The 144,179-nt window shown below is 34.0% G+C and overlaps 2 protein-coding genes across 6 annotated transcripts; one reads left to right on the plus strand and one right to left on the minus strand.

Annotated features, from left to right (window-relative positions):
* The first annotated feature begins 9,083 nt into the window (after positions 1-9,083).
* POF1B (POF1B actin binding protein) lies at positions 9,084-76,270 on the plus strand. Its single transcript, XM_016213304.2, has 17 exons — positions 9,084-9,131; positions 9,268-9,591; positions 24,407-24,481; positions 26,707-26,787; positions 34,124-34,225; positions 39,346-39,528; positions 46,244-46,374; positions 51,454-51,481; positions 52,901-52,975; positions 58,616-58,708; positions 59,541-59,654; positions 61,243-61,395; positions 61,770-61,889; positions 63,475-63,603; positions 64,431-64,513; positions 71,476-71,590; positions 74,284-76,270. The coding sequence occupies exons 2-17, from the start codon at positions 9,307-9,309 to the stop codon at positions 74,287-74,289; spliced, it is 1,773 nt and encodes a 590-aa protein (XP_016068790.1). The 5' UTR covers positions 9,084-9,131; positions 9,268-9,306; the 3' UTR covers positions 74,290-76,270.
* A 3,718-nt stretch (positions 76,271-79,988) lies between these two features.
* Positions 79,989-109,586, minus strand: ZNF711 (ZFX family zinc finger ZNF711). 5 transcript variants are annotated; one of them, XM_016213298.2, is made up of 9 exons: positions 109,448-109,586; positions 106,450-107,736; positions 105,976-106,083; positions 98,459-99,013; positions 88,350-88,505; positions 87,534-87,671; positions 84,594-84,641; positions 83,196-83,339; positions 79,989-82,693 (listed from the first exon to the last, which is right to left on the minus strand). In XM_016213298.2, exons 3-9 carry the CDS (start codon positions 106,055-106,057, stop codon positions 81,513-81,515), a joined length of 2,304 nt encoding a protein of 767 aa, XP_016068784.1. In that variant the 5' UTR covers positions 106,058-106,083; positions 106,450-107,736; positions 109,448-109,586; the 3' UTR covers positions 79,989-81,512. The 5 variants fall into 5 exon arrangements, with proteins under 5 accessions (XP_016068784.1, XP_016068786.1, XP_016068785.1 ...); XM_016213300.2 differs by lacking the exon at positions 109,448-109,586 and having other exon boundaries at positions 106,450-106,704; positions 107,614-108,752; XM_016213299.2 differs by lacking the exon at positions 106,450-107,736.
* Between the last annotated feature and the right edge of the window lie 34,593 nt (positions 109,587-144,179).

The following is a 144,179-nucleotide window of genomic DNA, read 5'->3' on the forward strand; positions in this document are numbered from 1 at the left end:
ACATATGGGGGAATGAACCCAGATGTTCACTCTCTGAGTTCCATCTCCAGAGCCCCAAACCCCAGATTCTCCTCACATTGCTCTAGTCCACTCTGCCTTGCTTCTGCTAGAGCCCAAGGTGAGTGGTTGCACACAAAACTTTGTCTATTGGCTCTTTAAAAGTGTGCTTACATTTCCAGTCATCTCTCCCTGGCAGACAGAAATCCTCCTTCTTTTCACAGCCAGATGTTATGTGGACACCTTTCTTAGTTTTGGTGCTCTTGGTTGGAAAGCCCAGTCTGGGGTTTAGGCCCCAGAATCCTCAGTAGGAACCCCCGACATCTGAGATATCCCTCCAGATCTTCAGCTGCTACCTGTGAGAGCCTAGCCAGCCCTCTCTCACTTCCACACTACCTAGCAGTCTCTATGCAGTCTCCATTTTGGTCTTTGGTTATGAGGGTGCTCTCCAGCTAGTCTTCAGTTGATTTTTCAAGATGGTTTTCCTATATGTTAATTGTAATTCCAGTTGGATCCTAGGAGGGTATCACTGTAGCTTCCACTCAGTCCGCCACCATCTTGGAACCCTGGGTTGCTGGATTAATCCCTGGCCTTGGTTGGGCAGGTAAGGGAGGCAACCAATGTATCTCACTCACATCAATGTTCCTCCCTCTCTCTGTCTCTGTCTCTCTTCTCTCCCCCTCTCTCTTACCCTTGCTCTCTCTCTTCCACTCTCTCTAAAAATTCAATGGAAAAAATATCCTCAGGTGAGGATTAACAATAACAAAAAAAGTAAAGTGTTGTCCCATTTGAATTGTCCATTTGATTTTGAATCATTTTAATAGTTATAACAAAATAAATTCATTAGAACATTCAGAAACCTAACTAACCTGCTTTATTTACTATTGGCAGAAAATGAAAGTGACTAATTATCATATATTTTTATATATTAAATCATAAAAATGGGCAGAGTATTCTATGGTTAAATTGTAACAAACACCTGTGACTCATGTGTACAGTTTTAATTGGATTTATTGGGGTGACACTGGTTAATAAAATTTTATAGGTTTCAGGTATACAATTTTACAATACATCATCTGTATATCATATTACATGTTTACCACTTAAATTCAAGTCTCCTTCTATCACTATTTATCTCCCCTTCACCTTCTTCTACTTCCCCAACCCCCATTTTTTCTGGCAATCACCATTCTGTTGTCTGTGCCCACGAGTCTTTCTTTTTTTCTTTGCTTAATCCCTTTCCTTCCTACCCAGCCCCCAAGCCCCTCCCCTCTGACAGCTGTCTGTTCTCTGTATCCATGAGTCTGTCTTTACTTTGTTAGTTTATTTTGTTCACTTGGTTACACATACAAGTGAAATCAGGAGCCATTTGTCTTTCTCTGGCTGACTTACTTCACTTATAATACTATACAGGTCCATTCATAAGGTAAGATTTCCTTCTTTTTTATAGCTGAGTAGTATTGAATTGTGTAAATGTCCCACAGCTTTTTTGTCCACTCATCTACTGATGGGCACTTGGGCTGTTTCCAAATCTTAGCTATTGTAAATTGTGCTGCTATGAACATAGGGATGAATATATTCTTTCTGATTGGTGTTTCAGGATGCTTAGGATATATTACCAGAAGTGGGATGGCTAGGTCAAAAGGCAGTTCTATTTTTAATTTTTTGAGTAAACTCCACACTTTTCCACAGCGGCTGCATTAATATGCATTCCCTCCCACAGTGCATGAGGGTTCCCTTTTCTCCACATCCTGGCAAACACTTGTTCTTTGTTGATTTATTGATGACAGCTTTTCTGACAAGCGTGAGGTGGTATCTCATTGTGTTTTTAACTTGCATTTCTCTGATGATTAGTGGCACTGAGCATTTTTACATATGTCTCTTGGCCATTTGTATGTCTTCTGTTAAAAAAGAGTCTATTCAAGTCCTTTGCCCACTTTTAAATTGGATTGGTTTTGCCTGGCCAAGCGTGGCTTAGTGGTTGAACATAGATCCTTGATCCAGGAGATAGAGGTTCAATTCCTCATCAGGGCACATGCCAGGGTTGTGGGCTGGGTCCCCAGTGTGGAATGTGCAGGAGGAAGCTGATCAATGACTTTCTCATCATTGATGTTTCTATCTCTCTTCCTCCCTCTCCCTTCCTCTCTTTGAAATCAATAAAGATATATTAAAAAAACAAACAAAAAAACCCACACCTATAAATAAATAAATAAATAATAAATAAATAAATAAATAAATAAATAAATAAATAAATAAATAAATAAATAAATAAATAAATGGTTTTGGGGTTTTTTTGGTGCTAAGTTTTATAATTTCTCTTTTTGGAAGGTTTATTATTATGGATTCTAGTTCTTTTATAGATGCCGAGTTAATTGGTTTGTTTATTTCAACTTGGGTGGGTTGTAGTTTGTGGTTTTCAAGGAACTGATACATTTCATTTAATTTGGAGAATGTATGTGCACAGAGTTGTTCATAGGGTGCTTCATTATCTTCATGTCTGTGGAGTCAGTAGTGATATTTCTTCTTTCATTTATGATTTTGGTTATTTGTACTTTCCTTTTTCTTTATCTTGTTTGAGGATTATCAATTTTACTGATTTTTTTTTCAAAGAATCATCTGTTTTTATTGATTTTATCTATTCTCTTTTGGTTCTTAATCTCATTGATTTCAGCTATATTTATGATTTCCTTTCTTATGTTTGCTTTGAGTAATTTTGTATATATTTTTAAAATAATTAGATTACTTTAAAATTATTCCCATAATTTTTCTACATTAGAACACAGATATCTAGAATATATATCACAGTACTTTATCTTTTAACTAACCTTTTACACCTTAGCCAAGCTTTTCAAATTATAAATGACTGCTTTACAATCAAGCTTCATTCGACCCTCTCTTTTTTGTTAAGTTGCTTGAGCTTTCTCTGTTATTATGTCACTTGTAATTTCCCCACTTTTGTTGCCTCATATAATTCTTTATACTATAATCTGATTTCTATGTGCAAAACCACATCAAGCCCTTTCTTCCTTTCTTCCTAATAAAATCTAGAGCATAATGTTGAGGATTGCCATTATTTTGTAGCTACCAGGTACCAGACATTATGCTAAACAATTTACATCTATTTTATTTAATCTACACAACAAGTCCTTTGATAGTGGTTATCTGTTTCATTAAAAATAATAGAAGCTCAGAGAAGTAACATGATTTACCAGCTCATAGAGCTAATATGTGATAGAGCCAAAATTTAAATCCAGGTCTGCCTGATTGTAAAGCTACACTCATCAACACCACACTATAAAACCTTCTGGTACACTGCAATATTCCCCTTTTATTAAAATAAAATTATTTTATTATTTTTAATATTAAAATAACTTAAGTACCTATTACTAATGTACTACAATATAGTTTGTTCTCATCCTAACTTCTCCATATATGTAGAAAAGTTTGACTTTTACCCAGGGTTGTAACTGAACTCTACTTACTCATAGACTTTTAATGACACACTTCTGAGATGCTTACAATTTTTTGCCCATTACATTGGAAGTCTTATCTTTCTGGTACTACCATCTTCCTCTTTTGTCCAAGCTTGCCTCCAAATATTGGTATAATTTGGGGATTTTCAGTCTTTAGTGTACATCAGAATCACTAGGAGGGTTTGTTAAACAGATTGCTAGGCCCCATTCCCCAGAGTTTCTGACTCAGTGAATCTGGAGTGGGGCCCAAGGATTTGCATTTTTTTAAAAAAATCCCAGGTGAATCTCATTCTTCTAGTTCAGAGACCTCACTTTGGGTATCACTGGTATGGCAATATGGCTGATCAAATTGTCTTTGGTATGTTTCTTTAAACATGTGTTACAATTGAACAGTTTTATTTTTATTTTTTTATTTTAAGATAGAGGAAGGGAGAGAAACATCAATCAGTTGCCTCATGCATGTGCCTTGACAGGAGATTATACTCAAAACTTGGGCATGTGCCCTGACCTGGAATCAAACCTGCCACATTTTGGTGTATGGGATGATGCTCCAACTAACTGAGCCACACCAGTCAGGGTTGTCTTTGGTGTGTTTTTATGACATTGGTAGAATAATAGACTAAATATGAATTTCACTTACTTTATGAGTTTAATTTAAAGCATATAAAGGAAAAAAGTATAAAGATGAAAATAAAATCTGAGGAACATAAGTCACTGAATGAAGAGTTTTGGTCACAAACTCCTTTTTTTCCATGCAGAATACACTATGGACTAGTGTTATTCAGGACACACTTTGAGAAATTCTGTTCAAAATAATCCCTTTTGCAGGAAAGGTCAGACATCCTTGAAGGTCTGCCAGAATCGTAGAGCTTGGTGCCTGTTCAACTGCGTTCAGATAATACAGAGGAGTTATTTACTCTGCCCAGAATCTAGGTCTGGTTTCCTCTAGTTTGGCTTTTGGAATATTGGATTTAATTCTGAGAAAAATTATGCCACAGGTAAAATTTACTTAAGGACAGAGACAAAAGCCAAGATAGGGGATACCAAAGGTATTTTCAGGGATCACCTAACTCTATTCTAAGTATGTGTATCATCAGACAGCTGATATTCTGATGTAAACTTTTTACTTGAATTGATGTCACACTAAACTGTTTTAAACTTTACCATTTGTTTATTTAAAAAATCAAGACAATATTTTTTCATATATGATATTCTGAAACATTGCCTAGTCGAAAGTTTCCCAACAGCAGTTAAGCAAGCTCAACTTAAAGTTCTCTCAGAAGACTAGAATGGAGTTCTGTTGGATCAAGTTACTTGTACCCATTTAGTAAAACATAGGTGCTTTCATACAATCATCTCACTACCATAAGCTTCACTTCCTCTAACAAATGCCTATTGATCCTTTGTTTATGAACAGGTTTCTCCTTTATCATAGAGAAGGCAGAAGTAGAAAGACTAGAGTAATCACTTTAACTACCCTTTGCCATTATACCATTAACCTCAAGCAGTGGACCTGGGCTAGAGATAGATTTGAGCATCATCCCCATAAAACAGGAGTATAAAATTAGTCATACACATAAAAACTCCATTGTTGGTTCTGATGAAATTCATTTGGTGTTAAATTTATAATTACTTATATTGTTTCATATTCTAAGACAGTTCTGTACATCAATTTTGATACATTAATTACCAATCTGTTTACTTTAGTGGTTTTAGGTAGGCCTATAGCCTCTTGGGACTTTCATATTTGCTTTTCAATGCCTACTATTTCACAAAAATCACACTACATCATCTGTAAATAATATATTTTAAAATATTATGTCTGGATTGTGTATTATAAGTAGTGAGCATTTTCACATTTGATCCTAGTAACAATGTTATGAAGTAGGTAAAATCAAGACTTTTTCAGATGACCATAAAAACAGCTTAGTCAAAATGTAATTCACTGTGTTGTTTTTTTGTTTTTTTGTTTTTTTTACCAATATGTATACAGTAGACATTCTTGATCTTTATTCCATCTCTTACTTCAACCATCAATATGGGAAGTTTCATATTCTACTTTATTTATGCCTTTAGTTATTTGACTTTTTAATTATTTTTTTCAGTTATAGTTTACATTCAATATTACTTTGTATTAGTTTCAGGTGTATAGCATAGAGGTTAGAAAAGGCTATAGTAATCAAAACAGCATGATACTGGCATAAAAACAGACATTTAGATCAATGGAACAGAATAGAGAACCCAGAAATAAACCCACAACTTTATAGTCAATTAATATTTGACAAATGAGGCAAGAACATACAATGGGGTAGACAGTCTATTCAATAAATGGTGATGGAAAAATTGGACAGATACATGCAAAATAATGAAACCAGACCACCTTCTTACATCATATACAGGTATAAACTCAAAATGAATTAAAGACCTAGACATTAGAATAGAAACCATAAAATTCCTAGAAGAAAACAAAGGCAATAAAATCTTGAATATTTCTCTTAGTCATATTTTTTCTGATGTCTCTGCTTGGGCAAGGGAAACAAAAGGAAAAAAATAAACCAATGGGACCACATCAATCTAAAATGTTTTTGCACAGCAAAGAAAACCATTAATAAAATTAAAAGAAAACCCAATAAATGAGAGAATGCATTTGTCAATGATACATTTGATGAGGGGTTAATATCCAAATTTATGAAGAACTCATACAACCCAACACCAAAAAAGCAATTCAATTAAAGAATGGACAAAGGACCTGAATAGACATTTCTCCAAAGAGAGCATACAGATGGCCATTAGACATATAAAAAGATGCACAAAGTCACTAATCATCAGAAAAGTGCAAATTTAAAACCACAATGAGATATCACCTCACATCTGTCAGAATGGCTATTATCAATAAATCAACAAACAGCAGGTGCTTGTTGAGGATGTGGAGAAAAGGGAACCCTCATGAACTCTTGGTAGGAATGCAGATTAGTGTAGCCACTGTGGAAAATGGTTATTTGAATTTTGAAAGAATGAATTATTTTTACAGTCAGAAACAATAAAGTTTTTAAAAATCTATTAGAATTGAATTAGCTTCTCAAGGGATATCATTTCTAAGGGGAAATAAAATTCATTGTCATTAATTTTTTCGGTACTGGACACAAAATATCTATATTACTGAGTGAAACAAAGTAAGTGCAAAAATAAATTAAGGATTCTCTGAACAAATTTGGAGCTAAGAATAAGGAATCAACTCTTACTATCCCATTCACCAATATTGGAGGGGTAACATAATCATGAAGTTGGCAGAATGCATACCGTCAATCCGCTGGGTTTTTTAAGTAGAAAACAGAGGAAGTGCCATTATAAAACAGTCAAATATATTTATATGTATTTATTAATAAAATAAGTGAGCATTAGCTTCATCTGTATAAAGAAGAAATAAAACAATTGGAGATGCGGATCATTGAAGGCACACATGAATTCTCAGAGAAGAAGCAAAAACTTTGGTGAAAATGATTAATAAAACTCTCTGAAGTGAGTAAGGTTGTCAACATATGCATCACAGTTAGACGTGGTTTATCTTCCAGTTAGTGCTTAATCTCATTCCTTATAGACTTCATGAGCTTCAAGTTCTCTGTTTCTCTCTCTCTCTCTCTCCTTTCTCTCTTTCATACCCAGCAATGGGGAATAGTGATGGATTAGACGAGGATATTAATTTCACACAATTTTTGCCCAACTGCATCTGGGTGGCTGCCTTCAAAATACTATACAGCAAGAAAATATGGAGGGAAGGTATGGTCACCAATTAATGGATGGAGAAATTTTTAATCTTCATTTCAGTCTCTTTATTTACTAGGTCACCTCTTGGTTGCAGATATTAACAGCACAGTGTTTATGTGTTAACGTGTTTGTGTGTGTTTTAAATTCAGATTTCAATAATCAGAGCTAACTAGATGACCCCACTTAATACCCATATCTTGGCCACACATAAAAAACTTATTCAAAATGTTACTGTTAATGATATTAACAATTTATTGATTAATATTTTGCCAGGCTGTTTGGCATGTCACTTGTTTCTAATTAAGTTTTCATTGATTATTGAGGAACAGCAATAAAATAAACAAAGGTTAGATTTGGGATCTCTGCACACAACACACACAAATTTAAATGTAAATATATGGTAAATAATTTTAAAGAGTTTTAAGGTCTATTTTCAGCATTTTGGACACTTCTGCCCATAAAATATCCAACGATTCCTTTTAAAGTCACTTACGAGTTAGCAGTCCAAAACTGTTGTGTGTGTTTTTTCCACTTAGAAGATTTATTAGATGGTCAGATGCAGAACATACTTTTAAAATTTATCTAGCACTATAATATAGATAAGAGCTTAAACTCTAAAATGAGTTGCTCGATGTTCAAAACCCAGACCCACCATTTACTCATTGTTTAACTTTGGAAAGTTTTCAACCTCTCTGTGTACCTCAGTTCCTCATCTATAAACCTTCATAAAGTTGTGAGGATGACAGATAATCCATGTAAAGCTTCTTTCACAGTATCTAGTCATAGTAAGTGACCAGTAGTAAGTTACTATCTTTTGTTCACCCAGCAGATAAAAGTTGGCTAGCCAGCTTAACGATATCTACCTCCTCTCCAAAATGGTGGTGGTAAGCTATATTCAAATGTATATACAGACTAGAAAGATACCCCTTTCTGAAGACACCCTCAGTGGGTACTCTAGTGTTTAGTGGTGCTGAAGTATCTTGTAAGGCAAGATGTAGTGGGTTAAGTAGGCATTATGATTGTAATTTCAACTAGTAATAAATATAAGTGCTGAGCACATTTAAATCTCATATCAAGACTTGCCAAACCCTTAACAACTAGATATTTAAAAGTAATCAAACTCAGTGTTTCCTAGGGCACAAATAAAATTGAGGTACATTCTACTGTAAAAAAATGCAAAATAATAAATCTAAATGCTAAAATGCAAAGCATTTGTGGAATTGTTAGGTTTTTTTTACCAACCCCCATGTATAAACAGACATACATGTCAAAAATTTAGACAAATCTACTTCAATGTAAGTTATAAAGCCATACTAAGCTTGGAACAAGATAAACAGGTACATAAATTAGAGAGTTTCCAAGAGACCCCATAATAATCTCTCTTAACTGCAGTTATCAGCTGGATTTTACAAAGAATGCAAATTTATCTGTGAATTAGTATGTTCCTAGACTAACACCATATTTTGTTCTGGGACTCAGGAATAATAATAATCAAGCCTTTGTTAAGTTTCAAAAGAACCAGGTCAAAGCCACTTCTATGTCATGTTTGTGACTTTTTGTTCTCTAATAACTTTTGGCATGGGCATCTCTTTGTCTGCCTATTTATAGTTAAAGTGAATTTCCTAGCCCCTGGACTTGGAAGCTCTGGCTTCAGCCCTAAAATTCCACATTTCTGCACTTTCCAGATTCCTTTACTTACTGGGCAGCCTTATAGCTATCTCCATGGCAATGCAGGGCCTCTCCTGGCAGGTAAACCTGTTTGGTGAATCCGCCCATCAGAGGCGTGTCAGTACCATTTCCTGGAGCAATTTCACAGGGTGGCTCCACTTTCCATTCGTTTTCAAATACTTTGCTGCCTCCTCTACAGCTGCCAGACCTGCTCCTGCTGCTGCTCAGGTAACTCTCATTTCCCCTGGCACCACTATAGACAAGTGGTTGATAAAAGGCTTGTACATGTGCCTGCCTGTCTGCCTTCCTGTCCCTTCCTTTCATGATCTCTCTCTCTCCTTTTCTCTCTCTCTTTGTTCCTTAGGGAGAGCATCTGGAGTGTACCTTACTGACCACTGAGAAGATGATGAGTTCAAGCTACTGGAATGAGATGAGCAGCAGCAGCTGTGGGACTCAGCAGCTCCCAGAGGTGCTGCAGTGCCAGCCCCAGCATTACCACTGCTACCATCAGTCAAGTCAAGCCCAGCAGCCTCCAGAAAAAAATGTAGTGTATGAGCGAGTGAGGACCTACAGTGGACCCATGAATAAGGTGGTTCAGGCCTTGGATCCCATCGGCTCACGGGAAGTGCTCTCCCCTCTCAGAACTTCCTCTTCATACCAAAATTTGGTTTGGAGCAACCATTCCCAGGTACCAAAGATAGCTATGTAAGGCTAGTAGAAAGGGGACATTTTGAACCTCATTTCTTTTCTTTCTGTTTCTCAGCCTCGGTTATAAAGGATGTTATCTCTCAATGGAATACAGCTACATATTCAACATACAGTAATCCAAAATTTCATCTCTTGGCTGTTCTTTCACTTACTAGTGCCTGTGGTTGTTTGTTACCAGTTCCAATGATTTGCATAATCTAAGTAGAGTATAAAATAGCTCATAATTTGTTTAATTTGAGTAGAATATCTGATCTGAGGTAGTCTTTTGCTCCTACTACAAAGCAATACTCAACTTGAATACAATAATTTTTATAGAATGCATTTTCACTGATTCACCTCATATCAGAAGTAAACAGATTTTTCTGTATCAAATATGATGGTTTAGGGACAGTGAATGGCATGTATGGAGTGACAAGCAAATATTTGTGTTCAGCAAATAGTATACTGTTCTAGGATAAAGGACAGCCACAAATCCCTCTTTGAATTACCATATGGTTTCATATTCTGAAAATGACACATGGCTCTTGTATAGCTAAGGTGAATAATTTATGAATATTGGTAAAAGAACATTGAAAAAGTGGATATAAAACTAAGGAAAGCAAGATGTAAGCAATTGTGTATATGAAAGCTAAAAAGAGTAGACTTCTAGGACGCCCTTTAAAATTAAATAAATTTGTTTGTAAAATGATTATTTCAGCATCAGGATCTGTGCTAGTAATCATCCCAACGAATGTAAAGGAACATTACAAGACTATATAAAATTAACAACTCTACCTTTTCATTCTTTGACTTGCTTTACATTAAATTTTCATGTCTTTAAACTTTCTGGAAATTTCTGTCCAAACTGAAATTGTGTTTTCAAGATACAATTTGTACTGTGAAGAGCTCAAAAAGAGAGAAAGAAAAAATAATACAACCATTGCATATTATCCTATGTTGCATTATCATACCAATCTGGAATAATAGGAATTATTTTCCCCCAAACCTTAAAGTCAGATATAAAGTAACATTTCTCAAGTATATATTAAAACTATTTTTTTAAATAAATTTAAAAAAATATATAGGTAACCCAACAACTACAAAGGCCATAACCTTACTTTTTTTTTCCACCTTTAGCTTAATTTGAGGGGAAAATATAAACAAAAACCCATGATTTACTGTTAGTAATTTCTTAGTTGAGAAAAACTCCACCTATATTGAAGTCAAAGGGAAGAAAAGTATAAAGGTTAAAAATACTAGTTTGTATAATAATGCAAAAGTACATGCCAATAATCTATATTAGATGTTGATAAACAATGAAGTGGATGTCCCCTGTGTTTCTTAGTAGCACCAAAACAATGAGAAGGTCAGAGACAACAGTTACCATTTTCATAAGAATGCTAAAACCACCCTACTTGTCATAATAGTTATTTAAACAATTAACCCCTGTTCTTGTCAACTTGCTAGAAAAAGAAAAATGAATAAATAGACAAAAATTTTAAAGCTGAAATTTGGCAAATCATAAATATTGACTAAGGAACAATTTTTAGGATCACATTTTGTTGTATGCTCCTTAGTTCAACTTACTTTTTTAATAATCCCGGAACCAAGTTGGCTGAGCTTTTTACAAGACTTTCCTTATTTCTACCTGATATTTGTTTAAGTGATCCTTACAAGACTGTCTTCATCTGGAAATGTTGTTCTCCATAGAGAGCTCTATAAAGAACCTTAGGGACCAAAAATATGGTCACAGAAACTAGGATAAGAGATTGGAATGGATGGTGTTGTAAAGTCTGAAATTATTTGTAATTGAAAAGAAAGAAAAATAAGGCCTGGGTGAAAATGATTGAGGTGAGATTCTAGACATGTGGTAAGGTAAAACAATAAGTAACTTCATTCCCTTAGTGAAACAAGAAGAGAGAAAATTTGACCATAACATTTCAAATTGAGTTAGATATCAAAGGGCATTCACAAATCCACTAAAAGATAATTTGTCAAAAAAAGTTTTAGATAGCTACCACAAAGAACATGACTAAGAAACTTTTCTATTTTATTTTTCTTTCTCCCTGTTTATTGGCAGGATGGCATTGTATAAAGTAGAACCTTGATTTGATCTGAAATTACCTTCATGCTAACAAAACGGTTAAGATGTGGCTGAGCAAGATGTGGTGAAGCCTTTGTTATGCACCATGCTAAGCACAAACAAGCAGTATATATTATTCAAAATTCTTTTGTTTGTCTTATGTTTTAAAAAAGTCTCTCCTTAATATGCTAAGTTTCAGAGACATTTTGAGTTGGTATGGGGCAATAATTCAGATGCCAGAATTTGTGACCATGTCACCTAGGAAAATGGTTGGTCATTATAAATTCAATTAAACTTTTACTTTAATTGTTTTTAGTATTTTGGTGTTTGGATGACATTCAAAGAGTTCATAGATTTTTAAAAGTATATAATTGCCAGTAGTAAAATATGTTCATTTTGAGAAACTGAAATTGATGTTACTCTGCTTTGCTTCCTGAATCTTAATTTTAGCTTATGTATTTAATTTTAGATTTAACCAAATGCTTTTTGCAGCCTTCAGTATTTTCTATACCCAGCTTTTTAGTAAATGTTTTTCCTCGATTGCCTTTTTGTGCACTAAAATGATGTTTTTAGATTTAAACATATTTTCAATTTCTCCAGATATAATGTTGCTTTCTTTCTTGTCTATAATTGATCAGATATATTTTATGATTCTCTTGGATATTATTTTGTCTTATTGATAGAGTATTCCTCAGAGTACCTTTACTATAGAAACCAGTTGCTGGTGAAATATTCTAAATTGACGGTATAATTAAAATTACCTGGTTTATTCATATGAACAGGTAAAATCGAACACAGGTGTAATCAAGGTCATGGGTGCATTTTAGAATGTGGTACTGTGAATAAAGTATTTCTAGAAATTATATAAAACAAAAGAAATCAAAAAAACTTTATGGCTCAACCTTTTTAAAAGCTTAAATATTAACCCACCCTCACAACCCAAAATTACATACTGTCTTAAAGGAACAGCATTGATGTTAATTATTCACTGGACATGTAATTTTCCATTCCATTAATTTAGCTTTTCATGAAATTCAAGGTATTTTTCTTGCATTCAGAGGAACTATGTGGTGTGAGAAATAGATGAAAATAATTTTTTAATACCAGTTATTCATTGAACAGATATTTATTAAGTACCTATTATGTAGTAAGTACTGTGATTATCTGGATAAATACCATTTGTTTATCTAAGGAGAGGCCACATTGAGGACAGATATACAGGACCTAGTCTGTAGGTATCCCATATGTCTATATTTCATTTTTAAATATTATTTTGTGCTTTGGCCATTGATTATTTTATTGAATACACCGAGTTTAATGAAAGAAGGAACCTCTTAATGTATGTGTTATATGGGTTACCATTCTTTTGAATTTTAAACTTGCAAACGAATTCATCTCTAGAGGGAGGGCCAGGGGAGAATGGGTGTTTATAATTGGCCTCTGCTTTCAGTAATTATTCAGCTGGGCTTATCTTTGTTACATGATTTTTTTCCTTTTTCTTTTGTTACAAAGATTGTGGATAGCTCTTCCTTACTGTGCTGGGATTTCTATCAGAAAATTTTCCTGTTCTGTGGGGAAAGATGTGGTGCTTTGATAAATTGTTATTCAAGGGTGTGGTTTGTTCAAAGGTGTGGTCACTAAAGTGAATGATTGTTCAGGGAAGTAGGTTACCTGAAAAAAGAATGAGGTCATAAGATAAAGAAGCACATATTTTCAACTTTGGTCATCCCCTTTGTGTTTACAATTAAATGAAGCTATAGGAATTGTGAGTGCAACTAATTGTTGGGTAAAATTCTCCATGCCAGTTGTCTTTGCCTTTTGTTTAAGGGAGGTCTGATAAATTTCTTGGGTCATTTTCAGTCCATGGCACTCACACACAAGCTGTTATTGTGTGTGTGTGTGTGTGTGTGTGTGTGTGTGTGTGTGTGTGTGTGTGTGAGTGTGTGGCAAGGTAGGGAGCTTAGGGCAAGGGGAAGGGAGGTGAACTTGTCCTTTAAGTGTCTTGATCTAAATTTCTTTTCTTGACTATTCATGGTAAAACAACTGGGAGATTTGTCATGCTTTTAAACCCCATTTAAAAGTGAAAACCTTTCTAAACTGGCCTATTTGAGCTAACTTTTTCTTCCTACCAGCAGCTGTTTCAATAGTGACCCTTTTTTGGCTTCCAGTGGAGCATATATACTTCTCATTTTTTAAAGTCAAAAAGCATGCACTGCAAAGAGACTGTATACTTTATTTTCTCTCCTAGTTTCCTATAGGAAAAGAAGAGAAATTACCCTGGAATGAGTCTCTTAAATGAGAATTTCTGTTGGAGGAAAGGGATGAAGGGAAGTAGTTCTATTACTAGTACATTCTAGTAATTTCTATTGCTTTCTTTACATGAGAACAGAACCATAGACTTTAATTAAGGAAGTGTTTGTTTCATCTAGAGAGAGATTATTATAATTTACAAGTTTCTTCCTGTACAAAGTTCAGAATAACATTTCAACAATAACCTAAAGCAGGTGGTTAATCACGTCATTGGCTTTGAAAGGTTCTAACAAAACACCTCCCATACTATTCAGGGAATTTATTCAAATGGAAGTTTGCTTTGGCAAATTTTGCCAGCATAAATGTCAGTTGGTTTTTAAAGATATTCCCTCTTTGAAAACTGTTCAGCCTAGGATGTGACTATTATTACTTTCAGTGATTTTTCAGTCAATTAGGAATGACAGTAGCATCCACAAGGCTCCCATGATTTTTCTTCTTCAAAAATTATATTATTTACTAGTTTACAAGTAAAGTTTTAAAATTTAAATTAGACAACATGAAAAAGTCCCCTGTTCATTTCAACAAACTTCCAAATATTTAGAGAACAAAGTCCTGCACTATGTATGTAATCTTCTCTGTTTATTACCTAATTCTCATTCCCAGCCATTTCAAAGTCTCTCGTGCATCTATTGCACCAAGGTCTTGAACTCTTTGATCAGAAATATCAATAAGAGAATGAAAGCCAATAGGTATTTACTGAAGAGGTTCATATTTTGCAGAATCTAAAGATCAGCCGCAGAGATCATTGTGTGTAGAAAATGTCCATACAAGTAAATCTATGTGGAATGTGTCTACACATGTGTCTCTGGAGACTTGCAAATAATAAATGTGCAGTGACTGTTTTGGCAGAAGTGAACTATGACACTGTCTAATGTAATGGTTAAGAGTGTGGTCTTAGGTTTTAAACTTCTTGGTTTTAATTCCTGGTTTGAGAGCTTGCTAGCTATATGCCTCAGTTGCCTCATCTGTAATATGGAGCATTAATATCTAACTCATAAGATAGTTGTTAAAGGCAAATGCAATAATGTATGATGGATAAAACAGAGCACGGTGCCCTGACACATAGTAAGTGTTAATGCTGCATTACCTAAAATAAATTACTTGACCTCTCAGGACCTCAGTGTCTTCATTTGTAAAATGAGGACAATAACACATTCCTTCGAGGTTGTAGTGAATATTGAGTAAAATAACAAGTGAAGGTGTCCAGCACAATGACTGGGACACAGTTGGCACTCAATAATTCTTTCCATTGATATTATTAACTTATAAAAATGTTGCCAACGAAAGCCCCTAGCTGCACAGACAAAATAAGTTAATAAACTTAATGACTAGACTATAAAATAAGAGTTCCTTTCACATTGGAAAAACGAGGTAAACACATATGCTTGAAAAGCTTGTTAGGACTCTACTAGCTAAGAAAGACTAATGAGGAAAAGCATTAAAGCATTTTCTAAAATGCATGGTATAGCCCGACCAGGTGTGACTCAGTGGTTGAGCAGTGACCTAGGATCCAGGAGATCACGGTTTGATTCTCCGTCAGGGCACATGCCCGGGTTCTGGGCTCAATCCCCAGTCGGGGGAGTGCAGGAGGCAGCCGATCAATGACTCTCTCATCATTGATGTTTCTCTCTCTCTCTCTCTCCATCTCCCTTCTTCTCTCTGAAATCAATAAAGATATATTTTTTAAAAAATAAAAAATACATTGTGTGGTATATTATCAAAAGACTGGAACAGCAGAAATGTATTTATAATATTTACTGGCATAAATATCTTTTAGAATGAATAATTTGGAAGTTCCCATGCTCTTAGAGTCTTAGAACTTGAACCTCAATATTTGATATGGAGTATTTTTGCCTATTTTTTTTTTTTCCTTTTTAAAACGTAGTGACACTGAGCATGAAAGTTTGTTTACAGTCTGCCTCTTACCTAATGTTTCCTATAGAATTGCACTTCCAATAAGGTAGCATGTGGTTATTTACATTTAAATTAATTAACATCAAGTAAATTTAAATACATACTCAGTTCCTCAGTGGCTCTAGCTACATTTTGAGTGCTCAACAGCCACATATGGTTAGTGACTCTGCATTGGACAGTACAGATAAGGAAAACTGAAGAGAAGTCTACTGGACATGGCAGATCTATATATTCAAGCTGCTCATTTAAGTATAGAAATGTCTCTAAGATAATCACATTCAAAGAAATTCCTGGAGGTACAAATGTGTGGTCAAAGTGCTGCCAATTTGCATGATCAGCTGTACTGGACACATAAGAATGAAACATAAAATGAATGCACAAACTCTCAAAGTATAAGTTTAGAGTGACTATTTCAGTAGAAGAATTAACTTAATAAATCTTCAATGAAAAGAACTTGAATAAAAAATTTTTATGTACATATGCATGTATCTATACTTTTGTCAGTTTGTCTGTGAAATTTTCCCAGAATCTCACTTTTTGACGGAGCAAATGGTTAAGAATAAAAATAAGATTAATAATATCCCTCCTAAAAATACATCTTCTTTTCTTTTGGGCCCATGTTTTGTAGTCTCTCTGGAACTGCCTATCACCCTTAACCTACTGAATTTTTAAACTTTACTAAGTAAAGTTCAAATATCATAACCAGTTTTTGCAGATGAAGTAATCAAGGCAGAGAGATGTTATGTGACTTGCTCAAGTTCATACAACTAGTATGTAGTAGAACTAGAATTTAAATCTAGCAGTTTAGCTTCAGGTCTGTGCTTGTAACCACTGTGGTAAACTGTGTATTCCTTGTCTACACATTTGATGGTTATTTATGTTACACAGTCTCCAATATCTGATTCCCACTTATACTTCATGATCATTTTCATATAGGTGCTCCCATTATGAGCCACTTAAAATTTTTTGAGACATAAGCCAGGACATAAATAAATTATGTAAATGAACATTTCAATGCTTTTAAAATATTTTGTTATTTACCAAGAAGGCAGATATTTTTTTTGTCCTAGTTCAGAATTTTTATATTTTTTTCTCATAAATTTTATTAATTCTTTTGTATAAAAATATATAAGATTCCATCACTGGGTAATAACTTGATTAATTTTTAGTTATTTGAAGCTCATAAATGCTTTGGCAGCACTTTAATAGAAATATTATGAAGAAATAAAATCAACTTGTACCTTATTGTAGAAATTATTATCAACAATAAAATAGCATTAGGTTTGTAATTTAAAATCTTTTAAAAATCTCTGATAATCAGGTTCCAAAGTTAGGTTCAGACTCCTTTCCTTGATGCTAAAGGACCTCTTTAAGATGGTCTTATCTTATTTTTACAGTCTTATCTCACAGTACCCAACTCCTCCCACCTTGTGTTCCAGACACATTATACTACTCTCAATTTCATAAATAAACTGATAGTTTTGCTTCCTTCCCACCCACTCCCATTCCCAGTTCTGGCAACATTCACCCTTCCCTCACATTTCTGCTGGAATTCTACCTTTCCCTCAAAATCCATCTGGAAAGTCATCTACCTCAAAACATCTCCAAACTTGAATCTTCCTACCGTCTCCTCTATGCAGGACTTCACTTCCAAATTTCTTCCAGATGTGGTCTTTTAAAGCAAGTATCACTTTTCATCATTTAACTATTTGTACTGATATCAAGTATTATATTATTTCTGTTGTCCTTCTTTTCCACCACCATGGTTTGTTGAGGGTTGAGATTTTTAAAAAAATTCAAAACACAAACACAAATTGAAATAAATTTTTGGAGAAATAGAATGGAAATTCTCTCTCTCTGCTCACTCCCTTCCTTTTCTCCCTCTTCCCCTTCTCTTAGTGATTATGGCTTGCAAAAATGTCTGAACGTGGCAGTCAGCACTGGCTATAATAAAGATATATGATATGACTAGGATTGTTTGTGGGTTTCACTCTTCTATGCCCTCTTTTTTAACTGAAAATGGATAGTAGGACACAAATTTTCTCTTTAAAAAAGTGAGCAACACATTAAACATTAAGGACCATTTTATAAGTCAATTAGTTTTCTATTCCGGTTCTTATGTCCCATTAAGCATCTGGATTTGACTTTTTTATTTTTTATTTATATTTTTCCTATGGACAAATATTTATGATTACTTATTGTGTCCAGTGCTTTAAAGCATTAGTGATTCTGATTTATCATTATATTATCTTCCTGAGATTTGTTGTGATACTTCCTTTAAGCAAATAAGTTTGAAGGTGCTAATGAACAGTCCCTCTACCTCCCCTGCTATTGAAATTCTGTTTAAGTAAAGTGTTTTTATTTATTGAATCATATTCAGTTATTCTGTAGTTGGTTTAGTTATGTTTCCTAAAATTCCCTCATAAAAACTACTAATACTGTTCAGTACTTACCCATACACCAAAATACATTTAAAACATTCCAAGGAAATACTTTTGCCCTCAAAAATAGTATTTACCAATTTCTCTTCTAACACATACTTCAGCTTGGATGCATAGGTTCCTGCATACAATTATTTTAAAATCTTCACAAGCGTAGTTACATCTAAGAATAGTGCTTTAGAAAAGTTGCTTAAATCTCCTATAAACATCTCATATCACTCTTCTGCCCGAAAACCTTCAAAGACAATATCTATAAATTTCTCACTCTGACTTTCAAAGCCCTCCACTTCTGGTTCCTATGGACTTAATTCCTGGAAATCCCTGTTTGGTGTTATATGTTTCAGCCAAAATGTTGTTCTCTAAATATAGCCTCCAATTTTCCACAGTTATACATTTGCTCATGTTACCCCTGAAATGACTCTATCCCCCAGCTTCACCATCTAGATATGCTGAAACCATACCATTTTTACAAGACCTTCCTCAAGTATAACCTTGTGATGAAATCTGAAATTATCCCATACTGAAGTTATCTCTTAGTCCTCGGAAGTTCCATAGTAAATTCCTTAGAGTTCTTTTATATCTCTTTAAATACCATTACATAGCAAATATTGAACAAATAACTTTGTTGCACATGTAACTAATGGAGTAAAATTAATTCCTCATATTAATAGATGATATGTTTTATTTTTCAAAATTCTTTTACATACATTATTTGCTCACTAGAACTCCAAATATTAAGTACACAAAAAAATTATTGCAGCCACTGTACAAATTGTACAGTGTTTGAATAAAAATATGCTCTGTGTATTATTTGTCTTGGACAAATAAAGGAATCAAGGCTCAAATAGCCCAAAATAACTTTTCCAAGTTACACCAGCTAGTTAACAAATGTCCTGAGTTTAGAAACTAGCTCTTGATATTTCTACTGTATCAGCTATCTTATTTAACCTTACATACTAAAGTATTTTCATTTTAAACAAGTTTATATATTTTTTTGTTTCAAATCATTTGATGATTACCTTTACTGTATATATTTTTTCCATTCTAATGGTCCATTAGCTGAGGGGAAAGTATAAAAAGTATATTAGAGGAAAAGTTTCTGTTCTAATTTTCAAGTTCTTACCCTGAGATAATCCTGGAATTTAGAGTATATGCTAAGTTTTTAAGGTTTCCCTTCTACTGAGGGGGGAGTAACACCTTTCCAGCTTCTGCTTTCCTTTATTTCTCTACTGCACTGAGCTATTCAAAAGCTCTCTCAATGAGGTAAGTAACTGGGAAACTTGGGCCATTTCCATTTCATATGATTTGAGAACTCTGGAAAACATAGCTATTTTAACAAACAGAATAAAGATAGTATTGTGACTAGCTCTGATTTAGGGTATACCAAGTTATGGACAATTATCTCTAGTGATGTAATGAAATTATCTTATAAAGCAGACTGATTTTAATCCACTTTGATCTTAAAATTAATAATGTCATAACTAGTCTATACAAGGAGGAAGAACAGGTGGAGGGAAAGGTATGCTACAACTTTCCCAAAGTTGAAAATCATTACTTTAGACAGTGTTGGAAAAGAAAACCTAGATTTTACACTAAGGCTGAGCCCACCTAATTACAAATAAAATTATTTTTCACCATACCTCTACCTAAAGAAAGTTGCCAACAAAACAATATTTATGTATTTAGCAAATCTGAGGCACAGGAATAAATGACTGAATACTATGTTTAATATTTGTCACAAAAAGTAAGACTTTCTTGAAAAATTGAAGGGTTTAAGTGATATGTTTACTAAGTAAAAATTATTTTTTTAATTGAGAGGCTTCAAAGTACATGCTATAAATATATTGTGGGGATTATAAAAAAATCTATTGAATTTGTAGAAGTTTAAATTATTATTATTTTTAAGTACTCTTTTTATTGAAAATTAACCCACCCAAGTTTCGGCATGCAAATCATAATTACATGAATCATAAGCATACAGATGCAAGAATTTTTACACAATGAACATTTGTAGCTTGCACCTAGATTAAGAAACAGATCCTTAGTGGCATCTCAAAAGCTCTCCTTTGTACCCTCTCCCATCACCCCCTCACATGCACACACACACACACACACACACACACACACACACACAAGTTTAAATTATTTAATCAGAGCCATTCTCTCACACAGTCACTTTCCAGTGGATCTCTTGCTTTTAGGCACTCAAAAGTTGCCTTTGACAGTAAATAATAGAACAAATATCTAACTTCCTATTAAAGGACTAGTAAAATTTAACAGTCAAATTATGTTCCACAACTTGAAAAGCAGAAAATATAATGACATATGCTATATATTTGTCAAAGTATAGTGATTAAGAGCATGAGTACTGGAGTCATGGTACTTGAGTTTCAGTTCCAGCACCATAGTATTAACTGTGTGGTCTTCATTTGGTTAGGTAGTCAATCTTTGTCTAACTTTATTAATATGTAAAATGAGGATATAGTAGTATCATCCTAATGGGATTGTTTTGAATGTTAAGGTAATCTGTGTAACATTTGTCATAGAAAACTTTTAATAGGTGTTAGTTATCATCATCATCAAAAGAAAACAAGACTGACAAGTTTAAAGGATTTGAAATTGTTTTGTCTCTATGGAAAAATACATTGGGAATGATCTCCTCCTGGAAATAGAAAGGAGAGCTTAAAGTACTCTAGTCTACACTAACCCACACCCACATCCCATTTCCCACAGGAGAAAACTGAAGCTCAGGGAGATGACATGAGTCGTTTGACAGCACACAGCTGGCTGATAGTATAACTAGAAGTAGCACCCAGGGCTCCTGATTCCATGTCTAGGTCCCTTTCCACTATATTGTGTTACTCATCACCACCCCTTCTCCAACTTTTAATTATTTTGTCAAAAGGAATGTGGGGCTGTGGCACAGTGGAAGGGCATAAGAACAAAAGATGTAACTATTCATTGAATTTAATGATTTCAGCATGAAGGATTTAGGTAAGCTACCTACACATCAGTGATCACTGAAAATTAAACACTAATACAGGTTATCAAGAGGGAGGGCTAGCTCATTCCTGAGATGCCTCTAAAACTAAGGCATCCTTTTCATTCACATTTTCTATCAATTCCTATGGAATAAGCTATTATTATTTGTGGATTGACTTGCTGCAATTCATGCCTAAAGCTAGATACGACTGAAGTCCTTTCCATTACCAAGATAACGTTTATTTTGGACATTTACTCAGATTATCTTACTTAATTCTGTAGACTTCCAGGGGGGAAAGGGTTTTATTTCGCAGGTCTTTCTGCAATTAATAAACTTGACATTAGATTGCTTTTCTCACTTTATAATCAGCTTGATACTGCTACAAATTTAAGTTCATTCTGGTCAACATAATTTGTCTTAATGTCTTTGATACATATTAAGCTGCCACCTTAATATTTTACCTTTTGTAGCTATCCCATTTTTCCTCTTTTTATGAGGGCTGTAAGCCACATTTGCCTAAATCAATTCTGATAACAAAGACTCAAACTAATTAAGTTATAATCTATGGAATTAATGTGCCAATTTCTAAATGTAAGAAATTTTTATATTTATTTTAGGATCAGACTAGTCTGTGCAAATGTACCAAATTACCTTTTTTAAATATTTACTATCTTTGCATCTGAATAAAGTAACCCTGCCTACTATGATAAATAAATGTCCTAAGGGTATGAGATAGATAGATGATATAGATATAGAGATAGAGATGATGATAGAGATAGAGATAGACAGAGATAGAGATAGAGATAGAGATGATAGAGATAGAGATGATAGAGATAGAGATATAGGTATAAATATATATAATATTGATATTGATACAGATATGTATGTGTGTATGTTTTTGTGTCTAGGCCTACTTGCGTTAATTTCTGCAAGTTTGTAAAACTTCGCAGTACATTCTTTTATCTTAAAAGCTAGTCCACTTGGCTAGTAAGTTTCATTTAGTTTAATTTGCTGATGTCATCAGATTTGAATTGGTTAAAGAGAGGAGGAAAGAACTACCATTTATAGAGCATCTACCCGGTGCCAAGCAGTGTGCACAAACTGTCTTCCAGAAATGATTAACCAAAAAAGGTTAATGGTTGCAGAAAAGCATCCTCAGACATGAGTAGTTTTATACACTGCTGGTAGATGTGTATTAGTATAATCATTTGGGAATTGAATTGAGCAGTATCTGTTACAACAAATAGTGCATATAATCTGTGCCCCAACAATACCACTTCTTTGTGGGATGTTAGAGAAATAATCACATTGCACAAGAATGAATGCTCATTGTAGTATAGAGAAAACCCAGAAACAATTTAAATTTTGATTAAGTACTAAACAAACATTATGGAACATTATGTATTAATTTAAAATAATGAATTAAGACATATATCTAATCTATAATACAAGAGATATTGTTTGCTTCACATTGCAGAATAATAAAAGCAACAAATATTATTATTTATACATATATATTTATGTAAACATACACTTGACAATGATGGTTACTTTGAGGTAAGGGATTTGGATGTAATGAGGATGGTTAAGGGAAGGTTTTTGACTTCATGGAGAAAGATCTATATAAAATTTTATGTTAGAATGTGTTCATGTACTATTGCATAACTAAAAAGTACTCCCCTTTTTTCCTTATCTCTCAGAACCCACCTGAACTTGGTTGTATTTGTATCCATTTTCCCAAACTGAAGTACATGTACCTGTTTGGTCTGCTATCTTAAATTCTCTGCATTTGTCAAGCAATTTTCCTCAGCTACCAACAGGAAATCTGGGAACACAGTCAAAAGCTTCCTTGTAACATTAAGCTTGCATTATTGCTCTTTATGTAACAGGGAGAGGGAGAATGAAAATGCTACAAGTTGAACCAAAAGAAAATCAAAAGGAAAACCAGAGTGTGCAGAACATTTGGCAGTTTGAGTAAATGCATTTTCCTGTTTTAAGATCAGCATGTCACACCTACATTATGGCTATACTTCCATATGAGTCTGTGTTTTCTCTGTAAGCCCATATTCTGATATTTAATAGCCCCTTGTTCTAAAAGAATACTTTTATCATTATGGAAATATATCCTGGAGTTGTGTCAATTGTTTGTAAATTATAGGAATGTATGAAGAGGTTAAGTAATGTTATCAACTCTTTTTTAAAAAAAATATATCTTTTTTATTTCAGAAAGAGGAAAGGAGAGGGAGAGAGAAAGAGAGAGAGAGACAGGGAGAGAGAGAGAGAGAGCGGGAAACATCAATGATGAGAAAGTCATTGATTGGCTGCCTCCTGCACACTCCCCCCTCCCCCAGACTGGGGATCGAGCCTGCAACCCCCGGCATGTGTCCTGACCGGGAATTGAACCCTGATCACGTGGATCCTAGGTCCACGCTCAACCGCCGAGCCACGCCCAGTCGGGCTGTTATCAACTCTTTGCACACTAATAAAGCTAGGCATCTTTACTGTTTTGAGGAAAAATCAAGAATGCCAAGATAATCAATAGAGTGACTTTCAGCTACTCATTACTAAAATCATACTCTCACTTTTATCGATTGTTTTTAAACGTCAGAATCTACTATTTGAAATTAAACCAGAAGCAGACCAGATAAAGCATGATTAAAAGTCAGCTTGAAGGAATATAAGGGGAGTAGTCTCAGTTGAGTTTTCAAAGGGAGTTTCCTATACTGGTTTGAGAATTTTTACACTTAACATTTTTGATTGATAAATATTGCATCTTGTTCATTGCAGACATATTATACACTGAGGTATATATTAGCAGAGTTCTCAAAAAAGAAAAAAGAATGCATTATTATGAAAGCACTATTGAAATTATTTTCTCATTAGGTTACTTGCAAAGCTGACAAAGGAATTCAGTAATTTGCTGTTTGGATAGATGGACATCATGTAGGAAAACATAAAATAATATTCTTATTATGATAAATAAGGTTATTATAAAAATAAAGACAATAATACCTCAAGAATGTAAGGCACTCAAATGATACTGCTCAGTAACAGTTTCTGAACCCCTTTTTATTTCTCTCAACAGGAACTCCATTCTCCAACTCTGAAAATATCTACTTGTGCCCCAAGTACTCTACACATAACCCCAAATACTGAACAGGTAAAAAATTTTATAAATTAGATTTTATTATTTTCTTTTTATGTAAGCCTTGCTCATATGGTTAAACAATCTTTAGGCCCTTGTAAGGTTTTACACATTCAAAAATATCAGGCACTTAAAACTAGAAAGGGAATTCTCACATGAGCATCAGCTCAGCCCATCAAAGAATGGGAAACAAGTGCTGAAATAATTGCTATGAACTGGGATTTTTCATTTTATTGTCTATTCTATCTGATTGCTTTTAGTTTGAGTGCAGTTTATTTTTAGCCAAGGATCTCCTTGTGATTATGTATATTTTAAGGGTCCTTGATTTGAGCACAAATGGAGTACACAGATCTTGGATTGATTGAGCACCTAACTGTGTGTGATAGTACTATAAGTTTACATTCAGAGAGAATAACTTATAGGGTCAGAATTAGCCCTTCTCAAAAGTTCATGTTTTAAAAGACTCACCAGGGTCTAGATCCCTTAGTATTTATGACCTAATAATCCCACTTTTAGGATTACCCTTGAGCCTAAACATTATATCTTCAAAAGGCACTATAATAATGATGAAATACCATATGAACAAATATATGTTTAATGAGCTAGTCACCATATCTCAAAAAGTAAATTCTAAGAGCATAAAATATAAAACATTCAAACTTTGTACTACATACAAGGGGAATATAAAATGTGTGGGATTTGGAGGATAAGAGAGAGAAAGATGAGGTTTCAGGGTATGAACTTGGACAATATAGGAACAAATGGACAAAAAAAAAAAAGGTAGCTAGAACTTGAGTACAGTAAGGAAAAGGTGATATTGTGTAGAACAAATAAGATTATCAAAGAAAAGTTTGCCTACCTCATCCCAATCTGGCCTAACCTAGAGCTAGGTCAGTTAGTCATGCATTTATTCAGCAAATATTTTCTTAGTGCCAAGTATTTACTAAATATTGCACAAAGATGAATTAGACCCCATCATTATTCTCAGAGAGCTCACAAACTTGCATAGGTCACATACATGACAAAACATAAGACAGTGGGATAAAGGCTACAGTTGAATTAAAAATAAAGTTCTCTGGGACCACCAAGATAGAATTACCTCAGAAAAGTAAGTCCACTTAAATCATAGTGCTGTTCATTATACTCAAATCGAGTCAGAAAATTACATTAATTGGTATTTTTCATAATAAATGGGTTTTAAAATTGGGTTTACTGTATGTTTTATTTCTGATAGTAAAAATATGTGTTAATTGTAGAATTGTAGCACTATAAAAGAATATAAAGAAGAAAAAATAAAACTCAGTCATGATTTTCTCCCTTACTGAGATAGTACTCAGCATTTGGTTGTTTTCTTCCATTCAAATAAAAAACTGCAATCATGCCATATATGCAGTTTTATATCTTCATTTTTCACTTAACCTTATATATAATATTATGAGCTTTTTTCATGTAAATTTGTGTTACTCAAGATGGTTATTTTGGCGGCTACATATTTTCGCCTATATGTGATTATTTAATCTTTCCTTTCTCCATAGGAAAGTGCCTCTCCAACTGCATCCTATCAGCATTATTATTTTAAAATTTTCTCCAATTAAAATATGCTGTTATTTTGTTATATTTAGTTGATTCTTAGTTTGGTTGGATACTTTTTACTATTTAATAACCATTTGCTTTTCTTCTATTAGTGTGAAGATTTTTTCTTATTTAGGTATAACTCTCATTGTATTAATAATAACTCTTTTTTCATCAAAAGTTTGCAAATGACTTTGTTTTAGTGCTTTTAATGTTGTCTATGGTCCTCCTCAGCACTACACTGAAGATTTAAATGTTTAAGTATACACGCACATTTTTTTTCTCTTTGTATCTCCTTCCATGTTTTAAAATACAGGATGTCCTTTTCAAACAGAAGATCTAATTAATAAATATTATGTTATATTTTTCTAATCATGTGGAAGCATTTACAATGAAATATTTTGAAACTCTCATCAAATATAATTTAGATGTGATGAATTTACTATGAAATGAATATAATAGAAATAGCCAGCACAGTGCCAAGCACATAAACATAGGCTTTCATATATGTTTTTGAGACTGAAATTAATGGGAACATTAATTCAGATGTCATAATTTATGCAAAATGACTAAACATTTTACTCTGAAAATTGCTCCCTATTATTATTGATGGCTCCAAGGTCACTAAATAACTATAATTATATGCATTTTTTATCTTTTCTTTGTAGGAACTCCATTCTCCAACAGTAAAAGTCACTACATATCCACAGACCACTATTAGGAGATATATAGTGCAAAATCCTGAACAGGTAATCCATGTCATGAAAATCTTGTCCCAATCTGTAATTCCTTAGAAGTGTGAGTCAGTTACCATATCCCTAAAATCAGATTGTTGGACTTTCTTCTGGTTATAAAGTTAATTTTTAATCACCACAATTCTAGACAACTATGTGCCCATACATTCTGAGGCAGAGCTGCAATAGTTCCAAGCAGTATGGTTATAAAGTCTTTCTACTTCTATAACCCCACCCCTATGCTACAAAGAATTTTTGCGCACTTTGAACCAAAGAAAAAAGGAACAAAGTTCTTTCATAGGCTTCACATAAAAACTATCTGTTGTTACAAGGGTTGAAGTCTTTAGTGTATATAGATATGCTATTGAGATATGGGTGAGGAAGAAGAAAACAAAAAGTCAAAAGTTCAGAAGTGTCCCCATGCTTTTGTTGTATATGATGTATGGACTTTTGTGCTTATTCATGAGCTCTTTTTAAAATGACATAATTATATATTGTACTAAATCATATAACCTTATATTTTACAAACTAAGATATTATTATGTGTATATCTTTGAGGGTAAAATTAAGAAAACTTTTTCCCCCACAGTAATAAGCCTTTTTCAAACACACAGTACACACTTACATACACACATGCACATGCACACATGGCCCTTCTTTAGCTGCAATAGGAGTTTCTTCTATGGGGTTATAAGGACAAAAGTTTCACAAATAAAAACAGTATGCCCCAGATAATAACACAGCAGTTCTTTGCTTTGCTCTTTATTGTATAACTCCACTATTGCAGGAAGCAACCTTTTCCTTTCTCACAAAATAAATCTGGTCAGATGTGGGAAGCAAAGGGTTTAATTAGGGCAACACACTTGGTACTATTCTAGGTGGATAAGGAGGGTGTACTATTCTTCTGCTTGTATCACTCTCCCCTCTTCTTTCTTTCTTTATTTTAAAATAATTTTCTCATGTCTCTTTAGCTAAGGAGGCTGTTAGTTGTGCTTGTGTGTGTGTGTAAACCTGTGAGCATGCAGTCTCTGTGTTGGGGTGATTGTTTCAGACATTCACTTGAGTTTTCATATATCTATGTAAATATCAAAAGAGAATATGGTTGCAGTAAAACAGCTGCTTGCTCCTTCTTTTGCAGAATCAAATGTTTAAGCCACAAATCTAAAAAGTATGGGGGGCAGATGCCATGAGGAGGGCCTGGAAGATGAGAGTGTGTCACTTTGGCCCACAAACTGAAGCATGTGCATATTAGAATGCATATTTTATTTGATAACCCTGGATTTCAAATAATTAATTCTAAATAGTGCTTTTTTTATATAATGTGAGAATTGCTGTGTTTGCTTAAGATATATCCACAGAGAGATTTAAAAATCAAATCATTTTAATTCTACCCACTTTGCCAGCAATTCTTATGTGACTTTGGATGAATTATTTATTTAATGGGGAAAGGGAAGAATTAATATTTATTGAAAATACACTCCATGCTAGGCAGTTTGCATGTTTTATGCCATTTAATTCTAAAAGGTGAGGAAACAGAAACACAGAGAAATTAGAAGTATGTATGCAAGTGTGTAACATATTTGTAACACTGCATCTGCTTATTATTATGGCTATGTTCAACTACAAAGAAGCAAATAGTTTTTTGGGAGCAGACCCAATAGAAGGTTAAAGAAAAATAATAATTTTAATGTTTTTAACTCTTTCTATTATTGAGAAATAAAACAAATTTCAATCCAATGCTTTGTAAACAAAAATAATCTAACCAGTTTTACAGAGCAGCTTGAAAATCCTGTCTAGATATATTCTCCACTTTATTTATCTAACTAAGTACATGCTTTTTTGTTTGTTCTTTTAAATTTCCCCAGGAGGAGATTCTGCCTTAATTACCATATTTATAATGAGTTGAGCCTCCTAAGTGGCAATTCCATCCTCTTTCACCTCCCAGTTTGTCTAATCTTTACTTCTCCTCCCTGTAATTAAACTGATATCATTCCACTTCTCTCAATATGATTGCTTTCAACTTCTGTTCAGCCTTGTTATTTTTGGTTCTTCCTGACCTTTTTAATTCTTCATTTACTGTCATTTTAGTCAAAGGATTTTTACATTATGGCATATAACTTGACCCAGAAATGAGAGAAGCATTTTTGTTGCTTTAAGTAGATAGAGTCTAATTGATATTAATCAGTTTCATTAATTTTCCAGAGTGGAGCTACTGCTGTGGGGAGGGCACTGTATAGCTTTCAAATCAAAAAGGGAAATAAGGCATCGTTCCCAAACCAAAGGAGCTTACAATTCCTCTGAGGAAGAAAAATAAGATGTACCCAAAAATAGCTATGTAAAATACATGAGGTGTATGAAAGATGCCATGAGAGAACCACGGATGAAGTCTTATTGAAGTTGAGAGGTTGGCGATAACACATTTGTTTAGGGAGAATCAGACAGGGATTCATTGTGGTATTTAAGGCATTTTTACAATTAACATTGTTATTAGTATCATTTTACTAATGAGGAAGCTAAAACTTAAATAAGTGTGACTTGCTCAGCTTTTCTCCAAATCTATCACTCTTTATCTTTTCTGACAGCTATTCTGGGAGTAGTTTTGACAAGATTTTTTAACTTATATTGGATATGGGATTAAAAGACCAGTCAAATATGATTGTAAGCTTTTCAATTTTAGATACTGGGGGTGTGGTAGCCCAATTAAAAGGATGAAGAAGTTAGGGGGAGAAGAAGCTGGTTTGAGCAAAGCAGAGAGTTGATATTTCCTTGAACCAGTGACATTTGAAGTACATAGAAGGGAAGATGCCCAGTGGGCAATTAAAAATGACTTAGAGAAAGGTCTTATTTGAGATAGAGACCATGGTAGTTATTCTTCTTAAAATTATTATTGTTGCTGGGGAATGGATGAGATAACAAAGGGGTAATAGAGAGGATTGAGGTTAGAACCTTGAGAAATTCCTACTTTCAGGGAACAGAAAGAAGGAACCACTGACACAGGCAGAGGATCTGCCACACTGTGATGTCAACATAGAGTAACTGAAGCAAATTCAGAACGGGGGTGATCAACTGACTCAAATGACAAAAAAGCCAAAGAGGAGGATGTTTGAGAATACAGTTTAACCATTAAGAAAGCAGTGGTGATATTCAAGAGAGCATTTTTGGTATACCTGTGGAAGCAAACTCCAGATGCAAAAAGTTAATGTGTGAATAGATCAAGAAGCAGGGGAGGAAGTAAGTGAGGGTTACTCTTTTAAAAAAAGATATTGGTCAAAGGAAGAAGAGATGGAATAGTAGCTAAAGGAAAAAACAGAATTTTGGAAATCTGAGAAGATTTGTAGACAGAGGGAAAGAATCAGTAATAAGGAAGGCTAAAGCTGCATCAGAGAATGGGGACAATTGGGATAAAATTCTGGAAGGGACATGAGAAGATAGGATTCCAGGTACAGATAGAGAAGTGGCTTCAGGAGAACAAACAAGGAGCATGTCTTTCTCTGTAATGAGAGGAAAATGAAGGAATCTCAATGGATAGATTATCTTGACTTTCTCAATAAGTAGAAGGGAAATGAGGCAACATGAGCATAGATTATTGAGGAAAATTAAAATATTTTAACCATAATTATGGAGAATTTAAGAAATACAAGTATGACCATGAAGATTTGGAGGGCTTCTTAAATTTGGATAACTTGAATTTGTACTGAACCAATTCAGCCAATATTTTTTTTTCTCCAGTAAATTTTCATGGCCTTGGAACAGTAAAGTTGATGTTGATGTTGAGGTTTATGGACTTGGTTAGATGTGAGAACTATTGCCAGAGGTCCTAAAAGTAACAATTATAATGATAAGATAAGCCATCTTTGAAAACACCTGTTAATTTTTAAGGTGGATCTGGCACCATTTCAAATGTACAGATAGAAAAAATAAGCTGCCAAAACAGTAAAACTGTCCAGTAGCTCATTTGTGAGAAATCTATGACTTCTTCTTAAATTTACTTTGCTAACCTGTTTTATTCAGAATGATTTGTTCATAGTACCATTTGGTTTTACCTTCTTTTCAATTTTGGTAAAATAATGGTTCCCTAAATTTGAAAGTATTTTTTCAGTAAGTCATTTAAAATAACAAGTCCAACACTTATTTCAGAAAGAATCAATACCATCACCACATAAAACATTTTTCTTCTTAAAAATAATAATCGTTCATCATTTACAGTGAACTTTAGTTCACAGAGAACATTTCATTCTTTTGGCTAAATTTGTTTTTCCCCTCTTAGAAGATGCACATATCCTTGAGATAAAGGTTCAACTCATCCTTTCTCATTCAATCATCTGTTCATTCTCTGTGTGGTATTCAAGATGGATGAAGTCCCTGTCTTCAATAAGTCTACTTTAGTATATTTTTTAACTTGATACCCTAGAAAAGTTCTAACAAGATTATCATAAATTATTTTAAATCAGTATTGATTTTAAATATTATATTACTATATTTTTAAAAATTATGTCCTTTGCACATTAAAATTATGGATGAAATGTATTTTAAAATATATTATTTTGCTTGATATAAAGTACCCTGCATTACTATCCCTATGATAAGAAAACTGAACCTTAAAGAAAGTAAATGACTTGCCTAACTTTCCACAGCAAGTATGTAGTATAGGAAGAACTGAATACAGGTTTTATGACTCTATAATTTTTTTCCCATTACACTGGCTGCCACTCATTTTAGTCATCAAATTCAAAGGATTTATAGTAGTTCAAAGTGAATCCACTTTGCTATTCTCACTTGTTGAGTTCTCTGAATCATTTACACCTTCAGTCCCTTCCCACTGATTCTTTTTTTGTTGTTGTTTATGTTTTTTATTAAATTTATTGGGGTGACATTGGTTAATAAGATTATTTGTTTCAAGTATATATTTCAATGATATATGGTCTGTATAGTGCATTCTCTTCTCTTGATTTTATGACATTTTTCTTTTCTGATTCTCATACCTCTTAAGATTTGTCTAGTTCTGTGTTTGATCTTCACTTGCCTTTTCAGCAATGCAATGGTTTTACTAAAACTTATAGGCATATGATTCTGAAATCTAAAACCATAGCCATGAGATTCTCATTAAGTTCTAGACATGTTTTCAACTGTGTGCTGGACATCTACACCTGAATGCCCACCTGCACATTTCTGTAAAAGAGTCTCTTTGCTAGTTCTTTGCAATAATTTAACACATGTTTAGGTGATTATTATGCACTATATACATTGCTAAGTGCTATGAGAAATAAAAACATGAATCAGACCTGGATTCTTACCAGGAACACATAAAACTCAGTATGTCTCAACTTTTTTTTTCTTCCGTTTTTGTTTTTGGCATCACTGGTCATATAATACATTCCTCATGTTCAAGATCTCAGTCATCTTTGAACAACACTGTCCTTAATAATTTAGAATAACCTGCTAACTGTTCTCCTCACATGTACTCTTTCCATTCTTCAATTACTCTTCCTGAAATTTACCTCACACCCTGTTTAAAAGCATTCTAAGACTTCTCACTTCTCACTACTTGCAGAACCAAGATTCATATGCCATGTTCCCTACATACAACTTATACTTTTCCAACGTTGGTGTCTTGACTTACTTTGTTCCCTTCACTTATAATACTATTTTCTTCCATTTCCCCATGTCCAAAGCATACCTAAACCTTTTCTCAAATGCCATCTGATCCAAGTAACGTACTGGATCATTATTAGATAAAACTCAGATTTTTCTCTTCTGAATTTTATCCCATAAGTTATTTTTCTGTACCTCTTACACTTGCAAGTCTCTACCTTGTATTATAGATATTTGTGTTCAAATATCTAGACTGCTGATTAGCAAAAATTTTCTGTAAAGGGTCATATAGTAAATATTTTAGTCTTTGCTGACCACATAAGGTCTCAGTTCTTCTTTTTATTTATAGTCTTTTAAAAATATAAATACCATTCTTAACTTGAGGATATCACAAAAATAGGCTGCTGGCTATAGTTTGATAAACCCTGATCAATATTCAATGCTCCTGGTAATAATCTAAGTTTGACTGATGCTTTTTAACACTGAGCAAAGTATATTGTGCATAGTAACTCTTAAACATGTTATGTGATTGCAAATAACTACCAAAGAGGCTTCCCCCCCCCAACAAACAAACAAATATAAAATAGTTTCTAGGGGAATTTATCTAAATATATTTATCTAAATATATTTTCTTCAGCTAGTCAAATTTAATCACTTATATGCTTTTTACCAAAGTATCACAGGAACGTTTAGGTTAAAGCACCCTTTATTCAAAAGTGAATATAAGAAACATATAGCTTTGGGTTCAAGAATGTCTTGTGTTCTCAACAACCAGGGTTTTAATTCTGTTGTTCCAAGATATTTTACATTAGCAGACTGCAAAAATACTAGAACCTTTTGTTGATTTTGAAATGGTTCTAAACACATTAACTGGTAACAGGTTTGGCCAATCTCTTTCTAAACTGTTACTCCTGTATCACAGAAACAGGTCAGTGCAATTTTTGGTTTGTAACAAAACAACTCCAACTACCCATCTACAAGTTAAAGACTCATGAAAACCAAAGGGAAAGGAATATAATAAACATTATATTTATTTCAGACCCCTGGTCTGATTCTTATTAGCTCTTCCCTGGTTTCTTTCAGATCTTGGACATGTCACCAGCCTTTATTTCACTGGTTGGCATCTAAGATAATACTACATCAATTTAGTTGATTATATGGAGATACAGTGGCTCTTAAAACCTCTACTCTGTTCTCAGTATTCAAAACATATGTCGTACTGAGAGCGTTTGCTTTGATTATAATCACAAGTGAGAACTGTACACTTCAAGGGTACCCAAATTGAGTTCCAGGAAAAAAAGTTATTTAATATAGTTCTGCCTACTTTATGGCTCAGTGGTGCTGAATTGTGTTTATTTTTCATTTCTCCAATAATACTTTTTCATAGAGAGAAACTTGCCAGTGAACCCAATTTAAATGAGGTTGACCTCATGCCTGTCTACCTCAGAGAAAACTCATTATATCTTGCCTTAGAAACGGAAAAAAATGATCTTTACCATCCCCTTCTAATTTCCCCAAAACACTGTGCTAAGCCCCGTTAAATGGAGTAGGAGAGATCCAGATTTTTCGGATTGAGAAAATAGGCTATCTTTATTACTATTTCCTTACATCTCTCAAACCTTATTGGAATATCATTCCACTCTTCTGCTAAAGTCTGCCACTACCTCAGAGTTTATTAGAGACTGAATATTTGCTTAAGTTAATGTTTCCCTGAAAAGGTACCTTTCAAAGCAGAACACAGTTTTTACTGTCTCTATAGGAACCACTGTCTCCATTCCTAAGAGGAGGCCATTTCTTCCCAGGAAACAACGTTATTTATGAAAAAACAATACGAAAAGTGGAGAAGCTAAATACGGATCAGGTATGTAAAATTTAAAGCTTATTTTGTAAGTGTATACTTTTCAATTATGAATATTTTAGTAGAGCTAAAATGACATTCAAATGTCAAGTGCTAGGCAAGACCACTATGAGTTATAATAATATCTTATTATGTCTACAGCTCTTCAAATCATCCTTAACACTTTCATATCCATTTCTTCATGTGAAGTATTACTGTCCCTGTTATACTGAATGGGAAACTGAAGTAAATATATACCAACAAACATATAAAAGCAATGGTAGAATCTCAACTTAATACAGATATCCCATGCTTTGTATGTTTCTTTTAAACTGGTCTCACAAATATCATAATTTAAAACATTATAAATTTATCTTAATTCATTTAATAAAAAATAAAACATTAAATGAATATGTGTGAATAGAAACAGAAAATACTGTATACTGTAAAAGATCTAGAAAACTAAAGCTTCAAGTCACATTTTTAAAATTCTTTTAAGCTTAATTGAGAGATCAAGTAGAGGGTACAAAACTGCAGCAGAGGAATGCTAATTCCACAGCATCTAGAGCCCCAGTCCATCAAAGAAGAGTTGTTACTGTAATCAGCAAAGGTTTCCACATGATCTGCTTAGTGGATTGAAGCATGCCCAGCCCAGACAAAGCCTGAGGGTTATCTCTTGGACATTCTTGAACTAGATAGTGTATTATTTTCTTAGGGTTGCTCTAACAAACTACCAAACTCTGGGTGGCTTAAAACAACAGAAATTTATTGTCTCACAGTTCTGAAGGTTAGAATTAGGACATCACAGTGCTGGCAGGGCCATGCTCCCTTTGAAACCTTTAGGGAAGAAACTGTTCAATACTTACCTTCTAGTTTCTGGTGGCCTTACACTTATAGATACATAACTTTAATCTTTCATCTTTAAGTGACATCTTACCTGTGTGTCTTAACATCACTTTCCCTTTGTGCATGTCTGACTGTGTTGAAATGTCCTCTTTTTATGTGTCACTAGTCATGTTGGATTAGGACCCATCCTAATGACTTCACTTTAACTTGATTATACTTCTGTTTCTTAATAAGGTCACGTTCGGTGGTACTGGGGGTTAAAACTTTATCATATCTTTTTGGGAGGCAGGGAGCACAATTCAACCTCAAACAGGCAGTTCAATAATACTGAATGAGGTTTGATTACAAAATAATGTTTTCGTATACAAAATGAAACATTAATATATACTAAATTTTCTTGGCATGAGGACACATCTTATTTTTATGAGCACTTATGGACAGTTGTTACCACAATTATGAGAACTAATGCATATTACTTAGATGTTGCCGAATATAAATTAAATAGAGTAAACTCTCAGAATTATAAACATCCAAATCTTGAAGATTCTGGGATGCTGAGGAAGCTGGAGATAGTCTAAAAAATACAGTACATATATCTTCCAGAGCAACAACAAAATATTTCTGAACATTATGATACCGTATAGAAAAATTTCGTGAAATATGTCAGTTCTTCAAGCGGCACTTTCCTCAAGCTATCAAATTATATCATTTTTCCTTTATCCAACTGGACTGACAAAACAATAAGTGTAGCACATTTTAAATAGCAAGAAATGTTTGAGACACATCATTTCATGCTGCTTACAACTTCTTGTTTCAAAGAAAATAAAGAGCTTTTTTTAAATTTTGGTCCCTAGAGAAAAATATTAAATATCCTGTACATTATTATTGCTTTGCATCTGGAACAATTAAAGAAGAACCCTTTTAGGAGAAAACTGCTGCTACTTACTATTAACTTAAATATCCACATTTCTATTTCCACTTTTCTTATGAGTGACCTAAATGATTTGGGAGTTTTAGAACTACCATGGAGATTGCCCAAGGTAAAAGAAACCATGCATATAGAACAAACTACAACTGCTTTGTCATAGTTGAGTTAACTAGTGATAGAAATACAGTAGGATGAGCTGGATAAAGCCATAGTCTGTATGAATCTGTTTAATATGACACAAGACTAATTCAGATAAGACTACTCTTAGGTGATGGGTCCTGTCCAAAAAAGAGATCTTTGTCATGGAAGGCTGTTATAACGGTACCAGTTGCAAGATATTATCCAATTCATATCAATTGTACTCTGTGTATTTTTTCTCTATCAAAGAAGACATAATATATGATAAGTCAGAAATGTTTGATCTCGTGTACGTTAAAAATTCAGCTTATGGTATGCTTCAAAAGTATGCGTAACATATGCATATCTTGCTTTGGAATAACAATTTTAGTAGTCATATGTGAGAATTGAGAACTGAATACCTGCTAAGACTGCAATGGTTCCAATGAGTGGGTCAGAGGCCAAACAGGCTCAGGGGAAACTTCAAGGCACCCCAGACTGTTACCATTCTATTCAAGAAACAATTGATATTTTAATAAAGGAAGATGAGTGAGAAATGAGTTTTGTTTTGTTTTCTTTTTTTTAAAGAAAAATCTTATTTTATTGATTTCAGAGAGAGGAAGGGAGAGATAGAAACATCAATGATGAGAAAGAGTCACTGATCAGCTGCCTCTTGCATGCCCCCTACTGGGGATCGAGCCTGCAACCCTGGCATGTGCCTTGACCGGGAATCCAACCATGACTTCCTGGTTCATAGGTCGATGCTCAACCACTGAACCACTCTGGCCAGGAGGTTTTGTTTTCTTTATTATTCCTTATTGATATGTCCTTTCAAACTGTTTCTTAACTTGTTTTTTTGAAGAAAAACATTTTTTTCCAAGGGAAATTCTATTTCAGTAGTGTATGAGCTCCCCATTGAGTGAAAATTTTCTCAGACTTTCACTCTGACTTATCCTAATCCAATGTATGAAAGTATTTTGTAACATAAAAGAACAGATGATACATTTACTTCCTAAATTAGTGTAAGAGTTCCTGATTAGTATACAGCCAGACTCCTAAATTGGAGACATCTTAGGGCTAGCATATTTGTAAAGTAAGTCGTGTTTGAAAAGGGCCTAGAGAAAACAATATTTTATGAACTGATTCTACAACCTTTATTATCTCTGTCTACCAAGGCAGTTTCCATTTGTAAAATGTGTTTCTTTATATATTTTTCTTTCTTTCAAAATACTTTTTGTATATGTAAAAAGATAATTTGTACACATGGTTAAAAACTTCAAGGCATAAAAAGTATTAAAAGGTACAAAAAAGTACAAAAAGAATAAAAATGTATACAGTGAATAAATAGCCTGCTTATCCTGATCCTCTTGTCCCTCAGTTCCTCTTCCCATAGTCAGTCACTCTTAGAAATGTTTTACTCTATGCATTTAAAAGCTGTCATGATTTGTATGCATATATGCACAACCCAAAGGCATGGACAATGGTGGGGAGAGGGACTGCAGAGGGGGATGGGACGGGGTGGAAAAGGTCATTGGGGAGAAAAAAGGACATCTGTAATATTTTAAACAAAAATAAAATTTAAAAAATAAAAATAAATAAAAGCTGTCATGTATATTTGTAAATATACATGTATGTACATTTTTAAAAATGTTATACAAAGGGAGCATACTATATTCTTTCTTAGGCATGTTGTTTTTTCCATTAAGATAGTTTGAAATTGTTCCATACAAAAATTGAAGATTTTAAGTGTTTTATTTTATTAATACAGGTCAGCTTTCCACAGTCAAAGGAAATAGAGCACTGAATTTAGATTTTTACAGTTAATTATATGTGCACGAATGATGCACTGAGTCAAAATAGATTAGTTTTTTCTTTGAAAATTGTCTTTCAGATGCCTGTTATCAAAGTAGAACATTAACAAAATAATGCAGGAAATTCAAATAAATCTGAAGGTTCTCAAACTGAAATAACCAGATATCTTTTCTTATTCTGTGGTCTACACTTATGAGAGAAAAAAAGCCATGACAAATGAAGAAGCAAATAGCAAAGATTTAATTTAAAAACATGTTCCAGAATATTTTAAGGACAGTACAAATTTAACTTAATGTTCTGAAAAAACTCTAATCTAGAAATCATGAGTTCCAGTCGCAACTTTGCCACTGATTAGTTGTGTAATTTTAAGGCAATCATCCATTAGTTCATTTACTCCTAATAGCAACCCAATGAGACACGTATTGTTTCCACTTTTGCAAATGAGGAAACTGAGTTTTATAAAGATTGCATATACAGTTTCTCAAGATCACAAGCAAGTGATAAAGTAAACTTAGAATCCATATTTTCTGGATCTGAATTTTTATTCCCTGTTTTCGAATATTTTTCTTAATTCATGCTCGATTTTCATAAGAGTAAGAACTTCCCCCACCCCTACTGTGATTCCTAACATTGAATATCACTACATTATATTACTTCCTAATTTTATAATTCATCTACAGCTTCAGTATTATAGTATTATTATGTAATTAGATGCTGAAATACCTGTTGAATCATCAAAAAAGGTGATTTAATATTAATATTAATTATAGTTTTAGTGATAACTATTAGTGGAATATTAATTTAATCACAACATGCAAATTCATGGCCCATTTAGGTAAGTATTTAGATGGTCACAGCCACCTAATGAAGTAAAAATAGAATTCAATAAAATTTCCCTTAATGGAATACTTTGAAATTGATAAAAATAAACAAACAAACAAAATAGAAACAGATCCATAGACACAGAGAACAGATTGAGAGCTGTCAGTAGGGAAGGGGTTTGGGGAACTGAGTGAAAAAGGTGAAGGGGTTATGCCAAAAAAGTGACTCATAGATACAGACAGCAGTATGGTGATTTCCAGAGGGAAATGGGGGTGGGGGAATGTAGAAGGCAGTAATGGGGGGATAAGTGGTGATGGAAGGAGACTTGACTTTGGATGGTGAACACACAGTCTAATAAACAGATGATGTATTATAGAATTGTACACCTGAAACCTATATAATTTTATTAACCATTGTCACCTCAATAAATTTAATAAAAATTTTAAAAAGAAAAGAAAAAGAAAAAATTAATACATCACTTCATAAAGATACAAATCCTTGAGCTTCAATTATCTTGTGAAAGAACACATAAAAATTTTAGAAATAGTTTCAGTTAAGTTTTTCTTGATAAGTAATTTTTATTCTCAGTGGCTGTTTTTGGCATGTGTGTGTGCTTTAGGAATTCTACCCTCCAGTTCAGTGCCATCATCACATTGTCCAACAGCCTCAGATCATCCACTCTCCGCACTGTCAACAATCCCATTCTAGCCAGCAAATCCAAACCATCATGGGAGGTGATTCATTATCTACAAGCACTGGAAGTGAACTGTGCCATGGTGAATCAAGCCATATACATGAACAGGTAAGGTCAATGAGCTGATACCTTACAAAATTGAAATAATACCTTTAAACCCTTCTCATTCTGTCCAGGTACCCATATTAAATTTTCATAAAAATATTGAAGAGTTATACCACTGTTGTTTGTATTTTGTTATAGCATTTTTAAAGCTAAATTTCCATTTCCCCTCAGAAGACAAAATATTTCAAGTCTATCAATGAATTAAATATATGAAGGAAGTCATGAATTGATCAATAAATACCTAATTTCTAGCTGATCCTCGGTTCTTAATTGGTCTAACAGTTGTTAAACATTAAATATTTTTAAAAAGCATTAAATATTTTCATGAGGTAAATGAACAGTGAATTGCAAATGATATTGTTGAACATGACTGTAATCACATTTCACAGGCTGGTAATTCCTATATGTCTTTTTTTTTTTTTTTTTTTTTGGTATATCAAGTCAATTTAAAATGCATACTTTTGATTGTATATTACATCAACAAAATAGAAACTAAAACTGAGTTGCTAAGGAATAATCTCTTCGGATACAATTGTCGGCAACTAGTTTATGTTCTGAAAGCTTTGGAAACTTGTAAACATCTGTTATACAAATGTTAAAGGAAGAAAGATTATCTTGTATCTTGGTAAAACTAACAATAATAACTGGAAAAATGGGGATTCAACATTATTTGTATGTTTTCAGAGTGTGTGTTTTTTTTTTAGTAAAGAATAACTTGCTCAAATTGACCCTTTCATAGGCAACTCTTGCTAAAAGACAAAAAGAAAAGAATAAGAAAAATAAAGAAAACAGTCCACGTAAGAATTTGATTGTTTTAGATTAAATACACATGAGATTACTTCTAAGGACTGTGAATTTAAAATATGCACCTCAGTTGTATTTGTCAAAAAGAACCACAATTGATTTTAAAAATCCACATTTTCCAATCTAAAAATGCCTAAAATGATATTTTCTCTGAATATCATGCATGAAAATATTGGCCTTTAGAATGACTCTAAGATGTGATCCAGATGGTGTTGAATTTCTTACATAAATTGGATTAATAAAAATCATTAAAAAACATCTTATTAGGTTAAGTCATTTGAAATAATCATTTTTATGAGTCAAAGCTGGTCAAATAGCAAACATTTCATATGGTTTAATCTAATAATTTGCTTCAATTTCCTCATTGTAAAATAAAGATCCATCATCCATTTCTTATAGGTTATTCTAAGAATAAATTATATCTTGTATGTTAAGCACTTACCATAGTTGAGTGTCATTGGTAAGTACCTAAGAAATAGTAATTATTAGTTTTTAGTAGCAATTATTATTTATAAACATTAAATCTTCATGCCAAATACTATGAAAAATACTAAAGTGGGTAAAACATTATCACATTTCTTATAGGTGTTTACTGTCTAGTAGAGGAAATGGCAAACACATAAAACATAATACAAAGCAAAATGCCTTCTGTCATAAAAGAGGAGAAAGCAATGTGCTTTGGGAACAGAAGAGAGAAGAAATTAATTTCAGCTGGGAGGTCAAAGAAAGCTTTGTTGAGGAGGCAGAAATTGAACTGGGATTTGACGAGTGAGCCAATTTTTATATGTGGTATTATGGTGTGGCATGGAGTTGACATCGTATGAGGGAATTACATGAAAATGTTATAGATTTGGGAATTTACATTTTGGGCTTCAGGAATAGGCTTTCGGTTAGTGGTTTGGTTTGTATAGAAAGGAAGACATAGAATGAGGAGTACCAGATCATGAGGTCTAAATGTTAAGTTTAAAATGTTGAACTTTTTTGGTAAGCAGTGCAGAATGAGTGAAGGTTATTAAGTAGGAAAATACTGATAGGTGTGTTTTAGGTTAATCTTAGAAGCTTTGTACAAGATAGATTAGTATATTGATTAATTTTCTTCTTACAGTGATCATATGAAGAAGGCTCTTTGTTATTCTTACTGTTCAGATAAGGAAACTAAAGTTTAGAGAGAGGTTAAGTTACTTGCAAAGGCTTGCACAGCTAGCATGTGGTGGAACAGCCACGAGTCATACATAGGTAGCCAGAGTTTATTGAGAGTTTCCTTTTGAAGTTGAGTCAGAAATGTGGAGAGTATTTGATCAATAGTGTAAACATAAATAGAGCACTAGATTAAGAGTCTGCTAGTGGGGAGGTATTGGTGATATAACAGAAAGTGGACTAGCTTCCAGGTAGGAAGACCTGGGTTCCAGTTTCAGTTCTGTCCCTTTCAAGCTGTGTGTTCTTAGTAAATTTCTCAGAAACATCCTCATCCACAAAATTTATATAGTAATGTCTACTTCACAGGATTGGTGTAAAGACTAAATGAAAATATATGCTGAAAGTGCTTCATAAACTATATAAAGTCTACAACATGAAAAAATGCCATGCAAGATTTACAGAGGGAGGATTATTAGAAGCTATTTCAGTAGTCTAAGTGTGAAACTTAAGCTAGAGTAATGACAGTAGAAAGGGAATGAGGGACAATTATCAGAGATGGGAATAATATATAGGATTAAGAATCTTGACCAGTGGTGATGATGACGCTATATTGTTTCATTAGCTTAGTACAACTCATAATATATTTGACCAGACCAGATATTGTTTATTTAGAAAATGAGTAGAGTTGGGTAATTAATATATTACTTTCTATTTTATTATTCATACTTCAGTTCGAGATTTGTTAAACACTGGTGGCTTTTTGTATAGATAATATTTTTCCAGTTTTTCAATAGTTTATGATGATAAAGTTGAAGTGCTACAGAAAATAGAACAGTGCCCTGGGAAGCTTAGAACTGGTAATTCCACTTGTATGGGGTTACATAGAATTGGGTTCATTCTTGGACAGAGTGAAGATGGAGTAACCTGGCTGTGCAGATCCCATGGACAAAGGATGACAGGGAGTGAGTTCTGTCATCTAGGCTCCTTGGTGTTTATATTTCACTTCCACATGGCGGAAGAGTATCTTTAAAGAGTAATAGAGCAGAAGTAAGTTAGCCTCTTTTAAAACTAAAGGCTGGTCAATTTTTAGTTTTGTGTTTAGAGTTAAATTGTAATTGGAAGTAGCATAATAAGGTGGGGAAAAACATAGACTTTCAATTTAATTATTTGGGGTTATAAAAACTGATTGTACTGAGCTGTGTGATCTTAGGTGATTGATTTAACTGGACTGAAGTCATTGATTTAACTGTACTGAACCTCAGTTTCCCCATCTGTAAAAGAGACAGAATCATACCTAATGTGTAGTGTATCTACAACACAGTTTAATGAAATAAAATATGTAAAGTGCCTGGCTTAGTGCCAAGCACATAACAGTTGCTCAAATGAATGTTCAATTCTCTATCTTCTTCCTCCCCCAACACCAGGCTACAGATCTTTCCAAGTATCAATATAAGAACCAAGTATCAACTGGTTCTCATTGTAATGATATTTTTTAACGAAACTAAAGTGCTTTCCACAAAGCAAAAGATATTAAAATATTTTTGAAAATAAAATGCACCAAAATCTGGTTTCAAATGATTTTTTAGAAAACTAATTTATGTATGTTTTCCATGGTTCTACCTAGATGCATGCATCATCATTTTGGTTTCATATTCAAATGACATTGTACCTAAAATGTATTTAATTTCACAGGGATTAAAGTCCACTAGATTAACTGTGGTTTCAATCAGTCTAAAAGCTATTAAATGTACCAAATCAAAGCAAGATAAATGAAGCAGTAACCTTATCTAAAATGTTATCGTATCATTATGTGCTTTGCAGGATAGTAATCTATACATTGTAACCTTTTATTAATAGTGATGTTTTGTTTTTAGCAAAATGTTACCACCCACTAAAGTCTAAGCAGAGCAGACATTGTTACTTACCATGTTCATGACCTTTTAAAGGGGTAAGCATTTATGTATAATCCCTTTTATGTAACTGGCATTTTAAATACTTAATAATCTGCTAAGCAACCCTTCTAAAGAGGTGAAAAATGCACACACTTAAGCCAGTTACCTAGTGGGAATACATTTAATTAAGCCAATGCCCTGTACTACTGGGTTGTGACTGTACCTTGCCTACAAACTATCCCTAGTCCTGAGCAACGTTTCTCACAAATGTGTGGCACTAAGTTTGAGGAGAGTGGGCAGGTCAGAAAATTTAGATAGCTCAGCCAAAATCTGTAATTATTGTGTGCCTACTATCTGCAGGGCTCTATTATCACTACCATTAAACTTTGTAAATATGGTTGGTCAAAGGTATCATCTTTGAATATGAAAGTTTATATAGTATAGATGTTAGCAAGAAAATTCCACTCCTGGAATCTCATAGACCGCAAATAAAAAAAAAATGGGGGCCCGGCCGGCCGTGGCTCAGCGGTTGAGCGTCGACCTAGGATCCAGGCGATCGGGGTTCGATTCCCGGTCAGGGCACATGCCCGGGTTGCGGGCTCGATCAATGACTCTCATCATTGATGTTTCTATCTCTCTCTCTCCCTCTCCTTTCCTCTCTCTGAAATCAATAAAGATATATTTAAAAAAAAAAAAATGGGGGACATCTGTAATACTTTCAAAGATAAATTAAGTTAAACACACACAAAACCCCAAATTGGAACCAGGACAGGAACTTTTGAGGTGAGACCTATGGTTTCCCTTTACAAAGTACTTTCTTTCTACAAATTTCCTGAGAAATGATAAGTAATTTACCTCTGCTTTCACACCTAAACATTGTTGCCTTGCCTTGGGTTTGTGGCAGCAATTTTAATAAAAGTTTTTTGTTTTTTACCTGCACTCAGAGACAATATGTTGGACTGCTTGGCCATTATTATAGTCAAATAGTGATCGGAAGTGTACCTATGCTCTTTTTTGGGTTTCTTTTTCTTTTCTTTTCTTTTTAATAATTATTAGTTAGCTGCTTTAAGATAGAGATCTTTAAAAACACACACACTATTTCTAGAATCATCTGGCATCTGGGGTCACTTCTAACCAGGCAGATAACTTTTTCAATTTAACAAGTACTTAATGAGCAACTGTAGGGTGCTCAATAAATATTGTGCTAGATACTATGGGATATACCAAAAGGTATGACTCATTCTTTTACTCTTAAGTTTGTTTATTTCTTTTAGTTAGGGAGAGGGTGCTGAGAGAACAAGGTTTACGTATGTAAAATAATATGAAAAATTCAAGATAATTGAGCACGAAGAGCTCAATTGAATTAGCTTACTGACTAGAATAGTTTCAGTTTTCATGGTGGTAGTAGATCTTGAGATGGATTTCAAAGGATGGGTAAGATTTGGATACACAGGAATTGTTAGAGTATTCGAAGTAGTCAAAATGTGAGTAAAGACTAGAGGCCAGAATAACATGATGTATGCCCAAGAAAGTGAAATCTGCGATTGCTGAAACAGAGAACACCTTGGGAAATAGAATGTATTACTATGGTCATGTAAGCATTTAAAGGTTTTATACTGAATACACACAACTTACTAATTCTATGGCATTTTAATATACTGTGTAACAAAGTCTACCCTGTTTAAGAAGCAATCATTACTTCTCTAAGAAAGCAACTTGAAAGAGTACATGGACAAGAAAACATTTTCATGTATTCACTCAGACTTTTTTAAATGTGAAAAATGTATATCTTAACAAAAACATGATCATACTATACTGTATCTTGAGTATGGCTTTTTCCTATTTATCTGTATTTTATAAATAGATTATAATATCACAGACGTAATTATGAAAGCTCATCTTTGTTTACTTTGCAATCCTTTTATTTGCCTCAGCATGCATGATTTTTTAGGGTTTGCAAACAGTGGACAGGTTGAAAGGAAGTATCATTGGTGAAATTTGAAACCCATTTATCATACATATACTTAAGAATATCTGTGTTTATAGGAAACCTTTGGTCCCACATGCAATATCAAAGATAGTATGAAATGCAACCTAAGTTATTAACCTCCAAGGTAGTGTTGTTTTGGGGATGAGAGGCAAAGTGGATAACAATATTGAAAAGATTGGGACCAAAGAATATGAAGTTAATAGAATAGGTCTTATTTAGGACACTATTCATAGTAATTTGTATTTAAGATTTCAAAAGTCTCTGGGGTCTAAGAATTTTCTCTTTGGCCCTGAGCTACTCTTTCCAATGTCATATTGATTGAATATTCAGTCCAAATAATAAATGGAGGGAATTCAACAAGAAATATATTAAAAACGCATTGCATTAAGAAGGTTTATTTAATCTAACTTAAAGATATACTAATAAAACAAGCTTTCACTGAGAAGATGCAAGTCCAAATGAAATTAATTCTTCTATAGTCAGTATAATTCAAGTAATTCACATTTTATTTTCCAAAATGGGACAGATGTATAAGCCAGGTGGTGATAATGGACAATTCAGAGATTTTCATTTACTTGTTTTACTGTTTTACTTAAGCATCTACTTTCCAGAATTATTATGTAAATTATTCAAGTTTTGCATTCATTAGGTCACTTAGACTTGTAAGAAATGAAATTGAAAATGTTATTACAATGTTGCTTTTCCTTTAAATTCCTCCCATATTGAAAATGTATACCCTAGATATAAAAAAATTTTGTAGTTTGATTCATAAGGTGAATTTGTAATTAGTTACTCATATTAATTGGTTATTTCACTTTTTTCATTTCATATCAAAACATCTGTGAATGTAGAAATGCTGACTATGGTTTATAATTGATGCTGATGTTTTCTTCAGGTGATAATTCAGGATGATGGCCCTGAAAAATTGGATCCCAAATATTTTGGAGAGTTACTTGCTGATCTAAGTCGCAAAAATACAGATCTATATCACTGCCTATTAGAACATTTGCGGAGAATTGGAGGAAGGTGCGGTAAATATATAATTTGCTTTGATGGCGTACCTATCAAACATTTCACAATACTCTAGTATTTTTAACAGACTATTTTTAGAGCCATTTTAGGTCCACAGCAAAACTCTAGTACTTTTAATGGAGAAACAGAACAATTATATGGGCAGATATAAGTAAATGTCTCATTTTAAGAGTTAATGTACTTTATGAAAATCATCAAAGAGATCACACCAGCCATTTTAGGATCAGTAAAGAATTCTATATACCTTCTTTTGTAATGTATTTTGATGGCAAATGCAGCCTCTTGGGCAAGGAGCTCAAAAATGCATGATAAACTATAACTTGTTTTAAGATATTACACTGATGATACAAGATACAATCCCATTGCCAGTACATTACTGTTTATCTTCCACTGTTGTGTGCTCAACATATGAAGACCAGAGTTTAATATACATTCAATCTTATATATTACAAATATTATGTAATATTTTAAAACTATATTGTATATAATATATCAAATATAAATATGATTATGCATTATATTGTATATTACTGTGTAACATACATACTTTTATTGCTTTATATGTATGTTACACAATAATATACAATATAACACATAATTATATATTTACATACAAATAAACAATTTATCAACTGTTCATGTGTAGATAAGAGCTTATTATGTCAGAAATTCTCATAAGTATCACCTCAAAAATTGTCTTCTAATACATAGTCACATTTTACAGGGTAGGGCAAAAGTAGGCCTGCAGTTGTGAGGACGTGAAACAAAGTGTTTATACTTGTATTTTTTGATTAATTATTGTATTATTTTCCATAAGAACAATTGTAAACCTATTTTTGCCCACCCTGCAGATGTGATCATCTATCAGGTAAAATCTAGGAAAACCCCACAAATTCATAAAAATCTGGTGGAGAAAGTCAGTAGAATTTTTTCTAGTTCTGACTCACTAACTAGATTCTTGTATTTCTTAGAGAGCTTTAATCTGTTGTGCATAATCTGTTCTATCCATTGATTACATTTATTTCTCTCCATTTATTAGCTCCCTCCTCCTTTTTGTTGCTTTTATATTTATGACTGCAACCATTCTCTTATCATCACCCTCAACTACCTTGCCTCGTCTTATTGTCCTTCTCACTTAGAAAAATCTCAACTCGATTAGTTTAGCTCTCTGCTTTATTTATTGTTTCTTTTTATCACCATCCCATCCATCCAGTACCCAACCTGCACTATTAGAATTCAGAGAGCTCTATGAGGGTTGTTTTATTTACCCTGGTTTCCTTGGTGACTGGTTTAGTGTGGTACTCAATAAATATTTGTTGAATGAATGCCTTCTTTACTGTTACATCCATGCAATTAAGCACTGTTACAGCAAAGCACAGCATTTATTTGAATTGGGGTCATTATAAATGCATGATTCCCATTTTCGAAGCTAAGCCTTCATTTTTGTTTATACTAAACAACACCTTCTCTGATTACCCAAACAACTATTTCGCAGATTGATCCATTTGTGTAACTCACTACCTTAAAACCTTTCCCTTCACTCTAAGTAATTATTTACTGTCTACTATGTGCCACTGTGTTTTTTTATATTATATAATTTACACAGTAACCCTAGAAAGTTTCAAATGAGGACTCAAAAAGGCTAAGTTATTAACTTAAAGTCACACACCTTCTAAGTGCTTGAGATGAATTAAAACATTTTTGAGTACTCTTTAGCTATAAACTACGATTTAGCTTTTCCACAGTCTTCCTTAGATGCTCATTTTTGTCTCGGTGTTCCTCTTCTGTTCATTAAGAATGCCCAGTGAATATTTCTATCAAAATGTCACATTATGAAATCAAAAGCATATAGAGACATAGTCTTAAGTACCCTAATTCTAGATCCAGAGTTCATAGGTTGAATTCACATCCCAGCTTTTGTTACATGCTAGATGTGTAATATCAAGTAACATGTTTAACCTCTCTGTTACTTGGTTTCTTCATGAGGAAAACAGGGCTTATAATAATAATGCTTATCTCATAGTTTTCTTATAAGCAATAAATGGTTCAAGATATGGACTCACAAGCAGCATCAGCAGCATGTGAAAACTTGGAAACAGACCTATAGAATGAGAAACTCTGAGGGTAAGGCCCAATAACAAGCACCCCAGAAGATTCTGGTATTTTCTCAAGTTTGAGAACCATTGACCTGGGGCAGTGATTTTTCAACCGGTGTACCTCAAGTACTTTTAAAACATGCAGTGCTTGACTATTTTAGTCAGGGGCACTGACCTCTTTCCCTTAGATAGTTAAATTAAAAAGTGACAACCGTCAAAACGATAGCTGTCTGGTGTGAATGAATCAAAATTATACCTAATTTTTGTCACATTGGCAAAAAATAGAATATATTTTTTGGTGTGCCGCAGAATTTTAGTAATTAGTTTATGTGTGCCATGAGATGAAAAAGGTTGCAAATTGCTGACCTAGAACTACAAAAGTGGCAAAATCTGGGACTAGTACCTATACTCTGAGAGCATTTCTCTTTGGGCAAATCACTTAACCTTTCAATACTAGATATGTATCTCCAAATTTTTTAAGGTATTGCTGACAATTTAAAGAAATTATCAAAATTTTGAATCATCAAATGTCTGAGGACACAGAATTTAGACCAATTTTATATTGTGCAAATTTTGTCTTGAAACAATTATGTTTGTATAAAGTACAGAATAAGATAATATTTGTGTTTTGTATTGCCCCCAAAGAGTTCAAAGAACATGGCTTTGACGAAGTTGCTACTCAAAAAGGTTTACAGAATGAGAGTTCAATATATTCTAAATGTATTAGTCTCATACTAAATAGAAGTAGAAATAATAACTAAACAAGGAAAGTTCAACTATTTCATAATAATCATCTAAGGAAAGATATAATCTGGGGTTTTGAAAGCACTTCCTTTCATTTAGGGGTTTTGATAAATATACATGGATGACCTAAATGTGTAATTAAACACTGCAAAGCTTTGAATTTAATTCCTAGAGCAACTAAAAATAACAAAAACAAAATCAAAAAATCAAAAGCTAGCATCTGCACATTAGTAAACAATCCAGGATGGAGAAGGTCTCAATTTTGGTGTTTATATGTTTCTGTTTGTCATAAGGTTGTTGGTTTCTTTCTCTTCATTTTTTCCTTCTTTCCCTTCTTTTTTTGTTTTTGTTTTTCTGTGCTACATTTCTTTCTTCCTAGGAGATGAGATCGTATAAATTGAGTGCCACTCTATTTTTCCCCCAGTGTAATTCTAGCCACCAGCCCCCAGTGCTGAATAGAGATGTAATTCACACTCTGACCTTTCCACCTGCCTGCTCTGCTCTTTTTCCACTTTCTCCCTCTCTCCTTCCCCTTTTGTCTCCACTTTTCTTTCCAAATTGCAATTCAGCAAGGAGTGGGCTCCAGGGTCAAAATGAAAGAAGGTTGTCTCATAAAAACATTCTGGTTACTGTTTAATATTCCAGTATTAAGGGCTGTTGACTGTTTCTTGTTTTGTTTCTTTGTATTATTTTCTTATTTGTAGAAAAAAGTAAGGTACTAGCGACATGTGTACTAGGTTGAAATTGGAATTGGAATTTTAAGCATAAAAGGCCTATTAATAGTGATGATTTAATTTAACAGTAATGCAACATTACTAAAACAGCATTATGATTCATATTTAACTTGTTTTACCTTCCAATATATGCATGCAGTTACTTTAGTAAAACACTAAATAAGTAGAAGATATTTCATTTTGTTTGCTAGGGCTTCCCCACAATTTCTATTATTTTGAGCAACACAGAAAATGCCACATACATACATATATACATACATACATATGATTGCACATAGGCAGTCATGTCTTGGTAAATGGAATCTTAATTTCTTCTCCACATTAGCTCAGATATTTTTTATAAATGCATGCAAGAGGTTTTGCACAGTGAGTGACTCATTTATTTCATTAAGGAATATATTACTCACAAGCACTTACTTAGAAGATTGTAAATGTAGGAGCTAATGTACTAGCTTAATATCTCTAAATCACTTTTCTGTTTTACTGAGGGTATGTCAATCATATATCTGTGATTTTCTAAGACTATCTTACTTTAAGATATTCTATTTTGCTGTCAGAACATGTGTACTGTTTGATTTTTTGTTTGAGAAATATGGTCACTAAATGTATTTAGGGCCCAATTCTTCCACTAAGTGCAGAAGGAACAAGTAGGTTAAAATAAAGCCCTGTCTGCTGCCACTTACAACACTAGAAATTGTACCCTTCACCACATTCACCACTCCCCAAAGAAGCAAGTGCCAGACTGATATAATTACTAGCAATTCTCTTCTAGTACTTGCCTACGTAACATGGCTTCAAAAAGGAGGTGAGTAAAGGGGATGATGGGGACATCTGTAATAGTGTCAACAATAAGGAAAACAGGGAGGCCTTCCAACCCTCGTGGCCAAACCTTCATTTTGATGCTGGAAATTCTATTATTATACTAAAATTTTAGTCATGTTGCTTAAGATCTATACCTATGCAAACATTCCAATATCCCTTTAAGCTCTGTCTCTGCCATTTATACTGTCATGTTGATTGAATGAGTTACTCAATCTTGTCTTGCACTTTTGGATTTTGATAAAACTTGAAGACACTGTAGAGAGAAGCTGGAATGAGCGCTGAAAAGGAGCAATACAAAGAGAAAAAAGAGGTGTAAATACAGAACAACTATTATCATTATTTATTCACTCAGGTAGCATTTAGTGTCAAGCACTTAGGACTTATACATCTAGCTTCAAAAGATGGTTAATGGACGGTAAAAACCAATTCTGCATATTCTATTGGTTTGTTATTTGGGTATTGTTTATTTTTAACAGATTAGCTGGTTACAGGAAAGTTATCTTTATATTTGTGAAATGACATTTTAGTTATTTTAAAATTTTTCATTTGGATTACAAATTGAATTGGTGCTATTGTGATATATTGAAAAGTGAGATCAAATTAGAACATTAGCATTTATGTATGATCAATGTATACATTTCCCTAAGGTTGTCTGTCCTTTTTTTTCATTTTTGCAGTAAACAGGAGTTTGAGTCCACAGATGAGGTAAGTGTAAAGAGTTAAAAATCAAACATAATTGATAACAAAGCAAATTCTGATATTTGCACTAATAATATTATTTTAGTTTGGTACCTTTGTTAGACTGGGAACACAGGTTAGTTTGGTAACTTTACTAAACTTGGAACCAAAAATAATCATATTGCTTTTAAAATGATATAGCCATTTATATGTTTGTAATGAATGTAAAAATAATAATCTTAAACCTTTCACACAAAAGTGTTTATCAGCTACCACTTTATGATTTAAATTGTCTTTATCAGTACATTTAAAATTTCATTGACCATATATTGTCTGCTTTATAAAACTGAAATCTACATTAACTAAATAAATAGAAAATTCAGTTTTAAGGTATTTTGAAACCTTGTATGTCCTATGATAAATAGTTAGCAACTCAAAAAAATTTTTCAAGTATTAATTCTATTATATATTCACATTTTGTTAATAATTACTTTTAATGGAATAAGTCATCAAATAAAGAACATATTGCAATGTAATAAACCACAATGGCTTCTTTTGTGTTTTTATCTTTTTTCCAATTTATTGATATCCTGCATTTCTTACAATTTTTCATTAAGCCCTAAATTGCCTTTTAAAATACTGACTTCAGTTCACCTTCTCACTTAAAATTGGTTGAGGCTTCTCGGTATTGCTGTGGCAATATCATCTTTCCAAAATCACCACAGCTCTATGTAAATTTTTCATAAACCCTTAGTATTATTTTATTTCTCCAAATTTTCATTGTTTAAAATCATCTTCTAAAATGTCATATCTACCATACAACAAAATTTCCAGAAGGTTGTTGAAAGATACACTGAAATAAAGTGTTTAATGGGATTTAAGAGGTCATCCTCTTGTTTTTATCTTTTTTAATTTAGTTTATTGTTTTTAAATCCTCACCCAAGGATATGTTTTTGCTGATTTTAGAGAGAGAGGACAGGAGAGAGAGAGAGAGAAACATTAATGTGAGAGAAAAACATCAGCCAGTTGGGTCCCTTGCACGTCCTGACCAGGGATCTGAACCAGCAGCAACCTTTTGACACCCCAACCAACTGAGCACCTGGCCAGGGCCATCCTATTGTTTTTTAAATTACTCTTTTGAAAAAATAGAAATGGAATATATGATTGGTTGCCCAAAGCTTTTACCTAAAATGCCTGAAATTCAGGGTTCTTTCCATGGTGCATGTAGTATAAACTGTTTTTTAAAAGTAAGAAGCTATAAGGCTAGAAACGAAATTTGTAGCAACTAATACCCAAAAAGTGAAATAAGCTTTTGATGTCCCTAAAATTAAGTCCGATGCACAAGTTTGTGGACTACTGACCCTAAGATTAAAATACTAATGTGTAACTAACTGTTCAATGGATAAGTATCTCTTTTTTTTTTTTCTTTTTTTTTTTTTTTTACAGTCAGAAGACATTGAATCCTTGATTCCTAAAGGATTGTCAGAGTTTACTAAACAGCAAATTCGCTATATTTTACAGGTGAGATGGGGTCAAAAGTGGGTGTGAGAACAACACTAACAAACTGTTAGGTTAAGATGCTTCCCTTAATTAAGAACAGAAATTTTCAAATAAAAATGTTTCTTTAACAAGAACTGATTACACTGTATTTTGATGAAAAAAAGGTTGCTTTATAGTTTGGTCAGATCAGCAAACACTGGTTAGTATGTGACTAGCATTCAGTAAAGTGTTTGGGAGATACAGGGTGGGACAAAAGTAAATTTATAGTTGTGAGTGCGGGAAACACAGAGTTTATTTTTACATTATTACTTATTTGTTACTGTATTATTTTCCATCTGAAAAACTGTAAACATACTTTTGCCCCATCCTGTATTATTCTTTAATGTGAAATGCCCTTAGCCTCTCCTCACTGCTATAGCAAAACCTGACTCTAATTTATATCTGCTGCTCTGCTCTTCTCCATTCTACTTTCTACCCCTTCCCCACCAGACCCCTGGCAGTGAGGGATGGAAAACCAAGTGCCTTGCTTTTCTTAAACTGTGGAAGGCTAGAGACCACTGGAGCAGTAAATTCCCCTACAATGAAGGGAGAAATAGACCAAGAGAGATTCTGTGGGAGTATGACTTAAAAGAATACATGTGTTTGCAAGAAAGGATTCTGAAGATAATCTGGTTTTGTCTAGTGAAGACAATTTCTAAATTTGATATTTGGTCTCAAACCTTTGTTACTCATACAAATTTTGGAACTGGTGTCATATTTGTAAAACTTAAATATTATATTTAGTGGCACACATTCTGTATTATAAAGAGACAGTGATATGGGGAACATATGCTCTGCAGAACCTGAGCCTTGGAAACATCCTTAATATTATCTCTGGATGTGGGATTCTCATCCGAAGTGCATTCATGACCTATTTCTACAAAAAAACTCCTAAGGATTTTTGCATCTAAAATTATGAGAGACAATGGTCTGTAGTTTCTCTTTCTTGTATTATCTTTGGTTTTGTTATCAGGATAATAATAATAATAGCTTCAGAAAATGAAATGAGAAGTGGTTCTTCCTTTTCTATTTTTTGGAAGACCCTGTATAGGCTTGGCATTAATTCTTCTTTTTAAATATATCTTTATTGATTTCAGAGAGAAGAAAGGAGAGGCGGGGAGAGAGATAGAAACATTAATGATGAGACAGCCATTGATTGGCTGCCTCCTGCACGCCTCATGCTGGGGATTAATCCCCCAACCCGGGCATGTGCCCTGACTGGGAATTGAACCATGATCTCCTGGATCATAGATCAACACTTAATAGCTGAGCCACACCCAGCTAATTCTTTTAAACATTTGGTAGAATCCTCCAGTGAAAATATCTGGACCTGCATATTTGTTTGGGAGTTTTTTTTAATTCTAAATTCAATGCCTTAATAGTTATAGGTCTATTCAAATGATCTGTTTCATATTGGGTGAGTTGTGGTAACTTCTGATTGTCAAGTAAATAGTCTATTTCATCTAGACTGTCAAATTTATATGACTATAATTGTTCACAGTATTCCCTTATTACCCTTTTGATGTCAGCAGGGTCTTTATTACTATCCCTTATTTAATTGCTGATACTAGTAATTTGTGTCGCCTCCCTTTTTTCTTTGTCAGTCTTGCTGGTTTATCATGCTTATTGATTTTTCCCCCAAAATGACTATATTTTAGATTTATTGATCTCTTCTACTATTTTTCTGTTTACACTTCCACTGAAGTATATTGCTTTTGTCTGTATTATTTACTTCCTTTGCTTGCTTTTGGTATATTTTGCTCTTTTTTGTATAGTATATTGATATAGGAAGTTAGATTATTGATTTGAGACCTTTCTTATTTTCTTTTTTTAAATTATTGGGGTGATTGGTTAATAAGATCATATAAGTTTCAGGTATAGATTTCTATGATACAAGATCTGTACATTGTACTGTGTGCCAACCACCCAATATCAAATCTTCTCTCACCATATATTAGGCTCCTTTAACTTCCCACTCCCACTCCTTTCCCCCTGGCAAGCATTTAGTGCTGTAAATATCCTTTCATTATGGCTTTAGCTGTGTCCCACAAATTCTATGTATTTATATTTTCTTTCAGTTCTATGTATTTTTATTTCCCTTTTAAAATATTTTTAATGAATTTATCGGGGTGATATTTATTAATAAAATAATGTAGGTTTCAGGTGCACAATTCTATAATACATCATCTATATATTGTGTTGTGTGATCACCACCCAAAGTCGAGTCTCCTTCCATCACCATTTATCCCTCCTTTACCTTCTTCTACCTCCTTCCATCCCCCTTTCCCTTTGATGCCTTTATCTCCCTTTAGATTTCTGCTTTGACCAGTGGATTATGTTTAAGTATATTGTTTAGTTTTCCAAGTGTTTAGAGATTTTCTTGTTGTTTTTGTTATCAATTTCTAGTTTGATTCTATTGTGGTCAGAGCACATTTCTATATGAGATCAATTCATTTGAAATAGGTAAAATTTGTTGTATAATAAAGGATATGTCTTATTTTGCTGTATGTTCCAGGGGCACATGAAAGGAATGTGAATCTATTGTTGGATAAATGGTGATTAGATCCTTTGTTTTTGATAGTGTTCTTGAGTTCTTCTATATTCTTGCTCATTTTCTGCCAAGTAGCTCTCTATCAATTGCTGAGAAAGGGGTTTAGAAATCTTCAGTTATAACTGTGGGTTTGGCTATTTCTCCTTTTAGTCTATCAGTTTTTGTTTCATATATTTTGCAGCTCTATTGTTTGGTGCATAAAAATTTAATATTTCTATGTCTTTTTGTTGGATTGATCCTTTTATCATTCTGTAATGGCCCTCTCTGTCCTTGGTAATTTTCTTTGCTCTGAAGTCATTTTTATCTAAGATAAATATAGCATGCCTGTTTTCTTTTGATTATTTTGATTAATGTTTGCATAATATAACTGTTTTCATACACACACACACAATGTTATTTCATCCTTCTTAATGCTGTGAATTCCTTCTATCATTTTCTTTCTCTTCAGAGAACGTCCTTCAGTGATAAGTTCTTTTCACTTTTCTTCATCTAAAAATGTTGTGATTCCCCTTCATTCCTAAAAGATATTTTCATTAGATACAAACTTTGCAATTAACAGTTCTTTTCTTTGAACATTTAAAAATGGTATGCCACTTTCTTCTGGCCTCTATTGTTTCTGATGAGAAGTCTGCTGTAATTTGAAATGTTTCTCCCAACAGTAAAGATTTATCTTGCTGCTTTCAATATTTTGTTTACCTTTAGTTTTAAGGAATCTGACTGACAGGAGAAGTTTGACTTTTGGTGGTGGGCACATAGTGCTATATACAGATCTTGTATCATAGAAACCCACACCTGAAACCTATATGATCATATTAACCAATGTCACCTCAATAAATTTAATTTAAAAAATAAATAAATAAAAAGGTGGCCAAAAAAGAAAGAAAGAAGAAAAAGAAAGGGAAGGAAGGAAGGAAGGAAGGAAGGAAGGAAGGAAGGAAGGAAGGAAGGAAGGAAGGAAGGAAGGAAGGAAGGAAGGGAGGAAGGAAGGGGAAATCTGACCTATTTGGGTGTGGATTTCTTGAATTTATTATATTTGGACTTTGCTCAGCTTCTTGAATATGCATGTTTATGGCTTTTGCTAATTTGGGAAAGTATTCAGTCATTATTTCTTCAAATACATTTTCAGACCCACCCTTTCTTCTTTCTTTCTAGGACTTTGATGATGTGAGTGTTAGATATGTTTTATACTCTCTATTTTCTCTCTGATGTTCAGATTGAGTACTTTCAATTTTTCTATCTTCAAGTTCACTGATTCTTTGCATTTTGTTTTCTAGTCCATCCATTGAGGTTTTTGTTTTTTAGTTACTGAGCTTTTCAATTCTACAATTTTCATTTATTTATTATATATATCTTCTATTTCTTTTCTGAGACTTTTTGTTTTGTTGCATAGACTTTCTATTTTTTATTTAAGTGTGTAATTTCTTGCTGAAGCATTTTTATGATGTCTGTTTTCAAATTCTTTGTAGACATTTCTAACATTTCTGTTATCTTAATGTTGACATCTATCTTTTTTTTTCTTTCTTTCTTATCAAGTTGAGATTTTCCTGATTCTTGGAATGATGAGTGGTTTTTTAAATTGAAATTTGGACTTCTTGAGTATTATGTTATGGCTTTAGTTCTTATTCAAATCTTTTGTATTAGCAGGCTTCCTCTGATATTGAAACAACAGGGGAAGTGAGGGTACTGTCTGTTATTGCCAGTTGGGGGTTGAAGTCCAAGTTCCCCACTTAGCCTTTATTGACACTGATCATAAAAAGAGCTTCTTGTTCCTACTGAGCAGGGGTAAGAATCGTGGCCCTCTACTAGACCCTCACATTTTTAGGGCTTGGTTTGCACAGGAAGAATGGCTTATTACTGTTCCCCACTTGTCTTCTACTGACACTGCAAGCTGAGTGGTCTTATTTCCATTAGACAGTGATAGAAGTCCTGACTCCCCACTAAACATCCTCTGATATCATCTTAGCAAGGAGCTGGAGCAGTGCTTCATTACTGCTCAATAAAGCAAGAGCCTGGGCTCCTCTCGTAGTCTCAACTGACACCACAGTGCTTGTGGTCTCATTTTTGCCCAGTGGGGATGAAAGATCCATCTTTCCACCCTACCTTTTCTAACACCAACCTGGTGAGTGGTGTTGATGCACCTTTTTAAGGCCTGGTGAGGGGGAAAGTCTACACTTCCTTCCTGGCTTTTGATGGTTTGAGTTGTAGTAGAGTTGCAGGGTTTTTTCTGTGGTGTTTAGCTGGAGTACAGTGATTATTAATAAAAGTTCTCCACCTTGCTAGGCTACTCTTTTCATGGTCCTTTGGCTGAAGAGAGTGGGTTTTTCTAGGGGCTTTTTTTTATTTGTACCCATTGGTGTATCTGGGTTACTGATTTCCACACCACCAATCTGTGATATATGAAGCAAAAAGTAAACCCAGAAACTTCTGTATCATTCTTCAGATCCCAGTGTTCCTAACAGAATTCTTTCTTTTCACTTTTCAGAGTCTTTTTATACATAATGTTCAGGGCTTTTAGTTTTACTTAGCAGGGAAAATTATTTCTACTTCATCTTTCCAGAAAAGGCAATTGCCATAATTTTTTTCTTTGAAGAAAGTAGTTTATCCTAGTAAAAGGGCTTTTTTCCAAGTTCTTTAAAATTTGAGATGTTTCTATACTTTAAGGTTAAACTTAACTAGTATTATTTTCTTCTCAAGTTAGGCAAAATCCATGCATTTGGCAGCACACTTAAGAATGTGCATTTTATTATTTGAAGGTTGACTGCCTCATCTTTTCTAATCTTTAAATAAAGAATAAAAGTAAATTTGAGAATTTGCTGATAAATTTTTGTCTTGTGAAAAAGATGATACTTCATCATGGAAAAAATAATACACCCTGTTTTAATTACATAGGTGTGATCTCTTCAGGAGAATTGCTTGAATTATTTATACATGTTATTAACAATATTGCCATACTAAAAATAAAACTGTTAATAAGTTTACTTGTAGGAACAGAAAAATAAGATCACTATCACTTATATTGCCTATTTTTAAATGCTAATAAAAATAAACTATTAATTGTTTTCTTCCTTCAGATGAGGGGTATGTCTGATAAATCACTCCGGCTAGTGCTGTCCACATTCAGCAACATAAGAGAAGAGCTTGGACATCTTCAAAATGACTTGACAGTAACATTTATTTTGATTTTTCTTTCTAAAGCCTTTCTAGTTCCTACCTTCCTAAAGCAGAAATCAAGGGGTTCAGTCTACCTTTTAAAAATTTAGTACAACACAAAGTTATACTTACCCAGACATAGTTATTTTCTTGAAACACTTAACTGAGCCTGAGAGGAGAAAAGAACTGCCCCATGTAAAAAGAAAGAAAATTGGGAATGCACTTATTAATTAGTTTACCACTAAAGTAATTTACTGCTTAAAGCCAGGGAGTAGTTTGGAAAATTAGAATAATCTGACTCATTGAATGGGAATTTCCCCATTTTCTGTAATAATAAAGCATACTGTGAATTTCTTTGAATACTTGAAAATGTCTTTCTCCAAGTATTTAACCTTTTCTATTTTAATTTGTGTTCTTGGTGCCATCAGCTAGATACATTCAGAATGTTTTTCATACAATTAATAATTCCTTGAGGACTTTAGAGTGGGATTTTTTGTTTCTGGGTTCTGATGAATACATTTAGACTCTGCTTTGAAAATTCATCACCTGTTGGGATTAACAAGAAGTCTTTATAGATTAAGGCAAAACATTAAAATCATTCAGAAGTTTCTGCTTCATTGCACTTCAAATTAGCCAATCCATCAAGTTGTCTCTTTCAATATGCAGGTTTTTAAAGTTTCAATACTTTTGTATCCATACTTTGCTTAACTTTTAAGAATTCTCTTTATTAAGCAACTACAAATGAAAAGTGTTTATTTAAACCTTCCAATGTAAATAAATCTTTGTATTGTGTGACTTTGGACAAGTTTCTATAATTCTGATTCATAACAAATAATTTTGTTTCAGTGCCTGGAAAATGACAAGTTAAGACTTGAAAAAGACTTAGTTTTCAAAGAAACTCAAATAAAAGAATATGAAGAACTCTTGGCATCAGTGAGAGCAAATAATCGGCAGCAGCAGGTAGCTTTATATTTTTATTGATGATAAACAATATTGATGCCCTTTCCTATGTATAATTCCTGGTACACTGGAGTTATGAGATACAATCCAGACACAATTAAGATATGATGACACCCACACACTTTACATCACACTTGTATGAGAAAATAAACATGGACGAAGTAAAAAATTTAAAAAAATATATGATGGAATAATTTGTTCATATGAGAATTGAATGGCTTTGCCTATTTCCAATGACTGAAAAGCCTCTCAGAAAAAGATAACCTTACATATTGTAGATATAAAGTTTATACAGTCCACAATTATCTATGCTGTTGGGTGACAAGAATTGCATAAATATCAAAAATCTAAGTTAACTCATTGATTTAATCTGTTAACGTGTCATGAAAAAAATTGTTTTTTGTTTGTTTTTGTTTTTCCACTTTTTTTATTTTTGTTTAAAATATTATAGATGCCCTTTTTTCTCCCCAATGACCCATTCCACTCTGTCCCACCCAGTCTCCTCCATCCCTCTGAGATTCGTCAGTCTGATCCATGCTTCCATGTCACTGAATCTATTCCATTTATCAGTTTATTAAGTTCTTTAGATTCCACAAATAAGTGAGATCATGTGATGTTTGTCTTTCTCTGCCTGGCTTATTTGGCTTAGCATAATATTCTCCAGGTCCTTCCACACTGTCCCAAATGGTATGAGATCCTTCTTTTTGATAGCAGTATAGTATTCCACTGTGTAAATGTACCACAGGTTTTTTACCCACTCATCTGCTGATGGGCACTTGGGCTGTTTCCAGATCTTAGCTATTGTAAATTGTGCTGCTATGAACATAGGGGTGCATATATTCTTTCTGATTAGTGTTTCAGGATTCTTAGGATATATTCCTAGAAGTGGGATCACTGGACAAATGGTAGTTTTATTTTTAATTTTTTGAGGACCCTCCATACTGTTTTCCGTAGTGGCTGCACCAGTCTGCATTCCCACCAGCAGTGTACTAGGGCTCCCCTTTCTCCACACCCTCTCCAGCACATGTCGTTTGTTGATTTGTTGATGGTAGCAATTCTTACAGGTGTGAAATGATACCTCATTGTGGGTTTTTTTGTAGATCTTAGCATGTGTTTGTTCAATGAATAAACGAAAGAATCAGCTCTAGAAGTGTTCTCCAGATGTTTGAACAGAGTTGGTTCCTAGGAAATTGTAATGAGTCTCTAAGGCTAATCCCTTCCTAACCTTCACTCCCATGACAGTCTCAGTTTTTTGCTCAGCTTCCACTTTCCCATAAATAATTAGGCATATGGTCATTTTGGCGTCTGTTAGAAGGCAGAGTATAATACTGTCAAAGAGTAGCAAGAGTCAGATTGCTAAATTGGTACAATGATACTTCCTTGATTCCTTCTTATTCAAGATAGGTAACTCAGAATAAGGGCAAGAATCTAATATTTTACATGGCTTATTTAACTTAAAATTTATGGATCAATTCTTAAGAAAACTGGGCATGGAAAAATATTTGCTTTATTTCATAGAATTAATCAACTAAAAGAGTGTTCTTCCCCCAAAGTAGACCCCATTTGTCTTATTGTGTTTTCTCTACAGCAAGGACTTCAAGACTCAACTTCAAAATGCCAAGCTTTGGAAGAAAGCAATCTCTCTCTTCGACACACACTATCAGACATGGAATATAGATTAAAAGAACTGGAATACTGTAAACATAATTTAGAACAAGAGAATAAAAATCTTAGAATTCAGGTATTAAATTTTTGTTCTAAATACTTGTTATTGCTTTAGTTATATTATTGTGATCTTAGCACTGACAAATATATATATATATATATATATATATATATATAATTTGTATATATAAATTTATAATTAAATTTCATATATATACATATAATATACATATAATCCTATTCATTTTGAGAAAATACATGGACTGCTTTCTGATGTTCTCACATGCACTTAGGTCTTATCTCACTGTCATTTGGGCTGTATAATACAATTTCTAAAAATTGCTTTCATTATTTCAGTTTCTGATTTAATCTTGATTTTTATCTAATAAATCTTATAATATGTTTCCTTCATAACAATCCAATTACAGAAAATTATGTTGTCTTGGGTAGGTTTCTGAAACATGCACAGGCCCGATGCTACAGGCTAAAATGGATGAGATTGGCAACCATTACATGGAGATGGTAAAAAACTTAAGAGTGGAGAAAGACAGAGAGATCTGTAAGCTAAGGGTAAGTTGATCCTACACTGCATAAATACACAGGCCAGCACAAAATTTGTAATAATATAATGATGGTTTCAAGTTTAAAGCTACAAGGAAAATCAAGTGAAGGTAGAGTTTTAGGAATACACCATAAAACCTTTCATTTAAATACATATCACTGTGTATAGAATATTGTTAAATTGTTTTCTAATTTAGCTTATTCTGTTCTAAGAAATCAAAAAATACATTAAGTTCATAGTTTTGGTTTTTAATTTGTATCTATTTATTTGATAGCAGGGGGACCCTTTATGATCTTGCCTAAAGCATGCTTATGCAGGAAAGAACAACATTTGAGATTATCCAGCAAAGCCACAGTTGGACCCATAAAAATCACTTGACTTTGATTTTTGTTAAGCATAGGTATCAAGCATAGCAAGGCCTTTGTTAAGCATAGGCATCAAAACAGTGTTGAATTATGTACATGTAATTGGAATCAAAATTAAGATGACATTTGTGAGAATAAGTATACGTTGCCTTTTCTTATAATTTTAGGTCAAGTTGACTAACTTAATTTAGTGATTCCTAAATGTAGCTAAATGTACTTAAATATATATATAATCCTACTTGAGGATATTTTTTCCATTGCTTTTCAGAGAGAGTGGAAGGGAGAGAGAGAGGTAGAGAGAGAAACATCGATGTGAAAGAGACACATCAATCGGTTGCCTCCCGCACGAGCCCGACCAGGGCCAGAGATCGAGCCTGCAACCAGGTCCGTGCCCTTGACCGCAATGGAACCTGGGACCCTTCAGTCCTAAGGCCAATGCTCTAACCACTGAGCAAAAACTAGCTAGGGCATATACTTATATATTTTAATAGAAAAATTGACCACAGATTTTCTCTCCAAATACAATCTTGATCAAAAATCAAAATGAAACAAAATATAATTTGTTCAAATGCTTAGTGATTTTTCTAGCAGATTTCCTCCACTAGTTTCTTTTTCATCCCAAAATTACTAATAACACTTCAGCCTAACAGCATCTATGCACATATAATATACTAAAGAGGAAAATGGACAGGATGGAGTCAGAAGATCTGTCTTAGAGTTAGTTGCAGCTATGTTTCTTATTAGCCGTATAACTCTGTGTCATTTAACCTCTCTGTATCTCATCTGTTTTGTAAATAAGTATTGTAATAATATTTCACAGGGCTGCTGTGAGAACTGAGATAAGTCATGCAGGAGAAATATTTTGTGAATTATAAATCATAATATAATATTAGTTATTATTATTGAGTTTTCCTCAATTAGAATTTGAATGAATCTAAAGTGCCTGTTTTCTTAGCTTTATTTTCATTATTGTGGCCTAAGACTGCTACTTACAGAATGCATAGTCCTAAATAGTAAAGGCACTTTGAAAAAAATGAGAAATTTCTAATTTGCATTTTAATTCATATTTTGCATTCATAAAGCTCTATAAATGTTTATAATTATTAGTATCTTGCTCTTCATTTCAAAGCTAGTTATATGACTTTATGTCACTTAGCCTCTCTGGAACTCAGTTCCCTATTTTGTAAATGAGAATTATAATAATTCTTATTTCTTTTTAAATTATCAGACTCAGTTAAATCAGTACCAAAAAGATGTTTCAAGAAGAGAAGGAAGTTGCAGTGACTTCCAGTTCAAGATTCATGAACTGACAAGCTTGTTGGAAGAGAAGGATTCCCTTATAAAACGTCAGTCAGAGGTAAGAAAGGAAGGGATAAGGGCAGAAAGGAACAATGCAACTCAGTCCTGTAGAATAAACACTTCCCATGTATTAGAGGAGGGCACAATTCCAAGATTCACTTTATTCATGAAGCAGAATGTGAGTGTGAAGAGGTAGAAAATTCATATTTCAGAGGAAATAATTCAAGTGAAACTAGAATTGAAGCAAAAATAAATGCCATTGTGCACTTAATATTTTTAAGACATCGATTTTATCTCATTAGTGAAACTCCCAATAAGACTGTAAGATCCTTATTAGATGATTAGCTGTTTCAACAAGGGACTGTGTTATATTACTCTATGTACCTGTAGCATATAGCCAGGATCTATTATAAAATCAGTACCAAAGGAAGGAACTACCAAAAATGGTGGCTAATGTATTGCCGTTACTGAACAAATGGTACTTGTAGTCACTTTCAGTTATTGACTTTCTGTTAGAAAACAATACCTGCTTCCATATTGAAGTTTCAGTACTTTTCTGCTATGGCTATACTTGTCAGACTTTTTAGGACAAAAACTTTTACATCATCTTGAGAACTATGTCCACTCAATCTAATGTTGTCCCTCAAGTATAGAAATCCTATACCAGTTAGTGGATTGCTGCACAGACGTATAATGTAGCTTATTGGGTACCATGAAGCAATTATATATAGTATTCAACAAGTGGGATTAAAACATTTTTACCTAAAGGCTAACAAGGAATAAAAACAAGTAATTATTCTTAGCAACCTTGTTAAATGATCAATCATACTTCTTACCTCATCTTTCTACTGTTTTCAAATGATTTTACTGCCCTTTATTTGTAAGGAACTCTCGAAGTTGAGACAAGAAATATATTCATCTCATATCCAACCCTGCAGTAGTGGAAGGACTACAATTACTACTAAAAAGTAATGTATTTTTAATGAAGTTTAATATGATTTTGGTTATTACATAATTCAAGTTATAGCATTATAATATATGTGTATGTATATATTATACATACAAATATCTATCAATGTATCTCTATCTCTACCTATCTCTATCATCTCATCTATATCTATATCACCTATATCATCTATCTATATTACCTATATCGATATCTGTATCTATATCATCTATGTATCTATATCAACTATATATATATCTATATCATCTATATCTATATCTATATCATATATATCTATATATCTATGTCTATCATCTATATCATCTATCTATATCTATATCCTTAGACAGAGTTTAGTGTCTTTTGCAGACCGATAATTCTACTTAAGAATAAATATTCACAAAAAACATATTGCTATTATGGTCAATAAGATTCTGTAGAACACCTTTCCTGTATTTACAACATATTAAGTACAATGGAAGTGAAGAGCAAATAATAGGTTGTTTTAAAAACTATGAATCAAGACTCTTTCAGTTGCACATGCCAGAAACCCAAGCTAAACTGGGAATTAGTTAACTCATTTAATTGGTATTGCTTGATGTCCACATGTACTCTTGTGCTGAAAATACATTTTCAGAAAGCTTTCTATATTGGCTGCGCTCTTTCCTGTTTAGATGTCATTCTTAGGCAGTGTTTCCCCTCATAGCAGCAATATGACCACAGCATACATTCCAACAATTTAGCATAACCAAATAGAAAGTGGCTCTTTATGCATAAATAGTTTCAGCAAACATCTATTTTGGATATTCCATATAAACAGAATGACACAAAATGTGGTATCTTGTGATTGGATTCTTTCGCTTTGCATAACGTTTGCAGATTCAACCATATTTTAGCATGTGCTAGTACTTCATTGCTTTTTGTTACTAAATAATATTCCATTTTATGGATATACAACATTTTATTTATCCATTTATCAATTTATGGACATTTGGGCTGTTTAAAATTTGGGGGCATTATGCATAATGTGTACAAATTTGTGTGGACATATATGCTCATTTTTTGGTTTTTAGTATGTACCTAGGAGTGGAAATACTGGGTCACATGGTAACTATTTACTTTTTGAAGAACTGCTAAACTGTTTTACGAACTAGCTGCACCATTTTACATTCTTACCAGGAGCATACGAAGGCTCCAATTTCTCTCTATCCTCCCAAACTTGCATTGTCCATTTCTTGGATTATAGCCATCCTAGGGGGTCAGAAGTGGTATTTCATTGTAGTTTTCATTTGTGTTTATCTAATAATTAATATTTAATATTTTTTCATGTGTTTATTGGTCATTTGTATATCTTCTTTGGAGAATGACTATTTAAGTTATTTCTCCATTCTAAAATTGGATTATTTGCTTTTTTATAGTTGAATTGCAAGAGATATTTATATATTCTGGATAAAATACTCTTATCAGATATATTATTTGCAATTATTTTTCATTCTATGAGTTGCCTTTTCACCATCTTCATATTATCATTTGCATCACAAGTTTTTAATTTTAAGGAAGTCCATTTTTTTTCATTTCTTACTTGTGCTTTTGTTATCATATGTAAGAAATAATTGCCTAATCCAAGGTCATGAAGATTTAAACCCATGTTTTCTTCTAAGAATTTTACAGTATGTGGAGATATCTAGTTGTCCCAGCATCATTTGTGGAATATACTATTCTCTCCCCTGTTGAATTGCCTTGGTACCCTTCTCACTAATCAAACAATCATAATTGTAAGGGCAAATTTGTAGACTCTCAAGTAATTTATCAACTTTACTCCATTGATCTATTTGTCTGTTTTTATGCAAGTACCACACTGTCCTGATTACTATAGCTTTTTTTAAGTTTTGAAATCAGGACTGAGAACCTTCAAACTGTTCTTTCAAGATTGCTTCAGCTATAATCGATCTTTTGATTTTCCATATGAATTTTAGGATAAGCTTGTCAATTTCTGTAAAAAAATCCACTGAGATTACTATACGAATTTAATTGAATATGTAGAAAAGTTTGGGAATTATTGCCACGCTAACAATATTGTCTTCTGACCCATGAACATGGGATCCATTTCCATTTAGAACCTCTTTAATTTCTTAAAAAGTACTGTGTAATTTTCATCTCACAAGTCTTCCACCAATTTTGTTAAATTTATTTCTAAGTATTATATTCTGTTTGATGTTACTGTAAGTAGAACTGTTTTCTTAATGTCATTTTCAGATTTACATTGCAAAGGTATAGAATTAAAATTGATTTGGGAGCATTGACTTTGTACTCTTTAACCGTGTTGAACTCATTTATTAATTGTAATAATTTTATTGGATTTCTTAAAAATGTCTATATACAAGATCATACCATTTGCAAAGAGAAATAGTTTCACTTTTTCCTTTCCCATCTTAATGCATTTTCATTCATCTTCTTATCTACTTGGCTTAATACCTCCAGTAATGCGAAAAAGAAGTGGCAAGAGTGAATATTCTGGTTTTTTGTTTGTGTCTTTCAAGGAATTTGTGCACTTTATCTAAATTATCACATTTTGGGGGCATAAAATTGTCATAATTTCCTCTATTATACTTTCAAGACAAAGGCTTTTTTATTATGCTTTAAAGACAAAGGATCTCTCTTTTTTTAAAAATCATTTAGATATGATTGACATAAACATTATATTAGTTTCAGGTGTGCAACATGATTCATTATATTTATATACTGCAAAATGTATAAATCTAAGTCCAGTTAACGTCTTTCACCACACATAGTTATAAAATTTTTTTAAGAAGAAATTTTAAGATCTGCTTTTTTAGCAACTTTCAAATATACAGTACAGTATTAACTATGGTCACCATGCTGTACATCACATCCCCAAGACTTATTTATATTATAAATGGTAGTTTTTACCATCTTCACCCATTTCACCCACCCCTCACCCTCTTCCTCTGGCAATCATCAATCTGTTCTGTTTCTGTGAGTTCTTTTATTTGTGTGTGATTTTTAATTCCACGTATAAGTGAGAGCATATGGTATTTGTCTTTCTCTGACTTATTTCACCTTGCATAATGTCAAGGTCCATCCATGTTGTTATAAACGGTAAGAGTTCCTTCATTTTTTAAAAATGTTTTTATTGATTTCAGAGAGAGGAAGGGAGCGGGAGAGAGAGATAGAGACATCAATGATGAGAGAGTGACTGATAGGCAGCCTCTTGCGGGCCCCCTACTGGGGATCAAGCCTGCAACCCGGGCATGTGCCCTGACAGGGAATCGAACTCTGATCTCCTGGATCCTAGGTTGATGCTTCACCTGTGAGTCATGCCGCCCAGGCAGGTTTCCTTCATTTTTTATGACTGTATAATATTCCATTGTGTGTTTCTGTGTGTCTATACATTAATCACTATATCGTATGGTAGATATATTTTTTATTTTTTTGAGGAGCCTCCATACTCTTTCCCACAATAGCTGTACCAGATTACATTCCCACCAACAGTGCACAAGAATTCCCTTTTCTCCACATTCTTGCCAACACTTGCTATTTCTTATCGTTTTTATAATAGCCATTCTAACAGCTGTGAGGTGATAACTTATTTTTCTTGTTTTTTTGAAATTTGTGTGCTATTTCTTTCTTTGATAATCAGTTTGGTTAGATATATATCAATTTTAGTAATATTCTTGAAGAACCAGGTTTTGTTTTAATTGGTTTTTCTCCACTGCTTTACACTTTTATATTTCACTGATTTCTTATCTTTATTTTCTGTCTTATGTTTATTTTCCACTTAATCTTCTCTTTTTTAGTTTCTAACCTGGAAGCATAAGGCATTGATTTTAGAGCATTTCTAATATAAGCTTTTAATGCTACAAGCTTCTATTTAACCACTCCTTTAGCTGTATCTCCCAATTTTAAGTTGTAGTTTCATTTGCATTCAGTTCAAATAATTTTAAATTCCCCTGTTGATTTGTTGTTTTGATCCATGGGTTATTCAGAATTGTATTCTTTAGTTTCCAAATCTATGGGAATTTTTTAGATATACTTCTGTTATTGATTCTTAATTTATTTTCGCTATGGTCAGAGAACATACTTTGTATTCATTATAATCATTTTTAATGTATTGATACTTGTTTTGTGGCCCAGAATAGAGACTCTTCTGGTAAATGTTCCACGTCCTTAAAAAGAATGTGTAATCTATTGATGATAAGTGGAGCATTTTTAAAATGTCACTTAGCTCAATTTAGTTAATACTGTTGTTCATAGCTTCTATATCTTAACTGACTTTGTCTCTTTCTAATATCAATTATCTTATAAGGCATGCCAAAATTCCAACTCACAATGTGAATTTGTTCATTTCTCCATAATTTTTATCATTTTTTGCTGCATGTATTTTGAATTTCTGGTGGGTGGTACATAAACATTTAGGATTGTTATGTTCTATTGAATAAAAATGAAGGACTGTTATATCTTATGGATGAATTGACACTTCTATTATTATTAAGTGAACCTTTGTATCTCTACTAATGCTTCTTGCTCTGAAGGCTACTTCATCGATATTATAACTACTCTAGCTTTCTTTTGATTACAGATTGCATGATAAATATGTTTCTATTCTTTTTAATTTATTCTATTAATTTCTTTATACTTAAACTTCGTTTAATAAATAATATACATAGTTGGGTCTTGTGTTTTTATCCACTGTATCAATATTTGCCTTTTAATTGGAGTATTTAAACCATTTATATTTAATGTGATTATCTTTGTTTGAGTTTAAATTTACCATTTAGCAATTTGTTTTCTATTTGTCCTATATTGTCTTTCTTCCACTTTTCTTTTTTTTCTTTTGGATTAATCATTTTTTTCATTATTACATTTTATCTATTTTACTGGCCTATTAAATATACTTCTTTTTTTTATAATGACAAAGGCTTAAAATATTTGTCTTATCACACTCTACCTTCATATAATATTATTATACTTCATGACATGTAACATACAAACTTTATGATAATATACTTCTGTTTCCCCCCTATGATCTTTATGCTACTTTTGCCATATATTTACCTTTACACATATTATAAACCCCCAATACAGTATAACTTTACTTTCAATAGTCAATTATCTTTAAAGAAATATTAATAAGAAAAATGTCCAATTTTGTTTTAAATTTACCCACTTATTTTTCTTTTCTGTTGCTATTCATTATTTGGCTTAGCTCCAAATTTCTATCTGATATAATCTTCCCTCTGCCTGAAGAACTTCCGTTAACATTTCTTGTCATGCTGCTCTACTGGTGAAGACTTCTCTTGTCTTTTTATGTCTGAAAACCATCTTTATTTTGCCTTCATTATTCAGTTATTTTTACTAAGTATAGAATAGTAATTCAATAGTTATTTTTTCTATCAGTACTTTAAAGATGTCATTCCACTGTTTTCTGACTTTCACTGTCTGACAAGAAGTTTGTTGTTTATCTTATGATTGTTTTCTACTTTGAGTAATGTTCTTTTTTTTTCTGGGTGTCTTTAAGAATCTTTATCACTGGTTTTAAACAATTTGATAATTATGTGCCTCTCTGTGTTTTTCTTCATCATTCTTTTCCTTGATGTTCATTAATCTTCTTGGATCTGTGTGTTTGTAGTATTCAAAAACTTTAGAAACAGTGTGGCCATTATTTATTAAATTATTTTTGTCTCCTGCCAATCTTGTAGGACTTCAATTACACATATCCAGGACACCTGGTATTTTCCATAGCTAACTCATACTCTGTATATTTTTTCAGTATTTTTACTCTCATGTTTTGTTTTGGATAATTTTTCTTGATGTCTTCAAATTTAGCAGTATTTCCTTCTGTAGTGCCTAAATGTTGTTAATCCCATACAATGTAACTTTCATCTATAGAAGGTCAGTGTAGATCTTTATATCCTTCATTGTTCTACACATATTGTTCATACTTTCTTCTATTTTTTTTTTTTTGTATAAATTTTATATTTTTGTATTTCTAATAGTTATACCCTTGCTTACTTCTTTTATCTACCATTTCTTGGACTATTTATACAAATTTATTTTCCTCTTCATTATTAGTCATACATACTTGCTTCATTGCATGCTTACTCATTTTTCATTGAATGCCATGTATTGTGATTTTTACGTACTAGATTTCTGAATATTTTTGATATCACTCTAAGCATTTTGTGGTTTTATCCTGAGATAAAGTTGTTACTTGGAAACAATTTAATACTTCAAGTCTTGCTTTTAAACTCTGTTAGAACAGCCTGCAGGCTAGGTCTAATGTCATCCCACTAGTAAAGCAGTACTCTTCTATAGTCTCTGCCTGTTTTCCCCCATACTAAGAGTTCTTTCCACTCTGGTTAGTGGAACACAAACTATTTCCATTACTATGTGAACTCTAAGAATTTCCATGCTACTCCTTTCCAGTGGTTCTTTCTCCACTCTCAGTAATATTTTCACATGCTTACAATGATCAGTACTCACCCAAAGACTTGTGGTGAACCCTCTACAAGTCTCCTGACCTCTCCTCATCTATGTAGCTTTCTCCTGTCTATTATTCTGCTCCACAAATTCTCACTGCTTTGGCATATTTTTACTTGAAATTTTGTCACCTCAACTTGGTGAGACTGCTAGGAGCTGTTTGGCTTCCCTTTCTCTATCCTGTGACCAAAGAAATCTCCAAGCAGTTGTAGAACTTATGTCATTTGCTTCCCTTCTTTGTTATCACTCTCTTGTGCTGCCTGTGTTCCATCATTTCCAGAAATAGAAGTACCTCCCTCTTACTCTTTTGAAAATAATAGTAAATCTTTGTACATTAACAGGGGATTTTTTTTTTTTTTAGAAAAAGTTAAAAGTTATGCAGAGCCAAATTAATTTAATAAGGGGAATCAAACTAGGAGTGACTAAATAGGAATGAAAACTATTTTTTTGTGCATCTTGTTAACTAACTTTTTTTCTGTGTAGGTACAGGACACAATATCCAATCCTAGGCCTCCTGTACGATGATTATGAATATATACCACCAGGTAATGACACGCAGACAATTGTGATTGAGAAAACAGAAGACAAATGGACCTGTGTAAGTTCACTTGTGTCTATCTAATCCTATTAGTACTAAAAATTTATACATATTATTTATATACAATAGCCTTCAAAAATTCTGGTAAAATATCAGAATGAACTAAAATCTTATAAAATTTGTTTTATTCCTAAGACTTTTCCATAATTCCCTTACTGATATGTATTAAAAGATGAGAAACTTTGAAATGATTCATACATGGGGTATTATAATTAATTATCTAAACTATAATAAATTAGATATGATTTCACCCCAAAGAGGAACGCAATTAACATTGGCAATGTACTAATTTTATTTCCTTGTACATCTTAGGAGTTATTGAATCAATTCTATTCAAATTTTCAAAAAACATTATTGTTTCTAAAGCAGATTAAAAATGTTATAGACAATTATGAATGGGAATGGAAGATGGAGAAGCAGGTTTTAATATAATTTTCTTGCAATCTTGTATGTGGTACTTATTCCTGTAGATTCTAATTTTTTAAGATTTTGAAAGAGAAAAGGTGTGTGTGTCTTTCTAACTAGATAATAAGATTCCCTAGCTTTAAATCCCGTAGTTATATAGTTAGGCTGATGAAAAGTACTTTAAATGTCATGTACTCTAATATCTACTTTCTACAACATTCTCCAGGATGACAAGATGATACATACCTTAACATCTTTCTAAATAGTCCTTGCTAGGGGGGCCAATTACTAAAACTCCTTCTAAAAGACTGAAAGTTACTTTCTTAAAACTTCTACTTATTTACCTATTAACTTTTAAAGTAATAAACATCAAACAAAGAATATATTTTTTCTAGCTTAGTGGCTTTCTACCAAAGGCAACATTTCCTCTTAGGGGGCATTTAGCACAGTTTGAAGAGAAGGGGGAAGAGAGAGAGAGAGGGAGAGAGGTGTGAGAGAGACACATGGACTAGTTACCTTCCACACGTGCCCTGACCTGGGGTGAGGAACGAACACGCAACCCAGCCATGAGCCTTTGACTGGAAATCGAACCCACAACCCTTCAGTGTGTAAGCTGACGTTCTGACAACTGAGCCACACTGGCAAGGGCTGAAGACATATTTGGTTTTCTCAACTGGGAGTTGAGCACTATTGGCATCTGGTGGGTAAAGACCAAAGATATTATTAAACAAGCCTACAATGTACAGGGCAGTCACCAACTACAAAAAATTATCTAGCCCAAACTACTAATAGAGCTGTGTTTGAGAAACCCTACTAACACAACAGAATGACCTCGAAGTTCTTTTTCTCTCTAATTACATACTCCTTAAAGTACTTCCAAGGGGCTGTAACAATAAGTCATTGATAATAATGGGAATGTATAATATCCTTCAGGTGCAATGGACAGAAAAAACTGAGAATCCTAGCTCAGAAACAATACAGTATCTGACTTTAACACTGAAAATGACAGCCGTTATTTTGTTAAAAACTGCTTAAGTACTAAAAGCAGATAACACTAACCTATGGTTATTAAAGTAAGGAAGTGGTTATCCTTGAGGAAGGGAGCATATGGAAGACTACTAGGGTACTAATAACATGCAGTTTTTCAATCTGGGTGATGGCTGCATGTGATCGGTTTGGGAAAATTCATTTAGTTGTAAAATTATATGTGCACTTTTCTCTACATGTTTATTATACTTCAATAAAAGCCTTAAAATGCTTAAATATGCCATGATGAGCAATAGGTAAATATACAAATGCCAATCATTTGCAAAAACTTTTGAAGAAAATTTAAAATCACAGATTTATAATTAATAAAATACTATAGACTTATAGTTAATGAATAACTGCAGGTGTATAGTTAATAAAATTAAGCATCTATTAAATAGTTCCTTTAAAATTACCTTTTGGTTGAACAAACTCAAATATTTAATTTAAAAATAATTCAGACATTGTTTAGCTTTGAAGCTCTTTTCTAACTACAATTAGGCCATCAATCTTGTATACATGATTGTCTATCATCAATAAAAGCAACCAACATTTAGCAACCCCAAAATAAAAATAATTTGAGCTTTGACATATTTTGTGTTTCTTGGGTCATTAATTAGTTGAGAATTACTTATTACTAATTGTTAATTAATAAAGGGTACCTGATAGCCCAAGAACTGCATGAACAGCAAGAGAAAGTCAGTGTAGGATTTAAAATTTGTCACTCAAAGATTATTTGTTGTTGAAATTTAAGATTGAAAAGCAATTGCTGCTACTATCCATATGTGCCCCAGAGGTGGCACTAATGTGAAGATCTGTCAAATAAAGGGTCTACAGAATGGTAGCCATTCTTACTCTCTCCATTAAAAATTTGCAGCAATAAATATCAAACTTGATATCTTAAAGGACTAGATACTGATAGCAAGTTCAAAATATATTTAAATTCACATATGAAATAGCATATATTTATTAACAGTTAAAGACATTTGGATATATTCAACTTCTAAATATGACACCAAGGAAGAACTCTGCTGAATCCTCCCTCCCTACTGCTTGAAGTTATTTGAAATATATACCTTGACTAAAGTCAGACAAACCATTGTATCATTGAATATACATATAAAAAAGCACCACAAAAATGTAGTACATTTCCTTTGGTTGTATATCAATTTAAATCATTTTTCAAAACTGTGTTCATAGCATGACAATGTCTAAAATTAATTATTAGCCAGTTGTAAACTAACATTTTTTGTCTTTTCTAGCCATGAATGACTCTCCAACTCAGAAGAAGTTTTTTGGGGATCTGCATTAGTACTTTAATTTTTATTTTTCCACAACAAAATGTCAATCAAAATTTTGAAGCATGGTACTACCCAGTGAATCTAATGGAATGAATTAGTTCTGCAGATGAGTGCCTCCAACCATTCATGAGGCCTGAATCCTTTCTATCACATTCTTGTATTCAATATAGCCACACACCACTTATTTAAACTTCCATTGTAGTCAATGTAGGACATAATTCACTATTTTTCAATAGGATGCTTCCTAGATACTAAATTAATTTGCTGGGGTAGAGATCTTACAAGTTATTCCATTAGAAGCTTTTCTCTGATATTAGATATGCAATTCAGCTACAAGGATATATATTGTTTATTACCAAAAAAATAGGCAAAGGACTATTGGATTTAAAAAAAAAACAACAAAATAGTTTCATGCATGGTATATACAGCATATATTTGTTTTTCTCACATTGAACCTTGTGACTAAAAGAGCTGCTTCATTACATGTTATTTATACCTCTTAGAGACATAACTAAATCAAGGGTGATGGTTAATTTCATTAAGTAGGGAAGTGGGATAATATCTTTTTAAATGAATAAATCCACTAATTTGCACATTGTGCTTTTATGGTTCTAAATACATATCTTTGGTTTGGCAAATCTGTTCTTTCAAAGCATATCATCCCCAAATGAACCCACCCACTTCCTTGAAAACATATTACAATATATTGTAGTAGTGAGTAGAAAAAAAGTAGACATTTTTATAGGGGGATACATAATGTAACATTGAAATATTGTATAAAGGCTTAAGAAATAAAAGTAGAAACAACAAATTATTGATATCTGTATCCTACTTGGGAGAAATATTTTATAGTAGAGTATTTACTGTACTGAGAAGGTGGTTAATTAGGTTCTAATGACCTTACAAAGTGAACAAAGGATTTTCTAAATACATTAGTAAATAAGAATGACATTTCTTAAATTCAAGCCCTTTGCTTAAAGTTAAGAATTAGCAAAAATTAAAATGTTTGCATTTGACAAAATATAGATTAAGGTAACAAATATATTTGGGTTACATTTGAATGAGATTTTACACTGAAATATCTCTGCAAATATCTATATAGAATCTGTCATGCTTTATAATTATACTTTAATACTTATTCATTATACTGTATTAAGATAGGAACAGGTGAAGCTCTACACTAAATCAAACCATAAATAAGAAAAATGCTTTTAATACTCATAATTTTCAAATAGGTTTTGATATGAAGCTAAAAGCCTTATTTTATTATCTTAATACTTTGACTAAAATATCAAGTTCTATAATATGGGTTGATACAATTCCAATTTTATCAATATTTTGTGATAGACAATGTTAACATTCTTCATGAGCTATATAGTCTTTACATTTTCTTCCTTTGGTGTGGGAACAACAGGGCAGTTTCTTCTTTGCTAACTACTCATATATGTAACTGTAAGAAAATTATGTTATGTTATCTGCCCATTACATATGATATAAATGAAATTTTTAGTAGCCTAATAGAAAACTGCAACCATAACTGTTTGAAAATTAGAACAAGTGTAATTTTCCCCAAATAAGAATCCAAAATAACAATCCATAACTTCTGGCAGTTAAGAAATCAGCACATCATTGTCTCACTTGATCCATGTATAGTGATTGAATTTGATTGTCATAACAAGGTATTTATTGCACTTAATACATTTAAATGTATGTTTTTCTTTTCCAATTTGTAACTAAGATCAATAAAAATAGTAATGATTTCCTTTCCCTTACAAGTTTCACATAGCTTATCTCTGAAAATTGCAAAAATGTTGTCAGGTGAGAAATGCCTATCATCTAGTTTCTATTCCCGTATGTTTCACTTTAGGTATTGAATAAAATGGAGACTGTGCAAGAAATGCAAAACAATCTATTTAAGCATCTAAATAAAATATGTGAATTATCTGTATCATCTTTGCGGAAGTCCTAGTAAGAAACATGCAGGATGGATTTTTAGCTTAGCTGTACATTTTTGTCAGGAAGTTACTATCATGTGAATAGTTTATGTTAGAGCTAAAAGCCCCCCTCTAATTGGGGAAAAAAAAAAAAAAAAAGGCCTGATGCGATGTACTAGTGACAACAATTCAACATAGAACTCTGTTTGTTGCAGGTTTCTGCTTTAAAAGACTAGCCTTACAAACCTAGTCGTCTAATTTCCATAACTCATTTATTGTAAATATGATTCCATAAAGCATTCTTCCCATCCTTGGAATAGTAATTTAACTAATATTTTTCCTTAACACAAACAGTCCAAAGGGATCAAAATGAAGCTTAAAAAATTTCATCTTACCTGAAATTTAGATTAAGCAAAAATCCATTCTCACTTCTTTCTGGTTATTTTAATCTACAAAGATGACTTGTAGACATCATTTTTTTGACTAAGTAAGAAGACTTACCACCACACACCATTACTAAATTTATTGGATTTCTATAGTACTTTCTGTCCAATAAAAAATACAAAATATTTCATGCCCATCCTAGGATAAAATAGTAAATATGTTTTTTAAATAAAGTAATAAATAATTGCATCTGTTTTAATAAAACCTTTACTATTGTGTCAAATAAGACATACATCTTTTGAGTCTACAAAGGAACACTAGAATTGTTATATGAAATAATTGATAGCCAGGCAGTCTTGGTAATCTTCTTGGATTGGTCTCTTGTAGATGAGATGCTAAGTCCAGGGTCTTTGGTTTCCCATCCCATTACACTGAAATAATTTTTTGTTATTAAATTTTATGTTCCAGAGATCCTTTATGTTAAGGGATAGCTTTTGCAATATCATACTGTGATTCAATATCTGTTTTGCTAACATAATCAGTGTTGAACGCTCCTAACTCATGTGTGCCAAGATATGACAAGTCAGACCAATTTCTGAAAATGGAAGAATATATAGGTTTTATGAGGCATTTCCCTAAAGGAGTCCAATGAGCCAACCATGTTATAATGCGTAGGTGTTATTTGGAACTAGGATGACAAGGTTTTGGAGTCAGATGGTAGGTGACTGTTACTTACATTATGGGCTAAATGGGATAGTTTAAATATTGCCAATTGGTACAGAATTAAAAATGAAGCAGAGCTCTCTTTGAAATAGTTATTTGGGTAATAATGTTCAAAGAGAAAGGCTTAACAACTGGAACAAGGCAGGTGAAAATGTTTTTCATTTGGGATTATCTAGTGCTACAGTTTTGACCCTACAATTGTCACAATTTCTTTTCCAGGGCCTCTAAACTGCTACTATCACTAGCGAGTTCTTATCTAGGATCCAAGATTCTAAGAGACCTCCTTAAACCAGTATCAGATTTACAAGCTAATTATTTTGGAGGAACAGAGTGGAACTGAACAAAGTTGGAAACATTCCCTAATCCAATGATATTCTAGAATACTAATCTAGTTCTGCATTTTCTCCAAAAGAAGACTTATTAGCCAAAACACCTTATTGGATACAATGCAAAGTCTAATTAGCTTTTTTTTTTTTAAATTCTCACAACAAAGGGAAATAGTCAAATATCTGAACAAGAGGATTCTTTTGTTCTTCTGACTTTATGTGAGTTGAGTCACTTTTTCTGGAAGTAAGCTAGGCATAGTTAAGATTAAGAATTTTGCTATATATTCTTCCAAAAATTCTTTAAAAGATGTCTGAGATTTACTTCAAATTAAAACAGTGAGATTAAGGGGCTTCGTAATAAATCAGTTGGGTAGGTGAGTGCATGGAGGAGTAAGGAAGAATATAAGTGAAACAAAACTGGCCACGAAAATGATTGTTGAAGCTGGGTGGTGGCTATATACTATAGAGGTTCATTATATTCTTCTATTTTTATATGTGGTTGAAAATTTTCTGCAATAAAAGTTATACAACATGTCTATCATACATATATATATATATATTCTCAATCCTCACCTAAGGACATGCTTAGAGAGAGGAGGCGAAGAGAGAGAGAATCAGGGATCGAACCCATAACCCAGGTATGTGCCCTGACTAGGAATCGAACCATCGAATAGGCAGCCTTTCGGTGCACAGGATGACACTCAACTGACTGAGCCACTCCAGTAGGGCTCTATCATACATATCTTTAAGGGCAATTCAAGTTTCAAATTGGTGGTTGTCCTGTATAAGCATGAGTTGAATTTGAGAGCCATACCCGAATAACTGACAGTAACAATCCTTTCCTTTCCACCATGGTATAGGACACTTAGAAGTGAAAGTCAGAAAAATCCATTTCCACAAAATGGTCCTGAACTGTTCTGGGAAAAAGCTTTTAAAATAATTACCGCATTATTTCTCTTCCTTATGATGGCATTTTGACCTGCATTTTCAGGTGAAATCTGTTTTGTCATAAGTCTGTGCCAGGAAAATTTGTATTTTTAAGACAATTTTTGTTTGTAACATAAGCTAAGTTTTCATTTGTTCTATCTTGAATGAGGTTTTCTAGATCCAATTTATAAGTGAAAGAAAGAAAACCCACCTATTTTTCTCCAGCTCCACTGTAACCATGAATAACTGGAATAACTTTTTTACATGGCTCCCTATTTCCTTCAGCTCCTTTACAATACATTCTTAACACAGCTTCTACAGTGATCTTCAAAATATAAATCATATCACATATTCCCTTTCTTAAAATCCTCCAATGGTTTCCCATTCCAAATTCTCACAGGTTTCATCTCTCATCAGTCTCCCCCACCATGATCCAGCCAAAGCTGGTTCCATTTCAGGTTATTTGTATTTGCATGTTTCTCTGCCTTGAATGCTCTTCCACAGGATCTTCACATGACTTGGTCTTTCTTGCAGCTCATGTCTCAGCTCAAATGCCATGTCCCTAGTACAGAGTACCTCTGTAGACTCACCCATAGCTATCTGTTTAAACAAAGTTGCCAAAGTGTACCAGAAACACACTGAGGAGTTTTTGTCTAACACCTTATTACTCTTATGGTGGAAACACTTGGGAGCTTATTAGAAATGCAGAATTGAAAACCCCATCCCACACTTGCTGAATCAGAATATGTATTTTCTGATACATTTTAATGAGATTCCTAGCCTAGGCAAACTCTATAGATATTAAAGTTTAAAAAAGCACTGGTCTAACATGTAATGACTAACATATTCTTTTTTTAAACATCATTAAAGAATAATTAACCAAACTCACAGAGTCTTAAGCAATAGTGCTATATATCTAGGTACATGAATTCTACTGAATGGTGACTAGTTTGAATATAGCAGATTATTTTTATGCTCATTTGCAGAAATCTTTCCCAAATACTTGACTTAATAGTTTTCCTTTTAAATGTACATTGCTCTATCAGGAACATTATTTTAGATTCATTTATCAAGATTGTGTTACTTAAGCAGGTTAAGAATTTTTAGTTTTCTCTATAATACTAAATATCAAATCTTAACATGGGCACTTTTATAGTATTCTGTCATGGTTTTAGCAAAAACTTATATTTTTGAGGAATAATCATGTCATAGTCATTATAATTGTTTAAGTTATTAAGTCATATTGTTGCAAACGCACAAAATTCTACAACACGTTAGACTGCAGACCAAATTGCCTAAGAGAAACTTTAAGTGAAAAGTCTCTTAATAGGAATGAACATTACAACAAAACTTTAAATAAATTTGTACAACCTTGAAGTGCAATAAATGCTTTTTATTGTATGCTCATTTCAATGAGTAACATTTAGAAATTATAATCCCACGTAACAGTGACAATCTTATTTTACAGCGTGTACATAATTTACAGCCACATAACACACAATTTTAGATTTTCCAAATTTAATATTCTGAAGTTAAGAAAGATAAAAAATTTATTCTCAAGAAACTGATTCTTATCTGGTGCAAAAACAGAAAGGTGAACATTAGTTGAAACACAAAGCCACAATATAGCATGAAGTAAAATTACATTTTAATAATGTTAAACAGCTGAGTGTAAACATGAAGCAACTAAAACTTAAAAGTACACATCATGTGCATTACATTTATGAACAGGATTTCATTAAATTTCCCTAAACCAGCTTTTTATATTAAGCGCCATTTTGATTTGTAGCATGCTAACACAAAGCATTGTTAAAGGGATGCATATTTTAAATTTATACACTGTAAACTGAATATCCACTTCTGAACTCTATTGGCAGCACAGTGTTTTGTTAAATACTGCATAAACACTGCCTCATATTGAAAATGTATGTTGATTATATGGTATATAGATTTTTAAAATCAAAATTTTCAATAATGGCATAAAATTGCACCTTTAAACATTAGAGCAAGTACGACTAGAACCATCATACTTACTAAGACGGTCCTAAAAAAACCTTCTAAACATTATAATATTTAAGAAAACTGTGTTCTCTCAATTTAATCTTTAGATCATTAAGAAATATAGTGCTAACTTTGTTTGCAACACTACTGGTTGCATCCGTTTTAAAAAGCCATGTTTGACTCAAATATATGTTTGTCATATATGCCATACTGAACAACAATCAACTCGAACATCAGAAAAAAGGGAACTTTAATCCTTAGACTTCACCTTAAGACTTTAGCACAGAATGCTATTATTTCAAACATCCTGTCTTATAATAAAAGTTTAGCAGCTCTGAAATTCTTTTTAATAGTATTGAATTCATCTAACCTGTTTTCCAGTGAAATTTATTTTAATGAATACATAAACTTTTGGATTTCTGGAATTCAATTTCCAGGTACCATATAAAAGGCTCAATGACTAAATGCCTGATGAATGACTGCATTTTATTTCCCACCCCATTTCTAAAATTGCATAAAAGTGAAGCTTGCTTGTCATAGCAAAGCCTTTCTAAACTCCCAAATTATGTATGATTTTTTTCCAGAATCATATCTCTAGTATGATCAGCCAAATAAAGTCACTGTCTTTGCTCTTCCCTTCTGTAGTTTATACATATAACCCTATTAACTTGACACTTAATAAATTTTTCTACAACCATTCTATGGTGCTTCTTAAATTATTTAAGTAATTTTCAAAGGGCTATGAGATACCCTATCAATTCAAATATTTTTAATACAAAGAATGTAAAGTTATGATTTAATATCAAGTTTGTAACCAGATGAAACAGTTTATGAAGTTTTACTGCCATGTAGCATATCATATTTTCCAAAGAGTTTCTTTCTTTATATTGGTGTCTTATTGCATAAGAGCCTCCTTGTGGTGCCTCATAATATGCTGATTTTTTTCTGATGGTCTGCGGAATCCTTTTTTGCAGAATTCACACCTGTGTGGATAGTCTTTTGTATGTATTGATATCACATGTCGTTTAAAGCCAGATGCATCTGTAGTACTGTACTCACAATACTCACATTGGTAAATCTTCCTTCCAGTGTGGGTCTTCATATGCTTTTTGAGCTCATTTTGTTGTCTGAACCCTCTCTTGCACCTTTTACACTTCAGTGACTGATCCTTAGTATGAACTGAAAGGATATGACCACTAAGAATAAATGGATCTGATGTTTTAAAGTCACAGTGCCTACACTGATGAATCTTTCTACCTTTATGGATATCGCTATGCTTTTTGAGCTCAGAAGGTCGATGGAAACCTTTATCACAGACCTCACATTTGTGAGGGAAATCCTTAGTGTGGACAGATATGATGTGCCGCTTAAGGTCACTTGAGTTGGTGCTCTTATGGTCACAATGAGGACACTGGTGTGTCTTATGTCCTTGAAACAAATCCAGATGGCGTAGAAGCTCCCTCTCATCACCAAATGCTTGGGGACAATGCTCACATTTATATGGTAAATTGTTACCATGCTTAGATTTAATGTGAGTTTTCAGATTTGATTGATCTGCACACCTGAAAACACAATACTGACACTGATATGGCTTCTCACCAGTGTGGGTTCTCATATGTTTTTTGAGTTCAGAAGGATGTCGAAAGCCCTTCCCACACTCAACACAAACGTGAGGAAAATTCTTGCTGTGAACGGCCAGTAAATGTCTGTTTAATAGTCCTTGTTCTGCAGTTTCATAGTCACAGTATTTGCACTTGTGCATCTTCGGCTCCTTGTCTCTTAGTATAAGTTTATTTGAACTCAGTGGACTAGCCTCTCTGTATCTTCGTGTATATTCTGTAAATTCATGGGTTTTGTCAACTTTGTTTATAAGCTTATGGCTTTCTAAGTGGTTATGGAAACTCACTTTCTTGTTAGTTGTAAAGTCACAATCTGTACACTGATATTTTTTTCTCATCAAATGATCAGGATGATTCTTCATGTGTCTTTTCAAGAATCCCCTTGATTTAAACTTTTTTGTGCAAATATGGCAAGGGTATACTGTCAAGGGCTGTCCATCAGGGCCTATTATAACAGCTAGATTTAAAAAAAAATAAGGAAGTTGTGACATTTGGCCAGACTGTTCAAAAGGATTTTACAACAAAAGTGCCAAAATTAGCTGACATTCACAATGTGAGAACTATACTAGTGGAATAAAGTATTGTAAGATAAAATGCACACTAAAAGCAATTTATGATAAAGTAGCTCATTAAAAAGTAATGAGTAGCACTCTATAGATTACTCATCTGCCAAAATACTATATCACACGCACTTTGTAAACTAGAAACAAGCACCCTTTATTGTCAAAGCAACCTGAAAATTCTCTTTAAAAACACCATTTGGGTAAAGAGCAAACAAGCATTGTTTTATTAAGTACCAAACACATTTTTAAAAACACAACTATTTAGATCAAACACAAACAACTATGTGGGAGTTTAGAGCTATACTATAAACAACTGATATTTTCTTCAGTTACAAAAAAATGATTCCACTTTTCAGATGATTATAATATTCATAAAGCAAAGTATTAGTATTTTACCTGTTTGCCACTGCCTCGTTTCTCCCCTTCTCCTCTTCTTGGTTTTTTGTTTAAGTACCTTATTAGTATTAATGCTATCACAAATTTGAAGGTACTGTGCTGTTGTGCTACTTCTGTTTTCTAATGTTGAGTCCAAAGTATTTCCTGAAAAATTGATACACAATTAAACTATATATATTTATATGTTTCTGGATTTTGTTAGATGAATTACTAGAGATGACGTGGCATCAAGTTGCCATTATGGTACTGAATTTAACATTGTGGAAGTAAATTTCACAAAGTATAGCCATGCTATCCTATTTTACACTCTTACATACACACACACAAGTTTATGTAAACACTTTAAATATTACATGAAATTAATTTTAAAATATTCCAATTTATTCATCCTAAAGGAATAAACTGATAAGTGAATGTAATATAAAAAAAACTGTTATGACCAAAAAAAAATCTTGGTATCAGATCAATTTATCACCAATGAAGGCTGATGAAATTAAAGAGATTTAGAAAAAAATACCTGTGTTGGTGAACCTATATAGTCATGATGACCATGTGTAACACATAACAAACAGATCTCTTGTGTATATGCATTAAAATAGTTTACTTAATGTTAAAAGCATTAAGATGCATTTTAAGATAGAAGTGGCAGGAAATTTACCACAATTTCAGTGTGATCAGTGTATACTGAATAAAGCACTTAATAAAATCTCAATCCTCACAAATCTGTTGTGTTATGCGATTTAGTTTAAAAATGTAGACCTACAAAACTCTTTAGCTTAAATGCTGTGATTTTTGCCTCTCATCAAGTCCTCTGAAATCTACATTTAAATTTAGAGAGTCAAATACCTCCTAAGGGTAGAAACAAAACAGACATACACTTTATCATAAGAAAAAGTGCCTTTGTTTAAGAAAATAAACTATTAACCATGGTATAACACTATATAGAGTACATTAAAATAAAACAGACAATTAAGCTGACACATGGGTTTTATGTAACAGTTACATAAATCTACTGGCTGCAATAAAAAACTGGAAAACAGTTCTGTCCCAAGGAAGACATTAACAAGTAGTTGATATCATGGAAAATGTTTACACTTCTGTCAAAATAATTTCTTTTTTTTCCATAGCAGCCTTTTATAAACCATGTGATAAATTTCCTGGTATTGCATTTTCAGGTAAATCTAAATTAACTTCGTTCACAGAATAATACACATTATGTCTGTATATAGATTAATCAATCCCCAAAAGAGGCAAATTCCTATGTAACTAATTAGATATGATCAGTCAAGTAAGAGTCCAACAAATGTATCTGTACATACAAACTAATAACTCTTCATCTGCCAAGCAGTATACAAAATTGGCTATTTAACTTAAGACTCACATATAAAGCTCTCTCACCTGATACTTGACAATCATCATACCTTCTTGAAACTCTTCTTTCATCTCCTAAAAAAAAGACTAATTAAAAACTGATATGCTGAGTATAATGATTACTAGTGGATCACATCTTAATCTACAAAATCTTACTTTGACCACCGTTCCTTGGATTAAATTTTGTTGTTGAGTTCTTCCACTCCTATAGATTAGATAATTTCACACACTCAAAATAAGGCCTGCTGTCAGCGTCGTTGAAACTGTTAAGGTTCAGAAAAACCTTACTTTCTAAATAAAAACTGGGTAGATATTTCTGCAGAGTACCCTTAAAATTGAAGATTTTCAATGAAAGACTAGTGAATGAATGAACCTTTAGAAAAACCAAGTTAAGATAAATTAATACATTTGAACACCGAAATTTTTCAAAGTAGAGTACATCTGGGCCTTTTTATAAATTAGGTAGGAATGAGATAAAATAAAAAGAAAAAAATAACTTGACAGATTTACCTTTTATTATGTATTTTCTAGAAGAGCACACCTGGATTTTTGGTCCTTTTAAAAACCTCAAAATCTTATTATTTGTGATGTTAATACACGAAAATAAGAATATCCAAAAAGGGGAGGATCAATTTCAAAGGATATCCCTATTTTAGAAAAATAAAAATTTTATGGCAATCACTTATATAGGTAGGATTTAAAATAAATCCTACTGAAAAACACAATGCATTAAGCAAGGTTCGTTTGTGGTAGAAAAATCATGTAAGTAACTAGAGATGAATCAGTCCACAGCAAAACATTTATAATATTAGCCAACTCATAAAGGGCATTAGCACAGCATATTTAATGACTTAAAAGCTGATCAAATAGATATGTTATGTACTTATCAGGTGAAAAATGTCAGTGTCCTACCATATGCCGCAGCCCAGACAACAGGGACAATTGTTTTATTAACATCAGAGTCCTCAAGCTGAGTGTCAGGGAGAGAAGTTCCTTCCTCTTCCCCTACAATGACTTCCATGTAAACTTCATCTGCTATTTCAGCGCAACCTAAATTTTAGAAATAATTGCTTGTTTATAACCCCAAATATTTAATAAATGGGTAAAAATTCCAAACAGTTTAAATCTTTTGACTTTCATGATTTCCATTTGCTTAATTTAAAAACTACATTAGGCATTTTGGAAGCTAGTGCTGCTGGGAGACACTGATTTATTAAAATTCTTTTTCTCCTCTTAGAATCTAGTTCTATAAAAGCAACTTTTAGATTATATAAAATATGTGCACTTGAAATATATTGTGGTACTGTATATTCAATGAAAAATTGTGAAAAGTACTAATAATGAAAAAATTTTAGTCAAAATCACATATATACATATATATTATATATATGTATATATGTATATATATATATGCTCGTGCTCAAGAGTATGTGGACACCCTTTAAGAGGTAGGATTTTCTAAGACTTTACTAAGGAAAAAAGCAACACGTGAGATTCATTTTTAAAAATATAGTACTAAAAATATATATATATATACATAGCACTGATGTAAAAAATTTAGACTAAGAGGGTCAATTAATACATTTCAGGTGAAATAATCCATTTAAATTTAACCTGTTAAATAGAAAATTGCCTTGGATTTATGCTTTTCCTTTCATTCACAAAATGGGATCTTCTAATCATTATAGAAGAAAGATGCAAAAAAAAATATGGGGAAAAAGTGCTCCTCCTCTTCTCAGTTTCCATTCTTTCAATCAACCAGAAAGAGTCGCTGGTCTAAGTTATACACATCCCCATGGGATTCTTGAATCAGGTAACATAAGTCTCCTTCTCCCACCTTCTACTGTGCCCCTTTACTTACCAATGATGAAAAAATAAAAATAAAGAATCTAGAGACCAAATAGAAATTATTTCATTTAACTCTACCTCTCCAATCAAATCCTCTAGAATAAATTGTTTTGATATTTTCAGGTGCAGTATATTATTCATGTTTGGGATTGGAATTCAGTTTCCCATGGCTTCTAAGGGAAGGAAATTTGAGGAGTGGGGATCAAAATGCACTAGAAGTAAAGATGGGTACTGTAAAGGTAATGCACGTAAGTAGAAGCTCTTGCCTTTCTAGGGCAAAACAAAGTAGTTTTTGTCTCAGCATGGCAAAAAGAAGAAACCTTAGGGAAGGGCTGCATTCCTAAAGAAGTGAGGAGAAAGTAGGCAGAAAGCAAACTGTCTTCACAAGGAAATGCCAGGAAAGGAAATCTGAGGATCTTTTATCACTCTGTGGTACTCAGCCCTGAGAAGCTTTAAGCAGCAGCTACTTGGAGACCATCAACGGCATCATAAGTAAAGATCCTGGCAGTTTGACTTGGAAAAATACTTACTCAACTAATGCCTCAGGGAGAGTAGGCTAACAGTTTGCATTTCCACTGCTAAACTCAGAGAGAGGCCGACAGTGCTAATTGCCATGTGGAAAGAACACTGGCAGTAGAGTGGGATAGGTAGAAGTTCAAATCCTAACTTCCTCACTTAATATTGGAATGATCTTGGGTAAATACTGAACTTCCCTGAGCATTTTTTTCCTGTATAAAACAGGGATAATATCACCTACTTCAGAGATGAAGCATAAGAATTAAATGAGATAATATACACATGAAATATCTACTAACATACAGAAAGTAGATTCCCAATAATTCCCTGTACCTTTGTGGGCTCTACTGAAGTCGACAACAGTATGTTGCTGATCTCTGTATCCTTGGTTATCTGGACACAGTATTTCATGTTTGCTGATTTGAACAATACATGTATGCATGAATGGTTAAAAGGACCCTTCTCTTTTAATTATAGTAAAGGGTCAAGCTTATTTTAGTGACCTCCGTTCTTATATAGAGCTTGTATCTCTGAGAATGGTTTATTTTTTAAAAGAATACATAATGGCTACTAATAAGCCAATCCAGTGCCCTTTTTTCTTACTGATATCATCTTCTTCTTGAGAAGAATCTTTAACTGCCATGTAAACCATCTTCTCCCGTTGCATTCGGCTCTGGTCAAGCACTCCAGCTACAGAATGTCCATTGGTGTACTCACTCTCTGTGACAATTTCTGTTCCACCTTAAAAATTAAAACACATATCAAAATAGAGAAATATCATGGAATAATTTCTTAAATTAATAAGGAGAATATATAAGAAATATTTTTCTTTAGAAAAATATTCTCCCAAAATATTCCAATATAAATTTCTAAGTGTCAAAAAAATTCTTATAATTTAGTTTAATTGTTCAGTTGTCACTGACAAATGTTAATACATCACACTTATATGACAAGCATTCTATAAGTCCTTTACATGCATATACCAATTTAATCTTTGCAACAGTACTATGAGGTAGTTACTATCATTATGGTTACTTTATGGATGAGAAAACTGAGGCAGAAGGAGGTTAAGTAACTCACCAAAGGCCACTCATCTAAATGGCAGAACTAGGATTAAAATCCAAGCAGGCTATCCAAGCCTGCCCTTAAATACTCATTATAATTTCCAACTGTAAACTAAATCCTCTCCACTCATTCATTTTAATACTTCAACTGTAATTTTCTACTCATGTTTGAAAGAATCTAAGTATGATATATTCTGCATTCCTGCTTTATATTCATACACAATTTTTTTTGTATTCCATCCCCAAAGAAACCTATAAAAAATCTGTACTTTTAAGTCAATTTTAGTATAGTCTCCAAAAAAGCTAAGTTCTAATTCTTGACTATCACAACAATAAACTATCATTAGTTTTGTACCTATTTCAACATCATCTTCAGCCTCAGCTTTAAATATATACACTTTTATTACTTCTGAACCAAATCCATCTTCTTTAACATCTTCTTGTGAACCATCACTGCCGATTTTTAATGGTGTGTTCCCCATATGCTCCAATTTTTCCCCAACATCATCCACTGCAAAATATAAAAATGAAACTATTTCAGTCAAAAAGTACCATGGACATTTAGTGGGTGTTAAGCGTAAGTGCAACAAGACATAATGTGTTAACCGCCTACCCACTATATTCACCTAATGAACTATTATGCAATCATTAAAAGTAGTATATTTCATGGAACAAATAAAAATCAGAAATATAATCTAAAAAAAAAAACCAAAACGGTGTACAAAATCAGATATACTACATGATCACAATTATATAAAAAACTATTCACAGATTTCAATAAATGTATCTAACATATTAAATAACAATACAGCTTTCATTAAAATGGTTTGAGAAAAAATGAAATAATCTTCCATCACATTCAACATTTTAAGTTAAACCTTAATACTAAATTTAATAACATAAAAGTAGAACACAAAATACATGGTGTTCATAAAATATGCTCACATAAACAATTCCCAAATTGAAAAAGCTGTATTTCTAAAACCAATTAACATATGAAATTTAGAATTGGGGAAAAAAAGGAAACAGAAAGCACCTAAATGATTTTATAAAAAGGACTTTTCAGAAATCATTACAAAAATAAAATCTTAGTAAATACTCTTAATTTCTGTTGATTCAATGGAAGACATCTTCAAACCAGAAATTCTGTAAACTTCTAGATTTGCCAACATATGCTTTACTTTAAAATCATATACGTAGGTAAAGCAACATTATTTGAGAATATTACTTACATTTTAAGTATACTTAAAAATTTTGATTCTCTGTTACACAATCTTTAAGAATATCATTTAGTTTCACATGAATACTATGCACAAATTGTGCAATGAACATATTAATAAACTTTTTTTCTATCATAAATATTAAGCAATTTATTCTCACCAAATATTAAATGCTTACCAATTTTTATTTTAAAGTTTGTCCCTAAAAAATGGAAATATAATCTAAATTGAAGATCTGTTCCCCCTTATTATGTACATCATAATAGTACCATATATGAAACATGAAATTGTGAAGCCTCTAACTACACCTAAAGAATTCCAGAAGTACTGAAAACAGAATAGAAAATGACACTATAAAGTTTGGGAAGCATGGGTCAAAGTCTAGATTTTCCCTACCTCACTTTCAAATTTGATACATACGTTTTCAAAAATAGTCCTTTTGCCTTTCAAAACGGTGACAAACAATAAATTTTAGAAATTCTTTTAAAATGCAAAGCTACTTTAACTTTGTGATTAAATATAAACTTAATACTATTTAAGAGTTCAAACTGTTTACTATCAATAAAAGAAAGCATCAAAGTGATCAATATAAGTAAGCTAAATATTTTCATTCTTGCATAGCCTCTAACCCTATTACTACATTTTTGGCAAATATTTTGGGGAAACAATAGAACAAGTTAAAATGAAAAAAAGATGATGACATATCTGATAATATGGCTTAATAGCTTCTCTTTTTAAATAGAGGTTATTATGTTCAGTAAAATAACTCAGTCAGAGAGACAAATACTATATGATTTCACTTATATGTGGAATCAAAAGAACAGAATAAACAAACAAAATTGAAATAGACTCATAGACACAAGGAATGGACTGATGGTTTCCCAGAGCGGACAGGGGTTGGGGGAACTGGGAGAAAGAGGTGAAGGGATTAGGAAGTACAAATTAGTAGCTACAAAATAGTCATGGGAGATGCAAAGTACAGCATAGAAAATATAGTCAATAATATTGCAATGACAACGTATGGTGCCAGTCTATTTCTGGGCACTCTATTCTGTTCCACTGAGCTTTTCGTCTGTTTTTATGCCAGTACCATGCTGTTTTGTCCTTGTACTATAGCTTGATATCAGGTATGGTGATAACTCCAACTTTCTTCCTCTTTCTCAAGATTGTTGAGGCTGTGCTGGGTCTTTTGTGGCTCCATGTAAATTTTTTGTTTGTTTGTTCTAGTTCTGTGAAACACGCCAATGGTACTTGATAGTAATGGCCTTGAATCTATAGATTGCTTTGGGTAGCATTGATATTTTAATGATGTTAAGTCTTCCTATCTATGAACACGGTATATGCTTTCATTTATTTGTATCTTCTTCAATTCCTTTCTTCAGTATCTTATAATTTTCCAAGTACAGGTCTTTTATCTCCTTGGTTAATTTATTACTAGTTTTTGTTGTTGTTGTTTTGTGATGCAGTTGTAAATGGGATAATTTTCTTACCTTCTTTTTCTCATAATCCATTATTGGTGTATAAAAATGAAACCAATTTCTGAATATTAATTTTGTACCTGCTACTTTACTGAATTCATATATCAGTTCTAGTAGTTTTTGGTGGAATTTTTAGGGTTTTCTATGTATAATATCCTGTCATCTGCAAATATTGACAGCTTTACTTCCTCCTTTCCAATTTGGACACCTTATATTTCTTCTTGTCTCACTGCTGTGGCTAGGACTTCCAGTACTATGTTGAATAAGAGTGGTGAAAGTGGACAACCTTGTCTTGTTCCTGATCTTAAGGAAAATGCATTTAGTTTTTCCTGAGTATGATGTTGACTGTGGGTTTACCATAAATGGCCTTTACTATGTTGAGGTATGTTCCCTCTATTCCCACTTTGCTGAAAGCTTTTGTCATCAATGGTGCTAGATTTTATCAAATGCTTTTTCTGCATCTATTGATACGATCATATGATTTTTATCCTTCATTTTGTTTATGTGATGTATCACATTTATTGATTTGTAGATATCAACCTTGCATCCCAAGAATAACTCTCGCTTGATCATGGTATATGACCTTTTTAATGTATTGTTGGATATGGTTTGCTAATATTGTGTTGAGGGTTTTTGCATCTATGTTCATCAAGGATAGTGGCCTATAATTCCCTTTCTCTGTCGTGTCCTTATCTGGTTTTGGAATTAGGATAATGCTGGCCTCATAAAATGAACTTGAAAGTCTTCCCTCCTCTTGAATTTTCTGGAATAGTTTAAAAAAGATAGGTATTAGTTCTTTGAATATTTGGTAACATTCACCTGTGAAGCGACCTGGTCCAAGACTTTTGGTTGCTGAGATTTTTTTTTTTTTTTTTTTTTTTATGACTGCTTCAATTTCATTAGTTTTATTTGGTCTGTTCATATTTTCTGTCTCTTAAAAAACATTGGTAATAATCTATTTTATTCTGTTACTAAACTTTTTAATTTTTTAAAAAATTTTTAATGTTGACATTATTGCAGAAGTCCACCTTTGCTCACCTCCACCCTCCTCCTCCTCCCTCTTCCTTGGCCTTTACCAAATTATTGTCTGTGTCCGTGGAGTATGCATATGTTCTTTAGCTATTTCCTTCACCTTCTTTATACAGTCACCCCCCATCCCCCTCCCCTTGGGCATGGGCCAATGTGTTCCATGTATTCATGCTTCTGGTTCCATTTTGTTCATCAATTTATTTTGTTCATTAGATTCCACATATTAGAGAGATCATCTGTTTCTTCTTGATTCAGTTTTGGAGGATTGTATATTTCTAGGAATTTATCCATTTCTTCCAGAATGTCCAATTCTTGTCCAATGGCATATAGTTGTTCATAATATTTTCTTATAATCCTTTGTATTTCTGTGGTGTCAGATGTTACTTCTCCTCTTTCATTTCAGATTTTATTTATTTGGCTCCTCTCTCTTTTCTTCTAAATGAATCTGGTTAAAGGTTCATCAATGTTGTTTATCTTTTCAAAGAAACAGCTCTTGGTTTCATTGATGTTTTATATTGTTTTTTAAACTTTATTTCATTTATTTCCACTCTGATCTTTATTTCTTTACTTCTACTCACTTTGGCCTTTGTTGTTCTTTTTCTAGGTCCTTTAAGTGTAAGGTTAGATAGTTTGAGATTTTTCTTGCTTCTTGAGGTATATCAAGATCAACTGCCGTCCAATGGGTGCTTGCAGACCTTTGTGGTAGGGTAGGGTAGGGTCTCAGAGAGTTGTTAGGGTGAGGCCAGCAGAGTTTATCAGACCCAAATAAATCAAGATTTGGCCATCTGAAGGGAGGGCTCTGCACAGGAATGGTGACACTGGTTGGACGTAATAGGAAAAAATGGCCCCTACCCAAGAGCCACACAACTCAGTTTTTCTCAGTCTGCCTGGACTTCCTGGAGCCTTTTTTGCACCTAGGGAACAAGGTGGCCCCAGCTCACTGACAATATTGCACAGTCACCAGGAGTAGGGAGGGTATAGATAGTGGTTCTCCTATTGTTGAGCTAGTGGATCTCCCTTGAGGTGGGGGGGGGGGTGCATAGCTGCTCTGACATGCCAGGGAGTGCTCTGTTGTTCTTGGGGGGCGATGGGGGTTTGCAGATGGGGAGGGCTGAGGAAGGGGCTCTTCTGTTCTAGCAAGGGAGTTGGGGAAACAGACACAGCAGCTCAGTGGTGCATGTGTGGGGGAAATGGTAGAAGGAGTTGGGGGAAAGGGCACCATTGCTTGAGGAAAAGGGAACAAGACAAGAGCAGCAGCTCTTTGTGTGTGTGTGTGTGTGTGTGTGTGTGTGTTTGTGTGTGTGTGTGGCAGTGTGTATATGGCAGTGTGGAGAAGGAGGTGTGGTGGAGATGGGAGGGGTGCCGCTGGTAGTGGGGAGAAACAGTCGGGGTGGGGTGGTAGTGGTGGTGGCCAGGGCACCACTGGCTGCTCTATTATCCGGTGCACATGCGGCCACTGTTATGGACAATCAATTGATTTTATAAATAGGTCCTCAAAGACTCTTTTTTCCCCTCCTATAAATACACAATTTTATTTGCTATTTTCAGGGGAAACTTAGGCATTAAACTGTAAGCTGATAAAATACAGATACTTTAAAAAGTATAAAAGTATAAATATCCTCTTAGAATAAATTTTAGTGAATTAAGTCTTCTTGATGCATTTAGTATTCAGAATACCCCAAATTCAAACATAAACATTTTGCTTGTTTTAAGGCTTGCAATATTCAAGTCTCAGGGTGCTGTTTCTCAACTCATATGCCATTCTACCCAATAATAAACAAGTAATATTACCTACACATTAGAATTGTATTGGCACTAAATATAACATAAATGAGTAAGGTGCACTGTTGGCCAACACTGCAAAGTGATAACGTTTGATATTCTTTTATAACCCATTGACACAATATGATAAAAATTTTATTTTAGTAAAATGAATATAATATTCCTTTTTAAAGCTAAGTAGGCCTTTTACTGTACCCTTTTTATGTTATATTCCAAAATTATATGGTGGGTACGATAGCAGATAGCAGTATACAGTGTCTTGATGTAGCTCAGGGATGGGGTCAAGATATGTGTAAAATATTTGTATTTCAAAATGCTTTAGTGAACAAAAATTAGTAACATTTTATTACAAAGGTGTTCTATACCTAGGTATATACCTAAAAGATCTGAAAACATATATCTGCAGAAAAATTTGTACATGATATTCAGAGCAGCATTATTCATAATAGACAAAAAGTTGAAACAACCCAAATGTCCATCATATAACAAATAGATAAATAAAATGTATATCCATATAATGAAATATTATTTGGTAATAAAAATGAAGTACTGACACATGCTACATGGATAATCCTTGAAAGCATTATGCTAAGTGGCAGAAGCCAGACACAAGAGGCCACATAGTATATACTTCCATTTATATGAAAATTTTAGAATAGGCAAATCTATAGTAAGAGAAATTGAATCAGTGGTTGTCTGGGGGGGGGTGAAGTGGGGGAGGTGACTGATAGAGGGTATCGGGTTTCCTTGTGAGGTGAAGAAAATATTCTAAAATTGATTATGGTAACAGTTGTACAATTCCATTGAAAATGCACATCTAAAAACCATTGAAATGCACATCTTAAATGGTGAATTATATGGCATGTGAATTATATCTCAATAAAGCTATTATATTAAAAAGATTATAAAAGGCAATTACTTTTCTCTTTTACCCCTGAAACTGATGAAGTTGATGAGACCTCCCCTAATGACCTTATCAAGATATTGCGCTTCATATAAAAATATGTTCATGAAGAAAATATAAACTGATTTTATACATCAAAAATAATTTAAACACAGCATATTGGTTCATTATTTAAAGGAACTTCCGTCTTTCAGTGATGCTTTTTAAATTTTATTTTTATTTTATTATTTTTTATCTTTATTGTTGGAAGTATTACAGATGTCCCTTTTTCTTCCCATTGACCCCTTCCACCCCGCCCCACCCACCTCCCCAGTCCCTCACCATACCACTGTTTGTGTCCTTGGGTTATGTAATTATAAATTCTTTGGTTAATCTCCCCCCCCTCCACCCCTCTGATACTCATCAGCCTGATCCATGCTTCCATGTCATTGAATATATTCTGTTCATCAGTTTATTAAATTCTTTAGATTCCACATATAAGTGAGATTATGTGGTGTTTGTCTCTCTCTGCCTGGCTTATTTCCCTTAGCATAATATTCTCCAGGTCCATCCATACTGTTCCAAAGGGTACGAGATATTTCTTCTTTACATGATGGGCACTTGGACTGTTTCCAGATCTTAGCTATTGTAAATTGTGCTGCTGTGAATGTAGAGGTGCACAAGTTCTTTCTGATTGGTGTTTCGGGTTTTTTAGGATATGTTCCTAGAAGTGGGATCACTGAGTCAAATGCCAGTTCAATTTTTAATTTTTTGAGGAAACTCCGTACTGCTTTCCATAGTGGTTGCACCAGTCTGCATTCCCACCAGCAGTGTACTAGGATTCCCTTTTCTCCACACCCTCGTCAGCACTTGCCATTTGTTGATGGTAGCGATTCTTACAGGTGTGAAATCATACCTCATTGTGAATTTAATTTGCATCTCTCTGATGAATAGTGACTTTCAGCATTTTTTCATGTCTCTTGGCCATATGTGTGTCATCTTTATAGAAGTGTCTATTTAGGTCTTTTAACCATTTTTTAATTGGATTGTCTTCCTTTTGTTCAGTCGTATGAGTTCTTTATATATTTTGGATATTAACCCTTTATCAGAGGTGTCATTGGCAAATATGTGGCCTTCCTTTTCATTTTGTTGATGGTTTCTTTTGCTGTGAAGAACCTTTTTATTTTGATGTGGTTTCATTTGTTTATTTTCTCCTTTGCTTCTCTTGTCCTAGGAGATGTATGGGCAAACATATTGCTACAAGATATGTCTGAGATTTTGCTGCCTACGTTTTCTTCTAAGATTTTTATGGTTTCACGTCTTACATTTAAGTCTTTTATCCATTTTGAGTTTATTTTTGTGTATGGTGTAAGTTGGTGGTCTAATTTCATTTTTTGCATGTACCTGTCCAATTTTACCAACATCATTTACTGAAGAGACTATCTTTACTCCATTGTATATTCTTGCCTCCTTTGTCAAATATTAATTGACCACAAGGGCGTGGGTCGATTTCTGGGTTCTCTGTTTTGTTCCACTTATCTATATGTCTGTTCTTGTGCCAGTACCAGGCTGTTTTGATTACAGTGGCTTTGTAGTATAACTTGATATCTGGTATTATGATCTCTCCAACGTTGTTTTTCTTTCTCAAGATTGCCGTGGTGGAACAGGGTCTTTTTTGGTTCCATATAAATTTTTGAATAGTTTGTTCTAGATCTGTGAAATATATTGTTGGTATTTTAATAAGGATTGCATTGAATTTATATATTCCTTTGGGTAGTATGGACATTTTAGTGAAGTTAATTCTTCCAATCCATGAACACGGTATTTTCTTACACTTGTTTATGTCTTCTTTTATCTGATTTTGCAGCGTCCTGTAGTTTTCCGAGTACAGTTCTTTTACTTTCTTGGTTAAGTTTATTCTTAAGTATCTAAATTTTTTTGTTGCAATGGTAAATGGGATTGTTTTTTTAGTTTCTCTTTCTGAGACTACATTATTGGTGTATAAAAATGCCATCAATTTCTAAGTGTTCAGTGATGTTTTTTATAAAAGAAATCATCACCTATAACTGTCTTAATGGGTGTTAGGTATTTTTAAAGAAAAACAAATCTAAGGTAACTTTAGACAGATACAGTTATCTTATTAATATCCAAGTTATTTAGTAAAAGTGGGAGAGCTTAACCATCTACTAAGACAAAAAATTTGCAAAGTGTGCCCTAAAAGCAGGAAAAATTGAAAATATCTATCTTTAAAAAAAAAACAACAAAGAAGAGGACTTTTAAAGTTAATTTAACTTTGAAGCCTTTCAAGGAAATTTATTCCCAGATTCCTGAAAGATTCAATGGCCGACAGAAACCAAAAGGTAAGCAAAATGAAGTAAAGATTAAGAGATGGAAAAAAAAGCTACATTAAAGTATGATAAAATAAAATATGTGAAGATGGTAAGAGTACCTAGTCTCAATTTGAGTATCATCTTTATAAAATATAGTAAAAAATCTGGATGGTAGGAAAATTGGTGATATAATAAATACTTAATTTCTGTATATTTGTATATCTCATTTTCAAAATTAAAAAATGCTTAAGTTTTAAAGGTATTTTTTAAAAAGTGTTATTGTTTCTCTGCTAACGAATAAAGAGTTTATAAATCCTTAGTTTAAATTCCTCTTAGAATGACCTTGTTGCAGTTCCAATATTATTCAAACAATACAGTATTTTGTATAATCTTCAATATATTAAAGTAGAAGGATACAAATCTTCTGTATTTGACATATATAGTAATATCAAGATAAATAAACTAAAATATTCTGGAGACTTAAAAGAAACCTTTTGTAGAATTAAGTCACAGAAGATATGTTAAGGGATGACTATTCACAATATATATGATGTCTACATTTTAAACCATGGTAATACCAAAGAGTTTAATTTGACAAGTGCCCTTTTAAGGGCACATTGAATTTATTTTGGTACAGAAAGACTACCAACTTTGCCACAACATTTTATACAATCATAACCATAGGTTTTTTTAAATGTCAGGTTAAGATGTAAATGTGGACTTGCTTTAGTAAACCACATTAATTTAAAAAGAGATAACATTTGCACAGTCTTTTAGTGGCTTGAATCATTCTCTTAAAAACAATGTAAATATTCACCTTCAAAACTGCATATAGAGGGAAAAGTTAACACACTAGATTTCAAAATCATATTTAAAAATTAAATTAATCTAATTTTTTTAGTTTTAAATTCACTGATACACACGTATAACATACAATCACTGTATACATACATACACATACTTTAGTTCCCAATCAACCTTTTTTTAATTTTGTAAAGAAAAGAACAAAATCCTCTGTGGAAAAATGAAGTCTTTATCGAATCTTTACTACTTCCAGCACAAACCCTTCAAATTTTATAAAGTATAGAACTATTTCTATATCTAGCTCCATCAATAACTTATCATTAGATTTTTATTATTGTTGCTATTCAAGCAAATGGACCACTTAGAATGAAAACAAGATATTTCTATCTTCCTCCTTCAGACAGAATAAAATAAACACACATATTTACACAAAGAGAAAAAACAACACGGGGAGAATTGTACAACACAATCTGAGTCTATAATTTACTTTTCAAGTATTTCATAAAAATCTAATTACACATTTATGAACATATTATGGTTAAATTCCTAAGCAAAACTGAACTAACATCTCCAGTACCTGCCATATTAAAAACAAAGCAGTGGCTACCGAAAATAAATTTCCCATTTTAAAATGTACACATTTACCATTAAAATTTTGTATCAATGTTCTTATTGTACCTTCCATATCTGTATTTCTGTTCTAAGATACTACAAAATTGCATTACTTTATTTTATTTTGGGTATGAATTTTCATTGATTAAATAAAAAATATGAGCAAATTCAAAAAAGTATCTTAACAATAGTTTTGAAAAAAAATATTTTTTAAAAAAATTACCCCCATGACTTTTATTAAATAAACCCCTCATCCATCCCTCAAAAACTTTCCAGGTTATATATAAATCAATCTCTCAAGTAATTATGGACTTTGTTTCACTTACATGATATCATTAAGTAGTCTTCAGAAGTACTCTTGACATCATCTTCATCCTCCTCATCATCATCATCTTCGGTTTTAATAGTAACTGTAGATCCAGGAACACCACCAGCTGTTTGAATCACGGTTTCTGTATCTGAATTAGTTACAAGAACCTCCTCTGATACCATTGTGGGAGAGTCAACTCCTGAAACACAATCTTGGACCACATGTTCTAAGTGTCCATCAGGACCAGTAACAATGTCAGCCACAAAAACCTGCTCAGGTACTCTAACAGTTTCTGTAATTAGCTCAGAAGTCAATATGTGTTCACCATCATCTTCCTCTAAATCTTCTTCAATGGCCACATCAGCTTCAAGTACAGCTTCAGGAACAATTACACCTTCTGTTACTACATCGGTCTCAGTGATTATATCAGGCCCATGGACAACTTCAGCTGCAAGGCCATGATCAAGAGTTATCCCATCATCTGTGACAACATCAGAAACTAATACAGCCTCAGGAACTGAAACAACAATATGGTCTCCATCGATATGCGCAGTACCAGCCATTCCAGCCACTATAATACAAACAATTATCCAAAAGGTAAAGTCATGTTATTAATTAAGAGAACTGTATTTAATGTTAGATGACATAAATATTTTTAAAGTATGAAATAGGCCTGTCCAAAGTATCATTTAACAAAAAAATCACTGACAATTTGAGTTCAATAAAAACCATTACCAACCAAGAAGGGGGGTGAAAGTGGATGAAAACAAAATTGGTAAAATCTAAATTAGGACCTTAAAAATAATGTATTTTATTTTTATGTAAAACATAAAGTCACAGTGATATATCATTACACACCAATTAGAATAGCTGAAATAAAAAACTGATAACGGGTTGGTGAGGATGTGGAGAAAGTTAGTATCTCATATACTGCTGGTGGGAATGCAAAATGTAGAAAATAATTTGGCAGTTTATTATAAAACTAAACATGCATTTACCATAAAACCTATCAACTGCACTCTAGGGAATTTTCTAGTTATTAAAACATGTGTTTACACACACACACACACAAAAAAAAACTGTATATGAATATTCACAAAAGCTCATAGTAACTATTATTCATGGTAGTAAAAAATTGAAAATAGCCCAAATGTCCTTCAGCAGTGAATGGTTGGTTAAACCAACTCTGGCACATCCTTACCATGAAATACTACTCAGCAATAAAAAAGGATAAACTATTGATACATTCAACAACCTGAATGAATCTCCAGAAAATTATGCTCAGTGCAAAAAGTCAATTACCAAAGTTTACAATACTGTATAATGTATAAATGGAATCATTTCTATAACATTCACAAAATCAGAAAATTATGCATATGGAAAATAAATTAGCAGTTGCCAAGGGTTTGTGTGTGTATGTGTGTGTGTGTGTGTGACTAGATTGGCATAACATATATATGGTGATGGAACAGTTTGTATCTTCATTGTGGTGGCATTTACACAAATCTGTATATGGGATAAAACTGCATAGAACTATATACACGCACACGCAAATGTATGCAAAAAATGGTAACAACTGAATGAAGTGTGTACTCTAGTTAGCAATAATGCACTAATGTTAATTTCTTGGTTTTGATATTATACTACAGTTATGAAGATGTCAGCATTGGAAGAAGATGAGTGAAGGGTAAACGGGACTCTACTATTTTTCTACTTCTGATGAGTCTAGTATTTCAATTAAAATTAAAGTAAAAAGGACACATAAACATAAGAGTGCTAGCTAATATGTTAAATTAGGTGACTTAAAAATGACAAGGTTAATATATTATAAAATATGTATTCTAAGCCTAAAAGTCCTTGAACTTCTTTATTTTATAAGAATTAAAGGCCTTTTTTAACACCTGATTTTGGGGGATAAAACAAACTCATTTTACAAAGTTTTGTTTTTGATAAAAAATTATACATATGGAACTTTAAATTGTATTAAATTCTAAATTAACCTGCACTGAAAAAAGCTTTAAATAACTTGGGAACTATGGTAAACATCAAATCCTACTTCCCTTGTAAATATTGTTAGTGTAAAATTCTTTCATGAGGATTTCTTTTAAATTCTGCCTCCCTGAGGTGGTACAGTAAACAATTTAATCAAGTTTAATAAAGTGGACCAGGTTATAACAAAATTATCTATATGAAATAATCCAGTACAAAAGCTTTTGCATATAATGATCACTTTCTTTTTTTTTTAAATATATCTTTATTGATTTCAGAGAGAGGAAAGGAGAGGGAGAGATAGAGATAGAAACATCAATGATGAGAGAGTCATTGATCGGCTAGCCCGCAACCCAGGCATGTGCCCTGACCGGGAATCGAACCCTGATCGCCTGGATCCTAGGTCGATGCTCAACCGCTGAGCTACGCCTGGCCGGGCTAATAATCACTTTCTATAAAGTAATACCTGAAAGAACGTCATTTGCTACAGAGTATTCACTATTATAAACCAATTCATTATGGCAGTTAGTTACCAAGTTCAGATGGAGACCAGTAGACACTGTTAATACCCTAATCCATCAAAAAAGCTAAGTGAGAAGGGAAAGCTGCCTTTGAAGATAATCTTCCTTTCAATCTTTATGTATCTGTCTCACTATTCTCAAACTGTCACCTACATCACCATATTATCCTAAAAGAACACAGCCTCAATCAAAATCTGGTAGAAAAAAGGAGTATGTATACAAGTAGTACTTCCTCTTCATTTGTTACTCCAGTGGCCATTTTGGAGACAGGGAGGGCAGGTTTCAAATTTAGCATTCAACCAGACTGGCAATATCATTTTTAGCAAGGAAAAATTAAATGTTAAACCTATAAAATTCAGAGCATGGAAATTCTATGTATATAAACAATAAATTAATATTTTATAAAAACCTTTTCACAAGTCAGGCTTAAATTATAGGAAATTCTATTTATTTCAGAGTACTGCTGAAGGTTAGTTTGGTTCTTGAGAGTAGATACTAAGAGAGGATGGAATAATGCTAGTGCTGGCCTGGGTTCCAATAAACCTGGTTGGGAAGATTCTAAAACAGATGGAATAAGTGCTTTTCCGTTCATCTAGCCTCTACTCTAGTAGGAATTTACAGGTCAAAATAAATCTAATCCAAAAGAAATCCAAATAAACTTGCTTACTCTGAACTAAATCATCTCAAATAGCCTAGACCAAGAATCGATGAGTTTTCCACAGGGTACTGACAGATTACTCAGACCAAGATCCAAGACTCCTATGAAATTTTGCTCTTTCCTCTTACCAGCTCATCTGTTAGATTCCACCGAATATCTAAACAAAGTCACATATTTAGCCATACAATAGCTATATTTATTGAGCACTGACTATGCACCAAGCAACCTGCTAATGCTTTTACATATATTATCTCATTTAAGCCTCAAAACAACTGTATAATAAAGTAAGTTGTTATTACCCCCATTTTAAATATGAACTATGTTTTAGAGCGGTTAAAGAAGCTTGCTCTAGGCTCAAGCTGGGAACTAAACTCATTGTTTGACTCCAGACTGGACTTTATTTTTATACTTGCCTAAAAAAAGGAGAAGAAAATGTATTTACTCTAGAGGCTGCTTTTTAAGAGATTTATAAGATCAACCAAGTGAATAGCTACTAAAGGAATAGTTTGAGAAAGAGTAAAACTATCACTTAAATTTCAAAGCATTTAGTAAGCAGCATTAAATGGCATTAATAATTTATCTCACTAGGTAACAAAATTATAAACAGTAAGAAAAAATAATTTAAAATGTGTTAAATAAATAAGATAACCAGATAACAGTAAGAAACAAGTCATCATTTCAAGCATTTTCCATTTACTAAAGTTATTTCATTTAAATGTGAATACTTGGAATTTCACTATAGGGGTAGTATAAAATTTGGTATTTGTTAAGTCTATCTTGGGCCACTATCTAAGGCTGTTTTTCTATTTAAGTCCCAAAGCAACACAGACTTTTTGCAGCAACAAAATCTTAAACAACTATTAAATTCAGTGGCACAGATTCCAAGGGCAACCATTATACTGAGACATGACAAAGTTATTACATAATTTTGTAAAGTTTAAAATCTCAAATATCCTTAAAAAAACTAGTGTAATGAGTTTCTGAATTAAATTCATGTTTCAGATTCTTTTTTCCCCAAATAAAAAAAAAAAAGTAAAGTTCTTTTATATAAAAATTAAAAAAACAACTGTAAACTGGGGAACTTATTTAAAATTTGCAACACAAAAACATTATTGCTCTTATTTAATTAGAAAGCACTTACATATTTATAGTAGCCATCCCATCCCCAACCAAGAATCTTATGGAATTTAGAGATCCTGTGCCACATAATATATTTACTTGGCTAGCTCTACCTGTATATGCTAAACTCTGTTTCACAAATATTATTAACTTATGATATTGCAAATATCTAAGTTTTATGTTTGCAGAAATTTAAAGAGAATATATCTAATTTCTAATTAAATTTTAGAATTAGAAAAGCTTAATGGATGGAGTGAGTACTAACCACAGGACGGCTGGTTTCAGAAAGAAACTCAAATTACCAGAGCTAAAATTTTTATTGTCAAAAATACTCCAAATAAAGGTCCCTTTAGATTTAGACTTGTTTGATACCTTTGTATTTCTTAAAATAACGTACAAAAAATGAAAAGACCCATATATGAAATTGAGCTCGTTATTGTACATCAAAAAATATAAATAGCTCCTTCTTACCTTCTAAAAATTTCAGAATTTATTTAGTAAGGACAAATGGAAACCTAACTTATATTTTGGGCCAACATCATCCCTAAACAGAAATGAGTGAAAATTACCCATGTTAGCCATTTCTGATATAATTAGATATTCAACAAAATAATTTAACCAAAAATGTAAAAGCAATTTAGTTGCCATTAATTTCTGTCTAGATTTTAAAAAGCATAAAATTTAAAAAAAGAATTTTAAAAGAATGTATCATTTTAAAAACTAATAATCACAAAATTCTACTAAGAAGTTGAATTATGAACAGCTGTATAACAAAAAACTGGCTTTAAATTTTTTATGGTGTAAGTTGATTTACTCTATTAAATTCATTTTAGAAAAAGACTTTAAATTTAAAATCTGGAAGTAGTTTGCAAATTTTCACTTTTTATTACTCATAAAAAGAAAGGGTACAATAGATGAAAATTTTGCTTTCTATCCCATAACATGTTTACATGAGTATAACTGTCTATGTGTATTTTCCCCAATTCAAATAAAGGTATTCCAAGATATGTTCTTTATTCTGTGATTTCAGTTACAAATTGGTACATTCCTCAAGGGCACTCATACTCCAGTCCGAGATGCAAAGCTTTAGATGAAATACAAAAGCATTCTAATGCATCAAAAATATTTTAACAAGTCAAATGTCTACCAACTAATGAATGAACAAATTTAGTTTACCCATGCAGTAGAGTATTATTTAACAGTAAAAAGGTATGAAGTATTAATATATGCCACACATGGATGAAACTTGAAAATGTTATGCTAGGTGAAAGAAGCTAGACACAAAAGGTCACATATTATATGATTCTAATTATATGAAATGTTCAGAATAGGTAAATCCATAGGCAGAAAGATAAGTAGTGGCCTACTCTGGGGCTGGAGGTTAGGTAGAGAGAAACTGCTAATGAGTATGAGGTTTATTTTTACCATGACAAAATGTTCTGAAATTAGGTAATGGTGACAAGATGCACTTTGTAACTATATGAAAAATCACTGAATTGTCTTTTTAACAATGGGTGAATTGTATGGTATGTTAATTATATCTCAATAAAAATAAATTAGAAAAAGAATGTACACAAAAATATTTCAATATGCATGTTCTACTTCCCCAGAAACTAAAAGGAAATAAAGTATTAGATGTAATAAAGGATTAATTAACCATCGAAAAATAACACTGAGGAGGAACAATGAAAAGGAAGTTAAGAGGAACACCAAATAAATATTTACCAGAACCAATCAGACATTTTTTTTCAATCTTTGAAAGGAATCATGCTTCGCTTGCTAACAGGCAACTTCTTCAGGAATGAAGGGGGTCGGGCACTTTTCCAAATGCTACAGTGTAGGTAACATTTTGTACTAAATGGAGAAAATACTGTATTTCTTCCATTTTTAAAATGTCTATTACTAACAGGTAACAAATTAAAGTCAACATTTCAACCAAAACTTATTTAGCATATTGAAATCCAAGTGTTCCAGTATTTTAAAAACTATCTCCAGCAAAGAATTCACAAAATTATTTGTGAAATCTTACTCTTCACCCTTTACCTTACTTGTAAATTTTTTTCCTGTACTTTTTTTACCCCAAATCATTTCTAAGTCATTCATAACCAATACAACTCACTTCTGACTCTTAGCAGAATAAATTCATGATTCTTTTCTATTTCATCAATTAACTGCACAGTCATTTTGATACCCAACACATTCAGTCTTAAACTATATACACTGCGCCCCTTTATTCATCAGGCAGAAATATCAAGGAATCAAAGAACTGGAGAAGACCTTTAATGTTATCTTGTTCAAACCCCTCAAAAAAGTGAATTAAGTAATTTGTCCAAGTTTACATATAGTTAATAAGACTGTCAAGATTAGAATCCATTTTTTTCTGGGCTTTACAACAGAAAAAAAATAATGTATTCAATCATATTACCTAAAAACAGTAGTAGCAATTTTTTAATTAAGCAGAGTTCTCATCCTTAATTTCATCTTTGATAATTCCATAATACCTCAGTTTACCATTTTACCCATAATATCCCAATTTACCATTTGTCTTTTTTACTCTCATACTCTCACTTTGATCTTTTCTTCAATTACTACTACCCTATTCCTGCCTCTTATACTTTAGATACTTCTATCTTCTATCATTCAGATTGACCTTGCCCAAATTCAGTTTCTTTGTGGACTCTCAATGGAGTCTTAGCATTTTCATCAAAATGATTACTCTTAAGAGGCTACTGAAAAATGTCCACAAAAATAGGGAATATTTTCTTTTATTTTTCAAAATGTAATGTTATTAATAACAACTTTCTGAAAATATAGTATCAGAAAACAATTAATCACCTAGTGCATAATTTCCCTATGTCACTATATAAGCATCTAATTTCTTTGACTGAAATATTTCCTTGTCCAGCTTTATTAACAATTCAAATTAAAATATATTTTAGAAAGCTAACTTAATATTTCCTACATGTAAGAACTAATGATTATTTATGCAAATTGAGGTTTACATTTCCAATGGCATATACCACTATATTCCAAGTTTTCTTACCTCAACTTTCCACAAAAGTTTAAGAATGGTTTTAAGTAGACTATAGATATATAGCTTTACTCTAAGTAAACAAGTCCTACAAATATATTTCCTAGCAAAAGAGTAATTTTTCATTGTAACTATCCCCTTATACAATGTAATTTTGATATTTAGTTCTGATTTTTAAAAAAGAAAGAAAAAATACAACAAAGAAAATGTTTTACCAAAATCCTGCATAATCATGGTATGGGCCATTCTAGAGTCTGATGTGTGCAATCCAAGACTGCCTCCTCCACCTGAATCCATACTTAGCAAAGTTCATTCACAAATCTCTGTAAAAGAAATGGTTTTTAAAGGAGTTTAAAAACATTTAGGCCAGTCAGTTGTTTTGAGAAAAAAATGCAATTGAAAACATGCCTCTCAACCAGGTGTGCAAATTTTATTACAAAAGAAAACAAAACAAAAACCTTAATTAGATGCTTTATGTGACAACCATAAATTAAAAAAGGGCCAAGTGGAAGTAAACCAAAGATAATGGAGAATGAGACACAGCAAGGGTGGTGAGCCATAGGGAAGTGAAAGCAGCAAGCAAAAGAACAAAACTGTACTGTTGAAGTTCCAGTTAAAATATATGTTATAAAAGCAGAAGAAAAAGAACAAGATGACAACAGACAATAGTTGGAATATTTATACATTACTAGAGGACTCAGGTGTCTAGTATTAGTGAATTTCATCCGGTGGCTCTTATCCATTTCTTCCAGACCCAGATCAGCCCTGCAGCAGAGCTCTGCAGATAAACTTGTTTCACCTCTGGCTCCTGGGGTTCTACTTATAATGTAATATGTTCTATGCCAGTTTCCCTGGAGTTCTTTGAGTCAGTAAGGACTTCTGAGCTCACTCTACTATATTCTCTTGTCTCACAGTTTTGAGGACTCATGAAACATTACTGCTTCCTAAATATGGTAGAAATAAGATTAATCACATACAAGCATTTTAGCAAATTGTTTCTTACAGAATATAGTTCACTTGTAATTGTAAGATGGATTTTTTTTCATTAATGATTAATAAAGTCATGCCAGCCTCATACTAATTTTGAAAACAAGGGATCAACTTATTTCATTTCAAATGAATTATCCTGTATCTAAGATCACCAGATAGTATGAAACTTAGATGCTGTCACTCAACATATTTTTATAACTACCTATGTGTATTTCCCGTTCAAACATAAGATTCTAAATAAATCTACCAAAAAATCTGTGAATTTATAAAACAATTATCTCATTTTTAGATAAGAGTGTTTAATAGATAGGGCTACACTGCACAAAAATGAACATTTTAGAATGCTTTAGAATGCTGCCATGTAAAATAACTTTATCCTTAAGTACAGGAGATCACTAAGATTTTTTCCTTGCCTTAAAGTTTTGTAGATGTACAGGAGGCAGGAGAGTCTCACAGAGTAATCTCTATCAACATTTGAGTCATGTATATAAAAACACTACAGCAAGTAATATTTCTGCATATCAAATATTTGAGACAAGATTATTTTGTTTATGTGTGAGCCAAGTTACAAAGTTTAGAAATTCTTAGCTGTATTTTATCTTTTTAAAAATACCACATTGTTTTCTGCCTTCAAAATGAAGTCAAAGAGTGTTCACAATAAACTACTTGTGTGTTTAGAGGTAAATTAAAATACCATGAGGACTTATTTTTAAAATTAAAAGCAGAGTACTATTTCAACTTTAATTAGAGCAATTGTTTTCTTTATTACTAACAGAACAATTATAAATGTCTTTAAAATGTTTTAAACACTTAATTTTGTTTAGTTATTAAGTAAGATAAAACACTGTAAATTTGTTAATCACCTTAATATAGAGTCTTGAAGTAATTGTAGGTTTTTCTTACATTGTAAAATAAAATCTGCAGCAATTTCTTTTTATTTTTCCTCCTGAACTATATTATTTTCTTTGGAAAAATTTTTTCTTTACCTATTGTAAAAATACATTTAGAATTAGATATTTTAAAACATTTTAAACCAAATCTCTTACACAACTAAGAATTTTCTTTACACTTTTAATCTGAGCTGATATGCTCAAATCTGTTCATCTAAACAGCAACCGTAGGGATTACAACAGAAACAACTACCTACCACGATATAAGCAACACTATTACACTTAGAATTCGACCACTTGTTTAAACCAAAATTTTCTCTAAATCACATTTTAAAAATCACCAGCAGCACCATACTTTGAAAAGTGAAAGAGAACCAACCAAGGGCAAGCTTTATCCTTGCCAAATCCATAGAGAAAAAGCTGCACTAGCGCTCAAATGAAGTGTAAAAATTTGAACACGTAATCCAACTATTATGGGAAGTGCCACGCTGTATGAATACCAAATAAATTGGAGCACCTTTATTCACATATAGGCAGTTTCAATAAAATCAATAATAAATTAGGTGTGAGAACAGCAGTGTAAGTATTCAATGGCCAATAGATTGCTAGGCTTTTCAGTCTTCCAAAGAGTCTATGTCACTGAATGGAGGTAACCACCAAGTACGCTTCAAGTAAACATCTTTCCAGCAATGTAGGGGAAGCAGAACTCACATACACACACAAATGTTACTCTCAGCAATCTCCTCTAGACATAGCTTATTTAAGACCGAGCTTCTCAGTGATGTAAATAGGGTAAGGGGTGGAAGAGAAATCCTAAGAAGGCAGAGCAAGAGAATGCGAAAGTAGTATTTGCAGAGATAGGAGACAAAGGAGCCCTGGCAAATAGCAGTATTGCAGCTTTGGATACAACCTTCTTCCCGCATACGTCTCCCTTTCCCGAGACCATGCCAAGTTTCAATCTTTTCGAGCAGAATGCACACACGTGCCCTTTCATATATTACCCATCTAACTGGATCCTTAACCGAACAAGAGCACCTTCGCCGCGGAAAGGAAAAGAGTGAAGAGACAAGAATACCCTTTCCCCTCCTCCCTCCTTTCACTTGGTGCAGCGGTCACCACCGCTGCTACCCACGCCGTGCTGCTCAACTCCTCATCCTCCTCCCGCTCCCTCTGCCCCGCTATGTGGGAGAAGGCTAAGAACCAAAATGGTGGTGTATTAGCAGTGGCGACACTTGCAGCACACGCCACCGCCCCTTCCTGGCTCTGATGGCTACCTATGCCCTAAAATGCCTGATTCAGTGCCACCTCATAGCAAATGCCGCCATCCCTAGCGAATTCCAAGGTTACCATTCGAGGCAGGCGGGGGCAGGGGAGATGTGGCGGGGGGTGGGGGTGGGGTGGTGGTGTCGGGGGCGCTAGTGAAAGGAGTATTGGCAGGGGGCGGGGGTAGCAGAAATAAAATGCCAGGGGGACGTCGCATTCTTCACTTCACCGTTTTGTTTTCCGCCATTTTCCCAAAACCACTGACGGCCTCCAGGAGGGCTCTCGCCCCCAGGGGCTCTGGTGTACTGAAAGAAGAGGTCAGCTGAGGAGGAGACACTACCCTCAATTCTTCCAGCCACCGGCCGCGGCTGAGGAGTAGAACTGTGCGCCCGAGGGGGAGGGTAGCTTAGGGACTAGACGCCTCTTCCATTGTTCCCTTCGCCCTACAGTACACGCTGGGTACGAGCTTCTCCTCTCCTCACTGGCGAGACACTGAGCGCAGGGGACCCAAGTCCCTCTATTTCCTCCTCAGGAGTCTCCTTACCTGCAGATGGCACCGCCGCCGCCTCCTCCGCCAGTAGGATTCTGACCGCGCTCCGGATTTCTGCGGGGGGCGGCAGCTGTGGAACCGTAAGGTCCTCGCTTTCGGGTTTCCGAAGTTCCGCAGCCAGAGCCAATCACAAGCTACTCTGCGTCTGGGAGGCGCACCGCCCCGTCCTTTATATCGCTGCTGCCTGCTGAGGTTGCATTACGTCACGATACCACTGCTGCAGGGTAAGGGGCCGGAGGGGAGCTCGCGCAGGCGCGCGCTGGGGAGACCAGGAAGCCCGCGCTGGGTTGGTTTGGGCTTAGAGACCCCGCCAACCGGCAGTGGAGGCTGCAAAGCCAGACGAGTACAAGTCCACAAGCCTTGATCTTGGCGCGCTTCTGAGGAGTTTCTTTGGGAAGATTTTCTGTTTTCCAGGTTTCCCAAGGGAGTGGAAGGGGGGAATCAATGACTGAATGGCTACTCGCTGAACCTCTAAAAAATGTTGTACTACGTTAAAAAAAACTCTGCCCTACCCTCGAGGATTTGACCAATGAAGCTGACCAGAGTGGTAAGAGGTATGCCTCTCCCCAGTAAATCTATGTGCGTTTTGCAGTTTTCCTACCTCCCTACCTTCCTTTTATATTCCGTAATGGTAGACAACTAGTTGAAGAAAGTAGAGTGAAGAAAACCACACAAGGGAAAGGTGGAGAAGGGACCTAAATTAAATGAACACTAAAATATCTCTTGAATATCTCACTTTGAACTTGTGCCTGCACATAATGGGAGAACAGTGGAAAAATTCAGTGGTGACCGGTAGGGGAAAAAAGTGATGGAATGTGAGTCAAAGGTTGGATTTGCAAAGAGCCTTATGCTGTATTCTGAAAATTTACGTTTACTACTATGAGCATTTGAAATAAATAGCAGGGAAAGGATAGAATCCTTTAAAAATAAAGAAGGTAACTCACTACATTTGTCTAAATAATTTGAGTATTTTATAAATAAAACATGTTATTGTTCTCGATTAGCTAGACAATTTCTCCAGGTCTCTTAACCTAATGCACCACTAAAGGTTTTGAGAAAAATAGAGACATGATGTGAAAGCCCTACCTCAGTTCCTGGCTCATAGAAGACCAGGGATCCTCAAGCTTTCTCTGGAAAGTGTCCGGTAATAAATATTTTAGGCTTTGAGGGCTATAGTGTCTCTATCATAACTATTCAAATCTGCAATTATAGCACAAAAGTAGCCATAAATGTTACGTACACAAATGAGCATGGTTCTGTTCCCGTAAAACTTTATTTAGGAACACTGACATTTGAATTTTATGTCATTTTAGCATGAAGACTATTAAAAAATGTAAAAACCATTATTAGTTGCAGACCATTAAAAAAGGCAAAAATAAAAGAAAGTATAAACAACAGTTTAAGAAAAGCAGACAGCTATACAAATTTGGCCTGTGGGCTGTACTTTGCCAGCCCCTGTAGATGTTATATATTTACACTTTTACATTTTCTCCTAGATGAAGAAAGGTATTTCTATGAGTCTATTCCTATACATGATGTGTTTCTATGTTGTATACTCTGGCAAGTACTACTTGAAAGGTCTTCTACCAGTGACAACTCCAATAGGACTTTGATGGAAGAAAGCTAAGAAAGATGTGGAGTTTTTACATCAATTACCTCTGTGAATGGTACATTGTAGTAGATAATTTTTAAAACCTGAAGATCATTTTTGCTCCTCTCTCTTTCTCCAAACATCTGGTCCATCCAAATGTCTTCAGAATTCTACTTCCTTAATATCTATAGAAGTCATCCCTTTATTCCCCATTCCCAATGTCATTACTTTGTTCAGGTTCATATCCCTTCTTACCTGAATTGTTGTAACACCTTCCTAACTGGTTTCTTTGTGTCAATTTGCTTATCAGGTTCTGAAATCAGAAATCATCAAATCATAAAAATATCTCAAATCAAGCCTCCTCGCTCCATTTTCACTTCAGCAGAGGCCCTCAACAAATGGACTGCAATAGCTTCCTGATTCATTTATCTGCTTCAAGTCTCCCTTTACTCCAGTTGGTATCGTTTCTAGTGTAGAGTTTACACTACCACAGAGATCACTTGCATAAAAAAAAAACAAAAAAACCCCACACAAATAAAGTTGATTATCTCACTCCCTTGCTTAAACATTGCTGTCAACTCCCATTAGAAGTCCAGGTTGACACCCAAGCAAGGACAGAAGGCGGCTTATGGGAATTCCAGCTCGGCAACAATGTGGGAGACGATCCAATATATGTCTTTTAGATATATGGTCAATATTGATTTAAAGGAGTGCATTGAATGCTACGTTAAGGATGGTTGTTTGTGCTATTATTTTAAATAGTGGTTTTGTCTGTGTGTGTGTGATGTTGTTGTTTTTACATCCACGCTTCAGTATTTTTGTAATTTCTTATTAGCCCCAAGACCAATAATATTAATTAGGTGCCATAAACTCTTTGTAATTTATATCTTGCTTCGTTTTGTAGCTTGTTCATTAATTCCCTCTGCTCACCCCAGTAATCTTGGCTAACAGTATTTTGCTATGTACATCTAAAAACCACATATTGTTGTTTCTTCTCTTATGCTTCTGGAGTCACAGTTTGCCATGAGCTATATTCCCTTTAATGTCAACCTCTTCTATGAAAATTCTTAGCCTTCTTATTGTAATAGTAACCTGACCATCTCCCAAAGGAAATAATTTAAAATAAATTGACATAAGCACATTCTGGGTCATCTAGAAGACTACCCTGTGACTGAACACTGCCATACATTATCAACACTCACTTTTGTATTTGTATTTACAAGCACACTGACACCAGATAGTACCACTTTAATTGTTTTGGGTTGATTTGAAATGATGAAGTCAGACTTTGTTTGTAAATGATATTATGCTCTACCAGGTGTACTGTACATAATACAATTACTTGGTAGTTAGAATAAAAGGGCCAGAGAAATGAGTCATCCCATAGTGTATAAGACAAGCTGCACTCAATATGCCATTGTGGAGTCACATTCATGTTGTGAACTGTAATTTAGTTTCAGCAAAACAATATAATGCATAACATTAAATTAATGCTGTCAATTTATTAGTTTTGCTGTTTATTGTTTTGGTTTTATAATTGATAAGCACTGTAAGCCTAAGGCACTTATTCATACACAGGTCTACTCTTGTTTATGTTTAAATAACATTATAATAAAACAATTCAGATCAACATTGAGAGTACAATTTTTTTTCTTTAAATTAGTCTTTAATAAACAATACAAAATTATGCACAGAAGGGCTCTAAATACTACCTTACATAAAAAGTATTGGGACTTTTGGAGGAGGAATAGCTAATTTCAGATTTGCAATAAGAAATAAATAAGAAGAGATTGTGTTATATTGTTGGGTCTGTGAGCAAGAAAATAATCAGACCAATGGGATCATGTCAAAAGTACACAGAGTATTGAAATGTAATAGTAACTGCAAGTGTTTGAAACACAATGAATATAGAAAAAATCCTAAGTTCATTAAAAATACTGAAAGAGGGGAATAAAGGTCCCTCTCCCTTAATCCCAAAGAGACCATTGAGTACTATTTGAAGTGAGTAAGACAACTCCTTACTCTGACAATTAACAATTAAAAGAAAAGAACTCAGTATTTTATTCTGCTTTTCCTGTACAAACTATTTCAGGACAGCCAAACAGCCTCTAATGAGAGCAAGCTCTTCTTTTCACAAAAAATGCAATTAATAACTGTCAAAAATATAGAAATAAATATAGAAAAATCACAATTTTATAACCTCTAATGAAGTAAAAGACCTAGCAGTGATCATCAGTGAGTGAGATATTAGATGTAAAACTGATGGAATCTTGATAAAGGAGTTCAGGCTGTCATCACTTGAACCCACTAATCAGTTTCTGAGCATTCAGTATTTGGTATTATCACTATTTTTTACTTCAACTGGTCTAATAGATATGTAGTGATATCTCGTTATGGGGTTAATTTGCATTTGTCTGATAGCTAATTATGTTAAACATATTTTCATGTGTTTGTTTGCCATACTTTTTTGGTGAAGTCTTTGTTCAAATTCTTTGCCCATCTTTTAATGTGATTGTTTCCTTATTGTTGAGTTTCAGAGTTTTAAAAATATACAAAAATATATATATAAATAAATAATAAATAAATAAATAAATAAATAAATAAAATAAAATAAAAATATACATTGTAGATACAAGTCCTTTATCAGATATGTGATAAAATAATGAAATATTTTAAAATATAATAAAAATCCAACTGTTGCAAAATACTGTTAAATATATAACCAGTTTTAGATTATCTAAATGAAGTCATATACTTTTTCCTTTTAGTTTTAGGTGTTCATCATAGAGATTCAATTTTAATATACATTACAAAATGATTCCCATAAGTCTAGTTACTATCCATCACCATACAAAGTTATTACATTATTGACAATATTCCCTATGCTGTACATTACATCCTCATGATTTCCTTTACAACAGGAATTTTGTACTCTCAATCTCCCTCACCCATTTTGCTTGTGCCCCAACCATTACCCCTTCTGGTTTCCTGCATTTATGAGTCTGTTTTGTTTGTTTGTTCATTTGTTTTGTTCTATAGATTCCGCATATAAGTTGAAATTATCCGGTATTTTTCTTTCTATGTCTTGCATTTCAACTTAGCATAATATCTTCTAGGTCCATCTCTGTTGTCACAAATGACAAGATTTCATGTATACAATATACATACACATACACACACACACACACACACACATACCAACACATACACACACACACCTTTTCTTTATCCATTTATTTATTATGGACACTTAGATTGCTTCATATCTTGGCTATTTTACATAATACTTCAATTTATACTTATATAATGCTGGTCACATAGGGGTGCACATATCTCTTAAAATTAGTGTTTTTGTTTTCATTGGATAAATACCCAGAAGCGGAATTGCTGGATCATGTGGTAGTAGTTTAACTTGTACTTTTTTTGAGAAATTTCCATATTGTTTTCCACAGTGGCTGCACCATTTTACATTCCCACCAACAGTATGCAAGGGTTCACTTTTCTCTACATCTTTGCCAACACTTGTATTTTAAAATTTTGTCTTTCTAAAAATAACCGTTCTAACAGGTGTGAGGTGATATCTCATTGTGGTTTTGATTTGCTTTTCCTTGATGATTAGCCATGTTGAGCATCTTTTCATGTGCCCAATAGCCATCTGTATGTCTTATTAGGAAAAATATTCATTCAAATTCTTTACCCATTTTTAAAAACTGGGTTGTTAGTATTTTTGCCATTAAATTTTGTATTTTCTTTTTATATACTTTGGATATTAACCTCTTATCAGATTATGATTTGCAAATATTATCTCTTATTCAGTAGGTTGCCTTTTAATTTTGTCAATGGTTTTCTTTACAAAAGCTTTTTTTAAAAATTTGATGTATTCCCTTTTGTTTATTTTGCTTTTGTTGCCTTTGACTGAGGAGACTAGTCCGAAAAATATTACTAAGACTTATGTCAAAGAGTTTATTGACTGTACTTTCTTCTAGGAGTTTCATAGTTTTAAGCCTTACATTTAAGTCTTTAATCCATTTTGAATTTATTTTTGTATATGGTGTAACATAGTAGTCCAGTTTTATTCTTTTGCATGTAGCCATTCAGCTTTCTCAACATTATTTATTAAAGAGACTATCTTTCCCCTGTTGTATATTCTTGACTCCTTTGTCATAGATTAATCGACTCTATTTTTGTGAACTTATCACTGGGCTCTCTATGCCATTCCACTGATCTATACAATTGTTTTTGAGCCAGTACCATGCTGTTTTTATGACTATAGAATTGTAGTCTAGTTTGAAATCAGGGAGCCTGATACCTTCAGCTTTGTTCTTCTTACTCAACACTGCTTTGACTATTTGGGGTCTTTTGTAGTTCCATACAAATTTTAGGGTACTTTGTTCTAGTTCTGTGAAAATGCCATTGGAATTTTTATGAGAATTGCATTGAATATGTATATTGCTTTGGGAAGTATGGAGCTTTTATCAATATTAATTCTCCCAATCCATGAGCACAGTATACCATTCCATTTGTGTTGTCTTTAATTTCTTTTAACAATGCCTTCTAGTTTTCAGAATACAGGTCATTTACCTCTTTGGTTAAATTTATCCCTAAGTATTTTATTATTTTGGGTGTAATTGTAACTGGGGTTGTTTTCTTAAATTCTGTTTCTGATAGCTCATTATTAGTATATAAAAATGCTACTGATTTCTGAAAATTAATTTTATTTATATCCTGCTATTTTACTGAATTAATTTATTAGTTTGAATAGTTTTTTGGTGGAATCTTTATGGTTCTCTGTATATAGTATCATGTCATCTGCAGATAATGACAGTTAAATTTCTTCCTTTTTTATTTGGATGCCTTTTATTTCTTTTTCTTGCCCAGTTGCTGTGGCTAGAACTTCCAAAACAATGTTGAATAAGAGCAGTGATAGTAGGCATCCTTGTCTTGTTCCTGATTTTAGTGAAAGAAAATTTCAGCTTTTCACCATTATGATATTAGGTGTGGGCTTGTCATATATGGCTTTTATTATGTTGAGGTCCATTTTGTCTATACCGACTTTGTTGAGAGTTCTTTTCAAAAATGGATGTTGAATTTTGTCAAATGTTTTTCTGCCCTTATGGAGATGATTATAAGGGTTTTACCCTACATTTTATTTATTTTTATTTTTTTAAATATATCTTTATTGATTTCAGAGAGAGGAAAGGAGAGGGAGAGAGAGAGACAGAAACATCAATGATGAGAGAGTCATTGATCAAGCCCACAACCCAGGCATGTTCCCTGACCACGAATCGAACCCCGATCGCCTGGATCCTAGGTCAACGCTCAACCACTGAGCCACTCCCGGCCGGGCGCCTTCATTTTATTAATGTGGTGTATCACATCAATTGATTTGTGGATGTTGGGCCATCCTTGCATGCTTGAAATAAATTTTATTTGATCATGGTGTATGATCCATTTAATATATTTTTAAATTTTGTTTCCTAATATATTGAGGATATTTGCATCTATGTTCATCATTAATGTTGGTCTATAATTTTATTTTATTTTATTTTTTGGTGTATTTGTTTGGCTTTGGTATCAGGGTAATGTTGGTCTCATAAAATTAATTTGGAAGTGTTCCTTCTTCTTCAGTTTTTGGCATAATTTGAGAAGAATAAGTATTAACTTTTCTTTAAATTTTTCTAGAATTCACCTGGCTCTGGACTTTTGTCTATTGGGGCTTTTTAAATTACTGATTCAATTTTTTACTTGTATTCAGTACATTAGTATTTTTTATTTCTTTATGATTTAGTCTTAGAAAGTTGTGTGTTTCTAGGAATTTATCCATTTATTCTAGATTTTTCAATGTATTGGCATATGATTGTTCAGAGTCGTCTCTTATGATCTTTTGTATTTCTGTAGTGTCAGTTTTTATTTGTTGTTTTTTTTATCCTCACTTGAGGACATTTTCTCCATTGATTCCTAAAGAGAGGAAGGGAGGGAAGAGGGAAGAAAGAGAAAGAGAGAGAGAGAAACATCGATGTGAGAGAGACACACCTATAAGCAGGGTGTGGTACTTGCAACAGAGGTACGTGCCCTTGACTGGGAATCAAACCCACAACCCTTCAGTCTGCAGGCTGATGCTCTAACCACTGAGTCACAAAGGCCAGGGCTGTGGTGTCAGTTTTAACTTCTCTTTCATTTCTGATTTTTATTTATTTGGGCCCTCTCTCTTTTTTTCTTGATATATCTGGCTAAAAGTTTATTGATTTTGTTTATCTTTTCTAAGACCAGCTTTGGGTTTCAGTGATCTTTTCTATTGTTTTTTATTATCTCTATTTCACTTATCTCCTCTCTGATCATTATTATTTCCTTCCTTCTACTAACTTTGGGTTTTGTTTTTATTTTTCTAGTTTGTTTAGGTTTAAGTTAGATTTTTTATCTGGGATTTTTCTTGTTTCTTTTTTTTGTATCACTATGCTCTCTCTTAGAACTGCTTTTGCTATGTCTCATAGATTTTGGAAAGTTGTGTTTTTATTTTTATTTTTCACAAGGTACTTTTTTTATTTCCCTTTTGATTTCTTTGGAGACCCATTGGTTGTTTAGTAGCATGTTGTTTAGAGTCTACATTTTTGTGATTTTTTTTCCAGTTTTATTTTTTTTTTAAATATGTTTTTATTGATTTCAGAGAGAGGAAGGGAGACGGAGAAAGATAGAAACATCAGTGATGAGAGAGAGCCACTGATCAGCTGTCTCTTGCATACCCCCTATTGGGGATCAAGCCTGCAACCTGGGCATGTGCCTTGACTGGGAATGAACCTCGACCTCCTGGTTCATAGGTCAATGCTCAACCACTGAGCCATGCCAACTGGGCTTGTTTTCATTTTTAAATTGATTTCTAATTTCGTGTGTGTGTGTGTGTGTGTGTGTGTGTGTGTGTGTATTATTTCTAGTTATGGTCTTTCTTTTTCAGCTAAAAAAAGACCCTTTAATATTTCTTGTAAGGCTGTTTTAGTGGTGATGAGCTCCTTTATTATTTGCTTTTCTGGAAAACTCTTAATGTTGTTCATTCAACCTCCGTATGATAACCTTGTCAGGAAGGGTATTCTTGGATGTAAGTTTTTACTTTCATCACTTTAAATATATTTTGAGAGAAGAGATCCAACATGACAGCAGGCAGGACTGCCGTGAGGGTGAGAGTGTGAGTGGGTGAGTGGGTGTGAGGGGGAGTGTGCATGGGTATGAGTGTGAGAGATCTGTCTGGGAAGCAGAGCAGGAGCTCCATGAGTGGTTTGGGCACTCCTGGTGGGGGAGCTGCCGGTCACTGTGTGCTGCTCTGTGAGTGCTTCTCTTTGCTTCAGGTGGGAGAGTGGACCATTTTGGAAGAACCACAGTGTCTTCCCATGGAGGGGCAGGAGAGCAACTGAGCCCCAGCCCCCGTAGGTCACAGACAGGCACTGGCTGCCCCACAGCTGGGACCCAAAGCCCCAGGACACATGGGCCAAATCTAGAAACTCGGGCACCTGATCTTGAGCCTCAGAGGACCAGCTTAAAGCTTTGTCAGGTGCTGCACCATATTGGAGACTGGAGAGCCCAGCTGCAGGCCTTGCTTTCAGAGGAGCACCAAGACTCCCCCTCTCTTCTGTAAACAGAGTGCACTGCAGGCCTTGCCTTCTCCAACAGCAAGTGCTCAGCCAAACATGGCCTCTGCATGAAGAGAGTGCCCAGCAGGCCCAGCGCTCTCTATCAACTCTGGACCTTCCACCAGCAGAGAACCCTGCATACTCCACTTTTTCCAGCAACACAATGTCTGAACTGACCCACCCCTTCCAGCAGTGGAAGGCTAGGTCCAGCTGAGCTCCTCCAGGAGCGGAGCTCAAGGTCAACCCCACCCCCCCCCCCCAGCAGCAGAGAACCAGGCTCAGCCCAGGCCCCACAGCTGGCCAGATTCCTCCACCATCTGAGCACCAGGCAAGCCATGTCACCTTGAAAAGTGGCCTACCTGGACACAGGTGCCTGCCCCTGAAACCTAGCATGCCCGGCCCAGCACTCCTGGATAACTGGCCCCAGCACCTTGATGTGGAGCACCCGGCCCTGCCATCGTGACTCAACACTCCCAGACACACAGACCAGCCACAGTGACCCATTGTGCCTGACCCAGTGTCACTGGACAAATGGCCCTGCATCCTGACAACTGCCTGGGAGAGAAGACTTAACACCTCCAGACAGACAGACCTGCCTCCAAGACCTGGCGGGCCTGCACCATAGCCCCTGGAAGACTGGAGCACTAAGACCAGACAACCCTGGACACACGGACCTGCCACAGTGGCATAGCATGCCTAATCTGGCACCACCAGAAGATAATACTCACCCTTGCAACTTGGCACAACCAGTCATATCTGAAGGCACAGAACAGCTCCTACTACCCCACCCACCTCATCCAGCTCACCTGGCACCCCAGGCTACCAGACTTCTAAAGTGGGGAGACAACCCCTGAATGAAAGAAAAGGACGAATAGTCAGGAAAGGAACTAAATGAAATAGAGTTAAGCAATTTGTCAGATAAAGGTTATATGGGTGCTCAAATAACTTAGTGAGAACTACAAGCAACTTAATGAGAATTATAAGGAGCTTAATGAGAGCTATACCACCATGAAAATGAAAAAAATAGATCTAGTGAAATAGAAGCATGGAACAAAATGATGAATCTCAGAGGGAAAGTGAGGGTGGGGTGGGGGAGAGGTTAACCAAAGAATTTATATACATATATGTATAACCGATGGACACAGACAATAATGTAGTGAAGGCCTGGAGCAGTGGGTGGGTGCAGGGTAGAAGGGGTCAATGGGAGAAAGAAGGAGACATCTGTAATTTTTTCAACAATAAAGATAACTTAAAAAAAAAAAGAATTAATCAGAAATGAAGAATGACATAGCTGGAATAGCGAAGACCTGGAAACAGTTCAAGTGCCCAGCAGTAGATGAGTAGGTAAAAAAGCTGTGGGGCAGTTACACCATGGAATACTATGCAGCTGTAAAGAAGAAGGATCTCTTACTTTTTGGGACAGCATGGATGAATCTGGAGAAAATTATGCTAAGTGAAATAAGCCAGACAGAGAAAGACAAATATTGCATGATCTCACTTATATGTGTTATCTAAAGAACAAAACAAACCAATGAACAAAATTGATTCAGTGACATAGAAGTATGGAACAGACTGACGAATATCAGAGGGAAGTTGGAGGTGAGTGGGTGGATGGGGAGTGATTTACCAAAGAATTTATATGCATATATGCATAACCCATGGACACAGAAAATAATGTGGTGAAGGTCTAGAGTGGGGGGTGGGGTCAAGGCAGAAGGGGTCAATGGGGGAAAAAGGGGGACATCTGTCCCCCTTTTTAATACTTTCAACATTAAAGATAAATTTTAAAAAGTAATAAAACAATGAAAATTAAAAAGAATGGCAGAGGTGAAATAAAGAATAACCTAGAAGGATTGAACAGTAAACTAGGTGAAGCTGAAGACTGAATCAGCAAATTAGAACACAAGGTAGAAAAAAAAAATCCACTCAGAACAACAACTGGAAAAAAAAATCAAGAAGCAAGAGGAAAGTCTTAGGGAGCTTTGGGACAACATGAAATGTAACAGCATTGCATCATAAGGTTACTGTAAGAAGAAGAATCTGAGCAAGGAATGGATAACCTGTTTGAAAAAAATCATGACAGAAAACTTCCCTGACCTGGTGTAGAAAAACGTCACACAAGTCCAGGAAACACAGGGAGTCCCAATCAAGATGAACCCCAAAAGACCGACACCAAGGCACATCACAATTAAAATGGCAAATGTTAAAGACAAAAAAAGAATCTTAAAGGCTGCAAGAGAGAGACACAAAGTTACCTACAAGGGAGCTCTCTTTAGACTGTCATCTGATTTCTCAATAGAAACACTTCAGACCCTATAGGAGTGGCATGAAGTATACAAAGTAATGAAAAGCAAGGGTGTGAACCCAAGACTACTCTATCCAGCAAGGCTATCATTCAAAATTAGAAGTGAAATCAGGAGCTTTGCAGACAGAAAAAAACCTAAAGGAGTCCATTACTACCAAACCAGCACTGCAAGAAATGCTAAAGGGACTATTCTTATAAGAAGAAAAATAGAGAGAAGGAGGAACATGGACATAAAGAATAATAATGGCCACAAATAAGCTCATATCGATAATAACCTTAAATGTAAATAGCTTAAACACTCCAATCGAAAGACACAAGGTAGCTGAATGGATAAGAAAACACGACCCATATATATGCTGTCTATAAGAGACCCACCTCAGAACAAAAGACTTACACAGGATGAAAGTGAAGGTATGGAAAAAGATTCTCCATGTAAAGGGAAATGAAAAAAAAGGTGGGGTAGCAATACTCATATCTGACGAAATAGACTTCAAAATGAAGGCCATAACAAGAGACAATGAATGCCACTTCATAATACTAAGGGGAGGGATGCAACAAGAGGATATAACCTTGGTAAACATATAGCCACCGACTGTAGGAACACCAAAATATATTAAAAACCTCTTGGAGGACTTTAAAAGAGAGATGGACAACAATACAGTAATAGTAGGGGACTTTATCACCCCACTGACATCACGAAATATCTTCCAGACAAAAAATCAACAAGAAAACAGAGACCTTAAATGACACACTAGATCAGATGGTTTTAATTGACATTTACATAACATTCCACTCAAAATCTGCAGAATATACATTCTTCTCAAGTGCACATAGGACATTATGAAAGATAGACCACATCTTAGGACACAAAATAAGTCAATACAAATTCTAGAGGATTGAAATCATATCAAGCATCTTCTTGGATCACAATGGCCTGAAACCAGAGTTCAACTACAGTAAAAACACCCCAAAGCATTCAAACACATGGAGGCTAAATTACATGCTATTAAATAATGAATGGGTTACCAAAAAGATCAAGGAAGAAATCAAAAACTTCCTAGAAACAATTGAAAATGAAAACACAACAACCCAAAATCTATGGGACACAGTGAAAGCAGTCCTCAGAGGCACTACAGGCCTATCTCAAGAAACAGGAAAAATTTTCTAATAAACTATCTAACCCTATATCTTAAAGAATTAGAAAGAGACAACATGAAAACAGCATAATAAGTAGAAGGAAGGAAAGAATAAAGATCAGAGCAGAAATAAATGACATAGAGACTAAAAAAAAAAAAAAAATACGAAAGATCAATGAAATCAAGAGTTGGTTCTTTGAAAAGATAAACAAAATTGATGAACTTTTAGCCAGACTCACCAAGAAACAAAGATAAGACCAAAATAAATAAAATTGGAAATGAAAGAGGTGAAGTAACAACTGATACTTCAGAAATACAAAGGATTGTAACAAAATACTATGAACAACTATATGCCAACAAGTTGAACAACCTGGATGAAACGGATGAATTCCTGGGAAAATACCACCTTCCACAACTGTATCAGGAAAAATTAGAAAGCTTGAATAGGCTGATAACTACTGATGAAACTGAAGCAGTAATAATTTTAAAAAATTCCCAGTAAATAAAAATGCTGGTCCAGACAGCTTCACCATGGGGGAGGGGGTGATTTACCAAACATTTAAAGAACTAACATCTATCCTCAAATGGTTCCAAAAAATCCAAGAGGAAAGAACATTTCCAAGCTCTTTTTATGAGGCCAGTATTATTCTAATTCCAAAACCAGATAAAGATACCACAAGGAGAGAGAATTGCAAATCAATATCCCTGATGAACATAGATGCTAAAATCCTCAACAAAATATTAGCAAATTGGGTCCAGCAATATATTAAAAAGATCATACACCATGACCAAATGGGTCTTATTCCAAGGATGCAAGGCTCGTACAGTATTCTCCAATCAACATATGTGATACATCATACAAACAAATTGAAAAACAAAAATCACATGATCATATCAATAGACACAGAAAAAGCATTCATCAAAATCTAACACCCATGTATTATTGTTTAATCCTCACCCGAGGATATTTTTTCCATTGCTTTTCAGAGAGAGTGGAAGGGGGAGAGAGAGGGAAACATCCATGTGAGAGAGACACATTGATTGGCTGCCTCCGGAATGCACCCCAACTAGGGCTGAGGATCAAGCTTGCAGCCAAGGTGTGTCCTTGACCAGAATTAAACCAGGGACCCTTCAGTATGGGGCTGACACTCTAACCACTGACTCAAACCTGCTAGGGTAGCAACATCCATTTATGATAAAAACTCTCAGCAAAGTGGGAATAGAGCGGTCATAGAGCATTGCTGCAGTTCCCTGATCCTTTGGCAGACACTCAGTGTTAGTAAGTGGATTTCCTTTACTTATAGTCTAGGTGTGCTTTCTTACTTTTTTTATGTTTTTTTTAATTTTTTTTTTTTTTTTTTTTAAGAGTGAGAGAGGAAGGCAGAGGGATAGGTAGAAACATCAATGAGACAGAAACATCATTGTTTGGCTGACTCCTGCACGTCCCCTACTGGGGATGGAGCCCACAACCCAAGCATGTGCCCTGACTAGGACTCGAACCCAGGACCCTTACTGACACTCTAACCACTGAGCAATGCTAGCTGGGTCTAGGTGTTCTTTAAAGCACCTTTGACTTTTTTTTTTTTCTGTGTTCCAGGGCTGGCAAGTTTACATGCAGTCCCTTTAGTGAGGGCCCCCCCTACTGCAGTTGCAGCCTTGAGGAGGAGTTTTTGTTGTTACCATGTCTTCATCTCTCGTACCTTACTCAGAGTGGTTCCTCTATTATTTTATTTTGTGCAGAAGCTGTTCAATAAGCCCTCAGTTCCTCTTCAGGAAGAATTGCTCATTATGTATTTGTATATTCAGTATGTCTGTGGAAAGAGGTGGTTTCATATGCCACCATCTTGGACCCCAAAATATTTCCTTCTAATTTTAAAATAAATTAAAGTTAAAACATTTTCATGATCTTTAAAGGTATCATGGGTTTGAAACATCATGTCTATTGTATTTAATGAATAAATCAACTCTGCCAGGGTGATTTAGCTCCAACCTAACTCTCTAAATTCATTCACTGTTTAATTGAAAAAACATTTATCAAGCACGTACTTTATGCCAGACACTGTTCTAAGAACTGGAATATATCAGTGAACCAAAATACAAAAAGCTATTACTTTATATTGCTTCCATTCTATTGAGGATAGGGTGGGACCATAGGTAAACAATGACTAAATAAAATGTGTAGTGTTATAGATGGTAAGGAAGTAGGAAAGAAGGGTGAGGGTTTGGGGGATGATTTGTAATTTAAAATAAGGTGTTCAGGAAAAACATTATTGAGAACATGTTACGTAAGCAAAAATCTAAAAAGAGATGAGGGAGAGAGCTACATGGATATCTGGGAGAAAAACATTCTTTTACAAATGTAAAGGTTTTGGGGACAGGAATTTGTCTAGTATCACTGAATATCAAGGAAGCCTTTGTGACTGGAGTCTGAGAGACAAAGGTGGATCAAATCATGGGCTTTTAATCATTCTAATAACTAGACTTTTGCTCTGAGGGAAATGGAAACCTAATGAAGAGTTTTGACAATAGAAGTGATGTGATTTGACACATATTTTTAAAAGTTTAATGCTGGCTCTTGTGTTGAAAGTAGACTATAGAAGTGCAAAGAATGAAACAAGGAAACCATTTAGGAAGTAGCTACAGTAAATGATCCAGATGAGAGGAATGGATGTGGGGCAGAGATAAATAAGTCAAGGATGACTCCAAAATTTTCAGCCTGAACAAATGGAAGTATGTGGTTACTGTCAACTGAAATTGGGAAATCTACAGAAAGGAAGCACATTTTTAGTGTGTTCAAGTGTAGACCCGTTAAGTTTGTTATACCTTTTAAATATCTAAGTGGAGTGGGGATTTCAGGGGAAGAGTTCAGGATAGAAACATAAAATTTAAAGATAAGAAAGAGTTTAAATATAAAAAAGTACTGAATTATAGAGAAGCAAATAATTTAAAGATTAGAAAAATGAGATTAAACCAGGAAAATATACTGTGAAGTAGAGAATAGGCAGGAAGGAGGAAAACCAGTAAAGTATGTCACTTAGGAAGCCAAATGAAGAAAGTGTTTGCAAAAGGAAATGATCAACTGCATCAAATGTTACTGATATTTCAAGTAAGATAGTTCTAGTGGACTGAAATTAACCACTAGATTTAGCAACATCAAGGTCATTGGTGACCTTACCAAGAGCAGTTCTATGGAGTGTTAGGAGTAAAAGTCTAGCTGAAATTGATTCTAGAGAGAATGGGATAGGAGGAATTGGAAACATGAACATAGAAAACTCACTTGAGGAGGCTGAATATAAATGGGATAGAACAATGGGACAATAGCTGCAGGGGGATGCAGAGTGTCTAAAGAAGACTTTTTTGTTCAATGTGCAAAATTATATTATTTTATATGCTTATTGGGGCTGATTCAGTAGAGAGGCAATTAATAAAGCAGGTGAGAAAAAAGGAGGACTACTGGAATGACATCTGAATAGATAAGAGTGGATGAGTCCTAGTGCACAAAGGAGGAACCCACATTACCAAGGAGCTTGCATAATGGCAAGAGGGAGTCAGAAAATGTATGTACTGTTGCAGGTAAGTCAGTAGGTACTTCTCTTCTGATTGGCTGTAGAAAATCTCTCCTTTTAGAAATTCTTCATTATGGAAAAGTTCAAACATATAGGAAAATGAAGAGAATAGAATAATAAAATTCCATGTTCCCATCACTTACCTTTAACAATTAACTAACAGTTCATTATATATATATATACTCACCCACACCCAAAGATATTTTTTCCACTGCTTTTCAGAGAGAATAGAAGAGAGAGAGAAGGGGGGGAAGGAAAAATTGATGTGAGAGAGACACATTGATTGGTTGTTTCCTGCACTAGCCCTGGCCAGGGCTGGAGATCGAGCTCAAAATCAAAGTACATGCCCTTGGCAAGAATTGAACTCAGGACCTTTCACTCCACGGGTTGATGCTTTAACTGAGCCAAATCAGCTGAGGCTATTTTTTTTTTTGGTATAGCCCTAAATACAATTTCACCTTTTCTCAATTCTTTCAAAGGAAATCACATATCTCATATTATTAAAATCATAAATATTTAATTATATGTCTCTAAACAATGGCTTCTTAATAATATCACCACACTTGAATGGAAGATGGTGGCACTCTGGCAAAAAGCAGAGCACCCTTGCTCCCAGCCACGTACTGGATTTACAGCTAAAATACTGCTTACCCAGCTTGGAAAAATAAGAGAAATATACCTGAGTGGACATATTTCAAGTAGGGAGCACTGAAGAAACATCAAGGTCTGGTAAGAGAAGGGAGCTGTAGAAAGGGGGAGTCATCCTGAAGCCAGTGCTGGACTCTGAGGCTTGAGGGTTAGAGGCTGCAAAGCTCCCTCCCTTGGGAGTGTGGACTGGCATCCAAAAACTGGGATCTCAAACCCAGAGCAGAGAAGAAGGAAAGGAGAGCCCATGAAGGGTGGGCAGAGGGAGCCAGGGGAACAGTGTGCCTGGGAGGAGGAAATGGTGCCTTCCCAGTGAAACAATGCATCTAACGGTTGCAGACAGGACAGAACACTTTCACCCTGGGTGCTGACCATGGGAAAGGCTGTCCTACAGTGTGCAGTTTCCCAGTATAAAGGGAGCAGAAAGCTGCACTAAGCATCCACCTAAAGGGATGTTCTGTTTTCCTGTAAGGCATTGTGTCGAACTCCAGAGAACATTTGAACTGTATGGTGCAAGGAAGGGGTTGAGAGCCCTTCTGCCACCAGAGAGGCATAAAAGCTGCTGGTGGGTAAGATCAGGTCTCCAGCCACCATAGCTGTTGGTGTGGCAAATTGGGGATTATTGGCCCCCTCCACCAAAGGGAGCCTGGATAATGCACAAAGAGCTGCCCCAGCTTTACTGAGATCAACCGTGCAGGGAAGCAGCATGGGGCTGACTTTGTGACCCCTCCTGCATGGTACAGAGGCACAGGTGCAATGGGACCTCTCAGGGTGGGTTCACTGCCTGTGTGCTGCTTGGTGCATTTTTGAGTTTTTGATTGCTGAATGGGTGTACACCTTCCTGGCTTGCATTGGGGAGACAGGCCAGCAAAAGCTGGGATTTGTGTCTGCATAATGGAGAGTTTGAAATAAGCACACCATGAGATCAGCCAATCAGATAAAGGAAAGGAAGGGCAAAGCATGTCTATCTCTCCTGTGGGCTAGGAGCACCACCCCCAATAGGAAAGGGGTTGGTTCAGCTCACTGAAGCCCCAGATATCCTTGCAAGGCACAGTCCTGAGAGGGACGGGAGAACAGCTCATAGGATGACAATACAAGTAAAAGACTCTCAGGGACTATTGTTTGGGAACTGGAGGAAAAGCTTGAAACCCCTTCTAAGGATTGGGTAGGCAAAGTGCTCACTTGATTTTTTTTTTTTTTTTTTATTGAACCTACTGAGCCCAGGCCACTGAAACTTCCCATACAGAAAAGACAACAGACTGAATTCAATCTGAAACTGCAGCAGACCACTGTATGGGGAACTAGAATTGGAGGATACGATAGAGACTGAAGAGTTGGCTTTGAAGCAGAGACTAACTTCCCCACAGTGAATGCCTGACAGGGAAACCTCTCAGTAAAGGAAGAAATAGCCCAAGCTACACTAGCCGGCCTTCACCCTAAAGACTCCTCAGAAGACTCTGGAGTAAGACCCGGCAACCAAAAAGGAGAGGCAAAATAACTGACAAGTGGAAGTCATCCACAAAGAGCCACAGTTCAGCCAACTACCTAAGGACACTAGATCCAAAGCTAGACAGCTCCTGACATTGGCTGATACACAAGTACCCCCCAGGAGAATCAAAATCATCATACAAAACAGTGAGCCTCAGACAACATAAGCTGCATAAGCTGCCTAGACAAAACTCACCTGATTTATTTTTTTGTTTGTTTTTTGAAAAAAGACAGTAAAGAAAAAATTTTCCTTTTAAATTTTTAAATTATTTTTACATTTTAAAATTGTTAATTTATTAAAATTTGTTTTGCATTGCTTGTTTGATTTTTTTTTTTTGCTTTGATTTCTTTTTCTTTTTTATTATCAAGATTTTCTTGATATTCTCTGCTAAATTGCTAGGATATTATCATTATAACCCATAAGTTCACTGCTTTTCTCTGGTTTCCCTCATATCTCTTATTGGATGCCTTCCCAGCCTTTCCTTTACTTGTCTCCCTTTTCTTGTTCAATTGACATAACATTTTTTTCTCTTTCTTTTCTTTTTCTCCCCTTTTATTCTGTCTTCCTGTTTTTTGGTTTGATTCTGTTTGTTTATTTTGTTTTTATTTTTTTAAAACTATTTTTCTAATCCTATGCTCTACTTTTAATTTTTTGTCTTCCACTTTTATCTCCCAGTAGCTTCTCTATTTCTTACTTTTTATTTTATTTTACTATTATAATATTTTATTTCTATTTACTATTACCAATAATATCTTTCTCTCCCTCTCTGTTTTGTTTATTTGTTTTTTGGTTTGTTTTGTTTTTTGCTTTAGTATTTGTGTTTTGGCTTTGCTCTCCCAATTCGACTTTCTCTTGGGATATTTTGATTGTGATTGTCAGGATATTTTGTAAGATACTGCTTGTTTCCTGGCAGTTTGGTAGTGTTTTGGTTTGCATTGCCAGCACATGGACAACAGCTCACAGGATGTGGTTGGGGTTGAGACACACAGTTAGCCAACCTGAGAGGAGAGTGCTCCTAAGAACAGGTCAACAACAATCTAAACCCAATCACAACAGGAGAGCCCAAAGAAGCCACAAAAGGGACCCCCACAAGAAGGACTTGCCTAGAGCAAAAAAGCTCAGAAGTATAAGGAAAAGACACCTCTGGGCTCCACTGGACACACACTACAAAATCCCACCCAACACAACTGGGAGGAAGCAAATATATCTAACATACAGAACATAAACACAAAGAGTCACTAAAATAAGGAGACAAAAAAACAAACCCCACACTAAAGAAAAGGAAAAATCACCAGAAAAAGACCTTGATAAGATGGAGTTAAGCAAGTTATCAGAAAGAGGGTTCAGAGTAATGGTTATAAGGATGCTCAAGGAAATTAATGAGAACAACAAGGCACTTAATGAAAAGGTCGAGAAACGGTAAAAACAAGAAAAAAAGCCAGATATTATAAACAAAAATCAGGCAGAAAGGAAAAATACTATATGTGATATCAAATATATGCTGGAAGGAATTAAAAGCAGGCTCAATGAAGCAGAAGATAGAATAAATGCCTTAGAAGATGAGGTAGAAAAAAACAATCAGAGCAGCAAAGAATAAAAGCACTTAAAAAGCATGAGGAAAGTCAAAGCAAACTTTGGAACTACATGGAGAAAAACAACCTTCGCATCATAGGGGTATCAGAGAGTGAGGAAAGTCAGCAAGAGATAGAGAACTTGGTGGAGGAAATAATCACAGAAAACTTCCTTAAGATGATGAGGGAGAAAGCCACACAAGTTCAGAAAGCCCAGAGGGTCCCAAACAAGAGGAACTCAAGAGACCCACTTCAAGACTCATCATGATTAAAATGGCAAATGTTAAGAACAAAGAAAGAATATTAAAGGCTGCAAGAGAGACAAGCAGTGACCTACATGGGAACTTCCATAAGGTTGATAGCAGATTTCTGAACAGAAACACTTCAGGCCATAAGGGAGTGGCAAAAAGTTTGCAAAGTAATAAAAAGCAAGAACATGCAACCAAGACTGCTTTATCCAGCAAGGCTATCATTTTAAATTGAAGATGACATAAAGAGCTTCCCAGAGAAAAGAAAGCTAAAGGAGTTCAGTACCACCAAACAAGCATTGCAAGAAATGATAAAAGGACTGATTTAAGAAGAAGAAATATTGAGAGAAAGGTACATTATCATAAGGGGGAAAATGGAATCATATAAGTATATGCAATAGAAACTTAAACTGCAAACAGAATAAATGGTCCAATCAATAGACGTAAGGTAGCTGAATGTTTAAGAGAACAAGACCCATATATATGCTGTCTACAAGAGGCCCACCTGAGAGCAAAATATTCACACAGGCTTAAAGTGAAGGGATGGAAAAAATATTCTACCCAAATAGAAACAAACAAAAAAAAGCTGCAATAGCAATACTTATTACTGACAAAATAAACTTCCAAATAAAGACCATAACAAGAGACAAAGAATGTCACTACATAATACTAAAGGGATCAATATAACAGGAGGAAATAACCCTTATAAATATATATGCACCCAAAATAAGAACAACTAAATATATAAAAAAGTTTTGGTTACCTTTAACTAGGCGATCACCAGCAAACACAATCATATTGAGGGACTTTAACACCCCACTGTCATCACTGGACAGAGAATCAAGACAAAAAAGTCAATAGGGATAATCAAAACCAAAAAAATCAATAGGGAAACAGAGAAGTAAATGACACACTAGCTTTGATGGATTTAATTGATGTTTCCAAAATATTTCATCCAAAGCAGCAGAATACTCATTCTTCCCAAGTACACATGGAACATTCTCAAAAACAGACCACATGTTAGGGTGCAGCACAAGTCTCTATGAATTCAAGAAGACTGAAATCATAACAAGCATCTTCTTGGATCACAATGGCATGAAACTAGAAATCAACCAGTATAAAAAAAACTCAGAAATATTCAAACACATAGAGGCTAAGTAGCATGTTATTAAACAGTGAATTGGTTACCAATGAGATCAAAGAAGAAATCAAACACTTCTTGGGAAAAAACAAAAATGAACAGACAACAACCCCAAATCTGTGGGACACAGTGAAAGGAGTCCTGACAGGAAAGTTCATAGCAAAACAGGCATACCAAATGAAAACAAGAAACACTCTACTAAACCCTCTAACACAACAACTAAAAGAATTAGAAAGAGAACAGGAAGAAAAGCACTGAGGGAGTAGAAGGAAGGAAATAATACAATTGGAGCAGAAATTAATGAAATAGAAACTAAAAAAACAAAACAAAAAATCAATGAAGCCAAGAGCTGGTTTTTTGAAAAGATAAATAGGATGGATGAACCTTTAGCCAGGATCACCAAGAAACAAGGGGACAAAACCAAAACAAATTAAATAAGAAATGAAAGAAGTGATATAACAAACGACTCAAGAGAAATACAAAGGATTGTAAGAAAATACTATGAGCAACTATGTGCTAACAAACTGGACAACATGGGTGAAATGGACAAATTCCTAGAAGCATACAATCTTCCAAAGCTGAATCAGGAAGAATCAGAAAACATGAACAGGCCAATACCAACAAATAAAATTGAAGCAGTAATAAAAAAATTCTTAGCCAACAAAAATCCTGGACCAGATGGATTTACAGGAGAGTTTACCCAACATTCAAAGAAGAATTAACACCTATTATCCTCAGACTATTCCAGAAAATTCAAGAAGAGGAAAAACACAGAGGCTCTTTTTATGAGGCCAGCATCATCCTAATCCCAAAACCAGATAAAGACACTACAAAGAAAGAAAATTACAGGCCAATACCCTAAAGAACATAGATGCTAAAATCCTGAACAAAATACTAGCAAACCAGATCCAGCAATATATTAAAAAGATCTTACACAACAACCAAGTGGGATTTATTCCAGGGATACAGGGCTGGTATAATATTCACAAATCAATAAAAGTAATAGCCTGGCTGGGTGTGGCTCAGCAGTTCAGGGTCGACCTGGGATCCAGGAGATCGGGGTTCAATTCCGGGTCAGGGCACATGCCCGGGTTGCAGGCTTGATCAATGACTCTCTCATCAGTGATGTTTCTATCTCTCTGTCTCCCTCTCCTTTCCTCTCTCTGAAATAAATAAAAATATATTTAATAAATAAATAAATAAATAAATAAATAAATAAATAAATAAATAAATGTGATACATCACATAAACAAAATGAAGGATAAAAATCATATGATCATATCAATAGATGCAGAAAAAATATTTGAAAAAAGGAAGCACCCATTTTTGATAAAAACTCTCAGCAAAGTGGGAATAGAGGGAACATACCTCAACATAATAAAAGCCATATACAACAAACCTATAGCCAACATCGTACTCAATGGTGAAAAACTAAAATAATTTCCCTTAAAAACAGGAATGAGGCAGGGTTGTCTACTTTCATCACTCTTATTCAACATTGTACTGGAAGTATTTACCACAGCCATCACATGGAAAGAAAACATAAGTTATCCAAATTGGAAAGGAGGAAGGAAAAGTGTCATCATTTGCAGGTGACATGATATTGTACATAGAAAACACTAAAGACTATATCAAAGTACTACTAGGTTTGATAAATGAATTTAGCAAGTTAGCTGGATACAAAATTATCATCCAGAAATTGATGGCATTTTTATACACCAACAATGAACTCTCAGAAAGAGAAACTAAAAGAAGCAATACCATTTACCATTGCAACTAAAAACATAAGACACTTAGGAATAAACTTAACCAAGGATGTAAGAGACCTGTACTTGGAAAACTACAGGACACTGAAAAAAGAAATAGAGGAAGATATAAACAAGTGGAAAAATATACCATGTTCATTGATTGGAAGATTTAATATCATTAAAATATCCATACTACCCAAAGGAATGTATACATTCAATGAAATTCCTATTAAAATACCAATAGCTTATTTCACAGAGCTTGAATAAATATTCCAAAAACTTATATAAAACCAAAAATGACCCCAAATAGCCACAGCCATCTTGAGGAAGAAGGGCAAAGTGGGACTGATCACTTTATGAAATATCGAACTATACTACAAAGCCATTGTAATCAAAACATCCTGGTATTGGTACAACAGACATATAGACCAATGACATAGAACAGAGACCCCAGAAATAGACCCATGCCATTATGGTCAATTAATATTTGACAAAAGAGACCAGAGCATACACTGGAGTAAAGACAATCTCTTCAATAAACGGTGCTGGGAAAATTGGACAGGAACATGTAAAAAATGAAACTAGATCACCACCTTACTCCATACACAAGAATAAATTCAAAATGGATAAAAAACTTAAGTGTAACTCGTGAAAACATAAAAATACTGGCAGAAAACTTAGGCAGTAAAGACACAGACATCTCACGTAGTGAAATTTTCACTGACACATCTCCTAGATTAAGGAAAACAAAAGAAAAAAATCAACAAATGGGACTACACAAAACTAAAATGTTAAACTAAAATGCTTCTGCACAGCAAAAGAAATCAGCCTCCAAATACAGAGAAATCCCATGGAATAAGAGAACATATTTGCCAAGGATGTATCTGATAAGGGGCTAATTTCCAAAATGCACAAAGAACTCATACAACTCAACAAGAGAAAGACAAACAATCCAATTAAAAAATGGGCAAAGGACCTGAATAGAAACTGCTCCAAAGAGGACATATAGATGGCCAAGGGACATGTGAAAAAATGCTCAAGGTAGCTAATCATCAGAGAGATGCAAATTAAAACCTCAAGAGGTATTACTTCACACCTGTAAGAATGGCTACCATCTACAAATCAACAAGGGACATGTACTGGCAAGAATGTGGAGAAAGGGGCACCTTGGTACACTGCTGGTGGGAATACAGACTGGTGCAACCACTATGGAAAACAGTATGGTGGTTCCTCACAAAATTAAAAATGGAGTTCTCTTTTGACCCAGTGATCCTACTTCTAGAATATATCCTAAGAATCCTGAAACACTAACCAGAAAAACTATATTCACCCTTCTGTTCATAGCAGCTCAATTTACAATAGCTAAGATCTGGAAATAGCCCAAGTGCCCATCTGTAGATGAATGGATAAAAAAAGCTGTGGGACATTTACAGCATGGAATTCTATGAAGTTGCAAAGAAGAAGGATCTCATACCCTTTGGGACAGAATGGATGGACCTGGAGAATATTATGCTAAGCAAAATAAGTCATGCAGAAATAGACAATCATCATAACATCTCACTTATATATGGAATCTGAAGAACTTAATAAACTGATGAACAAAAGACATGCAGTGACATGGAAGCATGAATGAGACTGTCGGATCTCAGGGGGAAGGTGGGGATGGGTGGGTGGGTTGTTGGGTAGGGAGACATTAACCAAAAATTTATATGAATATATGCATAACCCAAGGACACAGACAATAGTGTGGTGAGAGTCTAGGGGGTGGGGTTAAATAGGTTGAAGGGATCATGAGAAGAAAAGGGGGCATCTGTAATATTTTGAACAATAAAAAAACTTTTTAAAATGTTAGCAGCAATTCATGGTTTTTGCTTAGATCTATGAGTTCTTTAGGGGTCACTGAAATTAGGTTGAATATTTCTAAATGATAAATTTCTCCTAATTCCTGATAAAGTTACACTAGTGTACAGTTGCCAGTTTTACGTTGATTGCTTCAGTTTTCTCAGTGAAATAAGAAAGAATGTCATCAGTTATAGTGGGGAGATCGAAGAAATATTAAAGTTTTGAGGAGGAGAACATGATTGGGCAGAGGAAATTTAGAGTGATTGCTAGGTAGTACTAAGAGCACAGATAAAATTCATGGTCAAGAATATTAAGTCAGACTAGTAAGTGTGGTTGTGTGCTTTTCTCAAGCAACCTTCAGCTTCATGGCTGCAGATAAAAGTAGGTGAATAATTGGATTTAACCAGGATTGGGTTTTGACAGATGAGTACAGCCAAGGAACCGGCAAGAATATTGAGGTATGTGCAAGGAAGTGATTAAAATGATGAACCATGGAATTTAAACTAAGTAAAGGGGGAAGTGAGCACATGAAAATAATGAGGAACAGTGACAAACTGATACAATCAAAGGAATGCATATCATGTGTAAAGGTTGAAGAATCTAAAAAGTCAAGTGCTAAAAAGGAGTGTGCTGAAATGAGATGTTAATCAGATAATGGAATATTTTAAAAATGAGATTATGGACAAGGTAATGACTAAGGCTAGGGAAAAGTGTAGGAGAGTAAGTGGATAAAATGAAATGAGAAACAAATTCCTGGAAGAGAGGATATCAAAGAAATGGGTGGCCAAGGAATTGGAAAATTCATTAATATAGATACTAAAATCATTATAATGATATTTAGTGTGCCACAAGCTAAACTCTTCAAGGGATGAGTAGTATAACTACAACAAGGAGGTGTAGTAAAATATAAGCTCTATATGGGTAAGGGGCTTATTTTTTATTGTTGTATCCCTAGCTCTTAGATTACTATCTGGCATATAGAATGGTGCTCAGTAAGTAATTACTGTGTGAATGAATGGTGAATTAATGACTTGAAATTTAAATTGTGAGGGGAGGTGATTTAGGGAAGAAAGAGAGTAAATGGTCTCTAATGAGGCAATGAGGTATAAGTAGTATGTCTAATCCACCTTTAGGACTATTGATTTGAGGGGTATGGGAAACAGAAAGAGTTGTCACTTGGACTTTAAGGGATGCAGTGTCTTCATAGGACAGCTAGAGTTTCTATATCAAGAAAGTTAAAGGAATGTTCAGAAAAAAAGTTAAAGATATAGAATATTTTTTTCTGGTGATGGACTGTAAGTTTCAGTAGACACTGTAGGAGAAATTAAGGAAGTTATGAGAGGTGGGGAAAAAAGAGTCAAAAAGAGAAAGTGCAGAGTTGTCTGAAGATTAGAGTCTAGGGATTTGGGATTTGTGGACTTCGTTAATAAACAGAAGTAAACAGAGATAAAGGGTATAATGAGATGATCATAATGATCTCAAAGTGATAATGGTTGTGAGGCTGTGAGTGCTGGGGGTGAAGAAGAGAGATGGGGATTCTGCAAGAATTCAAGACAGATATGAGGCCAATTCTTCATTCAAGTAATGAAATGCTGGAGACCAGGGAAGTGGGGATAGCTCTCTCTCAGCTCCTGGAAAACAAGGAGCTCTGGAGTTCCCTTTTGATTCTTGTGTATCATAGTGTGGTATGCCAGGGATCCCTTTGACCACCACTAAAGTTGAACATTTCAGGAAAAGAGATATCTCCTGCATGTGCTCTTTTTGCTTCATTTATACTTTAATTACTTGCAGTTCCCTCAATCCAGCATGCTCTCTCAGATTTCTTTCTCTGCTAGTCCCTCTTCCTCATACATCCCCTATATCTGTTCCCCATCTACTGGGAGTGTTCCTACTCATTCTTCAAGACTCAGCTTAGGTATCTCTTTCAAAACAAATTATTCCCACTTCCCCATATCCAAGTCAATTTTAAGTACTTCTGCCTATTGCATCCCTTAGAACTCTACAAATATACAATAAAGACAATGAATTTTTATTGAATTTTTTATTGGTATAGTGTAGATTCACATGCAGTTGTAAGACATAATATAATAATATCATATGTACCCTTTATACAGTTTCCCCCAATGGTAATATCTTGTATAACTATAGTACAATACAGCAAGTGGGACTCTGACATTAATACAATTCACTGAACTCATTCATATTTCTCCAGTTTTATTTGTAATCGTGTGTGTGTGTGTGTGTGTGTGTGCGTGAATTTAATTCTATGCAATATTATCAGATGTGTACGCTCTTGTATCCACTACCACAGTCAAGATATAGAAAAGTTCCATCACCCCAAGGGTCCCATTTGTTGCTCTTTTATAACCACAGAAAACACTTTTCCACCCTTTGCAACCCAACTCCTGGCAACCACTAATCTGCCCTCTATTTCTAAAATGTAGTCATTTCAAAAATGTTATAAAAATGAAATAGTACAGTATGGAACCTTTTAGGATTGGCTTTTTGTGCTCAACATAATTCTTGGAGATCCATCCAAGTTGTTACATGTAATAGTAGTTCATTCCTCTTTATTGCTGAACAGTATTACATCGTATGGAGGTATCACAGTTCATTTACTCACCAATTCAAGGACATTTGCCTTTCCCTCCTAGTTTTTGACTACTACAAATAAAGTTTCTATTCATGTATAGGTTTTTGTGTGAACATAAGTTTTCCTTCCTCTTGGATACGCAGGAGTGGAATTGCTGAACATAGTGGAAGGACCAGGAAAGTCCATCCCCTCTTATTGGGAAGTAAAGAAAAATGCCCAGAACGCTGTCTCCATCTTACTCCCCTTTAATCTCATTGGCTAGAACTAGCTTCAAGAGAACCTGGAAAACAAGGAGAAGCTTAGAAGTTCCGAACAAAATTGGGATTCTGTTATCAAAATGAAGTCTGGATATGAGGACAAGAAAAATTAAATAGGAGAAAGTGTATCATAGTAGTTGTAGTGGTCTGAATGGTGTCTCGTCCGCCCCCCCAAAAAGATATGTCTGTGACCTAATCCCTGGAACCGATGAATATTATTTATGTGGCTAAAGATGTGATTAAGTTAAGGATCTTGTTTGTCTTTTTAATTTTTTTAATCTTCACCCAAGGATATTTTTTCCATTGCTTTTCAGAGAGAGAGGAAGGGGGTGAGAGAGAGAAAAAAACATCAATATGAGAGAAACACATCCATAGGTTGCCTCCTGCACACTCCCTGACCCTGGCCAAGGATCAAGCCTGCAACTGAGGTATATGCCCTTGGCAGGAATTGAACCCTGGGACAGTTCAGTCTGAGCGCAGATGCTCTAACCACTGAGCCAAACCAGTTAGGGTTTGCTTGTCTTTTGAGATAGAGACAGAAGAGGAGACAGAGATACACACAAAGAAGAAGGTGATGTGAAGATGGAAATAGAGATTGGAGTGATGGGGCCACAAGTCAAGGAATACCAAAGCCATACAAAGCCTGAAGAGTTAAGGAATGATCCTCTCCTAGAACCTCTGGAAGTAATGTGACCATGCTGACCCTTTGAATTCAGGGTTTTGTATTCCATATTTGTGAAAAAATAAATATCTATTGTTTGAAGTCACTCAATTCGTGGTAATTTGTTACAGCAGTCACAGGAAACTAACACAATAGTTAAGCTCATTAACATTAGAGTCAGATCTGGATTCAAGGCCTTCCTCAGTTATTTAGGACTATGACCTTGGAGAAGTGACTTAACTTTTCTATGTTTAAATTTCCTCATTTGTGCAAAGGTGACACAGCATAAAAAAATTTTAACACAGTGCCTGACACATAGTAAGCCACTTATTAGCTTTTAGCTATTAGTGTTATTAAGAGAGGTAAAGCTCCTAAAGAAGGTGAGAAAAACACTAGCATTAGTATATACACACTTGGTCTTTTCCACTGTTATCATGTCCATAAAAAACAGTTCATTTTCATTTTTTAATCTGAAAGCAGTAGGTAGTATACTTCCATACTCCTTACTATGACTCATGCCCACATTTATCTTCCACTTCCAGAGATATAAAAATATACAATGCCTTCTTCATTCCTATATTTAAGAATATATTCTTTTCATCTAGATTTGAATACATGGTCTTTCAATATTGACAGGGAAAATATCATAATGTCAATGTAGTGACAGATAGGATTATATCTGTTAGGGTAAGTTTCTGGGCATTGAAAGACTAGCCTACTACAGCTATCAAGGCTATTCCATAATATCAGTATGAATTCACCAGCGAGAAGTACTATTGCTTCAAAGAGGTCTAAGAAAGAAATCAATTAATATATAGTATAATACTTCATTTTAGTTATGTGGTTCAAAAATAGGTAATATAAATGTATTGTAACTGATTTTAAATCAATCCACCTAAAGAGATATTAAACTGTTAAAATTCTGGGTTCCCATCAGAAATCTTAATATAGTCACTAGTCCTGTATTTGAAAAGTAAGCATGCTATTGCCAACTGTCAGCTTTCTTAAGAGGAAAACAATTCTGTGGATTGCAGGCTTCTGACTAACACAGAGATTTTTTTTCTCTTATTCAATAACCATAACTGGACCTTTGACTTAACACAAAATGGAAAGACTGGTAAGCTTATTAGGACTTCAGAGTTTCAAGAAATTTTGAACAAGACAAAACATGTTCTGATTTCTTTACAAATGTTAAAAGCTCCAGATTTTTGAAATCTATTTATAATGGCCTACTACAAAGTTGAATGCATTATCTAAAACTTTCATCTCCATGCTTCTCGTGTCCATTACTTCAAATGGTCTGCTTCTACTTCTGTGTCTATAGATTCAAACCTGCAGCTATGTTGAAAACTACTCTGAGTAATTCTGTGCAGAAGGCATGTAGGAAGTTCCTGCTTAAAAAGGTGTTTGGTTCAGTCTCTTTTGTTGCTGATACCCTGTGACTATTATTCAGATCCCATAATTAGATAGTAACTTTTTTTGTGGCCCTGATTCTTTGGTCCATGGTATTTGTTCCCTGGTAAACAAGCCTAGGTTTCTGATCTGCTATTTATCCTCCTAAGTCTGACCCACCATCTGAAACTAGGGTATTTTTCTTAGCTCATCCTCCAGGATTTGGATGATGCAATATAACACTGGCTGCAAAAAAACAGAAGTCATCTACTCTAACCTCTTCATTTTGCAGAAGAAGAAAGAGAAAACTTGACTTCTCTTTTCTCTATGAACCTGTCATATCTGCCTGCTTCTCTTAGTCTTAGCTGATCTCTCTGAAATTCTATTTTCTGCCTTACTCAAATTATTATCCTTCTTCCAGTCTAATAAAACTCTCAGCCAGGAACTCACTTAATCTTCTCAAGTCTCTAAATTACAAGTGTCATAACATAAGCTTTGTGGGAAAAGACATGGGATAATTCCTAAGATGAAATGTTTTTATTGTGATGGTATCTAAAACAAATGATGTGAAGGCACAAACTTTGAACATGCACTACCTAGACCAAATCATATCCATTGTACTCAAACATCTATTAAGATAAAAGCTTATTAGTAGAAGAAAAATAGAATGTCCTTCTGAAACTGTTAAAAAGTCCCAGAAAGGATGATCATTCTTTCAAAAAACAACATGGTCAACTTTGTATACAAAGCTATAAAGTTGTAGCCATTTAAAGGCTAGCTAAAACAAGAGCTATTATGTGTGAACTTAAAAGCAACCTTAGAGCTTTCTAGTTAGAAAAGTAATATAAAGTGGAATCTTTTATCCTTTAAGTGTTCAGTAAAAAACAAAAATTATCTTGTTACCCTCTTAAACTGTTGTTATGTGTTATTTTCTGTCTGTCTCTTTTAGTCATGAGGAGCCAAGGATATAAGGAATTATGATTGTTGCTTGACAGTGTCAGAAAGGCAAACCAAAATCATTTCTGCCTAGCAAGAAAGAATTAAAAAACAAATTGCCTTTGTCACTGTAAGATAGATGTGGGAATCAACAAAACATACCTGATCATAATTTTATAATTGGGTAGTTAAATCAGGAAATCCAGTTGGCATACACCAGAGTAGACAGGTTTGGAAATAATAAATTAATGTGTGTGGGTATATGTGTTTGGAAAAGTAGATTAAGGAATGTATAATCAAGCATATACTATAAGTTCAAATGTGATATTTGTTCCTTGGAGTTCCAATAGCATAAAGGATAAGTAAAGTGCCCAATGTCCCACAGCTAGTAAGTGAAGCAGCTTGGATTTTAATGCAGCAGGCTGACTACAGATTTGTTAAGGCTGTCATATATGGCTTTTATTATATCGAAGTATGTTTTCTCTATTCCCACTTTGCTGAGAGTTTTTATCAAAAATGGATTTTGTCAAATGCTTTTTCTGCATCTATTGATATGATCATATGATTTTTGTCCTTCATTTTGTTTATGTGATATGTCACATTATTGATTTGCAAATACTATACCAGCCTTGCATCCCTGGGCTAAATCTCACTTGGTCATGGTGTGTGATCTTTTTAATGTATTGCTGGATCTGGTTTGCTAGTATTTTGTCAAGGACTTTAGCATCAATATTCATCAGTGATGTTGGACTGTAATTTTCTTTCTTTATAATGTCTTTATCTGGTTTGGGGATTAAGATGATGCTGGCTTCATAAAAAGAGCTTGGGAGTTTTCTATACTGTTGAATTTTCTGGAATAGTTTGAGAATAGGTGTTAATTCTTCTTGATTATTTGGTAAAACTCTCCTGTAAATCCATCTGGTCTGGAACTTGTTTGCTGTGAGTTTTTTGTTTACCACTTCAGTTTCATTAGTTGTTATTGGCCTATTTACATTTTCTGATTTTGCCCGATTCAGCTTTGGAAGATCATATGCTTCTAGGAATTTGTCCATTTCAACCAGATTGTCCAGTTTGTTGATATATAGCTGCTCATAGTATGTTTTTACAATACATTATAGTTCTGTTGGGTCAGAACTATAACTTGCTTAACTCCATCTCATCAAGGTCTTTTTCTGGCAATTTTTTCTTTTCTTTAGTTTAGGGGTTGTTTCCTTGTCTCCCCATTTTTGTGGTCCTTATTGTTTGTATCTGCAGATTAGCTATATCTGCTGTTTCCCAGCATTTTCAAGTCGGATTTTCTTATATAGCCTCTTTCATTTCTGATATTATTTATTTGGGTCCTCTTTTTGTTGTTTGGTCAGTCTGGCTAAAAGTTCATCAATCTCATTTATCTTTTTAAAAGACCAGCTCTTGGTTTCATTGATATTTTGCATTTTTTTTTTTAGTTTCCATGTCATTAATTTCTTCTCTAATCTTTATTATTTCCTTCCTTCTACTTCCTCCAGGCTTTTCTTGCTCTTCTCTTTCTAACACTTTCACTTGTTGTTTAGATGGTTTATTAGTGCTTTTTCTTGCTTCTTGAGGAATGCCTGTACTGCTATGAACTTTGATCTCAGGATTGCTTTCACTGTGTCCCATAGATTTGGGGTTGTTGTCTGTTTATTTTCGTTGTTTTCCAGGAATATTTTAATTTCTTACTTGATCTCATTGGTAACCCATTCATTGTTAAATAACATGCTATTAAGCCTTCATGTGTTTGAATAGTTTTGAGGTTTTTTTATAGTGACTGGTTTCTATTTTCATGGAATTGTGATCGGAAAAGATACCTAAAATGATTTCGGTCTTTTTGAACTTATAGAGGCATGTTTTGTGCCCTAACATGTGGGCTATTTGGGAGAATATATCATGTGCACTAGAGAATGTATATTCTGCTATTTTGGAATGAAATGTTCTGTAAGTATCAATTAACTCCATTAGAGCTAGTGTCGTTTGAGGTCATTTTTTGTCTTGATGATCTGTCCAATTATGATAGTGAGGTGACAAAGTCCCCCCTATAAAAGTGTTGCTTTCAATCTCCCCCTTAAAGTCCACCAATATTTTTTTATATATTTAGTTGTTCCTATTTTGGGTGCATATATATTTATAAGGGTTATTTCCTCCTGTTGTATTGATCTTTTTAGTACTATGTAGTGACCTTTTTCTCTTGGTCTGCTCTCTATTTGGAAGTTTATTTTGTCAGAAATAAGTATTGTTACTCCAGCTTTTTTGTTTTCATTTGCATGGAATATTTTTTTTCCATCCTTTCACTTTCAGCCTGCATGAATACTTTGCTTTCAGGTGGGTCTCTTGTAGACAGCATATATATGGGTCATGTTTTCTTATCCATTCAGCTACCCTATGTCTTTTTATTGAATCATTTAATCCCTTTACATTTATTGATATTATTGACATATACTTATTTAATGCCATTTTTCCCCTCTATGCCGATTGACCTTTCTCTAAATATTTCTTCTTATTCTTAAAACAGTCTTTTTAGCATTTCTTGCAATGCTGGTTTGGTGCTACTGAACTATTTGAGCTTTCTTTTGTCTTGGAAGCTCTTTAATTCACCTTCAATTTATATTTATTTATTTATTTATTTATTATTTTTCATTTATTTATTTATTTTAAATATATCTTTATTGATTTCAGATAAAGGAAAGGAGAGGGAGAGAGAGAGAGAGAAACATCAATGATGAGAAAGTCATTGATCTGCTGCCTCTTGTCCTCTCCCGACTGGAGATTGAACCCACAACCTGGGCATGTGCCCTGACTGGGAATCAAATCCTGATCACTTGGATCCTAGGTTGATGCTCAACCACTGAACCATGCCTGGTTGGGCTACCTTTAATTTAAAATAATAGCTTTGCTGGATAAAGTAGTTTTGGTTGCAGGTTCTTGCTTTCATTACTATGAGAACCTCATGCCAATTCCTTCTAGCCTAAAGTGTTTTTGTTGAGAAATCTGCTGTCAGTCTTATGGAGGTTCCCTTGTAGGTTATTGCTTCTTACTTTCTTGCAGTCCTTAATATTCTTTTTTTGACCTTAACATTTGCCATTTTAATTATGATGTGTCTTGCAGTGGGTCCCTTTGGGTTCCTCTTGTTTGGAACTCTCTGTGATTCCTGAACCTGTGTGGTTTTATCCTTCACCAGGGGCTTAAGAATGTTTTCTGGTCATTATTTTTTCCATTAGGTTCTCTATCCCTTGCTGACTTTCCTCCCCTCTTTGACACCCTAATGATGTGAATGTTGTTTTGCTTCATTTTGTTCCAAAGTACTGTTAAACTATCATCATGCTTTTTAAGTGGTTTTTCTTTTTGTTATTCTGATTGATTGTTTTTTCTACCTTATCTTCTAGGTCATTTTATCCTCTGCTTCATTGAGCCTGCTTTTAATTCCTTCTAGCGTATTCTTGATATCAGATATGGTTCTTCATTTCTGCTTGGTTCTTATTTATTATATCTATGTCTTTTTTCTGCTGATGAAATTTTCACTAAGTTCCTGGACTATCCCATTAAGTGTCTTGTTTTCATTAATTTCCTTTAGCATCTTCATAACCATTACTTTGAACTCTATTTCTGATAACTTTCTTAACTCCATCTCATCAAGGTCTTTTTCTGGTTATTTTTCCTTTTCTTTAGTTTAGGGGTTGTTTCTTTGTCTCCCCATTTTCCTGGTCCTTATTGTTTGTATCTGTAGATTAGCTATATCTGCCATCTCCCAGCCTTTTCAATTCAGATTTTGTAGTGTATGTCCAGTGAGACCCAGAGGTGTGTTTTCCTTTTACTTCTGAGCTATATGCTCTAAAAGTGTTGCTTTTGTGGGTGTCCCTTTTGTGGGTTCTTTGGGCTTTCCTTTTGTGATTGGGTCTAGATTGTTGTTGACCCATTCATGGGAAGACACTCCTCTCAGGTTGACTAACTGTGAGGCTCTGCCACAACCATAT

The sequence above is a fragment of the Miniopterus natalensis genome, chromosome X (assembly GCF_054644295.1).
Source record: "Miniopterus natalensis isolate mMinNat1 chromosome X, mMinNat1.hap1, whole genome shotgun sequence".
Classification (NCBI taxonomy): Eukaryota; Metazoa; Chordata; class Mammalia; order Chiroptera; family Miniopteridae; genus Miniopterus; species Miniopterus natalensis.

Bases quoted from the DNA above. Each gene is read 5' to 3' on its own strand.
- POF1B (XM_016213304.2), top strand. From the start codon at position 9,307: ATGATGAGTTCAAGCTACTGGAATGAGATGAGCAGCAGCAGCTGTGGG. The intron at 24,482-26,706 runs GTAAAAAATTTT...TTTTCTTTGTAG, and splicing joins TAACCCCAAATACTGAACAG to GAACTCCATTCTCCAACAGT. The intron at 58,709-59,540 runs GTAACATTTATT...ATTTTGTTTCAG, and splicing joins ATCTTCAAAATGACTTGACA to TGCCTGGAAAATGACAAGTT.
- ZNF711 (XM_016213299.2), bottom strand. From the start codon at position 106,057: ATGGATTCAGGTGGAGGAGGCAGTCTTGGATTGCACACATCAGACTCT. The intron at 99,014-105,975 runs GTAAAACATTTT...TTTGTATTATAG, and splicing joins CATGATTATGCAGGATTTTG to TGGCTGGAATGGCTGGTACT. The intron at 84,642-87,533 runs GTAAGAAAAAAG...TCTTTTTTTTAG, and splicing joins TCAAGAAGAAGATGATATCA to GAGATGAAAGAAGAGTTTCA.